The following is a 144,179-nucleotide window of genomic DNA, read 5'->3' as shown; positions in this document are numbered from 1 at the left end:
GAGAAATGCGCCGGTTCGACCCGGTCCAGAATTAGATCCGAGCGGGGCCATTCGTCTCCGGCAAGAAAAGAAACGGGGAAAAAACGGGCCTGGGAAAAGCGCCGGGAGTTTGAGTTTGAACAGTTTGCTCTGAAATCCTGCGTTTTGCCGGCGATATTCTGCACTCTGACGCGCGTTAAACTGGCCTGTATCGCTATAGCGACGAGAAAGTGGTGCTGTATGTTTGCCAAGTGGTTACAGGTCAGATCTGTGGAGAGGCGAGTCCCGCTCCACAAGAAATGAGCAATAAAAACACCTGTAATTGTGATATTCCACACTCTGACGCGCGTTAAACTGGCCTGTATCGCTGTAGTGACGAGAAAGTGGTGCTGTATGTTTGCCAAGTGGTTACAGGTCAGATCTGTGGAGAGGCGAGTCCAACTCACAAGAAATGGTATGGGTTTTAAGTAATTTTGAGCCATAAAAACACCTGTAATTGTGATATTCCACACTCTGACGCGCATTAAACTGGCCTGTATCGCTATAGTGATGTGATTACAGGTCAGATCTGTGGAGAGGCGAGTCCTGCTCACAAACGCATAAAACACCTTTGCTAAATCCCGTCCGCTCGTACGTTACATGCCACTTCTTTCCTTTTTTTCTTGGCAGCGGCGGTCTGTCCGTCCGCTGGCGCTCGAGTCAAAACACATCACGTTCTCTGGGGCTCGGGGGCCGACGCTGGCAAGACGGATGACCCCGGCGATCGACCCCGGCGGTCGACCCCGGCGGTCGACCCCGGCGGTCTTTGAACTACTCGCCGGCGGTCGGGACGGCCTCGCGGCGCTGACACAGAAACATAGACGATGAGGACGTTAAGCACCTGACGGAGCCGACAGGAGCGGCACGGCGCCCCATCCATCACGCCGCCTCACGTGACCTTGACAATTAGTCCCCTCTGTGCTCCGGCTGACCTATGGGGGGAGGGGCTTAACGCAAATGTAGGTAAAGAGCAGATTCTTCAACACTTTCTAACGGCGGCGGCGGTTTCTCAAAAAAACATACAATAACGACTCGATTGACAAGCGAAGGACACGAGAATAACACCAGGAGTTTATAAGTGAGATAGAATAATATCGTGCAGCAGCCATGACTAAAATCTACTGCATTTTTGACAAACCAATGACAGTAAGAACAAAAATGTTATGGCTTGTTTGTTTTCTTTAAAAAAAATTTAACTGTAAAAATTGTGTATTGCTCCGTTTACCTTTTTTCTTTTATAATTTATCTTTATCCATCTATATCTATCTCCAGAAATGTATTACTGTGGTCAGGAGGGACCAGTGGACTTACAGAGGCTGAGCTGTTTGTTTCAGGTCGTTAGCAGCTAATGCTAATGCTAGTTTACGCGTTACTGCGCAGCTATGCTAATAAACGTTAGCCTGCTCGCAGACCCCCAGCCTCGTTTCCAACTGTCCGGGGGTTATATTTCCGTGCTCTTGAAAGCTTTGTGGGCGTGTCCGGTGCAGAGGGCGTGTCCTGTGTAAAGGGCGTGTCCGGTGCAGAGGGCGTGTCCGGTGCAGAGGGCGTGTCCGGTGCAGAGGGCGTGTCCGGTGTAGAGGGCGTGTCCGGTGCAGAGGGCGTGTCCGGTGCAGAGGGCGTGTCCGGTGCAGAGGGCGTGTACGGTGCAGAGGGCGTGTACGGTGTAAAGGCCGTGTTCGGTGCAGAGGGCGTGTCCGGTGCAGAGGGCGTGTCCGGTGCAGAGGGCGTGTCCGGTGCAGAGGGCGTGTCCGGTGTAGAGGGCGTGTCCGGTGCAGAGGGCGTGTCCGGTGCAGAGGGCGTGTCCGGTGCAGAGGGCGTGTACGGTGCAGAGGGCGTGTCCGGTGCAGAGGGCGTGTCCGGTGCAGAGGGCGTGTCCGGTGCAGAGGGCGTGTCCGGTGCAGAGGGCGTGTCCGGTGCAGAGGGCGTGTACGGTGCAGAGGGCGTGTCCGGTGCAGAGGGCGTGTCCGGTGCAGAGGGCGTGTACGGTGCAGAGGGCGTGTCCGGTGCAGAGGGCGTGTACGGTGCAGAGGGCGTGTACGGTGTAAAGGCCGTGTCCGGTGTAGAGGGCGTGTCCGGTGCAGAGGGCGTGTCCGGTGCAGAGGGCGTGTCCGGTGCAGAGGGCGTGTACGGTGCAGAGGGCGTGTACGGTGTAAAGGCCGTGTTCGGTGCAGAGGGCGTGTCCGGTGCAGAGGGCGTGTCCGGTGTAAAGGGCGTGTCCGGTGCAGAGGGCGTGTCCGGTGCAGAGGGCTTGTGGACAAGGAAGAGAAGATGGAAATCTCCACAAAAACTAAGTGGGACGTTTTCTTTGGTTTTTTGGTTTATTTTTTGCTACTGTTTTTATTCGATGTCGTTTCGCTCTGTCTTGTTTGTCCGTATCTTGTTAAATAAAAAAAAGAATGTAAAAAATTTATAATGTCCACAAAAGTGTCATAAGAATGTTCATTTTCATTTTGATGTGCTTTTTTCACGACTCTCTAACATGCGGCGACAAATAAGTTGAACCACCAGGCCAAGTTGCGAGCAAGATCTGTGGAGAGGCGAGCGAACTCAAAAATGTTCAAATCATCACCGGACTCGCTCTGTTGTCACATCACGTTTATTACAACCTTCTAGCTTTTGTCGGCCTGCACGGTGATTCCCTCTGCTGCCAGCGGATGGAGCGCCAACACCAATCCTGACGAGGGAACGCCTGACTGACATAGCGCAATGTGAGGTTTTCATACAAGATTTGAAGTTCTAAAACGAGTTTAAAAGACCAATAACAGAGAAATAATGCATCCATTGTTTCCTTCAACACCTTTAATAAAATAAATGCTAGTTAGAAACGTTTTACGCCAAACTGTAAAACATTCCAGGCAAAGCAATAACATCACCATGGAGACCGAGTCAGATACCGCCCCGTTAGTCATTTTCGTGATACTTTTCATCGCGTTTTATGTCGTTCTTGTGAGAATCTGAGTGTTTTTTCGACCTCTAAATTCCATAAATAACACGTTACAGTTCTCAAAGCTCGCGCGCTGCACAGGGATGAACCGTTCTGCACAGACTCGGACGTAAAAACATCAAATATCGTGTTAAATTAGAGCCCGTCGCATGTTTACTGCCCTCGCCGGTCTAATGCGCTTTAATGAAGCCCCGCGAGCTTTTTGAAAACCTCCATAAACACCGCGTCACGACCCGATCCGACTCCAAATGCGCCGACATTAAACTCGGCGTGGGCCCTTTAATGTGCGGCTAACAAGGCGCATATCTTACATCTGCCTCTCTGTAAACATGTGCTAAATGTCAAGAGCGCCGTAAACCAGGCTCGCTGAAATAATACAGCCACGTTCATCAGACGGAGTTAAAAACGCACCTCGTTGTTGGGGGTTGTTTCCTGTTTTGAGCCACTCGAACAAAACCGTGATTACGATTTTAAAAACACTTCAACTCATTTTGGAACTGGATTTTCACTTCTTTTCAACAGAATTTTTTAAAAGTTTGAATCTGAAAATGTTGTTTTTTGAAAATTGTGAAAATAACAGGTCAATTAAATCAATTCATATCTTTTTAAAGGCGCACTATGTCACTTTTCCGATGTAAAAAACACCACCCGCTCGTCTCCATGGAGATGTTACTGCTTTGAATTTAACATAGTAAATCTGAATGACAATTGCAAGTGCCGATCGCATTACATAAGACTGTAATTATCCTTTGCAAACGACAAAATATTCATGTTTTTCTCTGTATAAAACCCGCTAACGCTGAAGTTCAGACCTACGAACATGTTGGAATCCTTGCGTTAGTCAGTTCATGTTTCAGTCTCTCTCAAGTGTTCAAAATGTGCACTTTAAACAGAATATATTATTAAAAAATGTAGATAAATTGCGACCTCAAACATTGCAACTGGCCAAATCCGATCGTGTTGGCATTTTTCACTGTGAAGAAAGACAAGCAGGTGAAGCCGCGGCCGAGTTACAAGTGAGATCTGTGGAAAGGCGACCCCACTCACGGTAAGAATGCATGTTTTTTATGCGATAAACAGCTGTAGTTGAAAAAATAAGATAAGATAAGATATTCCTTTATTGTCCACACATGGGGACATTTCATAAGATACATAATACAATAAATAAATAAAATACATAATAAAATAAATAAAATAATAAATTGTATTTATTTAAATAAGATAAATGAAATGTATTTAAATGCATTCAAATAAAATAACGTTTATAATACATTTTATAATACATTTATTATTTTATAATATTTTTTTTAATAAAATACATTTTATAATAAAATAAATGAAATACATAATACATAAAAATACATAATACAATACAAGAATAGAAAAATACATAATTGACAAGAAAAAAAACATATATAAGTTGCATTTTAAAAAAATAAAATTCAAGACCAAGAACAGACATTTCACCTTAAATGCAGTTTAAAATAATAACAGAGAACATGGTGAATAGGTGTACGTATGCTAACGCTAACACCTTCAGCTACATGACGTATGCTAACGCTAACACCTTCAGCTACATGACGTATGCTAACGCTAACACCTTCAGCTACATGACATATGCTAACGCTAACACCTTCAGCTACATGACGTATGCTAATGCTAACACCTTCAGCTACATGACATATGCTAACGCTAACACCTTCAGCTACGTGACGTATGCTAACGCTAACACCTTCAGCTACATGACGTATGCTAACGCTAACACCTTCAGCTACATGACGTATGCTAACGCTAACACCTTCAGCTACATGACGTATGCTAACGCTAACACCTTCAGCTACATGACGTATGCTAACGCTAACACCTTCAGCTACATGACGTATGCTAACGCTAACACCTTCAGCTACATGACGTATGCTAACGCTAACGCTAACACCTTCAGCTACATGAGGCACAGACAGAACTGTGGTAAGTGTCTGGTATGTTAGCGTAACATATGAACAGTTATTCAGATAACTATAGCATAAAGAACATGCTAACAAGTTTAGCAAAGCATCAGTTTTACCCCAAATCACTAAATCCACTGAATTCTTCTTCCTCTGTGTCACTTCTAAACAACTCCACAAACTCCAGAGGAAGAGGAAGTGCAGATTCTTCTTCTGCGTCGCTTAGAGCCTAGAGCGCCCTCTTGTGGTTGTCAGTGTGAAAATAAGGAATAATATCACATATAACTCGCACTGGAGTATAAGTCGCACCCCGGACACAACTATGAACCAAAAAATACGGTACATATCATACGTTTAATTGCCTTTTTAACTCTTTTGACACTTCATGCCTCACAACCCGCGCACAGGTCATTCATGATCCGTCACAAACAAATCCAAACCGACTAAATCCAGCACCAAACCCGGACTAGAAAAGGACTAAAGTTCCGGTCTAAACCAGGACAATCGTGAACGCCGCCTAAAAACAAGCGGCGTGAAGAAAGAAAAAACAGAAACTGAAAGAATGATGAATGTCGCCGCTAACCTTGAGAGACCTCGGGCCCAGAACGAGCGCCGGGCTAATTGCCGTGTGAAATATTTTGGCACGAACGGGAGGAAAAAGCCGAGCCAAGGCCGGACCGGGTTCCCGCTCCGAAACTCCGGCGTTAGTCACTGCTTTCACAAGAGGGTTCACATGGCGGCCATAAATCACCCGCGACTCGTAGCAGAATCTTGCTCTTAAGTCATCGACATCCAATAAACGCGGTGACGGATTATCCCCGCTTCAAACAAAGGGACTTTTTTTAGGGGGTGAAATCCTGAAGCTGGCAGGAAACGCAGAGCACATGGAAAAGATTGGAACGTGCTTAAAAAGACACATGAGGAGCAGAAGACGTGGGGTCGAGTTCAGTTAAAGGGTCTGTGCAGTTTCTAAAAAACGCACGATGCCACGAAGACTGACGTGTGATCGGTGGATTAGTGTGCGTCGATTCAACTTTATTTGTGTAGCACGTTTTACCAACACAACACCAGTACAGGTAAAATATGTTAAAAAATCATGATACAAAAAAATACGTTAAAAGGAAATACATTTTAAAAATATGTACAACCCTCAAAAAATAACATACATAAAAAATAATACATACAAAACAAACAAAAAATTAAATAAAAAGATACAAAAGATACGTACAAACCAAATAAAAAAAATACAAAATAATAATAATTCATAAAAAAATACGAACAAACCAAATAAAAAAGCAAAAAAAAAAAAACATAAAATAGAAATACATAAAAAAAAAAAAAATACAAATACCCTCCAAAAAAACCCACACATAAAAATACATACAAAACAAAAAAAATACAATCAAAAATACATTCAAAAATAGGTACAAACCAAATTAAAAAAATATGTTAAAAGGAAATACATTTAAAAAATATGTATAACCCCCAAAAAATAACATACATAAAAAATAATATATACAAAACAAACAAAAAAAATAATAAAAATATACAAAAGATACGTACAAACCAAATAAAATAAAATAATAATAATTCATTAAAAATACGAACAAACCAAATAAAAAATAAAAAAACATAAAATAGAAATACGTTAAAAAAAAAATAGTACAAATCCCCCCCCCCAAAAAACACACATAAAAATACATACAAAAAAAATACATTCAAAAATACATACAAACCAAATTAAAAATAAATAAATAAAATACTTACAAACCAAACTAATTAAAAACAACATAAAATAGTAAAAGACAGTGTCAGTGTCTAATTCTGTGTCATACTAAAAATAATACATATTCGGGCAGTGGACAGCGCGTCGGGGGATGTCACTGACAAATGATGTGTTTGTGTCTCAAAGCTAATGCTAACCTTTGTCCAAATGTAAAATAAAAATAAAACAACACAGAAAAGATTACTCAGTTGTCTTTACATGTAGATGCTTTCAGTTTGTGGCTTTGTTATAATCCAGTCAGTGTAATTAAAAATCAGCTTTTGATGCAAAAGTCATTCTCAATCTGTTGACCTGGTGTGAGAGTTTTATGCCACTCGGAGCTGCGTAAGCCCTGCCCTCTGGGAGGAGTTTCCTGATAATAGTTGATCTTGTAATCTTTTGTTTACACTGGCTAAATTTCACCAGGAGCTAATCTTCTTTGTTACCGCGTCAGACCTTTAATGGGCCATAAAACTCCTATTGTATCTCGGACTGAGTATCTCATTACCGTCTGACTGGCCTGTTCTGAGTGTCAAAAGCCCATAGCTCATATCATTGGGGCTGATGTTCTAATGACCTAAACTTGCTGTAGAGCACGGAGCCCTCCGGAGCCCCAAACCGACATGAGACAAATGCAGCACTAGTAATGCAGTAATATTGTTTTATGAGGGAAAAATAACACTTACTGTGAATAAAACATGTAAAGTTCACCTGACTTATTTGTGGTCAAAGCCATTTTGAGGACGTCGCTGCGGCATTTCTCCGTCTAAAAACAGAGCAAAAAACTGAAAGTAAAAAGTGCTGATACTTCAAAAAGTCAGAAGTCATATGAGCGTTGATCCTGATCTACAGCGGCGAGTCGCTGGCACTTCGGGGCAAACGGGATCTTTGGGGACGTGACGGAAGAGGACTCCTTTGTTTTGAGACTTTTTTTGCTGGAACAACCCACAGCGCCGCAAACGACTTCCATTTTCAAGACGTCGAGTTACGAGTCACGTCACGTCAGAGCCAAGAATATTCAAAAAAACAAAATTTTTTATGCGAGACAGTTTCCTTGTTGCTCGTAGCTCACCACATAAAGCAATACGGCACTTGGACCACAACTTCCACCAGTTATTTGAATGAAAATGCACACAATTCTGCTCTTTATCTCCATGGAAACAAGAAGATGACGCCACCAGGCCAAGTTACAGGTGAAGACTGTGAAGAACCAGCTCGGTGACAATAGTGTTTTTGTCGTTTAGCGTTCGAAACACCCGTTAAACTCCAGCCGCAGAACACGTTCCCCGCGGCCGCTCTCGATGACTAAAATCTCTCATTTCACCATCAAACACGGTCGTAAAACTTCCCCACCTGTTTGATTTCTCTGACAATATCCATTCTTTTGGTTTTTATGTGAAAAGCTGCCGGTGCTGAAACGCTGATTTGACTCGAGCCTGCAATCTGTTTTGGATGTACTTTGGTTTCGGGGGGAAAACACCTGCCTGCAATAACAGAGACCTCGCATTAGAGCGCTAAGAGACTGAGCAGATGTTTGAGGTCAGCGGCGAGTCCTTGGCACGGGCGGAAATCACTGCTCGTCGGCGTATTAGGGGTTTTTTTGCATGAAGGAAAATCCAAAAATGTTGTTTCCGATCTCCGTTAAAGAGCATTTTGGGGAAATCGGCGGAGAGTGTGCGAGAGTGTGCGAGCCAGGGCCAGGAAGAACAGCTGGAGTTAAATGTCTGGAACGCTAACGAACCACAGCGCCCTCCGGTGGTGGAAGGAGTCGTCCATTATGAAAACGCCTCAAGCCAAAGTCAAAGTGCAGCGTTAAAAAATCGACTTAAGTTAAAGTATTGAAGAGCAGATAAGCAATTGTACTGATTTATTTTTTTTGTCAATACATTTTTACAATGTTTCAATACTTTTTATTTGTGTATTTTTGCTCAAAGCCAAGTTCGCTTCGCCAAACGTTTTTCTTTTGTGCTTCAATACTTTCCACCACTGGCGCCCTCTATCGTCTGGTCACTGTAAACTCATTCTCCCGATCAGTTTTAAAGGATTTTCTGGATTTCGTAGGCTTTATAAGACAGGACGTTGTAGCCGTGGGGATGAGACTGCGGAAGGAAACTCATTAAATACAACTCCAGTTATGTTTTTGATGAGGAAATGATGTTCTAACATGGTGAAACGCTCAAAACGCCATCTTTTCATGTGCGTCTTTTAAACGTCTCAATCGCCGCCAGGTCAAGTGGACCGTAGACGTCCAAAGACACTCCCATCGCTCACACACACTCAGTAAATGCTTTATTATTATTATTTGAAATTGAAAAATCACAGACAAATTAATGGTGAAGTCAGTCCCCATAATAAAGTACACAAACATTTCTTTCATGATATTTATGTCGTTTATCTGGTTTCCTCACTAGTAACATGTAAAAGTGTAAAATTGAGAGGTCACTTACAAGAAGCACTCGAGATCAGAAAGTTAAAGTGCATATGACAGGTTTATTCACTAATTTTGACTTTATTTGGTGTATTTGTGCCTGTTGAATATAGTTTTACACCAATCGAGCAGGTATTTGTGGAGAAAAGGTTGAAAAATCTGTAGAAAATGACTTTTTTGACTCTTTCAACATGAATTCAACAAAATAAAATTGCGCTAATTCATTTGTATTTGTCAAATCCAAAACATTGTGACATTAGATGAGTTTTGGCCCAGTGTTTGCTGGGTAATTTCCTAGTGTGACGTCATTCATTACAAACAGGAAGTGAAATTATAAACTAAAAAAATGTGCTATTTTGCGATGACATTTATCTTAACTGCATTTTAGTTCAATGAGTCGCTAATTATGATGTAAAATAACAAAAATAACAATGACTTTTAACAAGAAGTTGACCCCGCCCATTTATGTTAATGCACAAATGTGATTGTCATAAGGATTTAACACCCCGGGTCCCGAACCCTCAACACAAACGTCACATACTGCACCTTTAAATACTTTGCACGTCTTCATAGCTTACACCGCTAACCTCCAACAAAACAAAAACAAAACATTCCCATCTTAAATGAAACTCATAAACCAGCGCTGTCCCGGGCTCTGCGTTCCCTGCGTTCTCCTTTGCGGAACCAAAAGGCCATTAACGCGGCGGCGGCCATTGTGGATCCTCATTAGTCACCGTAGTCTGGGAACGCGGGCGATATATCTGGAGACGGCGCTCGCTGCCGGTCGTTAAGGAGGAAATAAAAGAGTGAATAAATCTGGGGACGCGTGTCATTGATCGCGCCGCTCGGCCAAACGCCGCCGCCGCCGCTGTAGCCGTTTCACTGTGTCATCGCGACTCTGATATCGCGCTTACTCTTCGCGCCGCTCGCCTTTGTGCTCGGAGCGCTGCGTGCCGGAGCGGTGCTGTTTGTCGTTTGCAGAGATAAGGTTAAGGCGAAGAGGCAACGTTACGGCACGTTTTAATTATCTATGAAAAGCGGATGTTTTATTTGCTTCCGTTGACCTTCCGTTGTTTTTTCCCCACATGTTTCCTTTATTCGTCGTAATGAGGCGGTAGAATCGCACACGGAAACAGTTCACGTTGTTGAATGTTCAAAAAAGAGCCAGGGTTTCTCAGGAGAGTTATCGCAAGGCTGGTTTTCCGTCACCGTTTTTAATAATTATAATACTATGGACCAGTCTGTGTTCTTAATCGAGTTGAATTAGAAGGTTTAATCTGGGTTTAGGCTTGTTTTAGACCTGGTTTAGTCCTAGTTTAGACCTGTTTTAGTCCTGGTTTAGTCCTAGTTTAGACCTGGTTTAGTCCTGGTTTAGACCTGTCTTAGTCCTGGTTTAGTCCTAGTTTAGACCTGTTTTAGTCCTGGTTTAGGTACTGGTTTAGTCTCTGGTTTATTCTTTGGTTTAGTCCTGGTTTAGTCCTGGTTTAGACCTGGTTTAGTCCTGGTTTAGTCTCTGGTTTATTCTTTGGTTTAGTCCTGGTTTAGTCCTGGTTTAGACCTGGTTTAGTCCTGGTTTAGTCTCTGGTTTATTCTTTGGTTTAGTCCTGGTTTAGTCCTGGTTTAGTCTCTGGTTTATTCTTTGGTTTAGTCCTGGTTTAGTCCTGGTTTATTCTTTGGTTTAGTCCTGGTTTAGTCCTGGTTTAGACCTGGTTTAGTCCTAGTTTAGACCTGTTTTAGTCCTGGTTTAGTCCTAGTTTAGACCTGGTTTAGTCCTGGTTTAGACCTGTTTTAGTCCTGGTTTAGTCCTAGTTTAGTCTCTGGTTTATTCTTTGGTTTAGTCCTGGTTTAGTCCCGTTTTTGTCTTGTTTTTATCTTGGTTTATTTTTTGGTTTATTCTTTGGTTTAGACCTGTTTTAATCATTTTGGAAAATGACAGTAACGATGGTCAAGGCATTTCAAGAGGAACAAGTTGTTGTTTTTAAATGTTTGATTCTCTACAATATCTCACTCCATGTGGCACGTGAAACCAAATGATATCGTGGATGAATATTGCAATAATAACATGTCATGAGCTAAAGAATCAGAACCAAGAGCTGAAACAGAACCAAGAGATGGTTCTGTTTCATCTCTTCATTCTGTTTCAGCTCTTGGTTCTGTTTCAGCCCTGGTTCTGTTTCAGCTCTGGTTCTGTTTCAGCTCTTGGTTCTGTTTCAGCCCTGGTTCTGTTTCAGCTCTGGTTCTGTTTCAGCCCTGGTTCTGTTTCAGCCCTGGTTCTGTTTCAGCTCTTGGTTCTGTTTCATCCCTGGTTCTGTTTCAGCTCTTGGTTCTGTTTCAGCCCTGGTTCTGTTTCAGCTCTTGGTTCTGTTTCAGCCCTGGTTCTGTTTCAGCCCTGGTTCTGTTTCAGCTCTTGGTTCTGTTTCAGCTCTTGGTTCTGTTTCATCCCTGGTTCTGTTTCAGCTCTTGGTTCTGTTTCAGCCCTGGTTCTGTTTCAGCTCTTGGTTCTGTTTCAGCTCTTGGTTCTGTTTCAGCTCTTGGTTCTGTTTCAGCTCTGGTTCTGTTTCAGCTCTGGTTCTGTTTCAGCTCTGGTTCTGTTTCAGCCCTGGTTCTGTTTCAGCTCTTGGTTCTGTTTCAGCTCTGGTTCTGTTTCAGCCCTGGTTCTGTTTCAGCTCTTGGTTCTGTTTCAGCTCTTGGTTCTGTTTCAGCTCTTGGTTCTGTTTCAGCTCTGGTTCTGTTTCATCTCTTCATTCTGTTTCAGCCCTGGTTCTGTTTCAGCTCTTGGTTCTGTTTCAGCTCTTGGTTCTGTTTCAGCTCCGGCCTCATTATAAACGACTTCACAGTGTCTCCTGGGACATATTCAACATATCATGACACAGAATCCTACAGTGGATCAAATATCCCGCACGATACGGCGCGAACAGCAGCGAGCGGCGTCCGTGGGGAGTTCCTGTCCTCATAAATCACCCGCCGACAGGATACGGAATAATCTAGAGGGTGTCCTGTTGCAGCGGGGGGGGGGGGGGGGGGGGATCCACTTTAGACAGCGCCAAAACAACACCGCAGCCGCCGCCGTTGATGGTTGAGTTGAGAGGAATAATCCGCTCGACAATTCAAAAGGACGACTTCTGGTTCATCTCACGTCTCGCTGCCGCTGTCCAGCAGAATGTTCCTTTTGTCCGGCGAAGCGTTGGCTTTCCACGCAGCGCTTGAAGGTGAACGGAAAAGGATGAACGGAAAAGGATGAACGGAAAAGGATGAACGGAAAAGGATGAACGGAAATGGATGAACGGAAATGGATGTCTCCACGATACAAACGGTCAAAAACAGCGATGAAACTAAGCGATGACCCGCTGCAGACGGTTTTTGACGTTGGGCCTCGAAACTCCTGCCGCGGACACAGGGAATGGATCCGCCTTTGAACGTGTGTTTGGAGGCAGGAAAAAGGTCGTTATAAATAAATGGATGATACACAAATAAAACGACGAGTAAAGACTGGACTGACAAAGAAACAGACGTGAGACAAATGGAACAAAATACAGTCAAACTTAATTTGGAAATGGACAAGTTTGACCAACTCTGGACTCAATGGGACTTTTTTAAAATATTGGTTTAAAATGTGTGGTTGAGTCTGTTTGTTTTTGTGTTTGATTTTTTCTAAATAAAATAAAATAAAATAAAATGCATTAAATACATTAATACATTAAATACAATAAATACTTTAAATACAATAAATAAATAAAATAAAGAAAATAAAATGCATTAAATACATTAATACATTAAATACAATAAATAGATTAAATAAAATAAATAAATAAAATAAATACAATAAATACAATAAATACAATAAATACAATAAATAAAATAAATAAAATAAATAAAATAAATAAAATAAATAAAATAAATAAAATAAATAAAATAAATAAAATAAATAGATAAAATAACATACATATTTATTTTAAATTTATCTTTTTCTAATTTAAAAATACAACACTACAAAAACAAACAAGACAATACCAGAATGAAACAAATTAGGTAAAATTAAAAATAAATATTTAGGACAGTGAGGCATCCGAAAAAAAGAAAAGAAAGTTAAGGCAGACAATATTAACAATAATTTGAAAGTTTTTTCAAATATTTGTGACCAATAAAAACGCCTGTAATTGAAAAGACGATGCGAGTTTTAAAGCTATACTGAGGAACATTACGGGTCAAAGGTATCGAGCACCCAATACCAGAAGTTACCCTCAACACCATAAAACAAAACGTCAAAATCCAGCCCGTTTCTGCTCGTTTTCATCCGCCTCTTGTGCCAGTTCAAGTTGATTCCCGTTGATTAAAAACAAACCGCCGGCGTCTCTCTGCCGCTCTCTCTCCGGCGTTTAGCTTACGTCGCATCGATTTCCTTTACAGCTGTGTGAATCACGGAGGTCATTATGCGCCTCCGATTGAGCTACATCTCCTGCCGCAGTGCACTGTATCTCCACGGGGCCCGACGCCAGCCTCGCCGAAGACGCATCGGCTCGTTTATAGCACAAGCGTCGCGCATCGATTGACTGCTGGGGGAAAAGAGGTGACAACATACTTCAGCGGAGAGAGGTTTAAATAATTCAGGGGACGTCAAAGGGCAATAAATACAGCCATAAGTGGATCTGGAAGATTAATGACTCGCACAGGCTCCGGATGAATAACGGAGGAGGGGACGATGTGCTTGGCGATGCCGTTTTGATAAATATAATGCTACGAAACGGCTTCATTCCGCACTGTTTTTAGCAGATGCGGCGTTAGCGTCCCTTCCTGGCATTTTATACAGATATTAAAGCGCTCGTTACGTCTTTTTAACTGGTAATGATGGATGTGGAGCGTCTGTTTGTGAAGAAAAGCTGAAAAGTATGTTTAAAATGAGGAAGTGGAGCCGCGTTTTCACAATTTTCATGCGAGAAACACGTTTTTCCGACACGAAATAAAAGTGTTTTTATGTATTTTCATGAGTCAAATAATAAATGACATTGGAGCAGCTTTGGCCGAGTGTTCACATGCTGTAAAGGTTATCGTATTTTCCGGACTATAAGTTGCACCTTTTTTCATAGTTTTTTTTTAACTCTTTGCAATGTGATTGTGTTTATGAGCGTTTTTCCCCCACAACATTTAGAGGCCAGAGCGAGCAACAAGCTAACAACGAGCTAGCGTGCTAACAGCGCACTTCCTGCTTCGAGGAAAGTAAAACGCTGCATAATTAAATGCAGACGAATCACAGTGGACTCGTTTCAAACCAAATACCGTATTTTCTGGACTATAAGTTGCACCTTTTTTCATAGTTTTGGCCGGGGTGCGACTTATACTTATATTTATACTTATACTCCGGAGCGACATACATGTGATATTGTTTGTTATTTTCACACTTGCTACAGCATTTCATCCTCCAGTGCCGCTTATATGTTTTTTTTCTTCTTTATTATGCATTTTTTGGCTGGTGCGACTTATACTCCAGAAAATACGGTAATTTCATGATTTGAAAATTTGCTAAATTAGTATCATATTTTTATTTTGTTTAGCGAAATCTTAAAGGTGGTATGGACGATTTTTTTCAGCAATTATTGTATCATATTTCCTCGTGGCGTGGATAAATCATTTGTCCTGCCACGTATCAATCATAAAACGCACCTATCGCTCACCTGCAGCCGCGTGCGGTTCGAACCCCACGTTTCCGCGTGCCTAAGCGCATGGATCTATCATAATATAGTTCCCTCAGTGTACAGGGCAAAATGAAGACGGAGAAAGACAGTTCGAGCTGACGCAGAAGTGGACAGAAATCTACGGGAGACGAGAGATGCGATGTGCTCGGTCGCGCTAATAAACAAACGCACGTGTGTGTTGTATCAGTCCACACGGGGGAGTGCGCATGCGCACTTCCACCTGCGTTCTCAAATCGCCAAAAAATCGTCCATACCGACTTTAAAATGATCTTAACTGCGTTTTGGTAAAATAAGTAGTCCAACCTGTAACGGGCACTTTAAAAATGCACCGTGTAACTTTATGATAAGTATACGCCCTGCTTGTGGAAATGGAGTTGTCATCGTTTCCCTAATGTTCCGCAGCGTGGCATTAATCCTGTTCATCACAGTAAGAATACATGTTGCAGCGCTGCAGACGCCGCACGAGGCCTTGTAAATTCAAAGGTTCCCGCTCGTCCCGCTTCCACTTCCTCCATTAACATAACGCCGCTCTGTTCTCACGCTCCTGCACAGCTGCCATCGTTTGTGGGCACGAGGACGGCTTTAAAACAGCAACGACACACTTTTGTATTCCATAAACGTATTAGATTACAGGTCATGGTTCCCAACGTGACACTGCATCAGGAGCGTCAGGAGCATCAGGAGCGTCAGGAGCATCAGGAGCCTCAGGAGCATCAGGAGCGTCAGGAGCGTCAGGAGCCTCAGGAGCCTCAGGAGCATCAGGAGCGTCAGGAGCGTCAGGAGCCTCAGGAGCGTCAGGAGCGTCGGGAGCGTCGGAAGCGTCGGGAGCCTCGGGAGCCTCGGGAGCGTCGGGAGCGTCGGGAGCCTCAGGAGCCTCAGGAGCCTCAGGAGCCTCAGGAGCCCAAAGGATGTTCAGTTTGAGCATTTTAATTTCAGTGAATGTATTTAAATTTACTTCATTTAAAGGAACATGTTTTGCTAAATTAATCACGTTGTAGCATCGTTCGGTCATCAAAATCACAGCTGGAGTTGTTCTTGTTGTTGTTGTTGTTCATTTTAATGGCGGCTGGCAGCCAACTGCAAAGGTGCATTTACCGCCATCTACTTTAGACTTTAGACTTTATTCTTTAGACTTTAGTTGTTGTTGTTGTTCTTCTTCTTCTTTTTCTTTTTCTTCTTCTTCACTTTTGTTACTTTAACACCACCTGCTTTATTTTTTAGACTTTATTCTTTAGACTGTCACTGTGGATCACTTTTACCATTGCGGGTCCACAACGTCACAAACAAAAAACGTCTTCTTCTTCCGCTTCTTCTTCATCATCTTCTTCATCATCTTCTTCTTCTTCTTCATCATCTTCTTCTTCATCATCTTCTTCTTCTTCTTCTTCTTCTTCTTCTTCTTCTTCTTCTTCTTCTTCTTCTTCTTCTTCTTCTTCTTCTTCTTCTTCTTCTTCTTCTTCTTCTTCTTCTTCTTCTTCTTCTTCTTCTTCTTCTTCTTCTTCTTCTTCTTCTTCTTCTTCTTCTTCTTCTTCTTCTTCTTCTTCTTCTTCTTCTTCTTCTTCTTCTTCTTCTTCTTCTTCTTCTTCTTCATCATCATCATCATCATCATCTTCTTCTTCTTCTTCTTCTTCTTCTTCTTCTTCTTCTTCTTCTTCTTCTTCTTCTTCTTCTTCTTCTTCTTCTTCTTCTTCTTCTTCTTCTTCTTCTTCTTCTTCTTCTTCTTCTTCTTCTTCTTCTTCTTCTTCTTCTTCTTCGTCTTCGTCTTCGTCTTCGTCTTCGTTTTATGGCTGTGTTAGTATCCAAGTGTTACATTCCCGCTCCCAGATTGTTCCAGATTTGTGACATCGTAAAAGTCATCGTCCGAACCGTTGACCATAACCGTGCTCTTATTAGCTTTTGGGTTCATCTCCCCTTTGTAACTCCCTCTCGTGCCAGCAGATGGAGCGCCAACACAAATCCTGACAAGGGAACGCCTCACAGGAGAACAGCAATGTGAGGCTTTCAACACATTATTTTTGAGTCCCGAGGACGATAATAACACAAACAATACACATGTGTCCAACAAACTGATGCAGGCAGTGTTCAGTGGTCTGATTTTAACACAAGTTGCTGTTTTTACAATAAACTCTGCACTTCAGCTCAAACAAGGAGAATAAAAATAACCAGCGCTCGACTTAACTTGAGGTTCTTTTCTTTCACTGTCTCGCCCTTGAGTTTTGGACATAAACCTCCATTGTGGGACTCGCTGTTTTTCCTCCGCCTTTGATTTAAGGCGTCCGCCCTCGCCTCTACCGCCCCCTGGGGACCACTTGATTTTCGTGTTTGCCAATCTCTCCTCATACCCGTCGCCCCGGCCCGTAAATTGACTTTTATGCCTCCCGCGGAAATGCTCGAAGCGGCGGTTTGTCCCACTCGGGTGCCGACGCGCCGGTAATATCCGTGATTGACGACGACTGCAGAGCTCCGAGTGGGGCCCGCGAGAGTGAGAGAGGGGCCCCCACCGCCTCCGTCTCATTTGTTTGTGACTTTTACATTTAAACGTAACTCCACCTGGAAGTATTAAGGCCGGCGCTTTCAACGGTTTTGTCTGCGAGTCTTTTGTCGTTGCAGTTTACTGTTCAAGAGCTGATGGAATGATAAACACTAACAGCTCCTGCCGAGGTCGACCCGATCGCTTCAGCTCTTTGGTTTGGTTCAGCCCTGGGTTTTTAACATGGTTTAAGCTGGGTTTTTTGTCATTTTTACAATATCTATCACTCACATCTGTCTCGATCAAGCCTTTTATCACCGTATGTCGGTGTAATCCCTCATTGGTCCAGGCGTGTTCCATAGTAGAAAAAGCTTCAGTTGTTTCATCTGGACTCAGTTAGAAAAAATAGACGTTTCGACTCTCATCCAAGAGTCATTGTCAATAAGAGAATTTAGGTCGAGAACTCCGATATTTGTACTATTCTGTGGTAAGTCCAGCCCATTGGGAGGAGCCTCCTGAAGAGGAAAGAGTTGTTTGTTTCAACAGAAACTTACCCTCTTTGTGTGTCTACTGAGCTAGACTATTCAACCCTTTAATGGGCTCTTAGTCTCCCCTTTGTCTTTGTGAGACCCTGGCTCACCCTGAGGACCTGATTAGCATCTAAATGGCCTGGTCCTGGTCCTCTACCTCTCCAGGGGTTCAAGATTCCATTGTAGACTACAGGAAGGTTGAATCTTAGCCCTCCATTTCTGTTTAAAGAAGGTCTTTCTTTTTTAACAAAAATAGCTTCCTTAACTCCTCTTTCAAACCATCTTTTCTCCTGCTTAAACCTTCACCTCACCGTCTTCAAACGAGTGATTAGAGACTTCAAGATGGAGATGCACAGCGCTCTGTGGTCCTGAACTTGTATTTCTTTTATCGCCACATTTATTTAGCAACAATAATGTGCAAAGTGTAGCCGAAAGTGTAAGCTAAAATAAAAACTGAATTTGTTCGATTTTTAATGTTTGTGACGACAGCCGCTCACTAGAAATGCCTTTGAAAATCAGGAATTTTTTACTAGTTATTATAATATTGAAATGTTAGTATCGTGAAACGTGGGTTGTCAAGATTATTATGATTATTACTCTCCAACTGTTCAAAAGTAAGAAATAAATCATTCTCGTTCTGCCATCACGTTCATTACGACCGCGTGCTTACGTTAGGCAAGCTAGCTTTTGTTAGCTTCCCCTCTGCTGCCAGTAGACGCCACGCTAACGCTAATAGTGAGTGGTAAACGCAAGTAAACGCAACTCAAGCGCACGTTTAAATATGTGTTCTGTAAAAGTATATATTCCATTATTGAAGCTGTTAACGCAAAATAAAAGTAAAAAAAAGAAGAAGCTCAAATCAAACTCCATAGAATATTTTGAACTAAATCCGTCCCCCAAAGAAACGCAACTTACCACTTCCTGAATTTGAAAAATAAACTCATAACGCTGCTGTTATTTGCCGTGCCGTTTCCAAACATAAATTCAGATTAGAATCATTTATCATCGGCAGTGCAATTACGCGAGTTCAAAAGGCAGAAATGGCTAAAAGACGCACAAAAAGTCGATTCTTCTTCCATAGGAGCAGAAGAGCAGTCTGTGTTGTGAAAACACTGCAGCGCGACCCCACGAAAACATTTCCGTCTTGTGCAAAATCCTAAATCACGCTCGTAAATAGCTCTTTGTCTCGGCGGTTTGCGACTGCCGGTCTCATGACGTCCATTTCGCCGCGCTCCGGTTCATTACTCACTCTGAGCGCTCGCCTTCATCTTTGTAAACGGGACAGCTACTTTTCAGACAAATTTATGACCCCGCGTCCCATAAACCAACCCTTTCTTTTCCCCCCCTCGCTAAAACCAATAGCACGCTCGATAAAGAAAAACGTGGCGCGTTGGCGGGGAAAAAAAATCTATGGCGACCCGTGTGGCCGTCGCTCCGTTCCGTTCTCCGCCACGTTCTTATCAGCCATTTTGTCCGTTTTTTGAGACAGGAAGCCGATAGTTTGAGGGCGGAAGAGATTGATTGTTTTATTATTGTTTGTTCAGAAGGGTCGGGATGACGTGTAGGCGAAGGGCGGCAGCGAAGAGGACAAAAGGGCGGGATCACGGGGCGCGGCGACGAACGGGACAGATCCGACGGACATATTCGATTTTCTGATTCATCTGGAGAAAAAACAGAAGACGATGAGATTTAGAGAGTTGGTTTGGTCTAAGAAGTCATAATTCTTGATGCGTGGACGACATTTGGGACATTTTTCAACTTATTTAAGTGACGTATGACATTTTTACAATCTTCACATTTGGACTTTATGTGGTGTGTTTGTACCTGTTGTACATATGTATTATAGTTTTACATCATCGAGCAGGTATTTGTGGAGAAAATATTGAAAAATCTGTAGAAAATGACAAGAAGTGACATCACATCATCATTACAATCAACGTTTATGCACAATTTACACAATGAAACAACTTTTTTGACTCTTTAAACATGAATTCAACAAAATAAAGTCGCTCTCATATATTTTTATTCGTCAAATAAATAAAAAAGTGACATTAGACGAGTTTGGCCCAGTGTTTGCTGGGTAATTCCCTACTGTGATGTCATCAATTACAAACAGGAAGTGAAATTACAAACCTAAAAAATTTGCTATTCAAAAAAAATTCTAAACATATTTATCTTAACTGCATTTTAGTGCAATGAGCCGTCCGACCTGCAGGGGGCACATTATGCGTTTGTCAGCTAATAATCTATGACAGTGTTTCCCAAACTGCGGTGTGGGGTGCATGTGAATGGAGTTATGACCAAGGCAAATTCAAGCGGCTTCAAGTGAATATTTCCATGTGTTTAGCATAAATAAGATAGAATAAAGAATACTCAGTCGCACGTGAATCGCTCTAAATAGATCTGAGAGGTCAGACCAGAAGAGGAAACGTGACATGGTCCAAAACATACCATGAGTACTTCTTCCATGGCTGTTTTATGAATTCTGGTTATGACGTCTTTCTTTGAGCGCTCAGACTTCACTGTTCTATCCTAGTTTAGTCCTGGTCTAGTTTCAGGTTTGGCTACTTTTGTTTCTTCACGTGACAACAATCTGACATAAGGGAAAATGAAGGCTGATCTCGAGTTACAGAATGTGGTGTGTGTGCTGGAAATGTCCCCTTTAAAGGAGGATTAGTTTATCAATCAATATAGGTTTATTTCTATTCTGTACAAGCGCTTTAAACAGCCAAAGGGCTTAGTACATGTTACGGTGGTAAAAAGGGTGATTCACAGAATACAGATCACCACGACAAACTAACAATCGAGCACTAATTAAACTGCTGTTAGTGGTAGAGACGGTGCCAAAGGCTTTAGTCGGAGTGAGTGTGTTTTAGAGCGAGCTCCGAGCTCTGAGTGGAAAACTGGAGCAGACAAAGAAACCTAAACGATAATGATGAGGTGCTAGACATGGGGCCTTATCGTGTAGAGGCACATCCACTACCACCAGTACCACCACTACTACTACTACTACTACTACTATTACCACCACCACCACCACCAGCACCACCACCACCAAAACATGAGTAAAAGCAGTACTGAAAGTAGTCAACAATTCTACTCAAGTAACACTTTACCTCAAAATAATATTACATCCATCATCCATTTTCTTCCACGGAGGCAGCAGTCTGAGCAGGGACTCCAGGACTTCCCTCATCCCAGACACTTCCTCCAGCTCCAGCGAGGAGCTGGACGACACCAGGAGCTGGAGCTGAACGACATGAGGAACAGGAGCTGGACGACATGAGGAGCTGGAGCTGAACGACATGAGGAACAGGAACCAAACGACATGAGAAGCTGGAGCCAGTCAATACGAGGAGCTGGACGACACGAGTAGATGGAGCTGGATGACATGAGGAGCTGGAGCTGGTCAATACGAGGAGCTGGAGCTGGACGACAGGAGAACCTGGACGACATGAGAAGCTGAAGCTGGACGACATCAGGAGCTGGAGCTGGATGACATCAGGAGCTGGAGCTGGAAGACATCAGGAGCTGGAGCTGGATGACATCAGGAGCTGGTGCTGGATGACATCAGGAGCTGGTGCTGGATGACATCAGGAGCTGGAGCTGGAAGACATCGGGAGCTGGAGCTGGACGACACCAGGAGCTGGAGCTGGATGACACAAGGAGCTGGAGCTGGACGACATCAGGAGCTGGAGCTGGACGACATCAGGAGCTGGTGCTGGATGACATCAGGAGCTGGAGCTGGACGACATCAGGAGCTGGAGCTGGAAGACATCGGGAGCTGGAGCTGGACGACACCAGGAGCTGGAGCTGGATGACACAAGGAGCTGGAGCTGGATGACATCAGGAGCTGGTGCTGGATGACATCAGGAGCTGAAGCTGGAAGACATCAGGAGCTGGAGCTGGACGACACCAGGAGCTGGAGCTGGATGACACAAGGAGCTGGAGCTGGACGACACCAGGAGCTGGAGCTGGACGACATCAGGAGCTGGAGCTGGATGACATCAGGAGCTGGTGCTGGATGACATCAGGAGCTGGTGCTGGATGACATCAGGAGCTGGAGCTGGAAGACACAAGGAATTGGTGCTGGATGACATCAGGAGCTGGTGCTGGATGACATCAGGAGCTGGAGCTGGAAGACATCAGGAGCTGGAGCTGGATGACACAAGGAGCTGGAGCTGGACGACATCAGGAGCTGAAGCTGGAAGACACAAGGAATTGGAGCCGGACACACAACTAGACGATAACAGATTCCTCACAACTAAATCAGCATTATTATCAAATGTCACATCTTTAGCCCATAAAACATGTATTCTAAATGACAAAAGTATTTTAAATAGGAAAAATACAAAAAAAGAGTGTCGGGTGAACAGCACAACATTTTGCACTTATAATAATAATATTGATTCAATGTCGGGGAAAGTGCGGTAACACGACTTTGCACGACAGCCCGTACACGCCCGCTAAGTGTCCGTCCCACAAGGTCACGGAAAGGGCTCCGGCTGGAGTCATGAGTGTTCTGATCCAACAAGTTTCTCTCGCTCGTATTTTAGCCCCTCTCGACAACGGCCCCATTGTCCGACACTGATAAGGCTCCAGTGTGAGCGGCGGACGGGAATTAAGCGGCGCATAAGTCACGGTTAAGGGCCCGGCGGCAGATCAGTGGACGCGCCCGGGGCCCGCGCCGGTGCCAGTCAGAAGGGCCTCTTTGTTTGCGCGCCGCTCGAGACCAGGACCCGAAACAGAACCGTCTAAATGTGACAAATCTGTGGAAGAGTTCATCGCGAGCATGTGTCCGAGGGTCAACGAGAGGGCAGAGACATCAGGCATCATCCGTGACGCGAGACGGTGTCAGTTTAAAGGAGACATGGTTTGCGTTTCTTAAGGTCTTTCGTCAGCGCTTCTTCAGTTTTCGGGTCTTTTGTCTTCTCTTGTCGCCTTGTCTAACTTCTCTCGTCTCTTCGTACTGAACTATGACATAAATCGATCATCAATTTACATTTTGTTTGTCGCAACATTGACCTAAAACGGCTCGGTAACGGAAACAGGTGCATTCACGTCCCGATCGAAACCGCAGAACTGCTAAGCCCCGCCTCTTCTTAGTGACGTTTCACCGTAACGAGCGGCAGAGAGTCACTGACAAGTGGCTACGTGACATTTTGTGACTTTACGTGTGTCACGCTGCGTCTTCGTTTGTCAAATAATCGCGACGGGGCGGGGTCAGGGGGTAGGTGAAAATGGGGATTTTCTGAGCACGCGAGCCACGTTTACAGGACAGTGCAGGATTATTAAAAGATGCAGGAATCAAAATACAAACTTTGAGAAAACTAGTAAAGCGAAAACGTCATTGTTGTTGTTGTTGTTGTTGTTGTTGTTGTTGTTGTGACGTATGACAGGTTTTTACGATTTTCTAATTTTGACTTTATTTGGTGTGTTTATACCTGTTGTACATGTAAATGATGGTTTTACACCGATCGAGCAGGTATTTGTGGAGAAATTTTTTGAAAAGTCTGTAGAAAATGACAGGAAGTGACATCACAGCAGGGACACTCATTCCAGTCACAGTTTATGCAGAATTTACACAAAGAAACAACTTTTGGACTCTCTAAACATGAATTCAACCAAATAAAGTCACTGTCATTCATTTTCATTTGTCAAATCAATTATTTTTTTTAACATTAGATGAGTTTTGGCCCAATGTTTGCTGGGTAATTTCCTAGTGTGTCATCAATTACAAACAGGAAGTGATATTATAAACCAAAAAAGTTTGCTATTCTGGGATAAAATTTTCATAATTTTCAGCAAAATTCAAAATATATTTATCACAACTGCATTTTACTTCAATGACTTGTCCGACCTGTAGGGGACGCTTTAAATTCATTTTGCATAATACGGTCCCTTTAAAAACGTTGTTGTACACACAAATACAGCACAATTTACAGAGTATAAAGTTAAAAATGTTTCTGGCCCTGTTCAAAAGTCTGTGAGATTACAAAAAATAAAGTAAAAACACAAAGAATTATCCTGAAACTTAAAAAACGTCAACATTTTCAAGCTGTACGATTTTTATTTTCAAAGCGCGAAAATATAAATAAATATACTGTTCTTTTCTCTCTCAAACTCTTTGGAACGTTGCATGATTTTTGGCACATTCTCATTTTTAAGAACAGATTTTTCAGATTGTAAAGTGAGTTGCTAACGTTCAGTGTATCCCATAGCGACAGTTCCGGTTCTTTCCTCTGGGTTTGCGATAGATAAACATGCCTCACGCTCGACGCAGGCGGCGCACAGCAGTCTGGTTTTGTCACAGGGTTTAGCGTTTAAAATATCCAATCCAACTTTATTTGTCCAGCACATTTTATGATTATTTTTTTTTCTGTATATTTTAAAATGTTTTTTGGATTTGTACCTATTTATTTATTCATTTTTATTGTTCTACATATTTTGTACTTTGGAGACTTTGTGTTGGTAAAATGTGCAATATGAATAAAGTTGGATTGGATTATGAATAAGATAAGTTCTGTACATAATAGCATCATAAAACCAGCATTTAGCTCTAAAAATCAGCAGAAATAAGCTACATTTCAAGCAAATTCAACTAATAAAATACTCCTGGGAGAAACATTTCATTAAAAATACATGAAAAACAATATTAAAATACAAGAACAAAGTCATCTTTGCCTCGTCCCAAAGTCTTGGAGCGACGTTACTGACGTGAAATGACAATATTATGTTTTCATGACATTTTTTGGACTATTTTTGAAAACTCCTGCATTGAATTTTCCCTTTTTACAGATTAAAACACTGAACACTGAACACTGAACAACAAGTAATTCAGCTTAATTAGCATTTTATTTCCATTGTGTGAACGAAAGAAAACGTGAACGCAGCAAAAAAAAAACTAAAAACAAAAGTCCAACCTCTTCATTTTCTCATTCCTATTGTTCGTAAGTGAATATATATATACGTAAGATGAGTATGAATACACTTATACACAAAGTTATGATCGTTTCCCAAACATGGCGCGTACCTCACACTCGCCCGGACACTTTTATTGCATTAATGCCTTTTCCCGAAGCACAAATCTGAGCTGATCGCTTTGGACCGACGTTTGCTTTATTCATACCGCGCACGCTAACGTCGTCCCGCGCCGCTAATGTACACGGTAAACGCCCGACCTCGGGGTAAACTCAACCGCTAATAGCCATCAAATGCTATATGCTACCGTCAATTATTTAGCGGCACGAGCGAGGAGGAGTTACCGCCAGCAAAGCCTCGTCCTGGTGAATTGTTCCGAGGAGAAATATTGCGCGAAATTGACCGTTAAGAGCTTTTCCAGCTCATTTACGCACTCGAAAGTTGTGTTTTTTGGAGTTATTTGCGCACGTTTGAGTCATTGTTCCCCGCCTTTCACTGACGCTGCTCTGTATTTACGGCGTTCGCTGGTTTATTTATTATGCGCAAAAGATCATAGATTATAAGCAGACAAAAGAGTATACTGTGTCTCATTTAAAGCGCCCCCTACAGGCCGGACGACTCATTGAGCTAAAATACAGTTAAGATAAAGATATTTTGAGTTTTGCAAAAAATTATTACAATGTTATCACAGAATAGCATATTTTTTAGGTTTAGAATTTCACTTCCTGTCTGTATTTGATGACATCACACTGGGATATTACCCAGCAAACACTGGGCCAAAACTCATCTAATGTCATATTTTTTTTAATTAGACAAATACAAATATATGAGAGCGACTTTATTTTGTTGAATTCATGTTTAGAGAGTCAAAAAAGTTGTTTATTTGGGTAAATTCTGCATAAACTTTGACTGGAATGATTGTCCCTGGTGTGATGTCACTTCCTGTCATTTTCTACAGATTTTTCAACATTTTCTCCACAAATACCTGCTCGATCGGTGTAAAACTATCATTTATATGTACGACAGGTATAAATACACCAAACAAAGTCAGAATTAGAACATGGTAAAGCCTGTCACACGTCACTTTAACGTCTTTAACTGACACAGTGACAGTCGGACTAAAGGCGGTGGACACATTTCTCTGCAGCACAATAAACTCGAACACCTTCACTTCCCTCTGAACTCTGTAACTCGAGTAACTGATACTTCTCAGATTACTTTTTAGATATTTTCCTGGTTGGCTTCACCACGATTACTTTGGCTTTCCCTGCTCATCTTTTGGCTCTTGCTGCTTGTTCTTCCAGATCTTTTGGCTCTTGTTGCGTTTTTTTCCTGATCTTTTGGCTCTTGTTGCTTGTTCTTCCTGATCTTTTGGCACTAGTTGCTTGTTCTTCCTCATCTTTTGGCTCTTGTTGCTTGTTCTTCCAAATCTTTTGGCTCTTGCTGCTTGTTCTTCCAGATCTTTTGGCTCTTGTTGCGTTTTTTCCTGATCTTTTGGCTCTTGTTTGCTTGTTCTTCCTGATCTTTTGGCTCTTGTTGCTTGTTCTGCCTCATCTTTTGGCTCTAGTTGCTTGCTCTTCCTCATCTTTTGGCTCTTGTTGCTTGTTCTTCCTCATCTTTTGGCTCTTGTTGCTTGTTCTTCCTCATCTTTTGGCTCTAGTTGCTTGTTCTTCCTCATCTTTTGGCTCTTGTTGCTTGTTCTTCCTCATCTTTTGGCTCTTGTTGCGTTTTTTCCTGATCTTTTGGTTCTTGTTGCTTGTTCTTCCTGATCTTTTGGCTCTTGTTGCTTGTTCTTCCTCATCTTTTGGCTCTTGTTGCTTGTTCTTCCTCATCTTTTGGCTCTTGTTGCTTGTTCTTCCTCATCTTTTGGCTCTAGTTGCTTGTTCTTCCTCATCTTTTGGCTCTTGTTGCTTGTTCTTCCTCATCTTTTGGCTCTTGCTGCTTGTTATTCCAGATCTTTTGGCTCTTGTTGCTTGTTCTTCCTCATCTTTTGGCTCTTGTTGCTTGTTCTTCCTCATCTTTTGGCTCTTGTTGCTTGTTCTTCCTCATCTTTTGGCTCTAGTTGCTTGTTCTTCCTCATCTTTTGGCTCTTGTTGCTTGTTCTTCCTCATCTTTTGGCTCTTGCTGCTTGTTCTTCCAGATCTTTTGGCTCTTGTTGCGTTTTTTTCCTGATCTTTTGGCTCTTGTTGCTTGTTCTTCCTGATCTTTTGGCTCTTGTTGCTTGTTCTTCCTCATCTTTTGGCTCTTGTTGCTTGTTCTTCCTCATCTTTTGGCTCTTGTTGCTTGTTCTTCCTGCTCTTTGGCTCTTGTCGCTTCGGCTCCTCGTGCAACTTTTCATTATTTACCGCTCACAAAAGAAGTAGAAGAAGTCGTTCACGCCGTCACGCCATTCCACGGCGAAAACATACGACCCAATAAGACATCAGCGCGAGATGGAGAAAGCAAACACATTGATCCCAAGGACGACCGAGCTATTTCGGATCGTAATTGAATAAAACGTCGGACAATGAATCTTTTTAATTACGTTTCGACACGACCAAGCGTCTGGTCCCTTTTGGCTAGTTCTGTTTTCATGCTCCCGTCGTCCGCCGTCTATTTTTTGCCAATTGAAATGATGCTTTCCGTGTATTCAGCGGCACAGTGGGGTTTATTATGCGTGGCCTTTAAGCCGCCGCGTAAAAAAAGAGCCTCGCAATTCAAGACCATTTGTCAAACGAACATGTGACGTTACCAAGCCTCGTCTCAACACTGAGCGCCGTTGTTTCTCGAATAAAGAGCCCGTTAAAGAATGATGTCGCTTTTAAAACATTCTCTTGTGATGAGGGATTATCGTTGTATATTATGGCTGGAAGCAAAAGATGAGTTTGGCCTGATATTGGACGGAAAAAGCGCATTGTACGAGTGTAAAAGTGATCAAACGTCCAGTAAATACTCTCTTTTATTACGACATAAACTGAACTCTAAATGACTTAAACAGGCACAATGCACTTTACCATCACGTGCACTTTGTTGTTGTCTCTTTGTGACTTTTTTGTTGTTGAATGTTTGTTGTTGTTCGTTATGTGGCAAATACTGCACAATGAAAGGCAATATATATCTATTTTTTTAACCTAAAGTGCTTGTGATGATTTTCTCATTTTGACTTCATTTGGCGTGTTTATATCTGTTGTAAATATAAATTAAAGTTTTACACCAATCGTGCAGGTATTTGTGGAGAAAACGTTGAAAATCTGTAGAAAACAACAGGAAGTGACATCACACCAGGGACATTCCAGGCTCATTCCAGTCAAAGTTTATGCAGAATTTACACAAACAAACAACTTTTTTGACTCTAAAAACATGAATTCAACAAAATAAAGTCGCTCTCATATATTTTTATTTAGTTAAATTTGAAAAATGTGACATTAGCTGAGTTTTGGCCCAGTGTTTGCTGGGTAATTTCCTTCTGTGATGTCATCAAAAACAAACAGGAAGTGAAATTATAAACCTAAAAAAAGTGCGCTTCCATGATAACATTAAAAAAAAAATTGCAACATTTTGAATATATATAAAACGTAACTGCATTTTAGTTCAGTGAGTCGTCCGGCCTGTAGGGGGCGCATTAATGTTGTTAGTTTGTCAGGACAAGCGTGTGCAAACGGTGGTGAGAACTGAGAACCATTCAGGGTTCTCATGTCAGCGCCGTCTCAGCTGATTCAGTCTCAGAACATTAATATCACGTTAATCACACACATATATACATGTTAATCAGTTTATAATTAAATAAGCTACTTCTTTGGATAATGTGGGACAATTAACCAGGCCCAGGAACAACATAAACTGGTCTGAGGGCCTCATACGTCACAAAGGCGCCGGTCCAGCTGGCAGCCCGGTGTAAACGCTTTAATTTAACTTGTTTTTGACTTTGTTCGGCTGGATTTTTGAATGTTATCGTCGTGTCGTCGTGATGTGCGCTGGCCCCGAGCACCCCTGGCCCCCCCGCGCCCTCCGGTCGCCGCCGACGTACAGTATACCGCCGGTACACGTTTATATAAAAGAGGAACGTCATGATCGATCGGGACACGCACTGGAATCGCTTGAATTCAACTTGTCTTGACTTTGTTCGGCTGGATTATTGAGTGTTTTCGTCGTGTCGTCGCGATGTGCCCTGGCTCCGAGCCCCCCCGGCCCCCCCGGCCCCCCCGCGCCCCCCGGCCGCCGCCGTACCTCATGAAACTGCGGAGAACCGTCGTCTTACCCGGAGATCGTTTTTGTCTATTGGAGTTTTTGTTTATAAGAGATCTTCTACTGAAAGTGTTTTTCAGACTTCCTATAAGTGATCTGTTCTTTTCCTCTGTATCTACCTGCGTTGCAACAATTAAATTTCCCCATGTGGGACAATAAAGGATTATCTTATCTTATCTTATCTCATTTGGCTCCTCGGTCCCTGATTTAGCTGCATTTGTGGTGTTGCAACTCAAAATAAAGCAAAGAAAGACAAGGTAAGTTCATTTGTCGAGCACAATTGGTCGTTCTTAACATAACAGACACGGAAAATTGCATTAAAATCAAAATCAGAATAAAAGAAGAGAAGAGTTCATGTGATTAAACTGTCATCACCGAGATTTGAACAGATTCTTCTTCTTTTTCACACTCAAGCTTCTTCTGGCTGAGGTTTATTATCACAAAAACACACGCATCTTCTTCATTTGTGTGACAACTCCGCCTTCTTGTGGATAAACGTTCAAATTACACTTATATTCTTCTGTTTTTGTGCTTTTTTCTGCACATTCTTTGTTTAATTTCAAATACTTGTTGTTTTTGTTGCATGAATTCGATGTATAATGAGATATGAACCATATTCTAAGGGGGAAATGACTTGGAGCTGTATTTGTTGCCAGATTGGGTGAAATGGCGTGATGTGGTGGATTTTGTAACACATTTATAGTTTATTATAAGGCTGCAACTAATGTATCGTTCAGTAGTTAAGGCACATAAAAGAATGAAATATTGTTACGGAGAATATTTAAACTCATTGACGCAAGATGAATCAGACATTGTTTCTGACATTTGGATTTAATGTCTTTATAGATGATCAAAATACGACTATTTTAATGTCATTATTCAGATTAAACCTTCTAGTTCTACGTCGTTTCAAGCAATTTACACAGACTTTAAAGTGACAACACGTAACTTTCTGCAGGTGGCACTTGATTGCATGGAAATAAAGTGAAAATTAAAGCCGGGCGATGATGGCTCTCGCCTCCCGCACGACCGCCTTCCCGCACGACCGCCTTCCCGCACGACCGCCTTCCCGCACGACCGCCTTCCCGCACGACCGCCTTCCCGCCCGTCCATGTTTTCTGCTGCGTTTTGCGTCAGACCAAACGACACTCAGTAATTCACCGTTGATGATTGCGTAGTTTGCGATTCAAATAGTAGTTTGTCCTGACAAATTGCAAGATTGTGCTGAACGCAGACCTGAGCAGGGAGAAAGAGAGAGAGCCTCGGTGACCCGTGACTTTTCATTGATGTTCAGGGGGTCAAAAAGAGAATAAAATCAGAAAGCAGAAAGAATAAAGTCTAAAGAATAATAATTCTAATGCGGCACGAGAGGAAATGTCCCATCAAAATAAAAGCGGAAGAGGAAGTGAAGGCATTCTTTGCGCCTCTGCTGGCCAATAGTGAAAATACACAATATCTGCAATGCACTTTTTTCATGGCGTCTCGAGGAGAATATAATCCATGAGTTTCAATCAAATCAGATGTTGAGTTTTTCACACAATGGGTAGGGGGCGCTATAGAGTACATTTGTTACATGGTATTAATTATTTCCACTCAGACATAAAAACACATTAGTGAGTGAAATATGAGATCCATAGATCAATTCCAACAGACGTGAATTAAGCCTTTTTTGAGGGCGTGTTACGCAGAGACCGTAAAGAATATCAACATTCTTTTGATTATTTATTAAATTTCAATGTCTTTAGAGGCAAAAAGTGTTGTTTTGAGCTCGATCGGACAAAAAACCTAAAGGACAAGTACGATTTTGAAAAAAAAAAGTCAAGCGTGGCGGTACCATTTTGATTCAACATGGCTGACTTCCTGTTTATCATAGAGCGATGCTGCCAGGTGCTTTTTACTCGTCAAAGGTCAGAGGTCAGAGGTCAAAGGTAGCTCTATCACTGTCCTAGTCTCATGTGCCTAGGCCAAAGATTAAGTTTCATGTTTTTTCTTTTTTGAACTAGTCGCCACTGTTGCGACGGGCGTTCTACAAGCATGTGTGACCTATGTCTCCATGTGTGACCTATGTCCCCATGTGTGACCTATGACCCCATGTGTGACCTATGACCCCATATGTGACGTATGTCCCCATGTGTGACCTATGACCCCATGTGTGACCTATGACCCCATGTGTGACCTATGACCCCATGTGTGACCTATGACCCCATGTGTGACCTATGACCCCATGTGTGACCTATGTCCCCATGTGTGACCTATGACCCCATGTGTGACCTATGTCCCCATGTGTGACCTATGACCCCATGTGTGACCTATGTCCCCATGTGTGACCTATGACCCCATATGTGACGTATGTCCCCATGTGTGACCTATGACCCCATGTGTGACCTATGACCCCATGTGTGACCTATGTCCCCATGTGTGACCTATGACCCCATGTGTGACCTATGTCCCAATGTGTGACCTATGTCCCCATGTGTGACCTATGACCCCATGTGTGACCTATGTCCCCATGTGTGACCTATGACCCCATGTGTGACCTATGTCCCCATGAGTGACCTATGACCCCATGTGTGACCTATGTCCCCATGTGTGACCTATGACCCCATGTGTGACCTATGATCCCATATGTGACCTATGTCCCCATGTGTGACCTATGACCCCATGTGTGACATTCATCAATGTTCAGGGGGTCAAAAATGTCTCACTGTCGCCCTCAGAGGAAACTGTTGTTGTGATTTTGGGCGTTACAAAAATAAATTGAATTGAGTTGAATTTGGATTTATTCATTCTAATGCAGTTCTATTCAACTTACGGCCCGTGGGCCAAATACGGCCCTCCAAATCATCTGACCTGGTTTAGACCTGGTTTAGACCTGGTTTAGACCTGGTTTAGACCTGGTTTAGACCTGGTTTAGACCTGGTTTAGACCTGGTTTAGACCTGGTTTAGACCTGGTTTAGACCTGGTTTAGACCTGGTTTAGACCTGGTTTAGACCTGGTTTAGACCTGGTTTAGACCTGGTTTAGACCTGGTTTAGACCTGGTTTAGACCTGGTTTAGACCTGGTTTAGACCTGGTTTAGACCTGGTTTAGTCCTGGTTTAGTCCTGGTTTAGTCCTGGTTTAGTCCTGGTTTAGTCCTGGTTTAGTCCTTTAGTCTTTAATCTCCTTTTGAATTCAATGTTTGTTCAAATGTTTCCTCTTCTTAAAAGAAGTCTTTATTTGTGATGACGCCCTGTTTGTCCTGACCTCTGACCTCTGACCTCGAGCCAACAAGGACGACAAGAAGAAAAAGCTGAAGTGAGGGAGAAAGAGTTGAGATTTTGATTAAACATTTTAAACATTTGCTTTTATACAACATTTTGCTTTTTATTTATAGACATTTTTATACTTAATATTTAGTTTGATCAAAGCTGAGACTTGAACCCAAAACCCTCTCACAGGAGGTCAACATGAACAGGATTAAAATAAACCTTCAGACATTTCAAAAGAACTGAAACAATAAAGAGAAGAACTTTGTACTTTCAGTCCAAAATGGAAAAAGTATCCACAGTTACATTTGACTGAAGTTCAGAACTTTTAGTCTTGTTCTTAGTCACTTTGACCTCTGAAAGTCTAAACTGCAGTGAGGACCAGATGAGCAGAGTTTGAACCTCCAACATTCAAGTAAGGACTGAAATATGGAAACAGTTTCTCCCTGAAGCAGCAGCCGCTGAAGGAGAAGAGAAGATCTGCAGAATCTGCATCATAAAAGGAGACCAGACCCTCACCATAGTCCACAAACACCCCGACCTTCTGAGGAGCTCGCTGCAGAAACAGAAGGACAGAAGGATCTGTACAAGCTTTGTACTTATCTTTGTTTCTCAACATGATGCACCAGAATCCAGTTTTAGGATCCACAGTGATCTGTCCCTTCCTGTTGATGGACTCTTGGGCCACTCCTAAAGTCCAGGCTGTTTTCCCTTTGACCTGAACCTCAAAGTAAAACCTGCCTGAGGAGAAACTCTGCTTTCCCAGAACACAAGGACATCGATCAAACCTCAGAGGAGAATCTGGGAGCTTCTTCTTCACATCAGTGTGATGAACCTGTTTGAGATCTTCAGACAGAACGAGCCATGGTTGAGCAGTGTCTGGATCCAGAGTGACGTCCACCACAAACTGCTTCACTCTCAGTAGTTCTAATCTTGAAGGCAGTTGTTTAAAGTCTTCAGAGAGATGTTTCTCCAGCTCAGACAGAGCCCGGGCTGCACTGCCCTCACACGTCTCCGGCTCAAAGCTCACGCTGCTCCACTCCTTCAGTCCAGCAGGGGGCGTGAGTGCAGGGCAGCTCTGTAGAAAGTGGAGGGGGTCTTGAGAGCGTGAGAGCCGCTCCGCCTCAGTGCTGCTCTTCTCCAGCTCACAGATCTCCTGTTCCAGCTGCTGCACCAGCTCCTGGGCTCGTTTGTGGCTCCGGCTCTGCTTCTCCTGCAGCTCCTCTAAGAACCGGTCCTGACGCCTCTGAACAGACTGCATGAGATCAGTGAAGGCCTGCAGCCCCACAGCCCTCTCTCTGTGGACCTCTGTGTCACTGAGCTCCACACAGCGCTGGATCTCCTGGACCTTCAGCCTCCTCTGCTCCACCATGTGCTGGCTCTGAGCCTGAGTGTGCAGCAGAGAGGACCTCCTGCTCTCACACGCCTCCTCCAGAGACAACAGCTCATGGTTCTTGTGCTCTAGAACAGAGCACATCATGCACACGATCTTCTCATCGGTGCCACAGAAGAGCTCCAGGGGGCGCTGGTGTGTGGGACACATCCTGTCTTCCAGGTTCTCCACAGGCTCCATCAGCTGGTGTCTTTTCAGCCCAGAGACTGTGAGATGAGGCTGGAGGTGGGTCTCACAGAACGAGGACAGACAGACCAGGCAGGACTTCAGGGCCTTCAGCTTGGGCTCAGAGCAGACGTCACATGACACATCTCCAGGTTTGGAACGCTGTGACTTTGACTTTTCAGCCTCTAGTTTAAACTGAGAGAACATCTCCACGAGCAAACAGTTGACGCTGAGCTCAGGTCTTCTGTCATAGCTCCTGTTACACAGAGGACATGTGCAGGGGCCCTCAGGGGCCCAGGCCTCACAGATGCAGCGTTTGCAGAAGTTGTGTCCACATGGAGTGGACACTGGCTCAGAGAACACCTCCAGACAGATGGAGCACAGGAACGTCTCCTCAGAGCTCCTTTCACTTGTGGAGGACATGTCTGAAACACAAGGTCAACATCAGTGACTCTAAAATCAGACTTTTCCATCAGAAAAGTCAAACACCAGGAGGAAAAGAGAAACCTGCTCCCACAGACTGACCTGTGTCTCTGAACTGAGTTCTTCACATGAATCAGTCTGAGAAAGCTCTGACCGAAAGCCTCTGGACGTTAAAACAATACTTCATTCTGATTGGTCGAAGCGTCACAACAGCAGAAGAAGCAGAAACATCTAAATCGTGTTAAATCCAGAGTTGAGAAAAGCACAGTCTCTTTCTCCTCCTCAAATGAACAAAGTGTCGTTGTGAGCACGTTTGTCACAAACTAAATGTATTCAAGTGTCCAAAAAGAAGAAACATGAAGAATAGACTTTATTCATCAATATTCTCTGTGGAGAAGCTTCAGTCACATATTTACACCTTTATCTGCTTCAAAATGTCTTTAAAGTCTCAGAGTTCAATCAAATAAAGGTTTAACAAGTCACTTCTAAAAGAATGATTTCATAAAGATTTAAAACAAGCTGTTGACTCTTGGTATTTGGAAGAGAAAGTATGAAATATATTGATAGATTTAAATCCTCTTTACATTCTGCTCCAGTTTCACAGTTTGACATGAAATTCTAATCAACTTTTGAACTTTCATGAGTAAAAACTGTTCCAGATCCACATTTGAAGAGAAAAGAACAAACACAAAATGGAGGACTTTAAGTTTGACTTTCACTTCCACAGAAATGACATTTATTGCAGTTTATTTTGATCTTTGACAAACTAATGTTGAGTTGAATGAAAGAAGTGGTGACATAAAGTGCAGGATTGACAGCAGCAGCAGCAGTTTTCCCTTTAGTGGTTTTAAATCAGAATAAGAGTGAGAATCACAGTGTAAGTGTGTGAAGCAGAAGAGAAATGGACCTGGAGCAGGACCAAGTACCAAACTACACCACCAATAGTAGTAGTAGTTGTAGTAGCAGTAGTAATAGCAGTAATAGTAGTGGGCCTAGTAACACTGACCTGTGCTGGAGCAGATTGTTGAGGGTTTGAAGCCTCTGAGGTGCTTTTGAGCAAACACACACTGAGAGTTTCCTGCTTTAGTCTGTGACAGCAGAGGGAGGAGTCAGGGAGGGAAGAGGGAGGAGTCAGGGAGGCAGAGGGAGGAGTCAGGGAGGTGGAGGGGCGGGGCAGAGGGGCGGGTCACAGGTGAGAATGGTTTATCTGGAGACTCTGGTTCTTGCTCTGATCATGTGACGTTGAAAGTTTAAATCACACTGTACAACATTGTAAACGGCTCTGGAGCAACTACAAAAACACAGTCTGCAAAGGAAGTAACAAAGTACTGCAGTACAAGTACTGGAGTCAAAGTACTGCAGTACAAGTACTAGAGTCAAAGTAATGCAGTACAAATAGGCAAGGCAAGGCAAGTTTATTTGTAGAGCACATTTCACACACAAGGCAATTCAAAGTGCTTCACAGAAGGAAAAATGCATTCAAATCACAAAGAAATTACAGAAACATAAATACAATAAAATTAACTAAATTAAAAATTATCAATCCAACTGATTTTCTAAACTAATAAAATCACAAACAAAAGAGAAAAAAAAAAAATCCTTTCAGTCATATGCGCAGCTAAACAAAACTGTTTTTAGCTTAGATTTGAACATTGTCAGAGTAGAAGCCTGTCTCACATCTTCAGGAAGACTGTTCCAGATTTTAGCTGCATAAAACTGAAACGCAGATTCCCCATGTTTTGTCCTGACTCTGGGCACCAGCAGGAGGCCGGTCCATGTTTTGTCCTGACTCTGGGCACCAGCAAGAGGCCGGTCCCTGAGGTCCTCAGAGTCCGAGATGGTTCATATGGCACTAACATATCCAAGATGTACTTTGGTGCTAGGCCATGGAGAGACTTGTACACAAGCAGAGCTGCTTTAAAGTCTATTCTCTGAGCCACAGGGGGCAGTGCAGAGACCTGAGAACAGGACTAATGTGATCATACTTCCTGGTTCTAGTCAGGACCCGAGCAGCAGCGTTCTGGATGTACTGCAGCTGTTTTACAACTCGTTTGGAGAGACCAGTGAGCAGGTCGTTACAGTAGTCTAATCTACTGGAGACAAACGCATGGATAAGTCTCTCTAAATCTGGTTTTGACACTATATTTTTGATTTTGGCAATGTTTTTTAGATGGTAAAAAGCTGCTGATGTTATTGATTTGACGTGGCTATTAAAGTTCAAGTCTGAGTCCATTATTACCCCCAGATTTCTAATTTGGTTTGTAGGTTTTAGAGCGAGACTCTGGAGGTGACCGCTAACACTTTCTCTTTGTTTCTGTGGGCCAAAAACGATTATTTCAGTCTTGTCTGAGTTCAGCTGGAGAAAGTTGTTTTGCATCCACATACTGATCTGTTGGATGCAGTGACAGAGTGAATCTACTGGTCCATAGTCACCTGCCGATAGTGAAACATAGATCTGAGTGTCGTCTGCATAATTGTGATAGGACACATTTCACTGCGTATCAACTGACCTAACGGCAGCATGTAGAGGTTGAACAGAAGGGGACCCAGGACTGACCCTTGGGGCACTCCACAGGTCAGGGTCATGTGGTCTGAGACACAGCTACCAATTTCAACAAAGTACTTCCTGTCTTCCAGATAGGACCTTAACCAGTTTAGGGCAGTGCCAGTGATGCCCACCCAGTCCTCTAGTCTCTGTAAGAGGATCCCATGATCGACAGTGTCAAAAGCAGCACTCAGATCTAACAGAATTAAGACTGAGGCTTTGCCCGTGTCAGTGTTCAGGCGGATGTCATTTGTCACCTTGACAAGAGCAGTCTCAGTGCTGTGATGAGGTCTAAAACCTGACTGAAAAACATCAAATGAGTTGTTTATTAAGAGGAAATCTGTGAGCTGTTGGTAAACAACCTTTTCAAGGACTTTGCCCCAAAATGGCAGATTAGAGATGGGCCGGTAATTACTCAGTACTGCGGCATCAAGACTGCTCTTCTTTAGGAGAGGCTTTATGACCGCAGTTTTCAAAGACATTGGGAATGTTCCAGATTGAAGCGACATGTTAACTATGTGAGTGAATGGTGCTAACAAACTGTTCAGCACAGACTTTAGAAATCTGATGGGTAACACATCAAGGCAGCATGTAGATGAACTCAGACTGGTGATGATCTCATGGACAGTTTTGTCAGTTACTGGTGCAAAGTGAGTTAGCTCTAAGTGTCTTGGTGGTTTTAGGGTAATTTTTTGCATTGTGGGATTTATAGCATTTTTAATGCCCTGAACTTTGTCATTAAAGAATAATGCAAACTCATTACACTTGGATGTGGAAATGAGTTCTAACGGCAGCTGAGCTGGAGGGTTTGTTAATCTGTTTACTGTGGCAAACAGGACACGCGAGTTGTTACTGCAGCTTCCAATTATTTCAGAAAAATATCTTTCCCTAGTTCTACATAAGATTAGGTTGTACATGTTCAGCTTTTCTTTGTAAATCTCTTTTTGAACCTGGAGCTTTGACTTGCGCCATTTCCGTTCGGCCCTGCGGCACTCCCTTTTCTGTGCCCTGACCGAATCATCATTTCTCCACGGCGCCTTCTGCTTATTTTTAACCATTTTAGCCTTTATAGGGGCGATGGTGTCCAGAACATTCAAAACACTAGATGTAACAGAGTTCAACAAATCATTTACATTAGAACATGAGACATTTTCAAAGTTTATCATTTCCATAAACAGTGCACCTGTGCTATCACTTATGTGTCTCCTCTGAACAACTGCAGGACCAACCGGAGGTTGGGGAGAAACAGACAGGTCAAAGAAGACACAGAAATGATCAGACAGAGCAACATCGATCACATTAACATTTGAAATATTTACCCCCTTTGTAATTATGAGATCTAGAGTGTGTCCTTTGCTGTGGGTGGGGCCTCTCACATGCTGAGTAAGACTGAAGGTTTCAAGGACAGCATCAAGCTCTTTAGCATTTCTGTCACAAATATTATCAACATGTACATTGAAATCACCTGTAATGACCAAACCATCAAAGTCTGTGCATATGACTGAAAGCATCTCAGTAAAATCATCAATAAAACTTTGGCAGTGCTGGGGAGGCTTGTATAAAACAATGAAGAGAATGGATGGAGACCGTTTTAGCTCCATTTTAAAGGATACATACTCAAATGATGAAAACACCCCAAAAAACAACCTGCGGGTAATTATTTCATTTCTAAAGACAGCACAGACTCCACCCCCTTTTTTGTTTTCTCGTGTTTCAGATTCAAACTTAAAGTTGGGTGGAGCAGATTCTATCAGAACTACATTTCCTGTGTTTTTGTCAAGCCATGTTTCAGTTAAAAACATAAAATCAAGATTATAAGAAGAAATAAAATTATTAATTAAGAGAGATTTGTTACATAAGGATCTGACATTTAGCACAGCAAGTTTCAGACTAGATTCAGTGGGACTGGGCTTTATCTTTTCACAGGGAATATGAATCACATTTCTCAGATTGGGCCTGACTCGCATTTTGTTTTTCCATCTGTGTGATGATGTGACTACAGAAATAGCACATGGGGGGGCTCTTTTTACATAGGGCCCCGGGTTGGTTTGATTTTTAATGTGACAATAAGTCCCGGCAACGCTGAGACCCAGTGCATCCTAGCTATGGGAGATACCAGGTAAAAGGCGAGGTTGGATGGGTGGTGGGCCTTTTGTAGCCAAGGAGAGTTTGGGACCAGGTGAGAGGCGAGGGGGGATGGGTGGTGGGGCTTTTGTTGGTGTAGTCGGTACTGACATAGCCCTTGCTATATTGGGCGTGAGTGGAGCCATCTTAATGCCTGATTTGATCAGACTTTCAAAATGGCTGGGAAGGCCCATGGGTGAGAGTGGAGATGAGAAGGAGAATGATGAATCTTTAGTGGGAGTAGATGTTGCAGGGGGAACCCAGGGCTGGTGTGAAGGCAGGGGCGATGACAGGGATGTTGTTGGGCTTGTCACAGATGGGTCCAAGGCCTTTGAAGATTGTTCCTTTGCTGGAGGCGGTGGAGGTGAATGTGGAGCAGCTGGAGCTGAATCCTTTGCTGGTGGTGGTGGAGCAGCTGCTGATGAATCCTTTGGTGGAGGCTGAGGTTGTGGTGCTTTTGATGTTGAAACATTGGCTCGGTCTCTGGCTGAGGGAGCAGGAATTCTTCTCTCATTCCTCTCTTCTCTAACTATCTGCTCAGGACCCTGTCCAGGCCCAGTCCAATGCCTCAGAGCGTGGAGCAGGTTCTCTGTCAGCACCCTCACTCCACCTCTGCATAGGTGGGGGCCATTTCTCTTAAACAGGTCCTCTCGTTTCCAGAATAGATAGAAGTTCTCAATGTAGTGTAGTCCTCTAGGGGGACACTCTTTGGACAGCCATGTGTTCAGCTGAAGAAGCCGGCTAAACTTGTTTATCCTCCTGTCGATGTTTGGAAGAGGTCCACTTATGAAAGTTTTGATTTCCATTTTATCAAGCACGTCGAATAACTTCAAGAATTCTTTTTTCAAAACTTCAGTCTGTTCCCGCCGCATGTCCACTGCACCCACGTGCACAATCAGCTGTTTAGCTCCTCCATGCTTAGCCATAATATTTGGAAGGAGTGACGTTATCTCAGAAACAGTGGCGCTTGGAAAAGAATGTGTGTTTATCTTTTCATGCGTCACGTGACTTATCGCGCCGTCCCCAACTAAAACAATCTTGACCTTGGCTTGTGGCACAGTTCCTCCTCGCTGTATTTTGGCCACGTCATCTTTCCTTTTTTCATTTAATTCCATCTCTGAAAGTGGTAAAAATCTGTTGGTGAGCTGAATTTTAGGCGACTTCACGTTGTCTTTGTATCGTTTAGGCTTTGCTCCAAGTTTGTTCCAAGAAACAGCCTGGTCTTTCTGGTTTTTAGACAGTTTTGGAAACAACACAGAGTCACTGCGGTTTAGGTTGAAAGTAGCAGTTTTTCTTGTAAAGTACTGCAGTACAAGTACTGGAGTCAAAGTACTACAGTACAAGTACTGGAGTCAAAGTACTGCAGTACAAGTACTAGAGTCAAAGTAATGCAGTACAAGTACTGGAATCAAAGTACTGCAGTACAAGTACTAGAGTCAAAGTACTGCAGTACAAGTACTGGAGTCAAAGTACTGCAGTACAAGTACTAGAGTCAAAGTACTGCAGTACAAGTACTGGAGTCAAAGTACTGCAGTACAAGTACTAGAGTCAAGTACTGCAGTACAAGTACTGGAGTCAAAGTACTGCAGTACAAGTATTGGAGTCAAAGTACTGCAGTACAAGTACTAGAGTCAAAGTACTGCAGTACAAGTACTGGAGTCAAAGTACTGCAGTACAAGTACTAGAGTCAAGTACTGCAGTACAAGTACTGGAGTCAAAGTACTGCAGTACAAGTATTGGAGTCAAAGTACTGCAGTACAAGTACTAGAGTCAAGAACTGCAGTACAAGTACTAGAGTCAAGTACTGCAGTACAAGTACTAGTGTCAAGTACTGCAGTACAAGTACTAGTGTCAAGTACTGCAGTACAAGTACTAGTGTCAAGTACTGCAGTACAAGTACTAGTGTCAAGTACTGCAGTGCCCACAGTTCAAATAAAGCTCTTGGTTGGAATCATCAGTTGTGTTTAAACTGTCACATCCACAATGCCACAGACGACCGGGTTCAGGTCAGAGTGCACTTTGTAACCACGCCCCCGAACGTTAAAGGGCCCATGACACCTTTATACCAATAATAACGTTGACTTTATCTGTTGTGTTTATATTTGTCATCATATAAATGATAGTTTTCCTCCAATCGAGCAGGAATTTGTGGAGAAAACTTGGAAAAATGTGTAGAAAATGATATGAAGTGGAATTAAAAACCTACAACAACAGCGATAATAACAATTAGGGTGATGTTTAAGTCCATAAACCGAAGGAACGAGAGCGAGTTTAAAGGGCGGACGCCGTTGTGCCCTTGGGCAAGAGAAGGAGGCGCTCGGGAGTCGAACCCACGACCTCTTCACTGGGAGGACAAGGCGGGAGAACCAAGAGCAAAATGAATACACGTTCTCGTCAGACTCGTTCATGAAAGCCCCGTTCACTTCATTCATGTTACAACGCGAGTGTGGTTTCCGTGGTAACGCAGGTGCAGGTCATGTGACTCCGCTGCCACTTGTAAAGCCGCAGTTATTTTATTACTTGGTTTACGGATCCGCCGTACTTAGATTATTGATTTATAATTTATACATTTTTCTATAAATTACTGCCGACAACGCTAAAAAGCATTAAATGAAATATAAAAAGTGGTATTAAGTCAAAAGATAAGAGCGCGTGAAGCAATTTTTCACGCACCGCTCATAACGATATTAATGTTTTATGAAGAAAAAATCTTTTGAAATTGAAATTATATTTATATTTTTTCTGCCTGTTCAATATATTTCATCTTAGAATCCGTAAACCAAGTAATAAATTAACTAACGCAGCGGTTTTAACAAGCAAAATTTATCTTGAAATAAAGTTATTTTTTCAATTATTATTTTATGTTTTTTACAAACCAAAGTTCAAAATTCCAGTTCCAGGATGGGTCAAATGCAGAGGACACATTTCCCTGGGTTTTGAAGTATACATAACTTTAGTCATTTCTACTAATAATAGTAGAAAAAGCTTCAGTTGTAGTCATCTGGACTCAGTTTGAAAAAGTAGACGTTTCGACTCTCATCCAAGAGTCATTGTCAATAACAGAATTTAGGTCGAGAACTCCGATATTAATACTGTTCTGTGGTAAGACCCGCCCATTGGGAGGAGCCTTCCTGAAGTAGAAAGAGTTGTTGGTTTCAACAGAAACTCCCCCCTTGTATCTACCGAGCTAGCCTATTCAGAATCTTAATGGGCTGTTAAAACCTCTTTGTCTTAGTGAGACCCTGGCTCAACCACCCTGAGTACCTGATTAGCATTTGAATGCCCTGGTCCTTTACCTTTCCAGGGGTTCAGTAACCCATTATAGATAACAGGAAGATTAAACCTAAGCCCTCCATTTCTGTTTAAAGAAGGTCTTTCTTTTTTAACAAAAATAGCTTCCTTGACTCCTCTTTCAAACCATCTTTTCTCCCTGCTTAAAACCTTCACCTCACCGTCTTCAATCGAGTGATTAGAGGCTTCAAGATGGAGATGCACGGCGCTCTGAGGTCCTGAACTAGTATTTCTTCTGTGCTGATAAAGCCTCTTGTGTAGAGGCTGTTTCGTCTCACCTATGTAACATTCTTTACAACTTTCTTCACTGCATTGGATCGAATAAACTACATTGCTCTGTTTTTGAGTCGGCAACTTGTCCTTTGGATGAACCAGTTTTTGTCTTAAAGTGTTGCCTGGTTTAAAATAAACAGGGACTTCGTGTTGTCTAAAAATTCTCTGCAGTTTTTCCGACAGGCCAGACACATAAGGGATAGAAACACCCTTCCTTCTCTGTTCAGTTTCCCTTTTGTCCTGCTTCTTGGTTCTCTTCACTCTGTTGAGAGCCCAAGCGGGGTAACCACAGGCTGAGAGGGCATTACGGACATGTTTTTCCTCTTTCTTCTTGCCCTCTGAGCTGGTGGGCACACCTTGAGCTCTGTGTTGTAAGGTTCTGATCACACCCAGCTTGTGCTGTAGTGGGTGGTTGGAGCCAAAGAGCAGATACTGGTCCGTGTGTGTAGGTTTCCTATATACTTCTATTTGGAGTTTCCCGTCCTCTCCTCTGATCGTGGCACAATCAAGAAAGGCCAAGCGATTCTCCTTAGCGTCTTCTCTTGTAAACCTGATATGTGGGTCCACAGCATTGATGTGATCAGAGAAGGTTTCCAGCTCTTGTTTCTTGATTGTTACAAAAGTATCATCGACATAGCGGAGCCACAGTTTTGGGGCTATGCCTGAGAATGAGGACAGTGCCTTCTTCTCAAAGTGCTCCATGTACAGGTTGGCCACTATGGGAGAGACGGGCGAGCCCATGGCACAGCCATGAATCTGTCTGTAAAATTGTCCCCGGAATTGAAAGTAAGTGGTGTTCAGACAGATGTCCAACAGTTTACATATGTGTTCAGGTGTCAGTTTGGTCCTTTCCTGTAGGGTGGTGTCTTCCTGCAGTCTGGTCCTCACTGCTGCTACTGCATCAGAGGTCGGGATGCAGGTGAACAGGGACACCACATCATATGAAACCATGAGGTCATCTGGGTCCAGTTGGAGATGTTTCACTTTATCCACAAAGTTGTGCGTGTTATCCACATGATGTACCGAATTCCCCACAAGCGGAGCCAATATAGTTGTTAAATGCTTGGCCACATTGTAAGTGATGGAATCTGTGCTGCACACTATGGGTCTGAGTGGCACCTCCTTTTTGTGTATTTTTGGAAGGCCATAAATGCAAGGCATGGCTTCACCAGGATACAGTCTGTAATACAGAGGCCGGTCTATCGCTTCCTCTTTTTCCAGCCTTTGTAAACAGTCTATCACTTTCTTCTTGTAACCACTGGTCGGATCTCTTTTCAAGCGCTCGTATGTGGTCGTGTCCTCGAGGAGGGTGTGGACTTTGGCTTCGTAATCAGCTGCGTTGAGAATCACAGTGCAACGTCCCTTGTCTGCTGGGAGGATGTTGATGCTATGATCTTTTTCCAGTGCTGAAAGTGCTTTACTCTCTTCAGCTGTGATATTTGAAGGCGGTGGTTTGGCACTCTTCAGGGTCGCTGTGACACGTAACCTCAGGTCTGCAGCCTCCGATTCAGTCATTTTGTTGTTTCTAATTGCCGTTTCAGTGGCTGTGATGTAGTCCTCTGTAGGGATGTGTTTAGAGGTGACAGAAAAGTTGAGCCCTTTAGAGAGCACCTCCTTTTCTGCCTGTGTCAGAACACGATCTGATAGGTTCTTAATCCAATTGTTTTTGCTGGTCGCTAATTTGTCTGTCTCAGTCCTAATGTCGAGCTCGACCTCACCTGCATTCTTTTTGTTCAAAAGAATGTTGAACTTCTTGATTTGGCGTTCTTTGCTCTTCTTGTGCTGTGCTTCTTGTGCTGTCTGTGTAAACTCCAGCACTCTTTTGAAAGCTTCTTCAGGGAGTATGCTGGTTAATTTCTCCTGTAAAGTTCCTGTTCTGCCTTTCAATTTATCAATTCTGATGTTGTTTTCCTGGATCCTTTCACTGAGCATCTGCATAAGGCTCCTTCTCCAAATCCTCTCTGCTCTGTGTCCTCTGACCGGTGATTTGATCTGCAGGCTCTTCGGGATCATGTTGTTCTGTCTGCATCTAAGATTGAACCTCAAGTGATTCCTGTTGTCTGCTAGTTTCCTGGCTACAGATTCGAGTTCCCGAACTAAATCCAAGGTTTTAGGCCCAAAATTCTTGGAAATATGTCGGTGTAATCCCTCATTCGTCCAGGCGTGTTCCATAGTAGAAAAAGCTTCAGTTGTAGTCATCTGGACTCAGTTTGAAAAAGTAGACGTTTCGACTCTCATCCAAGAGTCATTGTCAATAACAGAATTTAGGTCGAGAACTCCGATATTAATACTGTTCTGTGGTAAGACCCGCCCATTGGGAGGAGCCTTCCTGAAGTAGAAAGAGTTGTTGGTTTCAACAGAAACTCCCCCCTTGTATCTACCGAGCCTATTCAGAATCTTAATGGGCTGTTAAAACCTCTTTGTCTTAGTGAGACCCTGGCTCAACCACCCTGAGTACCTGATTAGCATTTGAATTCCCTGGTCCTTTACCTTTCCAGGGGTTCAGAATCCCATTATAAATAACAGGAAGATTAAACCTAAGCCCTCCATTTCTGTTTAAAGAAGGTCTTTCTTTTTTAACAAAAATAGCTTCCTTGACTCCTCTTTCAAACCATCTTTTCTCCCTGCTGTGTCTGGCCTGTCGGAAAAACTGCAGAGAATTTTTAGACAACACGAAGTCCCTGTTTATTTTAAACCAGGCAACACTTTAAGACAAAAACTGGTTCACCCAAAGGACAAATTGCCGACTCAAAAACAGAGCAATGTAGTTTATTCGATCCAATGCAGTGAAGAAAGCTGTAAAGAACGTTACATAGGTGAGACGAAACAGCCTCTACACAAGAGGCTTTATCAGCACAGAAGAAATACTAGTTCAGGTCCACAGAGTGCCGTGCATCTCCATCTTGAAGCCTCTAATCACTCGTTTGAAGACGGTGAGGTGAAGGTTTTAAGCAGGGAGAAAAGATGGTTTGAAAGAGGAGTCAAGGAAGCTATTTTTGTTAAAAAAGAAAGACCTTCTTTAAACAGAAATGGAGGGCTTAGGTTTAATCTTCCTGTTATTTATAATGGGATTCTGAACCCCTGGAAAGGTAAAGGACCAGGGCATTCAAATGCTAATCAGGTACTCAGGGTGGTTGAGCCAGGGTCTCACTAAGACAAAGAGGTTTTAACAGCCCATTAAGATTCTGAATAGGCTAGCTCGGTAGATACAAGGGGGGAGTTTCTGTTGAAACCAACAACTCTTTCTACTTCAGGAAGGCTCCTCCCAATGGGCGGGTCTTACCACAGAACAGTATTTATATCGGAGTTCTCGACCTAAATTCTGTTATTGACAATGACTCTTGGATGAGAGTCGAAACGTCTACTTTTTCAAACTGAGTCCAGATGACTACAACTGAAGCTTTTTCTACTATGGAACACGCCTGGACGAATGAGGGATTACACCGACATTTCTACTAATAACTATAAATGTTAAAGAGTAAAAAAAATGAAATATAATTAAAAAAAAGTGACTTCTGGATGTCGGCTAAAACAGCACGGCCCCCTGCTGGACGAACCGAGGATTACACCGTCTCGTCAAACAAATCATCACCGAAACAAATCATTTCCAAAAAGACACGAAACCAGTGGCGGCTCGCCCATAGGGGGCGCTGGGGCGCCGCCCCCCCTGACCTGACTGCCTGTATTTATTTTATTTTTTAAATAATCTCTCATTTTGAAAAAAAAAACTGTGTTAATTAGATGCTATTGATGATTAGAACTCTCCAGAACTATATTTACATTCACTTTCAAGTTCCACGTTTAAAACGTGAACGTTTGTCATGTTTGGTGTAGGAGCCAATAGGCTCGTCCCGGGGCTCCTGTTCAGCCCCATTGTGCTGTATTTAAGCCAATGGCTCCCCTGTTGCTAGGCAAAAAAGAATACACATCCGCCAATCATCGTCGAGGAATTTTATGGGTTTGAGGCGCTGAAGATTAGCGCCCCAAAGTACCAAGATGCACCACTGCAGCTGCTGTTTACAGGTGTTTTTATTCCAGCAGCGAAGTGTGTCAAATGGCAAAGTCGGATGAATTTGCCCCAAAGTCAAATCCTTCCATCTGCTTCTCCCTTTGGAAGAAGAACTTTTGAGGAAAAGCTCATTGTAAAACAACTCGGACCTGACAAGCCAGAAGTGAACATGACCCAACAGACCATCCACACCATGAGAGTGAACCACGTGAATGACTCACGGACTGGTCAAGTCAAGTACCGGCTCATTTCTGCACTGTCTGTTTAAGGTGGTATGGACGATTTTTTTCAGCAATTTTTTTTGTTATATTTCCTCGTGGCGTGGATAAATCATTTGTCCTGCCACGTATCAATCATAAAACGCACCTACCGCTCACCTGCAGCCGCGTGCGGTTCGTGCCCACGTTTCCGCGTGTCTAAGCGCATGGATCTATCATAATATAGTTCCCTCAGTGTACGGGGCAAAATGAAGACGGAGAAAGACAGTTCGAGCTGACGCAGAAGTGGACAGAAATCTACGGGAGACGAGAGATGCGATGCGATCCGTTGCGCTAATAAACAAACGCACGTGTGTGTTGTATCGGTCCACACGGGGGAGGGGCATGTGCACTTCCGCCTGCGTTCTCAAATCGCCGAAAAATCGTCCATACCACCTTTAAGAACAGAAACAAACCGTTGAGCGAAAAGTGGGACGGATGTGCGTCCTACAAGTCCTGATGCACGACTTCCGGTATTTTCGTTCGTATTTACTTGTTAATTTCTCTTAATTCTGAGAGAAATTGAAACCTCTCGCTCTGGGGGGGAATCTCCCGCTTTACTACACGTTATCTCCCCCTGGGACGACAAACAGGTTGAGAAGTGCCTAAAATGCACCAGAATGCAGGAAATTACATCTACGAAATTCAACATTTTAAATAGTCCCACCTGAAAAAAAACTCACCAACCGCCACTGGAATAAAGTTAAAACCAAACATTGGGAACAGTCGCCATGGAGACAGACGCGCCACATTACGATAGATAATGCAATATTGCGGAACATTACAGGTTAAAGCGTGTGTGGCCGAGCATCTGACGCAGGCTGAAACGCCATGTGTACGCGGGTTCGAATCCCGCGGCGGACACGACATTTTGAACCAACGACAAAACGCGTCACGTGTCCGGCGGTTTATCGTGAAAACAATTCTAAAGTTTGACAATAAATCTAAAGTTTGACTGTACATCCGTGAGTTTGACGCTCCCAAAACAACCAATCCCGTCAGCGCTTTGAATTGTGGGCGTGACGACGAGCTGTTCCCATGCTCCTCCCATGTTCCTCCCCACGTGCGCGCACCGAGTCAACCAGGAGTCAATAAGCTCCGCACGGGCTGGAAATGTGCTAGCCCCCACGCCGCGCGCGCGCCGACCAGGAGCCGCCTGCGACCCCCCGGGGCCCCCGTGCACGGATGAGATAACCGGGCGAAGTGTGCCGGTGAGAGGGACCGACCCGCGCGGCAAAACACCCGCGATCCAAACGCGCTAATGCGGCTCTGCGCCGCGTCTGCTCCCCCGGCATGTGTTTGTTAGCATCCTGAGCTAGTAGCATGCTGACGCTAGCCGCTGACCACCAGCAGCGTCTTTTTCGCGTGACAGTCGCGCTTTTACGCACTTTTATCACACATGTAGTAGTTTCTATGATTGTGTTACTCGTCACGATTTCGTACGTGTTTCTAAAATTAAATAAAACCCCGTAAATACTTTTAAAACAGGCCCGGTTTTGTGTCAATCTCCACCGGTGTGTCGATAGCTTTTGCCCCAAGTTAAACACACTGCCACATAAACTTGTACTTTAGCACGTGTAATTCTGCTGCATTGTGGGTCAAGATTGTTCAGCTATTGTTTTTAACCTGCTTTAAAGACGTGGCACGTGTCGTTGCGTGTGTCGGTGGTGCTTTAAATGGCATTGTCTTGCATCATTACCTGATTTAAACACAATCAGTGATGACTCTTGACAGGTTTTGTCTCATCTGTCATCCAGGGTTTAGTCAGTTTAGCACAGATCAAATGTACAAAACGATTAATATGCTTTTTCAGGCATTGCTTACGTCATAACGGGCCTTTTATTGTATTTGCTGCATCACCACAAAACAAATGGTGCTGTCACGATGAAGATTTTAGCTAAACTTGCCTAATAAACACGTAAATTGTCCAATAATCTATCTTTATTTACCTTTTATCTATCTTATTTATTGCTGCAACTAATCGTGACCAGGCGACTATAACAAATAATCTAAGTTGTGTTTTTTTATCATTTTAATCTTTAAAACGAGTGTGGAAATGTCTTATGACAAAGACGGTGGTGATTTCAAATTAAATTGTAATTACAACATTAAAAGGAACAAACTAGTTCGGGTTTTCATAAATTTTACACTTTTTTTGTAAATATTTTCTATTTCGAACCCTTTAACCGCAATATTTCAACCATTATTTGGTTTAAAATGCATTAAAAGATCTTGAATGTACATCAGAAATAATCTTTTAACTCGATAATCACGAGTTAAAACCCAATCGCCACAAAACAAATACCGTATTTTCCGCACTACAAGTCGCACCTTTTTCATAGTTTTGGCCGGGGTGTGACTTGTACTTATATTTATACTTATATACTTATACTCCGGAGTGACATATATGTGATATTATTTGTTATTTTCACACTTGCAACTGCATTTCATACTCCAGTGCGACTTGTGTATGTTTTTTTCTTCTCTATTATGCATTTTTTGGCTGGTGCAACTTATACTCTGGAAAATACGGGTTGTTTAAAATAATTGAGTGTAGCTTACTGAAAAAACACAAACATCAATAATACTTTAGCTATTCCTCGTTTGGTTCCAGGTTGGGCCCCTGAGATCTGCTCCACCTTCGTCCGCTTCGGTCTCTGAGTTCAGTCTTGATCAAAATGGCCAGTGGAGACGACGACGACCCGATTATAGAAGAGGTATTTCCAATGCTCCCGTCGTTTAACACGCAATTTATTAAACGTTTATGAAGTGCGACATTGGCATAGCGGGTTTAGAGCTAACGGTTTAATCTGCCGTGGAACAAACTAGACTAAGTCACTTGTTTCTTTGCTTGTTTACCAAATATCACAGCGTAATAGGTAAATTTTAGTTGTGTTTTCGTATTAATACGCACTTCTTATACTTGTAAGGTGTAGAAATATAGTTTTGTTAAATACTGAAAGGCTGGAATTCCAAAAAGACTCTTGTTTTTAAGATTTTTCCACTTTAATTTGAATTAATTTTATATTCTAATTCATTCTATTAGCATAAAACAATGCAACATCACGATCGAGCGTGTATTACAAGGCTGTATATATATTTATTTACTTTACTTTGTTTAGATCGACGTGTATCTCGCCAAAAGTCTCACCGAAAACCTCTATCTTCTCCAGGTAAGCTGCAGAGGTGCACGTTTAAATGACTGAATGCAGTACGGCTTGCTTTTTCATTGTTTGTGTGTTGTTGTTGTTGTTGTTGTGGGAAGAAAATAAGCTTTGTTTCAGGTTTAACTGGCATTTCCACTTTCTGAAACGCTTTAAAGTCACATATTAGACCAAACTGACAGAGTTAACATGGTTTCCTCATCAGAAACATAGCTGGAGTTGTTGTGTTTAGCTTCATTCACGTTTTTCCGTTTCAATACGTCCGTTTACGAGCTCATCGTCGCGCCTCCTCCTTCGAGCCTCTGAAATCACTCCATCGTAAGTTTCCCAGAACTGTAACGTCGAAAGAAAAAGAAAAACGCTTATGTTGGCATGTCGGGCAAGTTAGCGTTTGTTATTTCCCCCTTGTAATTCCCTCTGCCGCCAGTAGGTGGAGTGTTGGCGCTAAATCCTGATGAGGGAACGCCCGGCGGATAGAAAGTAGAAAGTAAAACGTGAGATGACAAAGTAAAGGTACTCGAGAGCATGTTTAGAGGCCAAAAACAATACAAACAATTGGGATGGACAATATATTGGTTCCAGTATCGGTATCGGCCAGAATCAATCCATTTTCACGGATGTCGGTGAGAACAGAAGGGAAAACGTCCGATATTTGATGCTGATATTTTCTTATATATTTTGTTTTTTGCTGGCACTCTGCGTTTGTGTGTCCATGTGTCATTTTTTCCTCCTTGAATCAGATTTGTCTTTTTGAACAGACTCATGAGTAGAAATGAAAAATAGAAGAGTAATTGGGCTAAACATATTGCTTTACTTTACATAATCATGCCATAAATCACTGTACATCCCAAATAAATCTGTTTTGTAATGATTTTAACTTGAGGGAAACGTTCATTTTTGAGCTTTTGAACTGAACTTCAACTTACCATATATTTTTGAATTTTTCCATGCATTTTCAAATCTAAATATCAGTTATCGGCCACAAATATCGACTTAACTTGAGTGAAAAGTTAATTTGTGAACTGAACTTTTGAACTGTTGAACTGAACTTAAATTTACTATAGATTTTTGACTTTTTTTCGATGGATTTTCAAATCTGAATATCGGTTATCTGCCACATATATCGACGCTTTAGCTTTAGCTTTAGCTTGCTGGCTGCAACAATCCACATAGGACCATCCATAACAAATACAGCAATGCTTAATATGTGTCTTTTAAGTCTTTTTGTGTTTTTGTGTGTGTATGGAAACAGTATCCGGTCCGTCCTTCTGCCATGAACTACGACGACGTCAACCACTTGGCCGCCAAAATCAAACCCAAACAGCAACGAGTAAGACGTCACATGACCGAATACACGCGCGGCCGAGGTTTAACTGAAGGTTTTCTACTCGTTTTTCAGTTGGAGCTGGAGATGGCGATGGACGCGATGAGCCCGAACTACTGCCGCAGCAAAGGAGAACAGATCGCCCTGAACGTGGACGGCACCACGTACGACGAGACCAACACGTATTCAGCGTACGTCTTATTACTTCACTTCCTGTTTATTCGCGGGTCGGTACGAGTTCCTCCTTTTTATACATCGGCGTTAATGCAGCGTTTCAGTCGTCTTCAAAGGTCAGAACTCGGACCTCGGAATGACGTTTTCTCCCGAGTTTTTGTGTCCCAGTCGTCAAGTCAGGACATACAAAACGATGACTAGTTTGTAGTAGCAGTAGAAGTAGTAGCAGCAGCAGTAGTAGTAGCAGCATTAGTAGTAGTAGTAGTAGTAGCGGCAGCGGTAGCAGTAGCAGTGGCAGTATTAGCAGTAGCAGTATTAGCAGTAGTAGCAGCAGCAGTAGTAGCAGCAGCAGTAGTAGTAGCAGCAGTAGTAGTAGCAGCAGTAGTAGTAGCAGCAGTAGTAGTAGCAGCAGTAGTAGTAGCAGCAGTAGCAGCAGCAGTAGTAGTAGCAGCAGTAGTAGTAGCAGCAGTAGCAGCAGCGGCAGTAGCGGTAGCGGTAGCAGCGGTAGCAGCAGCAGTAGCGGTAGCAGCAGCAGTAGCGGTAGCAGTAGCGGTAGCAGCAGCAGCGGTAGCAGCAGCGGCAGCAGTAGTAGTAGTAGCCTCTGTTTCACTTTCTCACTCGCTAAGTGCAAGTGCTGGAGCAGAGCCAGACGTGGAGGTGCAGACAGACACGGGGGCATCAAGGGGACAGTAGAGTAGGACTTGTATTTAGGAGCCTCGATAGTCTGAATTTTACTGTAAGAAAAAAATATGTAAAAAATACAGGAAGTTGCTAGTTTTATAAAAAATAATCCACTTTTAACCCTAACCCGAGATAAATTGGGATTTATTTATTTATTTGACAATGCCAGGAATGTTAATTTAATTTTGTTATTATCTAGTGGATTTTTGTTTGTATTTGTATTTAAAATTTCACTTTCTTGGCGTGTTCCGTGTATAAAAAACAACAACAACTTTAAAATAAAATATATATATATGGCAGCTTTATTTTGTAGATTTTCCTTTGCATTTATTTATTTTTAAAATATTATATATATATATATATATATATATTTTAAAAATAAATAAATGCAAAGGAAAATCTACAAAATAAAGCTGCCATATATCGTATTTTCTGGACTCTTAAGTCGCATCTTTATTCATAGTTTTGGCCGAGGTGCGACTTATACTTATATTTATACTTATACTCCGGAGCGAGTTATATGTGATATTATTTGTTATTTTCACACTTGTAACCGCATTTCATACTCCAGTGCCACTTATATATGTTTTTTTCTTCTCTATTATGCATTTTTTGGCTAGTGCGACTTATACTCCGGAAAATACGGTAGCTATAGACAAGAAGCAATGATTTATTTTTCATATATATATATATATATATATATATATATATATATATATATATATATATATATATATATATATATATATATATAATATATATATATATATATATATATATATATATATATATATATATATATATATATATATATATATATATATATATATATATATATATATATATATATATATATATATATTTGCTGCTGCAGCAGCGTGCATACATTTATTCCTGGCTTTTAACATTCGTGCTTTTTCATATATTTTTTTTGACAGGAAAATCATGGACAAGCAGACCTTTTCCTCCATCCAGGCCACCACCAACACGTCCCGATACGCCGCCGCCGTCTTTCGCAAAGGTGCCGTGCCCCCCGTGACCTTGGCTTCACCTTCACGCCGCGCCCCACAGAAACCAGAATACATGCGTGTGCTTCTTCCCCAGGCGAACTCCACGTCACTCCTCTGACCGGGATCCTCCAGATGAGACCCAGCTTCTCCTACCTGGACAAAGCCGACAGCAAAACCCGGGAGAGGGAGGCGGAGAAAGAAGGTGCGAAGGTCCCGGTGAAACGTGGCGCCGGAGTCTCCAAACGCTTACGGGACGGTGCAGATTGTAGTTTCATCGTGTCGTGTTTTTGCAGGCGGAGACTCTTCGCAAGACGAGGCGGAAGAAGAGGTCAAGGCCATAACGGTAAAAGCGCAACTCTGCGGTGCGATGATGAGTCGGCTGATCGTTGCCGTGGCGATGTTGTTGCGTTTGGAGTGCGAACGATTTGTGGGTTTGAGACGGAGAAGTTATGGGATTGAGTTCAAAGTTCACAAAAAGATTGAAAATGACATTTTGGAACGTGTCTGTGCAAGGCATGTCAAGATTATCAAGTTAATCGAAAATCATGACAAAAAATGATAATCGTGAAAGTTTTAGAAGAAAATATTAGTTTTTAATTCAATTTGTAGAAACAAAATTGGGTCTTTTTTGTAAGGAAAATTAAAGAAATGTGACTATTTGAGAAGCAATGTGAATTAATTTGCACTAAAACATAAACTTAAATGTAAAGTGCTCTTTTTATCTCGCTGTTGATGTCAAATTAAACATTCATAAAGTTTGATTTCATAAAGCAGGCCACACTTTGAGGAGCGGTGACGTGCGAAGGAAATTTTTTGGGGGATTTAATTGGCGTTTCGGTCGTGACGTCAATAATCGCGAACAATCGTTAAATCGCAACGTTTATTCTCACATCAATCGTTACGCTACAACTTGAAATACAACTTTTTGTGCAGAATGAGCGCTAATTTTTACGCTTTGGGAGTTTAAACACTGTGTTCCAGCCTTTGCAATTTGCTAATTGAACCTGTGATTTAAATGTGCGCGTTAGTAACCGTGCGAGCCCTAGCTACACGTGTTGATGCTGCTGAAAACACCTTGAACAATATGCTCGGCGCGCCCTTTGAAAGCCGTGGAACTGTACCTGTGCTTCACTCGTGTTTGTTTAGTCTCTGTTGAATTTGGTTTTGGCAGGTGAGGTTCGCCCGGCCCGAGTCGGAGCAGGCGCGCCAGAGGAGGATCCAGTCCTACGAGTTCCTCCAAAGGAAGCAGGCCGAGGAGCCGTGGGTTCACCTGCGATACCACGGCCTCAAGGTGAGTCCGGGCGCTACGGGACGAACCGCCAAATCGACCGCCAAACCAAACGCCAAACCAACCGCCAAACCAACCGCGAATCGAACTGCCAAACCGACCGCCAAACCGACCGCGAATCGAACCGCCAAACCAACCGCGAAACCGACAGCCAAACCAACCGCGAATTGAACCGCCAAACCGCCCGCGAAAACCAACTGCAAAACCAACCGCGAAACGTCCGTTAAAGGCACGAACTTGACTGTCATGTTCAGCGTCGAGTTGTGATCGCACAACGGGACTCGGGACACGCCTTTTCCTCTACCGTTTATTCAATTTAGAATTCATTTCAACCACTTTTTTGCTCTAATTTGGGTAAATAGTGCCCCCTACAGGTCGGACGACTCGTTATATATAAATAAATTATTAAAGTGTCGTCTCGGAGTAGCATGTTTATTAGGTTTATTATTTTACTTCCTGTTTGTAAATAATGACATCACTCTAGGAAATTACCCAGCAAACACTGGTCCAAATTATTTTTATTTGACGAATGAAAATATATGAGAGCAACTTTATTTTGTTGAATTCATGTTTAGCGAGTCAAAAAACTAGTTTATTTTGTGTCATTTATGCATAAACTGAATGAGTGTCCCATGTGTGATGTCACTTCCTGTCGTTTTCTACACATTTTTCAGCATTTTCTTCGCAAATACCTGCTCGATTGATGTAAAACTATCATTTATGAGTACAACAGGTACAAATACACCAAATAACATCAGAATTAGAACTTTGTATAAACCTGCCATACGCCCCTTTAAATCTACTGAGTCCCGATAACACTTTTAAATGTGTTTCCGTCGCTCAATTCATGACTTGCAGTTGCGTAGTGAGCGTTAGAGAAGGAGAACAATTGCAGACACGTGGAATTGTCCGTTTGAGCTGAACGATCTCTGTCTTTGTCAGGATTCTCGCTCAGAGCACGAGAGGCAGTATCTGTACTGTCAGTCTGTGGACGGATCTCAAAACTCTGAACTGGTCAAAACGCCAAAGTAAGTCTGCTCGGCTCCGTCACTAAACTGTCACTAAACTGTCCCTAAACTACTGTCCCTAAACTACTGTCCCTGAACTGTCACTAAACTGTCACTAAACTGTCACTAAACTGTCACTAAACTGTCACTAAACTGTCACTAAACTGTCCCTAAACTACTGTCCCTAAACTACTGTCCCTAAACTACTGTCACTGAACTGTCCCTAAACTGTCCCTAAACTGTCCCTAAACTACTGTCCCTAAACTACTGTCCCTAAACTACTGTCACTGAACTGTCCCTAAACTGTCCCTAAACTGTCCCTACACTGTCCCTACACTGTCCCTACACTGTCCCTACACTGTCACTACACTGTCCCCTAAACTGTCCCCTAAACTGTCCCCTAAACTGTCCCCTAAACTGTCCACTACACTGTCCCCTAAACTGTCCCCTAAACTGTCCCCTAAACTGTCTCTACACTGTCTCTACACTGTCTCTACACTGTCCCTACACTGTCCCCTACACTGTCCCCTACACTGTCCTCTACACTGTCCCTACACTGTCCCTACACTGTCCCCTACACTGTCCCCTACACTGTCCTCTACACTGTCCTCTACACTGTCCCTACACTGTCCCTACACTGTCCCTACACTGTCCCTACACTGTCCTCTACACTGTCCCTACACTGTCCCTACACTGTCCCTACACTGTCTCTACACTGTCCTCTACACTGTCCCTACACTGTCCCTACACTGTCCCTACACTGTCCCCTACACTGTCCCCTACACTGTCCTCTACACTGTCCCTACACTCTCCCTACACTGTCCCTACACTCTCCCTACACTCTCCCTACACTGTCTCTACACTGTCCCCTACACTGTCCTCTACACTGTCCCTACACTCTCCCTACACTCTCCCTACACTGTCCCTACACTGTCCCCTACACTGTCCCTACACTGTCCCTACACTGTCCCTACACTGTCCTCTACACTGTCCCTACACTGTCTCTACACTGTCCCCTACACTGTCCTCTACACTGTCCCTACACTGTCCTCTACACTGTCCCTACACTGTCCCCTACACTGTCCTCTACACTGTCCTCTACACTGTCCCTACACTGTCCCTACACTGTCCCTACACTCTCCCTACACTGTCTCTACACTGTCCCCTACACTGTCCCTACACTGTCTCTACACTGTCCCTACACTGTCCTCTACACTGTCCCTACACTGTCCTCTACACTGTCCCTACACTGTCTCTACACTGTCTCTACACTGTCCCCTACACTGTCCCCTACACTGTCCTCTACACTGTCCCTACACTGTCTCTACACTGTCCCTACACTGTCCCGACACTGTCTCTACACTGTCCCTACACTGTCCTCTACACTGTCCCTACATGACTCGCCTGCAGTCGCTTTAACGTGTCCTCACTTTGTAGGGAATACCTGGCCATGCTGATGCCTCCACAAGCAGAAGAGAAAGTGTAAGTGTTTCTCAGTCAAAACGTCCCATGTGTGTTGCGTTTGCAGATTGTGTTAAGTGTGTGTTTCGTGTGTCGCAGTGTGCAGCCGGCGGGCCCCTGTAACGTGCTCTCCATGGCGCAGGTCAGGACCCTGCCTCTCGCCGAGCAGGTCAAGACCCTCATGAAGAACGGTGAGGCTCGTGAATCACTGCGACGGTGTTACGCATTATTGTCTTTAAAGGTGCTCGTGAGAACGTCGCCGTCTCACGTTTTCCTCGATGAAACAATAGAGTCGGGCGTTTCCCACGTCGAGGTTTAAGTCGGAGCTCCGTGGTGATGATTCATGGGTTTAAAAACGGCACAGAAGATTACTGAGCTTAATGTGTCCTTTAAAACAAGAAACATCTTTCGAGTAAAAGATTGAATCCACAGAAATCAGAGTTCAAGTGTTCAGCTTTGATTTATTCTAGAAAAATTATGTGAATTTGAACAAACACTCCATCTTCTGTTCAAATCAATTAGGCCGCACTTATTTTATTACTTGGTTTACGGATTTTTAAATGAAATATATTGCACATGTGGACGAAATATAAATACTTCCGGGTTTGCCCAAAATGCACCAAAGGAGGAGAGGGGGACGCGGCGCACAGGTTAGTGTAACAGTAGATTTGGCGTGTTTTAGACAGACAGAACTGACGCTTAAGTGTGCACCCTCCCCCACCCACCCAGTCACGGCAAAACGTGCTGAAGAAAATGTGGTAAACGGGTTTAAAATGTGTATTTGCGATATAAAGGCGCGCAGCAGCAGGGAAACGCAGGGACGACCTGCTCCGTCAGACTTCCGCAGGAGTTTGGCGAGAAATGGCTTCACGCGCTCATATCTTTTTACTTAATACCGCTTTTTACATTTAATTTAATGCTATTTTGCGTTGTCGGCGGTACTTTATAAAAGAAAATTGATAATAATTTATTTGTATTGTAGAAATCAATAATCTAAGTGCGGCGGATCCGTAAACCAAGTAATAAAATAACTAAGGCCTAATGAATGAACTGCAAGTTACAATGTTTTGTCTCGTCTCTGAAGTGAAATCGATGCCGTTTGCGAACCTGATGGGCCTCCTCGCCCCGGGCACAGACTCCACCGCGGCGCTGCGCTGCATCCAGCAGGTGGCGCTGCTGGTTCAGGGAAACTGGGTTGTCAAAAGGTAAATAAAAGCCGTTCATGTCAGTGGCTCCTCGCTCTGTGTGACACTATTGTAATCAGAGTGTGTGTGTTTTACAGTGACGTTTTGTATCCTAAAAACACCTTCAGCGCTCTGAGCGGCGTCCCGGCTGAAGTGCTCTGTCGAGGCAGAGACTTTGTGGTAAACACACTTTTTATCGTTGTTTTTTAATGTGTAGACGCTTTCTTTAATCGCTGTAGTTCCTTTGGCTCTGCAGTAAATCCACGGGTTCCAGCGTGATTAGAACAGTTACACACTTACAGCAAAATGCAACTTTAGAATGAGCAAAAGTCCTCAAAATGTGGATAAAACGGGAAGCGGAAACCCACGAAAACAAATTATTTAAAAAAAACATAATGGGGAAAGGTGACAATTATTTCAATTAGATTTTTATTTTAGATGTATTTATATTGACAATTCAGTTCCCAGTACTAAAATGCACTCACATTTAGATTAAAAAAAAAAAACTTACACATTGACTTATCATTCAATAAATAAATGATAAAACTGTCATTTTTGGGAGTTAATATTTAACCCAGGTCTTTGTTTCAGTGGAAGATTTTATCATTTTTCTTTACTAGATACAAAACACCTGCTTAAACGTTTAATATTACTATTTCTTTATTGCTTTATTGCAGTTCATGTTTTTTTTTATGATATTGTACATTCAGAACTTGATTTACATTTTATTTTCACTTTTTTTCTATTAAGCACAAAAAAATCAACAAAATGAGTCAAGTGAGTAAGTATTGTGCTTTATTTCATGTTTTTTTGTGTGTTTTTTACAGATGTGGCGGTTCACGATGGAGCGCACCGTCATGAGGAAGGAAGTCACCGCCGTCATCAAAGTAAGAGCGGGCCGACCGGAGCGGCGCCTCGGGGCGGCGTCTCGGAGCGCCCGTCTCGGAGCGCCCTGAACACACTTTAATCTCTGACTCCCCCTGTGTGTGTTTCTAGCTGCCGCCGGAGGACGTGAAGGAGTTCCTGGAGCACGTGGCGGTTCCCCGGGTGAACCGCGGGTGGGAGTTCAGGCTCCCGACCGACGCCGATTTCAACAGGAAGCACGCGGACATCGCTCACCGGCAGAACATGCTGTGGACGGGGATTCAGAGCAAGTACGTGACGGCGACTGCAACAATGCAGCGTTTATCACCCAGACCAGACCTAAGCATTAGTTGTTTTAATTCGGCCCCTCTTGAGATTTTAGTTTCTATTCTTTAACTGTCTTAGCGATGTAACATGTGTCTGCACTTGTGTTCAAAACATAAAATAAATGAAATAATAGATTCAATAGCCTATATTTTACAAAAAAGTGCTCATAATGAATGCAGTCTGGCCCTCCACTACTTGCCTCGATTGGAATATGGCCCTTGGAGGAAAAACAATTGCCCACCCCTGACTAAGACAATAATGGGAGATCAAACTAGTTACAATGAAATAAAATGTAAAACCTTTGCTGTGTTCAAATGTCCCCTACTCAAGGCTCTAGTTAGGGCTGTTAAAAATGATTCTTTTTTAGTTTATTTAATTGATCTTTTTTTATTGATATTGATCTTTTTATTTTATGGATTATCTTATTATTTTATAGATTTTTTTAATTATTATTATATATTTCTTCCCCCTGTATGTCAATTATGGTGTATTTAGGGTATTTTTTTGTATTTAATTTGATTTATTTTTGTTTTTATTGATTTAAAAAAAAACGTATATATAATATTTTGTTTATTTTTTATTAAAGAAAAACAAAGAACAATCAAAAATAATATATTCGTAAAGATTTTTATCATCTTAACGGTACAGACCGGACGGGAGATGTTTTAAAAGTGCATCCAGATAAAACACAAAAATCCACAAATAAAGCACAACACGATATTTGAGTCCAGTTTATGTCAAATTTGCCCTTTTCAAAGTCCAGTTTACAGCTCAAATCTCGTCTTTTCTACCACAACAAAGTCCTCGTTAGTGCAAAGAAAAACTACAAACAAAGAATTCTGAGCCTCAAATATGGTTCCATCTGTCGTTTGTATTGATCTTGTCATTTATTGATCTTGACACTTGCTGTTATACTTAAACAGTTGATACTTTGTTCGTTTTGTAGTATTTTTGAATGAATATTTGGTCAATCTAACGTCATGTCTTTTGTTCTTAGGTTGGAAAAAGTCTTTAACTTCTCAAAAGAAGACTACGTGCCAAAGAGTTGCCCTCAGCCCGGTAACGTACAGGATTAATTACGCCGTCGCTCTCCTTTTATCCCTGGTTCAGTTTGTAACCGCGTCTGGGCGTGCGTTTTCAGACGCCGTGCACGTGTCCGGCGAGCAGCGCTTGAGAATGGCCCAGGAGCGCGCCCAGTCCCACCAGTCGAGCTTGAAGAAGGAGCTGGCGGCCAGAAGGGGTGTGTGCAGGGACGACGAGCCCATGGACACGGCGCCGCACCTGGCCAACGGCTCGGTGAACGGCGACGCGGGCCACGCCAACGCCAACGGCAACGGCAACGGCGCCTTCGACCTGACGGACTTTGTCAAGAGCATATTCGGGAAGTACTTTGTGTTGACCCTGTGCGAGTTCAAGAGACTGTTCGGGCTGCACGTGGCGTCGGTGCCGGCGGGACAGGTGGTGATGCAGTCCATGTCCGACTTCATGCTCCAGAACGCCATCCTGCAAAACGACTGCAAACAGATACACGTCCCTGTGAGTATGGCCAGCTCGCCGCCGTGGGTACGAAAGAGAGGGTTCTGCGTCCTACTATAAATGTCTTTGAACCGGAGTTACGCTCTTGGATAAAAGGTTTGGGAACACGTGGAATACTGCGTTTTGACCAGGAATATCCGACTCTACCGTTATAACGAGGGAAGATTAAGATAAGATAATCCTTTATTGTCCACACATGGGGAAATGTAATTGTTGCAACGCAGTAGATACAGAGGAAAAGAACAGATAACTTATAGGAAGTTTAAAAAACACTCTTATTAGAAGATCTCTTATGAACAAAACTCTTATAAACAAAAACTCCTATAGACAAAACCTCTTATTTCTTAATAAGGGATGGAGGGGAAAGATAAAGATAAATTAAAATATAAACAGCTAGCGTAAGACAAGATAATACTAATAATAATCGTAAAATAAACACTTATTAGGTTTAGGGTTAGTTATTATTATTATTGTGTTTAATCAATTATTGTCGTTATTCAGGTCACAATGAGGTCGTAAGAACCAAAAAATAGTAATTGTGACCATTTTAGAAGCAAAATTACGTATTTTTTGTTCAAGCTATTGTCAAAAAATAGACCTAAATGCAAAGAACTGTTTTAATCTGGCTGTTTTTTTGTTGTCACATTTGACTTTATTTGGTCTTTCACAAAGTTTAATTGCGTAAAGTCGCTCACAAACTTGAGAAACGGTAAAGATTTCATAGTCGCGTGGTCTCGATAATCGTGAATAATGATTCAATTGCGACAGTGTACCGTAGTGTCCGGACTATAAGTCGCACATTTTTTCATTGTTTGGCCGAGGTGCGACTTATACTCCGGAGCTACTTATATGTGATATTATTCGTTATTTTCACACTGGCAACCACAAGAGGGCGCTCTAGGCTCTAGAATTCAGAATTCAGTGGATTTAGTGATTCGGGGTAAAACTGATGCTTTGCTAAACTTGTTAGCATGTTCTTTATGCTATAGTTATCTGAATAACTGTTCATATGTTACGCTAACATACCAGACACTTACCACAGTTCTGTATGTGCCTCATGTAGCTGAAGGTGTTAGCGTTAGCATACGTCATGTAGCTGAAGGTGTTAGCGTTAGCATACGTCATGTAGCTGAAGGTGTTAGCGTTAGCATACGTCATATAGCTGAAGGTGTTAGCGTTAGCATACGTCATGTAGCTGAAGGTGTTAGCGTTAGCATACGTCATGTAGCTGAAGGTGTTAGCGTTAGCATACGTCATGTAGCTGAAGGTGTTAGCGTTGGCATACGTCATGTAGCTGAAGGTGTTAGCGTTAGCATACGTCATGTAGCTGAAGGTGTTAGCGTTAGCATACGTCATGTAGCTGAAGGTGTTAGCGTTAGCATGCGTCATGTAGCTGAAGGTGTTAGCGTTAGCATAAGTCATGTAGCCGAAGGTGTTAGCGTTAGCATACGTCATGTAGCCGAAGGTGTTAGCGTTAGCATACGTCATGTAGCTGAAGGTGTTAGCGTTAGCATACGTCATGTACCTGAAGGTGTTAGCGTTAGCATACGTCATGTAGCTGAAGGTGTTAGCGTTAGCATACTTCATGTAGCTGAAGGTGTTAGCGTTAGCATACGTCATGTAGCTGAAGGTGTTAGCGTTAGCATACGTCATGTAGCTGAAGGTGTTAGCGTTGGCATACGTCATGTAGCTGAAGGTGTTAGCGTTAGCATACGTCATGTAGCTGAAGGTGTTAGCGTTAGCATACGTCATGTAGCTGAAGGTGTTAGCGTTAGCATAAGTCATGTTGCCGAAGGTGTTAGCGTTAGCATACGTCATGTAGCCGAAGGTGTTAGCGTTAGCATACGTCATGTAGCTGAAGGTGTTAGCGTTAGCATAAGTCATGTTGCCGAAGGTGTTAGCGTTAGCATACGTCATGTAGCCGAAGGTGTTAGCGTTAGCATACGTCATGTAGCTGAAGGTGTTAGCGTTAGCATACGTCATGTTGCTGAAGGTGTTAGCGTTAGCATACTTCATGTAGCTGAAGGTGTTAGCGTTAGCATACGTCATGTAGCTGAAGGTGTTAGCGTTAGCATACGTCATGTAGCTGAAGGTGTTAGCGTTAGCATATGTCATGTAGCTGAAGGTGTTAGCGTTAGCATACGTACACCTATTCACCATGTTCTGTTATTATTTTAAACTGCATTTACAAATGAAATGTCTGTTCTTGGTCTTGGATTTTATCAAATACATTTCCCCCAGTGCGACTTATACTCCAGTGCGACTTGTACGTTTTTTTTTCTTCTGTTTTATGCATTTTTTGGCTGGTGCGACTTACGAAAATACAGTAATCAGTCTTGAGCGTAAAGTGTAATCTGCCCATTTTGCTGTTTACCGTCCATTCAGCTTTTCCGCAATAGTTGAACCACGAACAAAACATTTACAGACGCATTTAAGAACATTCCTGATGTAAATAATGAAAAATTGTCAACGAGATGCCAAAGAAATGTTGAGATTTGAGATATGAATGACTTAATTATGTCATTTCTTCATGGTTGAAGTGAAGTACAGTATAACTCTCCTTTTATATTGTTTTTTCTTTTTTTGCTGCGACAAACCGATGCATTTATCGAGGTCGCATTCATGAAAACGACACGAGGAAAAGACAAACTTTAGGTCTGCGTCTACATGACAAACACTTCGTCCTTTTCAAAAGCTCCGGACTCGCCCTCCGGCTACGGACAACGAGTTTCTGTGTCGCTCTGTCGCCGTATCGGTTTCCCCTTCGAACTTAACGGTTTTTAACGGCGGATTCTTCTGTCCCAGAGTCGTTTGGGCGCCGAGGCGTTTGAAACCTGCTCTGGGGCCGAGTAACCTGATCCTGGGTCTGTGTAACTCGTCTTAAGGCTTTTTATTTTGTGCACAAGACTGGACCGAGCCTGTGTTTGGACTTTAGAGGCTTTCGTTCATTGTCAAACATCATTTCGCAGTTGTCGTTTTGGTGAAAATGCAAAATATTGACAACTTTTCAGCAAAATTGACGCTTGTAACCCTTTAAAAAAAGTTGCAAAATATTTTAAAAGCCGGTTTAGTTGTATTTGAGTAGTTTTTGTTATTTGGCCAAATTTTTCTAAAACACTTGAGTAAATACAGTGTCGTCGTGATTTGGAAATGACCTCTTTCAACTTTATTTTTGTGATTTGTCAACAGACGTACAATTCACAGATATAAAACTCTGCGACTCGACAAAAACTGCAGAAACTTGCTGTGAAATATTTGAAATATGTCAGTAATTTTGTGTTTTCATCGTCGCAGTCCGTTCACTTTCAGAGCGATCCTTGAACCTCAAAACAAACGAGACATTTACGACACATTAACTACACATTTCTGATGAACCACCAACGACATCATCGATAGGAAAAAACAACAAAAATATACACATTTTTATCGATTATGCCCACCTGTAGTAAACATTTTATTTGGTTAAGACTGTTCAAAATTCTGCATCTCATTCACTGTAATCAAGAGCTATTATTGTTCGCAACTGGTTATTTCGGGGCACCAACTGTTATTCTTTCATTAATGCACTGAGAACAAGACCCTCCCACTCCAAGGCAAACAAAAAGGTGTCGTTTTTGGACATCAAATTATGATAAAGTACAATTTTATATCTGGTTACTAAAGACTGTGTTCTAAATTCTGCATCTCATTCGCTGTAATCACAAGCCATTATTGTTGGATATTGCGGGGCACCAACTGTTATTCTTTCATTAATGCACTGAGAACAAGACCCTCCCACTCCAAGGTTAAAGAAAGAAGGTGTTTTGCATGTAACAATGATTACGTACAATTTTTAACTGGTTAAAGACTGCGTTCTAAATTCTGCATCTCATTCGCTGTAATCACAAGCTATTATTGTTGGATATTGCGGGGCACCAACTGTTATTCTTTCATAATTGCACTGAGAACGAGGCCCTCCCACTCCAAGGCAAACAAAAAGGTGTTGTTTTGCACGTCAACTAATGGTTACTACGTACAATTCTGTAACTGGATTGACAAGTTGTGCCAGTTTTATAATGGGCAGGATTAAGACGGTCATTAAGCCTCGTTCACACGCTCTTGCGCACATATTTGCACTCGCGGCCGTTCAAAGAGATTCACGGTGAACGCAAATGTTATTCTCCAGTTACAAATGGGGTTGTCAAGGTTTTTCTGTCACATAAAGAACCGCCAGCGCCAAAAAGTAATAATCGTGACACATTTTCAAAGCAAAATTAAGTATTTTCAATTCAATGTTTAGTCCAAAAATTCATCTAAATCTAAAGCACAGAATGTTTTTGTCACATTAACTAGTTTTTCATTCAAATTTGAGGAGTAGTAACGTGTTAAGACTATGAGAATGACATAATAATCGTGAATAATTGTTAAATCGGAATGTTTAATATCGTTAGATGTATAGAAAGGTGAATAACGGTGCATAATTGTTATTTTGGAGACATACTTGATATTCTAATCACATTGTATGTAATTAAAACAGTTAAAATTACCTTAAAAAGACTGAAACATCAAGTGTGATCACCAATACAAGTGCATGAAGTGATATTTCTGCACTTTTTGTGGTTAATTTGATGATTTTGTGCGACACTTAAGACATTTACAGACATTTTAACACATTGAATGAAGGGGGGAAAATGACATCGTCCACTTCATACGCTAGCAATAAAGTCATATTTTTAGCGTGGGTATTATGCTAATGAAATGTATTTGCGCGTATTCGTTCGGTAGCGACGGCCGATTGATGGTATTTTCTAAACCAGGTGAAAGGTCAAGTCGTCCCGTCTCTGGTTCAGTTTCGCGCTCGGACCTCTGCACCCGTTTGTACGATTTGGGAGCTGGACGGGTGCCATCTGCGTTGCGCGCCGCCCGATTAGCCTCGCGGCAAATCTCATTAGCCTCGAGCTTAATCCGCTGCGGTCAGGCCTGAAGTCAAGTGACCGTCTCGTCACAACGGGCACGGAAAGCGCCCGGTACAGTTAGAACTGGACTCTTTTCACTGATTCTGTTACACGTTTATCAGATTTTTCCATTCCCTGATATCTGGCTCCTGCACTGTCTTTTTACAGCGATGTTACAGTGGAAAAAGGAGAGTAATTGTGCTGAAATATGTTTGTAGTTCACACAAACCCACAGCGGATTGTTTTAGATGGCAAATTAATACATTTTGTGGTTTTTATTTGCGAAAAGGTGATTTGTGAACCTTTCTTGTCACTTTGTGGAGCTTACAATGGATTTTAAAAGAAGTTTCAATATCTGTCATCAGCTACAGCAAAATAAACATGAAGAAAATCTGTTTCGGACCAAAGATTTTGAAACGAATATGAGGTTTACGCCACAGCGATGATTTATTTAAAGGGCGTGTGACAGTTTTTTTTTTTACTATTTTCAAATTTTAGTTTTACTCCAATCGAGCAGGTGTTTGTGGAGAAAATGTTGAAAAATTCATTCCAGTCAAAGTTTATGCAGAATTTACACAAAGAAACAACTTTTTTGACTCTTTAAACATGAATTCAACAAAATAAAGTCGCTTTCATATATTTTTATTCGTCAATTAAAAAGATTGTGACATTAGATGAGTTTTGGCCCAATGTTTGCTGGGTAATTTCCTACTGTGATGTCATCAACTACAAACAGGAAGTGAAATTGTAAATGTAAAAACAAATTGCTATTCTGTGATTAAAAAAAAATTAAACAATTTTCTAGCAAAATTCAAAATATTAAACTAAACTGCAGTTAAGATAAATATGAGTCGTCCGACCTGCAGGGGGCGCTTTAATACTAATTGACTGTAAAACCAAATAAAGTGAAACTAAATATGTTTTCATTAGTATTATAAACTGGGCCTGGACCAATAAAATGCTATTAAAACACAATTTATTATTTAAAAAAAAAACATGACCTAGTGTCTAATCTCTTTTGAATGGTTTATATGAGTCTGTTTTTGCACTTATGCTCTTTTACCCGTTTGTTCTGTCCAGTTCCCATCTCAGACCACACTCGGGGCTGACGAGCAGAAGGTTTTCTGTTTGTGGGAAACGGGAGACGAGTCCTCGGACAAGGTAACACACATGTAGAGCGTTATTATCCACCTCTTTTACGCTCTTTAGTCTTATCGTTCTTCCCTAAACGTTGCCTCGTCCTCTGCAGCTCCGCCACGTGCTGTTCGAGCTCTTCTCCAAAAACTACAGAATCAAAAGAGCCGTGCTACAAACCAAACTGTCCCAGGCGTTTGGAGACGTCCCCAAAACAGACGTAGATCGACTGCTCAAGGTAAACCACGCCCTCTGGATTATTGTTTTGCTTTTATTTTTGGACACTATTATTATTATTATTATTATTTTTTTGCTTTTATTTTTGAACACTATTATTCTATATTTTTTTGCTTTTAAATTTGGACACTATTATTATTATTATTATTTTTATTTTTTTTGGACACTATTATTATTATTATTTTTGCTTTTAAATTTAGACACTATTATTTGTTTTTAGTTCTGGTCATATATATATATTTTTTTGCTTTTATTTTTGGACACAATTATTTGTTTTTAGTTTTGGACACTTATTATTATTTATTTTGCTTTTATGTTTTGACACTATTATTCTTATTTATTTAATGTTTTGATACATCCAACACATTCTGGATGCTGATTGAGTCTTCTTAGAATTTATGTACAGAAATCCACTCATTTGACATGTTTTTAGTGTCATTTTGGATTAATTGCGGCTTCGTCTCGTCACATATTTTGGAGTCCACAGAAAAACATTATTTTAATCCTAAATATGTTGTTTCAATAATTGATAAACTTGTTCCAGCTCTAAATGTGTCCATCAGAGTCGTAGAATAAGTACATTTTGGTCAAATAGCTCTTTTATTTCCATTTTCACTGAGTCTTTGCCCTTTTCCTAGTTATGGCGTTTTGAACATTTAAAATCTTATGGCACTTTGACTCCTCCCACTACGTCCTTCTGTTTCGCACGTTTTGCCGTGTTATCCACGTCTGGGCGTTGTGTTTTCAGGAGTGCTGCATCAGCGCGTCGGGCATGTGGTACCTCAGAGGGACCTGCCCCTCGTGACACCAAGCTCCGCCTCCAAACCCCCGGGACACGCCTCCACCAGAAGAACCTGCGCGCCGACGGGAGGCGGGCGATCCCGAGGCGAGTCCCACCGTGGCGCCTCGGTGGATTTGGACGATGAACGCGCGCCGAGAACTGGGCGAAATCGGACGGAAAACGATTTTTTCGCCGGCGTGAACGTTTCAAAATCCAAAACTTGTCTTTTTCGCGAAGACGATGAACATTTTCTCAAACTCGCTCAGAACTTTCCTCCTCCACAAGAAACAAACATGATTCATTTACCTCCTGTTTTCAAGTCTTCCCATTAAAGATAAAACACAGAATATTTATTTAATCAGAAATTTGGACGTTTCATTTAAAAATATGGTAAAATTCTTGCTTGAGTGAAACATTATGAAAAACCTGTAAATCGGTTTAATATTTTTGGCATCTTAAAGCCTTGTATTAAACGTAAAAGAATTGCTCCGTTAAAAGAATAATTGCAAATGTTTTTTTTGGTTTATTTAGAATTATGAAATGGTAAAAATGTTTTTCTTTTTCGAGTGAATTATGAAGATTGTCCGGACAAATAAACAATAAACTGTAACGTGTGATGACTATTCTGCTGCTGAGGCGAGCCCGGTCCAAAGTCACTCGTGACTAAAACTCACTGTGAGACATGTCATGACCAATTTTTCATTTCTGTTCAATATCAATAAAATACAGTAAAAGTCGAGACGTTTGTTTTACGTTTTGGTCAATTCATTTGTCACGATTTTTTTAATGGAATGGACAATGTTGTTGTTGTTGTTGTTGTTGTTTTATGGCGGTTGGCATCCAAGTGTTGCATTACCGCCAGACTTTATTCCTCAGACGTTTCGTAGTCCTCAGACTCTGTCGTAGTCCGTAAAAGTACTCCTCCCATCGCTTTGGCGTTACAAAGCCCATGAGGTCATGATGTGTTTTTGTGACTAGAATAGTTGTTGTGTCAGAGACCAACCGGCTTTATTCCAGGGAGACTCTTCTTCACCTTCCTCGCCCTCTTTGACGTTCGGTGCTTTGGAAGTACAAAGCCCATGAGATCATGGGACGTCTTTGTTGTTTTACAAAGCCCATGAGGTCATGGGACGTCTTTGTCGTTTTATCCTTTAGAAGTCCTTCTTCCATCACTTTGGCGTTTCTAGGCCCATGAAGTCCAAGCGCGTTAGAACATCCTCTTGCTCCTCATCCTCGGCTCAGTCTCCACCACCCCCCACCTCTATAAACGTTTACCCAGCCCTGTGCTACATAAGTAAGCAACCACAGCCTGACACAAACCCTGTGACTGGATCGCCAGAACGTTCCGCAGATTGAACTCCCGCCCATTATTCCGAAACCACAAGGCCAACCCGGCCCTTTCCCTATCATAAGCCTCACAGCAAATCAGCACATGCTCGACAGTCTCTGGCACCCGACAGTGACCACACAGACCGGTCGGATGTTTGCCTATCCTACTCAGTGACCAATTGAGTCCAGTATGGCCAATCCTCATGCGGGCGAAGGCCCTTTCCTCCCACGCGTTCCTGCCCATAGACCCGCAAGGACCCACACTACCCTGTATGTGATAGAGATGCCGTCCAGTAACACAGTGGCTCCAAAATTCCTGCCAAAGGCCGACCACATGACTCTTGATAACAGGCTTGATTTCAGATTTGCTTAACTCAACCGCCACATCAATTGATGGCCGCCGAAGGGAACGTTTAGCCAGTGCATCAGCCATTTCGTTACCATCCACCCCCACATGCGCAGGGACCCAAATGAAGGAAACCCTCACATCCTTCCTGGACAGGGAGAGCATCAGACAGAAGATGCCATTCAACACATCCTGTCTGCAATCCGATTTCCCAGATTTAATGCTTTGCAATGCAGAAAGGCTGTCAGAGGCCACCACAATGCCGCAACACTGCAAAGCAGATTCCGCCGTTTTGTGGCTGTGGAAGTCACTGCTTAGGCCACTCCCCTAAGACCAGGCCCCTCCCCTAAGACCAGGCCCCTCCCCCAACACCAGGCCCTTGACCGATTCAGGACTTCACTGGAGGATCTGTATGTTTCAGGTTGAAGGTCCACAGTTTCTTCATGAGTCTGTGCAATAAATGGAATATTATTGGAGATTTAGTTGTTTAAAAAAAAAAAGTCAATAAAAACGTGGTTTGAAGCAGAATTTGGAGTAAGAAATTGTTTTGGGGTGGTTAAAATGGCAGATTTAATGTAATAGTATGAGAGTTTTTGCATTTTTACCATTTCTTTTTTACTATTTTATCACTTTAACCTTGGAAACTTTCTGAATAAACTGAACTGAACAATACTAAAATTACAAACTATTGATACTAAAGGAATACAGCTTATTTTGATGAGATAAAACTTTCAGGTCTATCATTTGAGATTATTTTTCTTGTTCGGGAAAGATCACATTTTGTCCTGTTTTTTTCTTTAACCAAATTTAAAAAAAAATGATGCATATTAATTTTTCAAAATAAAGAAAAAACACCAAAGCAATAAATAAACGTGTATTGATACTTCTCAGATTAGTATCTATTTCTGATGTTTTTTAATGTGGATTGACAGTTATACACTTTTGACATGAAATTATCAGTCAATGTGGGAAAATTGTGACTGGACCAATTTCGACACAACCTCGAGGAAACGCCCACAATCTGACCAAACCAGCTCAAACCCTCAACCTGATTTTTCACTGACAAAACATGAACTCGTTGCCCTCGACTACCGCACACACAAACATGACAATACATCTGGTTCAAGTAAATGGACAACGTTTCAAGTTTTCTCGTGTTTTAATGGTTCAACACGTTCTTCATTCTCAGAGTTACACAGTCGGTTATTCATTCACGGATTCGTACGACGGCGTTACAAAGTGTCATTAATATCATCCGTTTGACTAAGGTGCAATTGAACGCCACATTTTAAACATTTTACATTGAAATCTACGCGCTAAGCAGACGACAGCGAACGCAACAAAGAACAACTGTCGAACGTGAGAAGTGCAAGAGAATCATCGAGTCAATCTTTCACTGAAGACACGATTACGTAAAACTAGATCAATTCTAACCTTTGGAGTGGATTCTACGTCTCGAAGGTTTTGATAAAGAGAAAAATGTAGTAATATGTTGTTTTTTTGTGTCAATATCAACAATTACGGCCGATATTCCAACAATTTGACTCGGTGATCATATTTTTCCCGGATCAATATTGCACAATGAAATCACCCCGAATATAACACATGCAACGATGCAAATTCTGTCAAGTTGTAGATCACTCACGATTTGAATTATTAAGTTTAAATGACAAAATTTCAAAACAAAACACGTGTCCCGTTCAGAATATTCAGGTTTGGCACTTATATTTGAAAAACCTACATATTTTCATGCTACTTATTGTAAATGTCTAACTCAAACACACATTTATCAAAAGCCCTGTATATTAAGCACCATTAATATATTTTTTTACAGTCATATTTTCTCTTTTTTTGCATAACAACCACACAATATTTCCATTGGCTTATTGAACTATTCAAAATCAATGTTTTTTAAAGCAAATAATTCACATTTTCTGGCTTTACAAGGGCGTGTCACTTTTCTGCCGGGAGAACCTGCTCGTCTCGTGAAGGCGTTACCACTTCGCCCGGAATGTTCCGCAGTATCGAGCGCATCTCCCGGGAGACGAGCGGCCAGAACAGTTAAATACCGCACACAATTTGGGCATTTTCGTCGCGCGAGTCGTGTCGAGTCAAGAGGAGGGGCATCTGGCGTAAAATGTCCGCCATCTGCCGCTGCGTAGGCCCGTCACCAGAACAACTACTTTTTGAGCGCGAGTACGTTTTCTTTTCTTTTGTGCCGTAGAGGGAAACGAGAAACTTCTACGACTCATTTTTGAGGCTAAATTAACTGCTAAAGTGTGTGTTTTTTTGCCGTTTTTGAAATTGCATCAGATTTTTTTCTTTTTTTTCCAAACGATACTGCGCATTTTGGGACGGATCTACTTCAGGGCTTTTGTGTAAAGTAGCTTCTATTACAGCTCCAACTGACAGACAATTAGTCCAGTGATTCTTTCGATCAACTGAATTTTGATTGTACTGAATTTGGCGCAGACGAAGCTGAAGTGAGGATCCTGGTGAAGAGCGTTTTCATGAAATACACTCGATTTACACATTCCCTGCATCGTTTTCACGCAATCGCGGCTCAATTCGAGTCATAAAACTTCCATAACGATTATTTAAAACGATTAGTTGCTTGTTTTATGTTGTTTTTTTATGTCGGTTTAATGTTTTTCTGGTACAATATCAAGAATTACGTCTGATATTTCAACAGTTTGACTTGGCGGACATATTTCCCCGGGGATCCGTATGCACATTAAAATCACCCTGAATATAATACTGTTTAAAATGATGAGTTGCGAGCTCTAGTTCCGATATTACCATTTATCGTGATATTTTCTGTAGCAGTCAATCAAACGTGTTATCGTGACAGAACTACCCTTAAACTTGAGTAATCGAGTAATCCTACAGTAGAACTACATCACAACACAGAACAAAACATGACTTCCTCAGAATGTGAATCTAAATTACTTGAATATTGCACACAAAATGTCCACGTTCTTGTTTTCCAAAGCTAATTCATCTGAAGACGTTTGAAATTAGAACAAATAATCAACTACACCTTAATTAACCTTAATTAACCTTAATAAAGCATGAACAAAGACTTAATTCATATGAACAAATAGCTTATTAAGGCTTAGTAACTACTTAATTAAGGAGTTAGGATAAGGAGCTGATCAAGTCGTTACGAAGCCTGAATAATTCCTAATAAACTATTTGTTCATGATGAATTAAGTCTTTGTTCATGCTTTATTAAGGCTTATTAAGGTGTAGTTACCATAAAATGCTACAAAATAGAACTCCAAACCGTCTTGAAAAGAAAAAACAGAAGTTATTACGACTGAACAACTCGATAAAGATGAAACATTGTGATTTCAAGTATCGCGTGAGGGCATCCGTGTTAAAACCTTGCTTCAACCGTTGCTACGGCGACTCGAGCCGGCGCCGTTATCCATCTCCAGTCGTCCCCCGCCCCCTGTTCTCAATCAAGTCCTCTTTGGTTTTCTGAATGCGCAGGAAAATCTCCCTGAACAGCTCCTTGTACTCCGGCTGGTGCATATCCTCCGTAAAAGGATCGAAATCGCCCGCATTCGAATCCGGCGACGGGGTTTCGACCTCGTCCGCGCTCGCGTCCCGACCGTCCGGGAGCGTCCCGGCGTGACAGCGACTCAGCAGTTCCTCGTACTTCACCTGCAGGGCGCTGTACTGGGCGTCCACCTCGTTGAGCAGGGAGATCCCGCGGTGCTTGAATGCGTCGTGGCGCCGGGCGCAGGAGCAGGCGCGGTCGTCCGGGGCGGCGGCGGCGGCCATGGCGCGCTCGCTGCCGGCGCGCCGCAGGAGGCGGGGCTGCCGGGAGGACGGCGAGTCGGGGCCGTGCTCGTACGGATCGGGCGAGAAGTGGGCGTCGCGGAGGGCGGAGCGGGCGGAGGACTTCAGTCGCCAGAGTTGGCGAAGCTCGTCGGCTTCGTGTTCGAGTTCGGTCAGTCGGGCCTGAGAACGACGAAAGAAGGAACGTCACATGGTCAAAACGTGAATATGAGATTAAAAAAAAGGATGTTGTTACGTTTAGTCTTTGTACGTCTAAAAAAAACGGACTAAATCTTGACGTAAACCAAAAAAAGGCCAGATTTTTCCACTAAACGTGTTCCAGTTCATGACGTTGGTATGATTGAGTTGAACATAAGAAGACCCTGGCGTACCTTGCATCCCTCCATCGCTCCCAGTTGCTGCTCCAGCGCTGCGTTCTCATTGGCTAATATCTCGGCGTCCCGCTCCGCTCGCTCCCGCCGGCTGCGCTCGGCCGCGACCTGCCGCTGGAGCGACTGCAGGGACTCGGTCAGGGCCTCTTTCTGCTCCTCGTGCCAACACACGACGGGGGGCCGAGGGTCCGAGTCGTCCAGGGGGCAAGAGCTCAGCCTGGACACAGAGAGAGGGGCACGATCAGGACATGGCAGGAGGCAAATGTAGAGTATTTTACACCATCGACCGGGAAATACTCCAGACAGCACGGAAAACGCCTTTTACACATTTACAAAGAGGAAAGGTCAGAGTTTACGACGGATTTTCACACACAGTGAATAAAGTCACTCAAACTGAACTAAATGGCTCTTATTCTGTCTAAAACATGTTAACGATGTAATTTAGCCCTTTACAAACAAAACATTGTATTAGTTTAAGCAGTTTTAAGTTTCATATTTCATCCAAAATATTGCAAGTATATATTTTTAAAAATGATTAAAAGGTTCAAGATGTCACTTCTGTCACTTGCTCGTTTCCACCATATTATTGCTTTGCCTATATGTTCCACAGCATTTCTATTATCATTATTATATTTTTTATTATTTATTGTATTATTATTTATTGTTGAATTATTATTATTGCATTGTATCATTATTAGGCCTGAGCGCCACAAGCTGGCGAGAGGCCTATTAATCTCGTAAGGCCGTGCGAAGCACGGCTGCGAAAGTGCACACGTAGTGCGCACGAAATCGAGCGCGAAGCGCTCGCCCACTTTCAAACACTCACTAACGCACTCCTCCACTCATGCACGCCCCGTGTATACTAATTAGTAGTAGGAAAATGGAACATTACCGTTGTAAACGGGCGAAGCCTGTGCAAAAGTGCGCACTAAACGAGAACTTTACATTGAGATGACGACCGCGAAGCGGTCGTCATCCCCATATAAAGCACTCATTTGCGCTAAGTAGCTCACGAATACGTTCCCCATCTCTTGCATGTTCCGTGCATATAAGCATGTAATGCAAAAATTGAACATTATTACTGTATAGAGGGCCAAAAACACAAAGTGGGCGGAGCCCACTCAAAATTAACGAAAGTACCTGTCAGTGACCAGGGACCCACACCATGAGGTAGGAAAGCGCGAGCGCTTTCCGAAAATGTATAGTTTATGATATTTGAAAAATGGGAAACATTGTTTTCGCATCGGAATATTATTCTTTCTTCTTTCTTCTTTCTTCTTTCTTCTTCTCGGGACCAACCCCCCTATTTTTCACCCAGTGAACATTGACGAAAAGTCACAAAAATGTTCACACCTCTAAAAATCGTGCCTCTCTACATTCTGGCTATTTCCCTTTTCTAAAATAAAAAAATTGGCGCGTCAGCGCCCCCAAATGTACCAAAAATGCATTGAGAGATGGGAAATGACCCAAAAAAAATCTGATCGTAGAATCATGAAATTTGGCGCAGAGGTAGATGGTGACAAGAGAAGTAAAAAATATTATTACGGCAACGCCGTCTGCCCAACCAAATGTCGGCCATATTGCTTCAAAAATGGCTAAACATGACTTCGGAGTTTTTCCAAACGTCGTACTTTTACGAACTCCTCCCAGGGCGTTGGCCCTAAAAAGCTGAAATTTGGTGAAAATGCTACTGAAGAGTGGGACATCAAAAGTTATCCAAATTACATTGATACCTCTCACGGTCTCTGTGCGGCGAAGCCGCAAACTGTAGCTAGAATTTCAGAAATCTCCCATATTTAAAATTTCGGCCGTTTGCGCAGATAAAGTCCGAATTGCGTCAAATTAGAATCAGTTGTTAAACTCTTTGCCCTAAACCTACTTGAAGTGAAATAAATTCATTTGGCGCCACAGCGCCCCCTACAGATTTTATATATATATATATATATATATGGAGGTTAAATGTTTAGTTATGTTTAGCGTAATAAAAGGACAATTGGGGCGCGTTAGCGCCCCCTCCTCTTGCGGCGTGGCGGCGGTGTGGCGGCGGCGTGGCGGCGGCGTGGCGAGGGCCGATCATTGCCGCTTGCGGCTATATTTATTATTATTATTACAATGTATTTATATAGCGCTTTTCCACCTTCAAAGCAAAATAAACATATCCATCTTGTATTATATGTTTTTATTGCTGAAAAAAACTGCTAAATTGAAGTATAGTAAAAGTATTTATGTCTGAGGAAAAACAGAGGTGCACTGGGCCTCAGATACCGTTATACGTGACGGGTTTGTTTGGCATGTTTTATGGATTTTATCATTGATTTGATCAAACTGGACATTTTAGTTTTGTATCTCGGCTCGTTTAAAAGATTAGAAACACCTTTAGCCATTTTATTGCCAACAAACAGTGGATTAAACTTCCGGTGACGAGCAGGAGTCGTTAAGTAGATTAATTGTTCCATGGAGTCTTAGTCGACCAACATTTGTATATATTATTTAGATTATATGGGTTTGAATGGGACAATAGCAAATATGAGAAAGTATGAAGTAAGAGAGCTGAAATGTTTGTATTTTTGGGGGTAATTATACGTAAAAAGGCAGATTAAACTCACAAAATGAGTCTTTATACATAAATACGTAGTTTCCTAGTACTTTTTCCTGCATTTCCGCTCCAATGTAAAAGTCCACTAAGCAATCCTTAATCAACGCCCTTTGTGTTGATTCATGGACTGAAGGGGAATTCTGCTCCAATTTGACCCAAACGATGCTTATCAGGCGCGATAAGACTCATGTGTAACAGAGAAATACTTGTAAACAATGTATTTATATGTGAAAAGCTCGATTAAACTCACAATTCACTCCTAAAACGTCATCTACCTCGGTCCACGGTCTTTACTTTCCGCTGTCGTCTTTATAATCTCAATAATATAATGATTCAACCGCTGAATCGTAAAGCGACCGAGGCAAGTTTTGAGATAGTTTATCGTGTTTGAGATTAGCACGTTTAGTCCGTGTCCTGGACCCGGGTTTGGACTTTGACCCGTTCACTTCCAGCCTCATCTGCCCCTTGGATTTACCAGCGACTTGTCCTGTGTCTGACCTCGAGTTTGGATCGAGAAGGAAGCGATCGCGGGACAAAACGGGAAAGACAAGTGTTGCTGGGGATTAGCATTAGCATTAGCGTTAGTGTTAGCGTTAGCACAGTTGGAGAGGAGCTGCCTCTTTTGGATGAAGACCGACTGCTTGTAGACTGTGAGGCTCTGACATAAGCTCTTAAAATCCTTTGAGTCGCACCAAAAACATCTATGTAAATAAATATAAAAAATATATAAGTACAAGTAAAGTATCTTCGTACGTAAACGCAGATTAAACTTTCCAAACTCTCCATCTAAGTCACTCCATGCCTTCTCATTTCTGACTTTGTGCAAATAAAAGCTTATAATCCAAATATTAATACTAAATTTGGTCGACTACCGCGTCATTCACGTGATCCGCAGTTATTTGTGTTTCTGAGATCAAACGATGCCGTTCCGACTCGTTTTTAGCGTTTGTGATTTTATCTTGGAAACTAAAGATTTTAATGTCGCTAATACTAAAGTCACCGGGTCCATTCTATAAAGAACTCACCTGTAAAATGTGTTGTTGTCATTCTCTTCAAAAGCTAAACGTTAACTGGCTAACTTTGGCTAAATTTGGCTAACTTAAACTTTACAAGGCTAATTAACCGTTGTGACTACCGTATTTTAGTCGCAAGTCGTAAGTCGCACCAGCAAAAAAAAATCATAATAGAGAAGAAAAACACATATAGAAGTCGCATTTTTTGTGTGAAATGTATTTGATAAAATCCAAGACCAAGAACAGACATTTCATCTTGAAATTCAGTTTAAAATAATAACAGATGAGAGAACATGGTGAATAGGTGTACGTATGCTAACGCTAACACCTTCAGCTACATGACGTATGCTAACGCTAACACCTTCAGCTACATGACGTATGCTAACGCTAACACCTTCAGCTACATGACGTATGCTAACGCTAACACCTTCAGCTACATGACGTGTGCTAACGCTAACACCTTCAGCTACATGACGTATGCTAACGCTAACACCTTCAGCTACATGAGGCACAGACAGAACTGTGGTAAGTGTCTGGTATGTTAGCGTAACATATGAACAGTTATTCAGATAACTATAGCATAAAGAACATGCTAACACGTTTAGCAAAGCATCAGTTTTACCCCAAATCACTAAATCTACTGAATTCTTCTTCCTCTGTGTCACTTCTAAACAACTCCACAAACTCCAGAGGAAGAGGAAGTGCAGATTCTTCTTCTACGTCGCTTAGAGCCTAGAGCGCCCTCTTGTGGTTGTCAGTGTGAAAATAACGAATACTATCACATATAAGTCGCTCTGGAGTATAAGTCTCACCCCGACAAAAAAGGTTAAAAAGGAGCGACTTATAGTCCAGAAAATACGTTATTCAAAGAGGTCACATGATTAACTTAAATGACTTTTACCTGTACGTGTAGTCGAGCTCTTGCAGACAGGAGATGCTCTGTCTGTCTCTGGGACGTCCCGCTCGTCTCTGGGATTTCAGACTTGAGCCGATCTTCAAGTCGTCCACCTGCTTCTGGAGCTCCTCCACCTGCGTCTGCAGCTGCTCCACCGTCTCCGTCAGTCTGAGCGCGACAGGAAATGAACACGCAACGCGCCGTTTAACACGGAAGTCAGAATCTTCTTCAAATCAAAGCAGTAAAATGGACTCGCAACAAGTTCTTCAGAGAGTATCAATAAGCCCACATTACTCTAAGTATAGTCCCATTACTCTAAGTATAGTCCCATTACTCCAAGTATAGTCCCATTACTCCAAGTATAGTCCCATTACTCCAAGTATAGTCCCATTACTCCAAGTATAGTCCCATTACTCTAAGTATAGTCCCATTACTCTAAGTATAGTCCCATTACTCAAAGTATAGTCCCATTACTCCAAGTATAGTCCCATTACTCTAAGTATAGTCCCATTACTCTAAGTATAGTCCCATTACTCCAAGTATAGTCCCATTACTCCAAGTATAGACCCATTACTCCAAGTATAGTCCCATTACTCCCAGTATAGTCTTATTACTCCCAGTATAGTCCCATTACTCCAAGTATAGTCCCATTACTCTAAGTATAGTCCCATTACTCCAAGTATAGTCCCATTACTCTAAGTATAGTCCCATTACTCCAAGTATAGACCCATTACTCCAAGTATAGTCCCATTACTCCAAGTATAGTCCCATTACTCCAAGTATAGTCCCATTACTCCAAGTATAGTCCCATTACTCCAAGTATAGACCCATTACTCCAAGTATAGACCCATTACTCCAAGTATAGACCCATTACTCCAAGTATAGTCCCATTACTCCAAGTATAGTCCCATTACTCCAAGTATAGACCCATTACTCCAAGTATAGTCCCATTAGTCCAAGTATAGACCCATTACTCCAAGTATAGTCCCATTACTCCAAGTATAGACCCATTACTCCAAGTATAGTCCCATTACTCCAAGTATAGACCCATTACTCCAAGTATAGTCCCATTACTCTAAGTATAGTCCCATTACTCCAAGTATAGACCCATTACTCCAAGTATAGTCCCATTACTCCAAGTATAGACCCATTACTCCAAGTATAGTCCCATTACTCCAAGTATAGACCCATTACTCCAAGTATAGTCCCATTACTCTAAGTATAGTCCCATTACTCTAAGTATAGTCCCATTACTCCAAGTATAGTCCCATTACTCCAAGTATAGTCCCATTACTCCCAGTATAGTCCTATTACTCCCAGTATAGTCCCATTACTCCAAGTATAGTCCCATTACTCTAAGTATAGTCCCATTACTCCATGTATAGTCCCATTACTCTAAGTATAGTCCCATTACTCCAAGTATAGTCCCATTACTCCAAGTATAGTCCCATTACTCCCAGTATAGTCCCATTACTCCAAGTATAGTCCCATTACTCCAAGTATAGTCCCATTACTCCAAGTATAGTCCCATTACTCCAAGTATAGTCCCATTACTCCAAGTATAGTCCCATTACTCCCAGTATAGTCCCATTACTCCCAGTATAGTCCCAGTTCTGGTATAGTTCTGTTTTCATCTCCGTTTGGTCACTCTTTACTTTTTTTGGACACATTTTCTACCTCTGTTTAGTTATTTAAACATGACATGTTTCATTATCTCAATTATTTTTATTTTATTTTATGCCTTTTTTGCCAATTTGCAGTAAAATGAATAAATGCTTCTGCCTGGTCTTTAAGTATTAAGTTCATTGTCAACATGTAAAAAACAGAGATAAAGGAGGAGAACATGTCATCAGAGCTAGGTGTTTGTGCCTCGATGCTAATGCTAATGCTAATTTCAAAGCATATTAAACGATCCAAACAATAAGACGAGGCAAACGAAAACGACAGCAAAGTTTTCTACACACAACAACATCAACAACAACAACAACAACAACAACCGGGTGGTGCTGAATTTAAATGTTGATCGTTTGTTTTATATTTTACATGTTTATAAAAGTTAGCATTAGCATTAGCAATAACAGTGAGCTAGCCGTCGTTACAGACACGGGGCAGAAGCTTTGGTAACACTTTAGAACAGGGCAATTCAACATAAGGCCTGGGGGCCAAATCAGGCCCTCCAAGCGATTTAATCCGGCCCACAACAATCATCCAGGTATTAAGACATAGCATTAAAATCGTGTTTACTGATTTGGTCTTTGTTTTGTCCATGTTTAATTCCGCTTTAGACAGGTTTGATTCTGGGTTAGTCCTGGTTCAGACCCGGTCGGTTTTAGTCTAGTTCTAGTTTAATTCTGGTGATGTTGTTGGAAAAGCATTTTGAATGTTATTTCTCTCAAAAATATAATCTAGCAGCAATAGAATCAGATTTGGGGATATTTTGTGCGACGAAATGTTGTTACAGTGACGTGTTGTGCTCCATCTGGCCCTCGGGAAAAATAAATCAATAAAATAAATATGTGTTAATCATAAAGTAATCATTGACAAAAATAAACTAATCATTAACATTAACTCAACCAAACACCAACACCACCAACACCACCACCACCACCAGCACTAATCCTGAGTAAAAGATTATAAAATGATCAGTTTGTAATAAATATGAATAAATGCTTTGTATTTGGCTTATGTTAAAGTGTTATTGAGGTTTTTGTTTGAGTGGTTGATCTTTAGCACACGCCTTCATTTAACATGCTAATAATAACAGTAAAGTGTGGTAATAATAACAGTAAAGTGTGGTAATAATAACAGTTAAGTGTGGTAATAATAACAGTGAAATGTGGTAATAATAACAGTAAAGTGTGGTAATAATAACAGTAAAGTGTGGTAATAATAACAGTGAAATGTGGTAATAATAACAGTTAAGTGTGGTAATAATAACAGTTAAGTGTGGTAATAATAACAGTTAAGTGTGGTAATAATAACAGTTAAGTGTGGTAATAATAACAGTGAAATGTGGTAATAATAACAGTAAAGTGTGGTGGTAATAATAACAGTAAAGTGTGGTAATAATAACAGTGAAATGTGGTAATAATAACAGTGAAGTGTGGTAATAATAAGAGTAAAGTGTGGTAATAATAACAGTAAAGTGTGGTAATAATAACAGTGAAATGTGGTAATAATAACAGTGAAATGTGGTAATAATAACAGTGAAGTGTGGTAATAATAACAGTAAAGTGTGGTAATAATAACAGTAAAGTGTGGTAATAATAACAGTGAAATGTGGTAATAATAACAGTGAAGGGTGGTAATAATAACAGTAAAGTGTGGTAATAATAACAGTTAAGTGTGGTAATAATAACAGTGAAATGTGGTAATAATAACAGTAAAGTGTGGTAATAATAACAGTAAAGTGTGGTAATAATAACAGTTAAGTGTGGTAATAATAACAGTAAAGTGTGGTAATAATAACAGTAAAGTGTGGTAATAATAACAGTAAAGTGTGGTAATAATAACAGTGAAATGTGGTAATAATAACAGTAAAGTGTGGTAATAATAACAGTAAAGTGTGGTAATAATAACAGTGAAATGTGGTAATAATAACAGTGAAGTGTGGTAATAATAACAGTAAAGTGTGGTAATAATAACAGTAAAGTGTGGTAATAATAACAGTGAAGTGTGGTAATAATAACAGTAAAGTGTGGTAATAATAACAGTAAAGTGTGGTAATAATAACAGTAAAGTGTGGTAATAATAACAGTAAAGTGTGGTAATAATAACAGTAAAGTGTGGTAATAATAACAGTAAAGTGTGGTAATAATAACAGTAAAGTGTGGTAATAATAACAGTAAAGTGTGGTAATAATAACAGTAAAGTGTGGTAATAATAACAGTTAAGTGTGGTAATAATAACAGTAAAGTGTGGTAATAATAACAGTAAAGTGTGGTAATAATAACAGTAAAGTGTGGTAATAATAACAGTAAAGTGTGGTAATAATAACAGTAAAGTGTGTAAACACAGCACTCACCCGTGGATCTTGTTCTGAGCGCTGCGATTGTCTGAGCTCAGTTTGAGGTTGTTTTGCTCCAGCTCTCGAGCCGATGAGTCCAGCTGCTCGTAGACTTTGGCGTGTTGGTCGTTCACTTGTCTCAGGAGCTCCACCTGCTTCGCCAGGTACTGGAACAGACCAGAGAGTAAACAACAACAACAACAACAACAACAACAACAGAGAGGGAGTCCAGGAAGTAAACAACAATGACAATAACTACAACTACAACATTTTACTTGAGTATGGACACAATGGGTCTTGGACAAGGGTCTTGGAAAGGGTCTAGGAAAGGGTCTAGGAAAGGGTCTAGGAAAGGGTCTAGGAAAGGGTCTAGGAAAGGGTCTAGGAAAGGGTCTAGGAAAGGGTCTAGGAAAGGGTCTTGGAAAGGGTCTTGGAAAGGGTCTAGGAAAGGGTCTAGGAAAGGGTCTAGGAAAGGGTCTTGGAAAGGGTCTAGGCAAGGGTCTAGGCAAGGGTCTAGGAAAGGGTCTAGGAAAGGGTCTAGGAAAGGGTCTTGGACAAGGTCTTGGAAAGGGTCTTGGAAAGGGTCTAGGAAAGGGTCTAGGAAAGGGTCTAGGACAAGGGTCTAGGAAAGGGTCTTGGACAAGGGTCTAGGAAAGGGTCTTGGACAAGGGTCTAGGAAAGGGTCTTGGAAAGGGTCTAAACACCAGCCACAAACAAACAGTGACACAATGAAACAAAGAGTTCACAGTCGTTTAGTCGTCGTGTTCGGTTCAATAATTGTGAATAAAAGCAAAATCGTGATGTCATTTCTCACAATAATATCCTCATAAACAATAATTCCCATAGACTTTTCATGTAAACGTCTTATTTACGTCACAGCCAAGAGTTTTCCATTTACTGTTTGTGTACGTTTTCTTTGAGGACATTTTATCTTATCTCCTGCTGAAACTGAAAAACTTTGAACCTTCAAGAAGCAAACAAACGCCAAAGATGGAGCGAAGCGTTATCTCGATCACGCAATCCAGAGCAACGTTTGACCGCACGAAAACGATGCATCGCAATGTTGTTTCAGTCCTGTCCTGCTTTTAGTTTCCGTTTCGTTGAGGTTCAGTAAAAGGATTCGACCGCTTTAAGTTAGCGGAAAATGGCTAACGCAGAGTTTGTGACGCTCGACGGGATTAATCCAGGGAAAGATTTACGCTGCCTCAGGATTGACCTCACTTAAGAGAATTAAACCGGGCTTAAAACGCTAAACGCTCAAAGACAAGCCAATGTTGACATGGAGCTAATCGTGCTAAGACGCTAACATGCTAACAAATATACTTAGAGAATTGCAGAATATTTGCCATTTTTGTATAACTTTTGACCTGTAAACTAGTTCACATGTATGATTATTATTGTGTCCAGAGTCAATATCTGTGGCACAGTGATTTAAGCATTTGCCCACAAATGGAGGGATTTCTGGTTCTGTTGAGTCTAGAGGCAATAACAATAATTCTATAAACTTGAATCTTACTTCTGACAAATACTTTGTTGATGGTCGGTGGATGCAAACATAATTGACCAAGATTGCAATTTATATAGCTTTTAGTCCTGGTCCAGTTCTGGTCCAGTCTTACTCCAGTCTTGGTCTAGTCTTGGTCTAGTCTTGGTCCAGTCTTGGTCCAGTCTTGGTCCAGTCTTACTCCAGTCTTACTCCAGTCTTACTCCAGTCTTACTCCAGTCTTACTCCAGTCCTGGTCCAGTCCTGGTCCAGTCCCGGTCCAGTCCCGGTCCAGTCCCGGTTCAGTCCCGGTCCAGTCCCGGTCCAGTCCTGGTCCAGTCCCGGTCCAGTCCTGGTTCAGTCCTGGTCCAGTCCAGGTCCAGTCCTGGTCCTGGTTCTCACCTCGATCTCCTGCAGCTGTTCTTGGTTGGTGTTGTACATTTGGCCCAGTCCTTGTTCCAGTTCTCGGTTCCGCTCCAGGAGCCCTTTACCCAGCTCAGCCGCCAACTGCAGGTCTGAGGGCCACAGCAACACTCCTGTTACACTCCTCTTCATCACTCCTCTTCATCACTCCTGTTACACTCCTCTTCATCACTCATCACACTCCTCTTCATCACTCATGTTACACTCCTCTTCATCACTCATCACACTCCTCTTCATCACTCCTCTTCATCACTTCATCTCACACTCCTCTTCATCACTCCTCTTCATCACTCCTGTTACACTCCTCTTCATCACTCATCACACTCCTCTTCATCACTCCTGTTACACTCCTCTTCATCACTCATCACACTCCTCTTCATCACTCCTGTTACACTCCTCTTCATCACTCATCACACTCCTCTTCATCACTCCTCATCATCACTCATGTTACACTCCTCTTCATCACTCATCACACTCCTCTTCATCACTCATGTTACACTCCTCTTCATCACTCATCAAACTCCTCTTCATCACTCATCACACTCCTCTTCATCACTCATGTTACACTCCTCTTCATCACTCATCACACTCCTCTTCATCACTCATCACACTCCTCTTCATCACTCCTCATCATCACTCATGTTACACTCCTCTTCATCACTCATCACACTCCTCATCACACATGTTACACTCCTCTTCATCACTCATGTTACACTCCTCTTCATCACTCATCACACTCCTCTTCATCACTCATGTTACACTCCTCTTCATCACTCATCACACTCCTCTTCATCACTCATCACACTCCTCTTCATCACTCCTCATCATCACTCATGTTACACTCCTCTTCATCACTCATCACACTCCTCATCACACATGTTACACTCCTCTTCATCACTCATGTTACACTCCTCTTCATCACTCCTCATCATCACACATGTTACACTCCTCTTCATCACTCATCACACTCCCCTTCATCACTCATGTTACACTCCTCTTCATCACTCCTCATCATCACTCATGTTACACTCCTCTTCATCACTCATGTTACACTCCTCTTCACTCATCACACTCCTCATCACACATGTTACACTCCTCTTCATCACTCATGTTACACTCCTCTTCATCACTCATCACACTCCTCATCATCACACATGTTACACTCCTCTTCATCACTCATCACACTCCTCATCATCACACATGTTACACTCCTCTTCATCACTCACACTCCCCTTCATCACTCATGTTACACTCCTCTTCATCACTCATCACACTCCTCATCATCACACATGTTACACTCCTCTTCATCACTCATCACACTCCCCTTCATCACTCATGTTACACTCCTCTTCATCACTCCTCATCATCACTCATGTTACACTCCTCTTCATCACTCATGTTACACTCCTCTTCATCACTCATCACACTCCTCTTCATCACTCATGTTACACTCCTCTTCATCACTCCTCATCATCACACATGTTACACTCCTCTTCATCACTCATGTTACACTCCTCTTCATCACTCATCACACTCCTCATCATCACACATGTTACACTCCTCTTCATCACTCATCACACTCCTCATCATCACACATGTTACACTCCTCTTCATCACTCATCACACTCCTCATCATCACACATGTTACACTCCTCTTCATCACTCATCACACTCCTCATCATCACACATGTTACACTCCTCTTCATCACTCATCACACTCCTCATCATCACACATGTTACACTCCTCTTCATCACTCATCACACTCCCCTTCATCACTCATGTTACACTCCTCTTCATCACTCCTCATCATCACTCATGTTACACTCCTCTTCATCACTCATGTTACACTCCTCTTCATCACTCATCATCATCACTCCTCTTCATCACTCATGTCACACTCCTCTTCATCACTCATGTTACACTCCTCTTCATCACTCCTCTTCATCACTTCGTCTCATTAGTTAAAATAAACTTTAATGAAGATTTGCTTATTTTTAAATGGTCAATGATCCACTTGTTTAATGGAAACGTCGTCGGTCGATCTTGTGTCAGTGAAAACACGACTTTGTGGTAAAAATATTATTATTTTCACTGATTTTACTGTTAATGTTCAAGAAAGTGAAACTGAAAGACATTTGTCTTTGTTTTTTTAGACAAAATCAAACTGAAAATTGTTATTGACCAATATAAAAGGAAACAAAAACTTGACTATTAAGAAAATAATAATTAAAAAAATGTATTTATCTTGAATATATTTTTTCTGCCACATACGGCATGCACTGATTTTTATTTTATTTTTTAAATTCACTGCTATTGTGTGAACTCTAACATAAAGCTGTGATTTACAGTGAAGGAACATGAACACGACACATTTAAGCTGAACCTGAGAAGACGTGATGAAAGAAGCGACAGCAGGAAGTGGTTCAGTTTGCTGCAATTTCTTCCGGAAATTTCACTCCAACAAAGACTAAAGTGAGAAGAGAGTGAAAGAACGTGTCCTAACGAACTGTTGTTGCTTTGTCAATCACACTTAGACACATCACTCGGTTTAAAGTGACAAAAGAGCTCACAGATTGTGCACTTTAACCCCAAAATAGAGCTAAAATTAGACGTATTTCTGCTTATTCTTTCTTACTATCCACTTCACAAATTGACCGGCAAATTACTAATAGTCAGTAATGTATAAATATATATATATATAACAAGAAAAATGGTTGATTTCCTACCAATTTCTACAAAACAATGAGATTTTCAAGACAAAATAACGTCTTTAAAGGGACATGTTAAACTGAATTAACTCTAATAAGAGTTTAATCTTATTACAAAAGTGTTTCCTCGTCGTTAGTTTATATTTTGGATTGAGTCCTGAATGTGTTAATGATCCTGTTTTGTCCTGCTGCAACTGTGAGTGACACGTGTCGAGTTATAAAATGTCACGTAGCCACTTTTCAACTAAATAAAGACGGTGTAAAAGACAAATAAAGAGCATTTTAAACTTCTTACTGATTTTAGTATCGATACTATTGCTAAAGACAAATAAATCATCTGCAGACGTAGAATTTCAACATCTCAAACGACTGTTATTTCTAAACTCGTGAAGTCGATGGTTAAAGAGACTTTGGGGCAATATTTATCTTTTGTCGAGCCAATGACAGCATTTTATCACCTCAAAGCAGAAGTGCAGAGAACTCAATATAATAAAATGTAATATAATATCATATCATATCATATCATGTCATATCATGTCATATCATGTAATATAATGTTATATAATGTAATATAATGTAATATAATGTAATATAATATAATTGTTTCCACATGAATCGATATTGCAAGAAACTAAACAACTCGATCACAGGAAACTATTGTTTTAAAGGAAGATTTTATTCATGATTTTCCCTCATTCAGTCCAAACATATTAATTATAATATAATAAAAATTGTGTTAAATTAAAAAAATACATGATGGACCTTGTGAGCCTTAAGCTTTCTTATTCACTTTATTTGTCTTGGATGCTTTACTTTTCCTACATTTGCATTTTCAATTTTACCCAATCAATTTTTGTCCTGGTCTTTATTGTACTTTATTTTACTGTAGTTTATATTTTATTGTATTTTATTGTAATCTATTTTATTGTAGTTTATATTTTATTGTATTTTATTGTAGTTTATTTTATTGTAGTTTATATTTTATTGTACTTTATTTTATTGTAGTTTATATTTTATTGTATTTTATTGTACTTTATTTTACTGTAGTTTATATTTTATTGTATTTTATTGTAATCTATTTTATTGTAGTTTATATTTTATTGTATTTTATTGTAATCTATTTTATTGTAGTTTATATTTTATTGTATTTTATTGTACTTTATTTTACTGTAGTTTATATTTTATTGTACTTTATTTTACTGTAGTTTATATTTTATTGTACTTTATTTTACTGTAGTTTATATTTTATTGTCCTATTAGTCCTAAACCAGGACTAAACCAGGACTAAAGCAGGACTAAAGCAGGACTAAAGCAGGACTAAAACAGGACTAAAGCAGGTCTAAAGCAGGTCTAAAGCAGGACTAAAGCAGGTCTAAAGCAGGTCTAAAGCAGGTCTAAAGCAGGTCTAAAGCAGGACTAAAGCAGGTCTAAAGCAGGTCTAAAGCAGGACTAAAGCAGGTCTAAAGCAGGTCTAAAGCAGGTCTAAAGCAGGACTAAAGCAGGACTAAAGCAGGTCTAAAGCAGGACTAAAGCAGGACTAAAGCAGGACTAAAGCAGGTCTAAAGCAGGACTAAAGCAGGACTAAAGCAGGACTAAAGCAGGTCTAAAGCAGGTCTAAAGCAGGACTAAAGCAGGACTAAAGCAGGTCTAAAGCAGGTCTAAAGCAGGACTAAAGCAGGACTAAAGCAGGTCTAAAGCAGGACTAAAGCAGGACTAAAGCAGGACTAAAGCAGGTCTAAAGCAGGTCTAAAGCAGGTCTAAAGCAGGACTAAAGCAGGTCTAAAGCAGGTCTAAAGCAGGACTAAAGCAGGACTAAAGCAGGTCTAAAGCAGGTCTAAAGCAGGTCTAAAGCAGGACTAAAGCAGGTCTAAAGCAGGTCTAAAGCAGGACTGAAGCGGGTCTAAAGCAGGACTAAAGCAGGTCTAAAGCAGGTCTAAAGCAGGACTAAAGCAGGTCTAAAGCAGGTCTAAAGCAGGTCTAAAGCAGGACTAAAGCAGGACTAAAGCAGGTCTAAAGCAGGACTAAAGCAGGACTAAAGCAGGACTAAAGCAGGTCTAAAGCAGGACTAAAGCAGGACTAAAGCAGGACTAAAGCAGGTCTAAAGCAGGACTAAAGCAGGACTAAAGCAGGACTAAAGCAGGTCTAAAGCAGGTCTAAAGCAGGACTAAAACAGGTCTAAAGCAGGACTAAAGCAGGTCTAAAGCAGGACTAAAGCAGGTCTAAAGCAGGTCTAAAGCAGGTCTAAAGCAGGTCTAAAGCAGGACTAAAGCAGGTCTAAAGCAGGTCTAAAGCAGGTCTAAAGCAGGACTAAAGCGGGTCTAAAGCAGGTCTAAAGCAGGACTAAAGCGGGTCTAAAGCAGGTCTAAAGCAGGTCTAAAGCAGGTCTAAAGCAGGACTAAAGCAGGTCTAAAGCAGGACTAAAGCAGGACTAAAGCAGGACTAAAGCAGGACTAAAGCAGGTGCAAACCAGGTCCAGGACTAAACCAAAACTTACACCAGGACTAAACCACTAGACAAATGGATAAACCAGGTCTAAACCAGGACTTTAGGTCTAAAAACTGGATGATTAAAAAAACACACACAGGATGAAAACAGTAATTAAATTAAAAACAATTAAAAACATCTCGTACCGTGCTCCAGGTCCCGCTTGTCGTACCACGGCTCCTCCTCCTTCATCTCAAATTCTTCCTCCGCGATCATCTCCGCGAGCATCTTCTTCACCGCGACCGGAGCGTCACTCCCGCGGCTGCACCGGACTACACCGGGGCTGCACGGGACTACACCGGGGCTGCACGGGACTACACCGGGGCTGCACGGGACTACACCGGGGCTGCACGGGACTACACCGGGGCTGCACGGGACTACACCGGGGCTGCACGGGACTACACCGGGGCTGCACGGGACTACACCGGGGCTGCACGGGACTACACCGGGGCTGCACGGGACGCACGCGGGCGGACACAAACTGACTGATGAGCGCAGCAGGGAAAGCGGCTCTCCTCCTGGTTCTCCTCCTGGTTCTCCTGGTTCTCCTCCTGGTTCTCCTCCTGGTTCTGCTCCTGGTTCTCCTCCTGGTTCTCCTCCTGGTTCTCCTCCTCCTCCTGCGCGTGGAGCAGCTTCAGTCCTGCTGAGTCCTGCGTCCTGCGTGCGCTCGAGCCGGTGCCGGTGCCGGTGTGCTGTGCTGTGCAGTGCAGTGCGCGCGCGCGCGCGCGCGCGCGCGCGGGGGGAGGACGTCAGAGTCTCTCACGCACGAGTCCAACCTGGATCTGTCACGTCACACTTCCGCTCTGCGCGTTCAAAATAAAAGGAGTAAAAGGTTTCATTCATGTTTTTGGATATATGTTTACGGCAGGAACAAACGCGGGTGTGTCACAAACTCCTGGTGATATGAGTTTATTAAGACTGGATTTGATTTTTTGTTCTTTTTTTTTTTTAGAGGAACTGTTGAAAATGTACAATTCATTATAAACTAAAGTAATTTTTCTGTTGTTTTTGTCTATGTCACATTAGTTTAGCTCCTTTTTCTTGCATAATTATCCATGTCAAGTTTGAATAAACAGAACGAAATCAGATTACTCTATAATCTAGCTTGTCGGGTTCTATTTATTCTGCGGAAACAAGACAAAGAGATGGTCGTATAATTCAATTTTTTTTAATGCCTAACACTTACACTAATACAGATAGAAACAGCACAGAACTCTCCCTGACGCATGCGCGAAGTGGAGCAGGCGCTCTGACATCCAACTTCCGTTTTACCCTGGCGCTGATATATATATATATATATACAAACAAAATGAATATTCATGACAGTAGAATCTGGTCATGCCTCAGGCTCCATCCAACGGCCGTTGTCTAGTTGATCTCTTTATACGGTGTTGTTTTGTTCACTTTTAAGACAGGAAACGGCGCCTGTGACACTTATAGAAGTGACATTTACCTTCTTCTAATGCTTGAGACATTTCTGCAGAAACTCGTCTTATGGTTTGACCGTTGAGTGAACTTGTCAGCCCAGTGGCAGCAAAGCAGAGGTGGGTTTGTGTGAGGCGGGTGTGCGTGCAGACTGTTTATTTCCTGCTCAATCAATAAATGCACAGAACTGGATTAAAGCTTTATTTACAACAAGCTCAATAATCTGATAACTCCAGAAATTAGAGCTCTTTAAATATATAAAACATGTTTCGTATGATACATTTTTGCAACAGCAGAATTTCTTCTAGAGCGAACCTAAGTTAGCGATACCAGTTACGAATTTCAAACCAACGGGCTAATGCTAACGCTAACATGACAAAATGTGTGCATCTAAAAACATTTACAAGTACAAACTGCATCATTAGCAGGTTTTACTTGTGAAACCATAATTGGAGACAGGACAGTTTGAAAGTGATTGTAGCAAAAATAATAAAGGTTAAAAGTCTTTGACAAGTTAGACACAATTATATTTCAGATTTTGACAAAAACAGTTTGACAATTTTTGTAAAGTTTATAATTGCACTTCCTGGTTGGACATGAGCAGCAAATAAGACATAAGTAGAGGTAATTCCACAGCTGTTACCATAGCAACCAGACTGTAAACAAGAGCCAAACTCCACATAAATGACACAACAGTTCTGATCTGACACAATAACACCATAAAACACCTTTATTTAGCCCAACAACGGTTTAAACTGTCAGAAAAGTGTCAGTTAAGTGCAAAGTGTCTCTATGATTTCAATGGAGCGTCGCACATTGATGACATCACAGAGGGATTCAGCTCTATTTCTTGTCATTTTTTTAACTCTTATTTTTCCAAAATTCTTAACAAAATGCAACTTAACGGAGGTAAAACTATGATATGATGACAGATTATACACCACCAAACTAAGTCATAATTAGTAAAACAGGAGAACCTTTACATGGACTTTAAGGTACACTTTATTGTCCCCGTGTGGAAACTTGTTCTCTGTATTTGACCCGCAAGATTTCTACAGCGACAACTCTGTAACCTCATAAAACAAAAGAATAAAATGTTCTGATTGTGTTTAATGTTTGTTTTGAGCTCCATAGAATCCAAAGAAAAACCTTTGTTTCCATTCTTCCACGAGCAGCTTTACTGTGAAAGGGCCTCGAGCGCTTCCGGCGTCGTCTCCTTGACCACGAGCACGCGCGTCCACACCTGTCTGTGAAGAGCCGCAGCGCAGTGACGCACGAGGCCAGCAGAGGGCGCTGCGGCCACGCCCAGTGGTGACCAAGAGCAGGACTTTGTGGACGCTGCAGGTTTGAGGGTCAAAACTGTTTAAAAAAGATATTCACAGACAAGTAAATGTAAAAGTGATGAAAGTAGGATATTAGTTAATATTCTCTCTTTAAATATTAAAACAAAAAATAAATTCTTTTTTGACATAGAACACCAGAAACAAACATAATAATAATAATAATAATAATAATAATGATTTTTTTTAATGTAAAGACACACACATACACAATACATAAATAAACTATTATATTAATGTTAATGATGATAAAGTTTAAGCGTTAAGATCATTAAGACAGCATTATGGGATAAATGTTTTTCAAGGCAATGGCTTTTTTTTAAACTAACAGATAATTAAATTTCTATAAAATACAAGCTAATATTTATTCATAAAACCAGCAACAACATAACATGCAGTTTCCTTTCTGTTTTGCCTGAGAAATTCCTGGTCCATAAACTCTCAAAACGATCAAGTATTTCTCTTTAACCTTTATTTAACCCGGAAAGTCCCATTGAGACATTTGCACAATATTGATGTGGTCTCTATTGTGGTCAGTCGTGTCTCTCCTGATCCAAACTGCACTCACACGACTGAGGTTCAAGCAAACACAATTATTTCAATAAGAAAGCACAAGGAAACTGACTATTTATGTGTCAAAAGGCAGATTAAAGTCACAGTTCACTCCCAGATCTTCAGCCACGTCACTCTTTATGATCTAAACACTAATCCTGGTCGACTAAGAAACCATCGACCGATTAATCGACTCAACTAATTGTCCCACTTTAGCAAAAGCCCCTCCAAAAACATGTGTTTCAGAAGCAATACCAACGTCTATGTGTAATATTCCTTATGTTTTCTTTCTCTGGTGTAAAATAGACGTCTAGAGCTTTCAAAAACAGTATTTCACTCTCACTTATATTGGTCCATATTTTGTCCATAAAACCCCCAGAGATGATGCAGCAAAACAACTAAATGACCATGTGAGTGCACTTTGTGGTCGACAGGGGGCAGTGTTACACCAGTTTTCACTCACATTTGGAGCTGATTCATTCAACATTTCCAATTCTAACCAATTAAATCTACAGAAAATACAACAATTTAGTATTTGTTGACTTTAAAATGCATCAAACATTTTATAAAAAGGTGTTTGAAAGGGAAACGTAATAAAGCAGAGGCACTTATAATGCTTTTCACGCCGCGATCTATCACTCTAAATTCAATTACGGTATTCCATAAAAAGTGATAATAAACCACAAGGCAATCTTTTCACACGACTATAAAGCAGAGCGGTTTGTGGAAGTGAAATGATGGGCCACAGCAGAGCGAGGTGGGCTTTCCATCGTTTATTATCAGAGAGGAGCAGACAAAAGAGATTGTCCACGGTGCATTTTCCGCTTTCCCACAACATCGTTCTGCGTCCAACACAATCACTAAAGCGTTATCCGTTTACCCTCCCGTTGCTCTCGGCCATTCAGTTTGTTTGTCTGCCCGTTTGTCTCGTGGTTCCACAGAGCAGAGACAAACTGGAGCTGGAGACACTTGTTTTTCATTGTTGTGGGTAATTTGATGTGGGCCTGCATGATATTGGACATTTCTTTATTCTATTCATCTTATTCATTTTATTTATTTTATTTATTTTATTTATTTTATTTATTTTATTTATTTTATTTATTTTATTTATTTTATTTATTTTATTTATTTAAAATCTACACATGAACAGCACCGTTTTATGGGCCGCAGGGATCAAAACGTGGGGGAAAAGTAACGGCTTAAAGTCCGAAAAGTACGGTAATTCCTCCAGAGTCTCGCTCTAAAACCTACAAACCAAATTAGAAATCTGGGGGTAATAATGGACTCAGACTTGAACTTTAATAGCCACGTCAAATCAATAACATCAGCAGCTTTTTACCATCTAAAAAACATTGCCAAAATCAAAAATATACTGTCAAAACCAGATTTGAACACTATATCCATGCGTTTGTCTCCAGTAGATTAGACTACTGTAACGGCCTGCTCACTGGCCTCTCCAAACGAGTTGTAAAACAGCTGCAGTACATCCAGAACGCTGCTGCTCGGGTCCTGACTAGAACAAGGAAGTATGATCACATTAGTCCTGTTCTCAGGTCTCTGCACTGCCCCCTGTGGCTCTGAGAATAGACTTTAAAGCAGCTCTGCTTGTGTACAAGTCTCTCCATGGCCTAGCACCAAAGTACATCTTGGATATGTTAGTGCCATATGAACCATCTCGGACTCTGAGGACCTCAGGGACTGGCCTCCTGCTGGTGCCAGAGTCAGGACTAAACATGGACCGGCCTCCTGCTGGTGCCAGAGTCAGGACTAAACATGGACCGGCCTCCTGCTGGTGCCAGAGTCAGGACTAAACATGGACCGGCCTCCTGCTGGTGCCAGAGTCAGGACTAAACATGGACCGGCCTCCTGCTGGTGCCAGAGTCAGGACTAAACATGGACCTGCCTCCTGCTGGTGCCAGAGTCAGGACTAAACATGGACCGGCCTCCTGCTGGTGCCAGAGTCAGGACTAAACATGGGGAATCTGCGTTTCAGTTTTATGCAGCTAAAATCTGGAACAGTCTTCCTGAAGATGTGAGACAGGTTCTACTCTGACAATGTTCAAATCTAAGCTAAAAACAGTTTTGTTTAGCTGCGCATATGACTGAAAGGATTTTTTCTTTGCACTCTTCTCTTTTGTTTGTGATTTTATTAGTTTAGAAAATCAGTTGGATTGATAATTTTTAATTTAGTTAATTTTATTGTATTTCTGTTTCTGTAATTTCTTTGTGATTTGAATGCATTTTTCCTGCTGTGAAGCACTTTGAATTGCCTTGTGTATGAAATGTGCTCTACAAATAAACTTGCCTTGCCTTGCCTAATTGATGAATAGTTTCTGCAGATTTTTTACCACTTTGTACTTCCACTTGAGTCATATTATTTTGAAGTGATTTTACTCGAGTACATGTTTCGGCTCTGATGATACAACAGATGAATATATTAAAATCTTAACGCTCGTTTCAGACGTCGACACTTTTCCTTCACTTTCTTCTCCGTCGGATCCAAACCTGAGTCTTTCTCATCTCGTCTTTCACCTGCGGCATTTCTGCTTTCTTCACTTTTTCATTTCAAATTTCACAGTCTCAGTTCTCTTCTAATCCTGGTTTAGACCTGGTTTAGTTCTCTTCTAGTCCTGGTTTAGCCCTGTTGTAGACCTCGATAGAAACAGGAAGAGTTTAGATTGTATTAAACATTTAAAAACATATCCTAATTTTAGACATTTTTATACAAATATTTAGTTTGATCAAAGCCGAGACTTGAACCCAAAACCCTCTCACAGGAGGTCACCATGAACAGGATTAAGATGAACCTTCAGACATTTCAAAAGAACTGAAACAATAAAAGAGAAGAACTTTGTACTTTCAGTTCAAAATGGAGTCAAACGTATCCACAGTTACATTTGACTGAAGTTCAGAACTTTTAGTCTTGTTCTTAGTCACTTTGACCTCTGAAAGTCTAAACTGCAGTGAGGACCAGAGGAGCAGAGTTTGAACCTTTAGCATTTAAACAAGGACTGAAAAATGGAAACAGTTTATCTCTGAAGCAGCAGCTGCTGAAGGAGAAGAGAAGATCTGCAGAATCTGCATCATAAAAGGAGACCAGACCCTCACCATAGTCCACAAACACCCCGACCTTCTGAGGAGCTCGCTGCAGAGACAGAAGGACAGAAGGACCTGTACAAGCTTCATACGTATCTTTGTTTCTCAACACGATGCACCAGAATCCATTTTTAGGATTTTCAGTGATCTGTCCCTTCCTGTTGATGGACTCTTGGGCCACTCCTAAATCCCAGTCTGTTTTCCCTTTGACCTGAACCTCAAAGTAAAACCTGCCTGAGGAGAAACTCTGCTTTCCCAGAACACAAGGACAAGTATCAAACCTCAGAGGAGAATCTGGGAGCTTCTTCTTCACATCAGTGAGATGAACCTGTTTGAGATCTTCAGACAGAACGAGCCGAGGATGAGAAGTGTCTGGATCCAGAGTGACGTCCACCACAAACTGCTTCACTCTCAGTAGTTCTAATCTTGAAGGCAGTTGTTTAAAGTCTTCAGAGAGATGTTTCTCCAGCTCAGACAGAGCCCGGGCTGCACTGCCCTCACACGTCTCCGGCTCAAAGCTCACGCTGCTCCACTCCTTCAGCCCAGCAGGGGGCGTGAGTGCAGGGCAGCTCTGTAGAAAGTGGAGGGGGTCTTGAGAGCGTGAGAGCCGCTCCGCCTCAGTGCTGCTCTTCTCCAGCTCACAGATCTCCTGTTCCAGCTGCTGCACCAGCTCCTGGGCTCGTTTGTGGCTCCGGCTCTGCTTCTCCTGCAGCTCCTCTAAGAACCGGTCCTGACGCCTCTGAACAGACTGCATGAGATCAGTGAAGGCCTGCAGCCCCACAGCCCTCTCTCTGTGGACCTCTGTGTCACTGAGCTCCACACAGCGCTGGATCTCCTGGACCTTCAGCCTCCTCTGCTCCACCATGTGCTGGCTCTGAGCCTGAGTGTGCAGCAGAGAGGACCTCCTGCTCTCACACGCCTCCTCCAGAGACAACAGCTCATGGTTCTTGTGCTCTAGAACGGAGCACATCATGCACACGACCTTCTCATCAGTGCTACAGAAGAGCTCCAGGGGGCGCTGGTGTGTGGGACACATCCTGTCTTCCAGGTTCTCCACAGGCTCCATCAGCTGGTGTCTTTTCAGCCCAGAGACTGTGAGATGAGGCTGGAGGTGGGTCTCACAGAACGAGGACAGACAGACCAGGCAGGACTTCAGGGCCTTCAGCTTGGGCTCAGAGCAGACGTCACATGACACATCTCCAGGTTTGGAACGCTGTGACTTTGACTTTTCAGCCTCTAGTTTAAACTGAGAGAACATCTCCACGAGCAAACAGTTGACGCTGAGCTCAGGTCTTCTGTCATAGCTCCTGTTACACAGAGGACATGTGCAGGGGCCCTCAGGGGCCCAGGCCTCACAGATGCAGCGTTTGCAGAAGTTGTGTCCACATGGAGTGGTCACTGGCTCAGAGAACACCTCCAGACAGATGGAGCACAGGAACGTCTCCTCAGAGCTCCTTTCACTTGTGGAGGACATGTCTGAAACACAAGGTCAACATCAGTGACTCTAAAATCAGACTTTTCCATCAGAAAAGTCAAACACCAGGAGGAAAAGAGAAACCTGCTCCCACAGACTGACCTGTGTCTCTGAACTGAGTTCTTCACATGAATCAGTCTGAGAAAGCTCTGACCGAAAGCCTCTGGACGTTAAAACAATACTTCATTCTGATTGGTCGAAGCGTCACAACAGCAGAAGAAGCAGAAACATCTAAATCGTGTTAAATCCAGAGTTGAGAAAAGCACAGTCTCTTTCTCCTCCTCAAATGAACAAAGTGTCGTTGTGAGCACGTTTGTCACAAACTAAATGTATTCAAGTGTCCAAAAAGAAGAAACATGAAGAATAGACTTTATTCATCAATATTCTCTGTGGAGAAGCTTCAGTCACATATTTACACCTTTATCTGCTTCAAAATGTCTTTAAAGTCTCAGAGTTCAATCAAATAAAGGTTTAACAAGTCACTTCTAAAAGAATGATTTCATAAAGATTTAAAACAAGCTGTTGACTCTTGGTATTTGGAAGAGAATCAAAGTATGAAATATATTGATAGATTTAAATCCTCTTTACATTCTGCTCCAGTTTCACAGTTTGACATGAAATTCTCATCAACTTTTGAACTTTCATGAGTAAAAACTGTTCCAGATCCACATTTGAAGAGAAAAAGAACAAACACAAAATGGAGGATTTTAAGTTTGACTTTCACTTCCACAGAAATGACATTTATTGCAGTTTATTTTGATCTTTGACAAACTAATGTTGAGTTGAATGAAAGAAGTGGTGACATAAAGTGCAGGATTGACAGCAGCAGCAGCAGTTTTCTCTTTAGTGGTTTTAAATCAGAATAAGAGTGAGAATCACAGTGTAAGTGTGTGAAGCAGAAGAGAAATGGACCTGGAGCAGGACCAAGTACCAAACTACACCACCAATAGTAGTAGTAGTTGTAGTAGCAGTAGTAATAGCAGTAATAGTAGTGGGCCTAGTAACACTGACCTGTGCTGGAGCAGATTGTTGAGGGTTTGAAGCCTCTGAGGTGCTTTTGAGCAAACACACACTGAGAGTTTCCTGCTTCAGTCTGTGACAGCAGAGGGAGGAGTCAGGGAGGGAAGAGGGAGGAGTCAGGGAGGGAAGAGGGAGGAGTCAGAGAGGCAGAGGGAGGAGTCAGGGAGGTGGAGGGAGGAGTCAGGGAGGTGGAGGGGCGGGGCACAGGTGAGACAGGTTTATCTGGAGACTCTGGTTCTTGCTCTGATCATGTGACGTTGAAAGTTTAAATCACACTGTACAACATTGTAAACGGCTCTGTAGAAACTACAAAAACACAGTCTGCAAAGGAAGTAACAAAGTACTGCAGTACAAGTACTGGAGTCAAAGTACTGGAGTACAAGTACTGGAGTCAAAGTACTGCAGTACAAGTACTGGAGTCAAAGTACTGGAGTACAAAGTACTGCTGTACAAGTACTGGAGTCAAAGTACTGGAGTACAAAGTACTGCAGTACAAGTACTGGAGTCAAAGTACTGCAGTACAAGTACTGGAGTCAAAGTACTGGAGTACAAATACTGGAGTCAAAGTACTTGAGTACAAGTACTGGAGTCAAAGTACTGGAGTACAAGTACTGTCAAAGTACTGCAGTACAAGTACTGGAGTCAAAGTACTGGAGTACAAGTACTGGAGTCAAAGTACTTGAGTACAAGTACTGGAGTCAAAGTACTGCAGTACAAGTACTGGAGTCAAAGTACTGCAGTGCAAGTACTGGAGTCAAAGTACTGCAGTACAAGTACTGGAGTCAAAGTACTGGAGTACAAGTACTGGAGTCAAAGTACTTGAGTACAAGTACTGGAGTCAAAGTACTGCAGTACAAGTACTGGAGTCAAAGTACTGGAGTACAAAGTACTGCTGTACAAGTACTGGAGTCAAAGTACTGCAGTACAAGTACTGGAGTCAAAGTACTGGAGTACAAGTACTGGAGTCAAAGTACTTGAGTACAAGTACTGGAGTCAAAGTACTGGAGTACAAGTACTGGAGTCAAAGTACTTGAGTACAAGTACTGGAGTCAAAGTACTGCAATACAAGTACTGGAGTCAAAGTACTGCAGTACAAGTACTGGAGTCAAAGTACTGGAGTACAAGTACTGGAGTCAAAGTACTTGAGTACAAGTACTGGAGTCAAAGTACTGCAGTACAAGTACTGGAGTCAAAGTACTGGAGTACAAGTACTGGAGTCAAAGTACTTGAGTACAAGTACTGGAGTCAAAGTACTGCAGTACAAGTACTGGAGTCAAAGTACTGCAGTACAAGTACTGGTTTAACTATGTAGGGGACCCATATGTCCCAAAAGACCTTTTCACAGCTCAACACACTGTTGCAGAAATCAAAGCACAGTGTTGGTGTAAAGGAACGACCCCCCACAGAGAGGACATTGTCCTCACCGGAGCTCCTCCCCCTGAATCTGATAAGAGACATTCCTTCCCTTAAGTTTCTTAATGACTATAATTCACATCTAAACCGACTTGATGCTGACTGTGTGATCTACACTTGTGACTAAATCATGTTTTAGTTTAGTTTGCCACAAGAACTGATTTGAAGTGTGTTCATGTCGTACTTCATGTACTTTCTCATGACCTGCTATTGATGTGTGTTCGTTGACGATGTTGTGTATTTTATTATAGTTACATGTCATTTTTGCTGGTTTGAGTTAAATTTGCCCAAAATGAGAAAGTTGATCAAGAATTAAAGCCACTCCCACTAGGCCCCTCCCCCCAGGTCAATAAAAGAGCAGACTCAGCTCTGCTTGGTAATGGCTGTAATGGCGAGTGCCAGAGAATATACATTACATCTTGGTACAAATGTGTGAGCAGGAAACGAGTATAATACCCTACTACTACATTTATTAGGTAACAAATACTTTCTACTGCAGTACATGTTTGGACACAAATATGTGTAAAAATGAGGAGATAAATGAAGTTACAGAAACATCCAGAAAGTATTCACTTTATCCACATTTTGTGTATCAGAAAATGAAACCGTCAAAGTGGTTTTATTATTTTATTATTAAACGTGTCCACACATGTCCACACGTGTTCACACATGTCCACAAGTGTCCACAAGTGTCCACAAGTGTCCTCGGAGCGTGTTCTTGTTCAAATAAACCTCTTCTTGTGTCAGAAACATCAGCTCTGTGTTTAAACCACAGACGACCGGGTTCAGGTCAGACTGCACTTTGTAAACACGCCCAGGAGCTTTAAAGGCCCATGACACCTTTATACCATTTTATAATGTTGACTTTATCTGGTGTATTTGTACCTGTTGTAGATATGACAAGAAGTGACATCACACCAGGGACACTCATCTCCATCTTTAGTCCTGACTCTGGCACCAGCAGGAGGCCGGTCCATGTTTAGTCCTGACTCTGGCACCAGCAGGAGGCCGGTCCATGTTTAGTCCTGACTCTGGCACCAGCAGGAGGCCGGTCCATGTTTAGTCCTGACTCTGGCACCAGCAAGAGGACGGTCCATGTTTAGTCCTGACTCTGGCACCAGCAGGAGGCCGGTCCATGTTCAGTCCTGACTCTGGCACCAGCAAGAGGACGGTCCATGTTTAGTCCTGACTCTGGCACCAGCAGGAGGCCGGTCCATGTTCAGTCCTGACTCTGGCACCAGCAGGAGGCCGGTCCATGTTCAGTCCTGACTCTGGCACCAGCAGGAGGCCGGTCCATGTTTAGTCCTGACGCTGGCACCAGCAGGAGGCCGGTCCATGTTTAGTCCTGACTCTGGCACCAGCAGGAGGCCGGTCCATGTTTAGTCCTGACTCTGGCACCAGCAGGAGGCCGGTCCATGTTTAGTCCTGACTCTGGGCACCAGCAGGAGGCCGGTCCATGTTTAGTCCTGACTCTGGCACCAGCAGGAGGCCGGTCCATGTTTAGTCCTGACTCTGGCACCAGCAGGAGGCCGGTCCTGATATGAATACGATAAATGCAGAAGATACATAACACCGTATTAATCCTCTGTCATCTTAAAGTATTATTTGCATTCAGAATACAGCGTTCTGATTGGACAGTGAGACAGAACGAGTTACAAAATACATTTTAAAGCAGGTATCGAGTATTATGTAACAAAAACTTCTTCCCGACACTTTTAAATAAAACATTTCAGTCTTTTGCGTTTCCTCTTCCAGCTGTGAACGAATCTACAAACGACAAAGGCTCTTTCAGCCTGAGCTTTTCTCCTTTTTTTCAGGCCCATCTTTAAAAAACACCAGAAGTTTTACGCGACATTTCAGGAGACAACAAACACCAGGAGACAACAAACACCAGGAGACAACAAACACCAGGAGACAGTAAACACCAGGAGACAACAAACACCAGGAGACAACAAACACCAGGAGACAACAAACACCAGGAGACAACAAACACCAGGAGACAACAAACACCAGGAGACAACAAACACCAGGAGACAACAAACACCAGGAGACAACAAACACCAGGAGACAGTAAACACCAGGAGACAACAAACACCAGGAGACAACAAACACCAGGAGACAACAAACACCAGGAGACAACAAACACCAGGAGACAACAAACACCAGGAGACAGTAAACACCAGGAGACAACAAACACCAGGAGACAGTAAACACCAGGAGACAACAAACACCAGGAGACAACAAACACCAGGAGACAGTAAACACCAGGAGACAACAAACACCAGGAGACAACAAACACCAGGAGACAACAAATACCAGGAGACAGTAAACACCAGGAGACAACAAACACCAGGAGACAACACGAGGAGACAGTAAACACCAGGAGACAGTAAACACCAGGAGACAACAAACACAAGGAGACAGTAAACACCAGGAGACAACAAACACCAGCAGACAGTTAACACCAGGAGACAGTAAACACCAGGAGACAGTAAACACCAGGAGACAGTAAACACCAGGAGACAGTAAACACCAGGAGACAACAAACACCAGGAGACAACAAACACCAGGAGACAACAAATACCAGGAGACAGTAAACACCAGGAGACAACAAACACCAGGAGACAACACGAGGAGACAGTAAACACCAGGAGACAGTAAACACCAGGAGACAACAAACACAAGGAGACAGTAAACACCAGGAGACAACAAACACCAGGAGACAACAAACACCAGGAGACAGTAAACACCAGGAGACAGTAAACACCAGGAGACAGTAAACACCAGGAGACAGTAAACACCAGGAGACAACAAACACCAGGAGACAGTAAACACCAGGAGACAACAAACACCAGGAGACAGTAAACACCAGGAGACAACAAACACCAGGAGACAACAAACACCAGGAGACAGTTAACACCAGGAGACAGTAAACACCAGGAGACAGTAAACACCAGGAGACAGTAAACACCAGGAGACGACAAACACCAGGACACAACAAACACCAGGAGACAACAAACACCAGGAGACAGTAAACACCAGGAGACGACAAACACCAGGAGACAACAAACACCAGGAGACAGTAAACACCAGGAGACAACAAACACCAGGAGACAGTTAACACCAGGAGACAGTAAACACCAGGAGACAGTAAACACCAGGAGACAGTAAACACCAGGAGACAACAAACACCAGGAGACAGTAAACACCAGGAGACAACAAACACCAGCAGACAGTTAACACCAGGAGACAGTAAACACCAGGAGACAACAAACAGCAGGAGACAGTAAACACCAGGAGACAGTATACACCAGGAGACAGTAAACACCAGGAGACAACAAACACCAGGAGACAACAAACACCAGGAGACAGTAAACACCAGGAGACAGTAAACACCAGGAGACGACAAACACCAGGAGACAACAAACACCAGGAGACAGTAAACACCAGGAGACAACAAACACCAGGAGACAGTAAACACCAGGAAACAGTAAACAACAGGAGACAACAAACACCAGGAGACAGTAAACACCAGGAGACAACAAACACCAGCAGACAGTTAACACCAGGAGACAGTAAACACCAAGAGACAACAAACACCAGTAAACAGTAAACACCAGGAGACAGTAAACACCAGGAGACAACAAACACCAGGAGACAGTAATTACCAGGAGACAACAAACACCAAGAGACAACAAACACCAGGAGACAACAAACGCCAGGAGACAGTAAACACCAGGAGACAACAAACACCAAGAGAAAACAAACACCAGGAGACAACAAACACCAGGAGACAGTAAACACCAGGAGACAGTAAACACCAGGAGACAACAAACACCAGGAGACAGTAAACACCAGGAGACAACAAACACCAGGAGACAACAAACACCAGGAGACAGTAAACACCAGGAGACAGTAAACACCAGGAGACGACAAACACCAGGAGACAACAAACACCAGGAGACAGTAAACACCAGGAGACAACAAACACCAGGAGACAGTAAACACCAGGAGACAGTAAATACCAGGAGACAACAAACACCAGGAGACAGTAAACACCAGGAGACAACAAACACCAGGAGACAACAAACACCAGGAGACAACAAACACCAGGAGACAACAAACACCAGGAGACAACAAATACCAGGAGACAGTAAACACCAGGAGACAACAAACACCAGGAGACAACACGAGGAGACAGTAAACACCAGGAGACAGTAAACACCAGGAGACAACAAACACAAGGAGACAGTAAACACCAGGAGACAACAAACACCAGCAGACAGTTAACACCAGGAGACAGTAAACACCAGGAGACAACAAACACCAGGAAACAGTAAACACCAGGAGACAGTAAACACCAGGAGACAACAAACACCAGGAGACAACAAACACCAGGAGACAACAAACACCAGGAGACAGTAAACACCAGGAGACAACAAACACCAGGAGACAACAAACACCAGGAGACAGTAAACACCAGGAGACAGTAAACACCAGGAGACAGTAAACACCAGGAGACAACAAACACCAGGAGACAGTAAACACCAGGAGACAACAAACACCAGGAGACAGTAAACACCAGGAGACAGTAAACACCAGGAGACAACAAACACCAGGAGACAACAAACACCAGGAGACAGTAAACACCAGGAGACAGTTAACACCAGGAGACAGTAAACACCAGGAGACAACAAACACCAGGAGACAACAAACACCAGGAGACAGTTAACACCAGGAGACAGTAAACACCAGGAGACAGTAAACACCAGGAGACAGTAAACACCAGGAGACGACAAACACCAGGACACAACAAACACCAGGAGACAACAAACACCAGGAGACAGTAAACACCAGGAGACGACAAACACCAGGAGACAACAAACACCAGGAGACAGTAAACACCAGGAGACAACAAACACCAGGAGACAGTTAACACCAGGAGACAGTAAACACCAGGAGACAGTAAACACCAGGAGACAGTAAACACCAGGAGACAACAAACACCAGGAGACAGTAAACACCAGGAGACAACAAACACCAGCAGACAGTTAACACCAGGAGACAGTAAACACCAGGAGACAACAAACAGCAGGAGACAACAAACACCAGGAGACAGTAAACACCAGGAGACAGTAAACACCAGGAGACGACAAACACCAGGAGACAACAAACACCAGGAGACAGTAAACACCAGGAGACAACAAACACCAGGAGACAGTAAACACCAGGAAACAGTAAACAACAGGAGACAACAAACACCAGGAGACAGTAAACACCAGGAGACAACAAACACCAGCAGACAGTTAACACCAGGAGACAGTAAACACCAGGAGACAACAAACACCAGTAAACAGTAAACACCAGGAGACAGTAAACACCAGGAGACAACAAACACCAGGAGACAGTAATTACCAGGAGACAACAAACACCAAGAGACAACAAACACCAGGAGACAACAAACGCCAGGAGACAGTAAACACCAGGAGACAACAAACACCAAGAGACAACAAACACCAGGAGACAACAAACACCAGGAGACAGTAAACACCAGGAGACAGTAAACACCAGGAGACAACAAACACCAGGAGACAGTAAACACCAGGAGACAACAAACACCAGGAGACAACAAACACCAGGAGACAACAAACACCAGGAGACAAAAAACACCAGGAGACAGTAAACACCAGGAGACAACAAACACCGGGAGACAGTAAACACCAGGAGACAACAAACACCAGGAGACAGTAAACACCAGGAGACAGTAAACACCAGGAGACAGTAATCACCAGGAGACAGTAAACACCAGGAGACAACAAACACCAGGAGACAACAAACACCAGGAGACAACAAACACCAGGAGACAGTAAGCACCAGGAGACAACAAACACCAGGAGACAGTAAACACCAGGAGACAACAAACACCAGGAGACAACAAACACCAGGAGACAACAAACACCAGGAGACAGTAAACACCAGGAGACAACAAACACCAGGAGACAACAAACACCAGGAGACAACAAACACCAGGTGACAGTAAACACCAGGAGACAACAAACACCAGGAGACAACAAACACCAGGAGACAACAAACACCAGGAGACAGTAAACACCAGGAGACAACAAACACCAGGAGACAACAAACACCAGGAGACAACAAACACCAGGAGACAGTTAACACCAGGAGACAACAAACACCAGGAGACAGTAAACACCAGGAGACAGTAAACACCAGGAGACAACAAACACCAGGAGACAACAAACACCAGGAGACAACAAACATCAGGAGACAACAAACACCAGGAGACAACAAACACCAGGAGACAGTAAACACCAGGAGACAACAAACACCAGGAGACAACAAACACCAGGAGACAGTTAACACCAGGAGACAACAAACACCAGGAGACAACAAACACCAGGAAACAGTAAACACCAGGAGACAGTAAACACCAGGAGACAACAAACACCAGGAGACAGTAAACACCAGGAGACAACAAACACCAAGAGACAACAAACACCAGGAGACAGTAAACACCAGGAGACAGTAAACACCAGGAGACAACAAACACCAGGAGACAGTAAACACCAGGAGACAACAAACACCAGGAGACAACAAACACCAGGAGAAAGTAAACACCAGGAGACAGTAAACACCAGGAGACAACAAACACCAGGAGACAGTAAACACCAGGAGACAACAAACACCAGGAGACAACAAATACCAGGAGACAACAAACACCAGGAGACAACAAACACTAGGAGACAACAAACACCAGGACACAGTAAACACCAGGAGACAACAAACACCAGGAGACAGTAAACACCAGGAGACAACAAACACCAGGAGACAACAAACACCAGGAGACAACAAACACCAGAAGACAACAAACACCAGGAGACAGTAAACACCAGGAGACAACAAACACCAGGAGACAGTAAACACCAGGAGACAACAAACACCAGGAGACAACAAACACCAGGAGACAACAAACACCAGGAGACAACAAACACCAGGAGACAGTAAACACCAGGAGACAGTAAACACCAGGAGACAACAAACACCAGGAGACAGTAAACACCAGGAGACAACAAACACCAGAAGACAACAAACACTAGGAGACAACATACACCAGGAGACAACAAACACCAGGAGACAACAAACACCAGGAGACAGTAAACACCAGGAGACAGTAAACACCAGGAGACAACAAACACCAGGAGACAACAAACACCAGGAGACAACAAATACCAGGAGACAGTAAACACCAGGAGACAACAAACACCAGGAGACAACACGAGGAGACAGTAAACACCAGGAGACAGTAAACACCAGGAGACAACAAACACAAGGAGACAGTAAACACCAGGAGACAACAAACACCAGCAGAGAGTTAACACCAGGAGACAGTAAACACCAGGAGACAACAAACACCAGGAAACAGTAAACACCAGGAGACAGTAAACACCAGGAGACAACAAACACCAGGAGACAACAAACACCAGGAGACAACAAACACCAGGAGACAGTAAACACCAGGAGACAACAAACACCAGGAGACAACAAACACCAGGAGACAGTAAACACCAGGAGACAGTAAACACCAGGAGACAGTAAACACCAGGAGACAGTAAACACCAGGAGACAACAAACACCAGGAGACAGTAAACACCAGGAGACAACAAACACCAGGAGACAGTAAACACCAGGAGACAGTAAACACCAGGAGACAACAAACACCAGGAGACAACAAACACCAGGAGACAGTAAACACCAGGAGACAGTTAACACCAGGAGACAGTAAACACCAGGAGACAACAAACACCAGGAGACAACAAACACCAGGAGACAGTTAACACCAGGAGACAGTAAACACCAGGAGACAGTAAACACCAGGAGACAGTAAACACCAGGAGACGACAAACACCAGGACACAACAAACACCAGGAGACAACAAACACCAGGAGACAGTAAACACCAGGAGACGACAAACACCAGGAGACAACAAACACCAGGAGACAGTAAACACCAGGAGACAACAAACACCAGGAGACAGTTAACACCAGGAGACAGTAAACACCAGGAGACAGTAAACACCAGGAGACAGTAAACACCAGGAGACAACAAACACCAGGAGACAGTAAACACCAGGAGACAACAAACACCAGCAGACAGTTAACACCAGGAGACAGTAAACACCAGGAGACAACAAACAGCAGGAGACAGTAAACACCAGGAGACAGTATACACCAGGAGACAGTAAACACCAGGAGACAACAAACACCAGGAGACAACAAACACCAGGAGACAGTAAACACCAGGAGACAGTAAACACCAGGAGACGACAAACACCAGCAGACAGTTAACACCAGGAGACAGTAAACACCAGGAGACAGTAAACACCAGGAGACAGTAAACACCAGGAGACAACAAACACCAGCAGACAGTTAACACCAGGAGACAGTAAACACCAGGAGACAACAAACAGCAGGAGACAGTAAACACCAGGAGACAGTATACACCAGGAGACAGTAAACACCAGGAGACAACAAACACCAGGAGACAACAAACACCAGGAGACAGTAAACACCAGGAGACAACAAGCACCAGGAGACAGTAAACACCAGGAAACAGTAAACAACAGGAGACAACAAACACCAGGAGACAGTAAACACCAGGAGACAACAAACACCAGCAGACAGTTAACACCAGGAGACAGTAAACACCAGGAGACAACAAACACCAGTAAACAGTAAACACCAGGAGACAGTAAACACCAGGAGACAACAAACACCAGGAGACAGTAATTACCAGGAGACAACAAACACCAAGAGACAACAAACACCAGGAGACAACAAACGCCAGGAGACAGTAAACACCAGGAGACAACAAACACCAAGAGACAACAAACACCAGGAGACAACAAACACCAGGAGACAGTAAACACCAGGAGACAGTAAACACCAGGAGACAACAAACACCAGGAGACAGTAAACACCAGGAGACAACAAACACCAGGAGACAACAAACACCAGGAGACAACAAACACCAGGAGACAAAAAACACCAGGAGACAGTAAACACCAGGAGACAACAAACACCAGGAGACAGTAAACACCAGGAGACAACAAACACCAGGAGACAACAAACACCAGGAGACAACAAATACCAGGAGACAGTAAACACCAGGAGACAACAAACACCAGGAGACAACAAACATCAGGAGACAGTAAACACCAGGAGACAGTAAACACCAGGAGACAACAAACACCAGGAGACAGTAAACACCAGGAGACAACAAACACCAGGAGACAGTAAACACCAGGAGACAACAAACACCAGGAGACAGTAAACACCAGGAGACAACAAACACCAGGAGACAGTAAACACCAGGAGACAACAAACACCAGGAGAGAGTAAACACCAGGAAACAGTTAAAACCAGGAGACAGTAAACACCAGGAGACAGTAAACACCAGGAGACAACAAACACCAGGAGACAGTATACACCAGGAGACAGTAAACACCAGGAGACAACAAACACCAGGAGACAGTAAACACCAGGAGACAACAAACACCAGGAGACAACAAACACCAGGAGACAACAAACACCAGGAGACAACAAATACCAGGAGACAGTAAACACCAGGAGACAACAAACACCAGGAGACAACAAACACCAGGAGACAGTAAACACCAGGAGACAGTAAACACCAGGAGACAACAAACACCAGGAGACAGTAAACACCAGGAGACAGTAAACACCAGGAGACAGTAAACACCAGGAGACAGTAAACACCAGGAGACAACAAACACCAGGAGACAGTAAACACCAGGAGACAACAAACACCAGGAGACAGTAAACACCAGGAGACAGTAAACACCAGGAGACAACAAACACCAGGAGACAGTAAACACCAGGAGACAACAAACACCAGGAGACAGTAAACACCAGGAGACAACAAACACCAGGAGACAACAAACACCAGGAGACAACAAATACCAGGAGACAACAAACACCAGGAGACAGTAAACACCAGGAGACAACAAACACCAGGAGACAACAAACACCAGGAGACAGTAAACACCAGGAGACAACAAACACCAGGAGACAGTAAACACCAGGAGACAACAAACACCATGAGACAACAAACACCAGGAGACAACAAACACCAGGAGACAACAAACACCAGGAGACAGTAAACACCAGGAGACAACAAACACCAGGAGACAGTAAACACCAGGAGACAACAAACACCAGGAGACAGTAAACACCAGGAGACAACAAACACCAGGAGACAACAAACACCAGGAGACAGTAAATACCAGGAGACAACAAACACCAGGAGACAGTAAACACCAGGAGACAACAAACACCAGGAGACAGTAAACACCAGGAGACAACAAACACCAGGAGACAACAAACACCAGGAGACAACAAATACCAGGAGACAGTAAACACCAGGAGACAACAAACACCAGGAGACAACAAACACCAGGAGACAGTAAACACCAGGAGACAGTAAACACCAGGAGACAACAAACAGCAGGAGACAGTAAACACCAGGAGACAGTATACACCAGGAGACAGTAAACACCAGGAGACAACAAACACCAGGAGACAGTAAACACCAGGAGACAACAAACACCAGGAGACAGTAAACACCAGGAGACAGTAAACACCAGGAGACAACAAACACCAGGAGACAACAAACACCAGGAGACAACAAACACCAGGAGACAGTAAACACCAGGAGACAGTAAACACCAGGAGACAACAAACACCAGGAGACAGTAAACACCAGGAGACAACAAACACCAGGAGACAACAAACACCAGGAGACAGTAAATACCAGGAGACAACAAACACCAGGAGACAGTAAACACCAGGAGACAACAAACACCAGGAGACAGTAAACACCAGGAGACAGTAAACACCAGGAGACAACAAACACCAGGAGACAACAAACACCAGGAGACACAAACACCAGGAGACAGTAAACACCAGGAGACAACAAACACCAGGAGACAGTAAACACCAGGAGACAACAAACACCAGGAGACAACAAACACCAGGAGACAGTAAACACCAGGAGACAACAAACACCAGGAGACAGTAAACACCAGGAGACAACAAACACCAGGAGACAGTAAACACCAGGAGACAACAAACACCAGGAGACAGTAAACACCAGGAGACAGTAAACACCAGGAGACAGTAAACACCAGGAGACAGTAAACACCAGGAGACAGTAAACACCAGGAGACAGTAAACACCAGGAGACAACAAACACCAGGAGACAGTAAACACCAGGAGACAGTAAACACCAGGAGACAGTAAACACCAGGAGACAGTAAACACCAGGAGACAGTAAACATGCGAATGTCTAAATCGTTTAACTTAGAGTTTAGTTTTCACGCTTGAGAAGACAAAAGCAGTTACTTGTACAAACAAAACTGCAGTGCTATTATTCTCTTCTTCTCTTCATCTTCTCTGTCTCTCGCATATTCTTTTTTTCTTTTTAGCGCGTCACACAAGCCTCGCTAATCGCCGCGCCGACGCCGTGAACTGAAATATGGCCCCGTCTCCACTCGGATCATTAGTTTCCCTCGGCGTTCCCCTCTCCGTCGCTCTCCGTGGTGCTGCTGACGGAGGGGAAGACGCGAGTCGTTAAGCAAGAAGCGGTTTGAGCTTTCGCTGATCCGTTTCCATACCAACTGTCCTGGCATCGGGCGACGACGGGGGACGAGGACGGAGTATTCAAGTATTTAGGGGGTGCGGAATATTGTAGTAGTAGTTGTAGTGATACGGGTAAAAATGTACAGAGTCGATAATTGCAGTAAAAGTTTTATGTAACGATGAGTGGAATAAAATGGTATCGTATCGTCAATAGTATCACAATATATCGATTCACATAATTCTTTGCTTAAATGCACTGCTTTGAGAACTACAAAGACCATGATCCTTTGCTCCATTACAGTGCCGGCCCGAGTGTGACAGTAAATACCAAAACCATGTCTACAATTCTGTTTTCAAAATGTAGGCATCGTAGGCAGACGTAGTAGCAGTAGTAGTGGCATTAGGAGTAGTAGTAGTAGTAGTAGCATTAGGAGTAGTAGTCGGAGTAGTAGCAGTAGTAGTAGCATTAGGAGTAGTAGTAGTAGTAGTAGCAGCATTAGGAGTAGTAGTAGGAGTAGTAGCAGTAGTAGTAGTAGTAGTAGTAGTAGCATTAGGAGTAGTAGTAGGAGTAGTAGTAGTTGTAGTAGCATTAGGAGTAGTAGTAGTAGTAGTAGTAGTAGCATTAGGAGTAGTAGTAGGAGTAGTAGTAGTTGTAGTAGCATTAGGAGGAGTAGTAGTAGTAGTAGTAGTAGTAGTAGTAGTAGTAGTAGTAGTAAAGTAGTAATTAATAACTCTACTACTACTTTTCACCTCTACCTAGTACTGATTGTAGTATTTGTAGTAGTGAAAGTAGTGTCCTAGAATCCCCTGTATAAATTAAGATTTTTCTGATATTTATGCAAAACTATCAAAAAAAACCCAGATCAACCACAGACATTTGGCCCCTCCCAGCTGCACCGGGGGGGGGGGGGGGGGGGGTGATCCAGGCAAAGCATGATGGGATTGGAGGGGGTGGGGGCGATGCCCGTGGGGTATTTAGTTTCACACCAGAAAATTAAGGACACAATTAATCTTCAAAGCCTGGCCCGCTTTTAAAGGCTGCCAATCCACCGTGACGGGCGGGGCCGGGACGGGCGGAGCCGGGCGGGGACGTCTCTTCATCTTATGCGGCGTTTGCCCTGAAATAAAAGTCTCAAAAATTATTCAGAAGTGACAGAAATGTGCATGACTTTTATAACATTTATTAAAAAACAATGGCAGAGACAATAAGGCCGTGCGAGTTATAAAACGGAACCAAAATTGGGCTAAAACTGTTTAAAATTGTCTTTTATTCAGCCAATTCCTCCAAAACTCATTATTTGCTCATTATTATTTTTGTTAAATTAATATTGAATTTGTTACATTGTTGTTGTTTTATGCCTTTTTTATCGCACAGGCCTGTGACAAAGGGACAAACGAAGCAGAAATGGCTGTTTTACCTATTTATTTTGTCAATAAAAATACATTTACATCTCCATATTTGACTGAGAAATATGATTATTATATATTTTTTATTCTATTTTTCTTCTGGTATTGCACTTTTGAGAACATGATTGTGTTTGAGGCGCGTGCCACGAGAGCGAAGCTAAACAAAGCCAGATAATGTAATCGAGAGTGAAAGAAAGAAAGAGAGAGAGAGAGAGAGAGAGAGAGAAAGAGAGAGAGAGAGAGAGATTGCTCCGTTTCTATGGCGACCGGACGGCTGCAGAAAATCTGTGTGATTCCTACTCTGGTCCAGGGAGAGACACAGAGAGAGAGAGACACAGAGAGAGAGAGAGAGAGAGAGAGAGAGAGAGAGAGAGAGAGAGAGAGAGAGAGAGAGAGAGAGAGGATGAACAAATGCACTTCCTCTACAATAAATAAATAGAAAAAAGGCCACTAGGATTGAACTCAGTAGTTCGTCTCCTGCTGTGGAACTGCTGCAGGTCATGATCTTTCAACTGAAACACGCTGTTTAAACCCAGTGTCTTCTCATTTCTGTAACGACCACGTGGAAAGACAAATCCCGTGGTCATGGACGAGATGTCAGTCTGTTTGAGAAGGTTCAAATCATCTGCATCGAGCAGAGGAAACATCGAAAGGAGAAGAACAAACTAATGTACAACAGATCTGAACCACAGAGAACAATGACACACTGAAGATCTGTGTGAGGAACAATGACACACTGAAGATCTGTGTGAGGAACAATGACACACTGAAGATCTATGTGAGGAACAATGACACACTGAAGATCTATGTGAGGAACAATGACACACTGAAGATCTGTGTGAGGAACAATGACACACTGAAGATCTGTGTGAGGAACAATGACACACTGAAGATCTGTGTGAGGAACAACGACACACTGAAGATCTGTGTGAGGAACAATGACACACTGAAGATCTGTGTGAGGAACAATGACACACTGAAGATCTGTGTGAGGAACAACGACACGCTGAAGATCTGTGTGAGGAACAATGACACACTGAAGATCTGTGTGAGGAACAATGACACACTGAAGATCTGTGTGAGGAAAAATGACACACTGAAGACCTGTGTGAGGAACAATGACACACTGAAGATCTATGTGTGAGGAACAATGACACACTGAAGATCTGTGTGAGGAACAATGACACACTGAAGATCTGTGTGAGGAACAATGACACTGAAGATCTGTGTGAGGAACAATGACACGCTGAAGATCTGTGTAAGGAACAATGACACACTGAAGATCTGTGTGAGGAACAATGACACACTGAAGATCTGTGTGAGGAACAATGACACACTGAAGATCTGTGTGAGGAACAATGACACACTGAAGATCTGTGTGAGGAACAATGACACACTGAAGATCTGTGTGAGGAACAATGACACACTGAAGATCTATGTGTAGGGAACAATGACACACTGAAGATCTGTGTGAGGAACAACGACACGCTGAAGATCTGTGTGAGGAACAATGACATTGAAGATCTATGTGTGAGGAACAATGACACGCTGAAGATCTGTGTGAGGAACAATGACACTGAAGATCTATGTGTGAGGAACAATGACACACTGAAGATCTGTGTGAGGAACAATGACACACTGAAGATCTGTGTGAGGAACAATGACACACTGAAGATCTGTGTGAGGAACAATGACACACTGAAGATCTGTGTGAGGAACAACGACACTGAAGATCTGTGTGAGGAACAATGACACGCTGAAGATCTGTGTGAGGAACAATGACACGCTGAAGATCTGTGTGAGGAACAATGACACACTGAAGATCTGTTTGAGGAACAATGACACTGAAGATCTGTGTGAGGAACAATGACACACTGAAGATCTGTGTGAGGAACAATGGCACACTGAAGATCTGTGTGAGGAACAATGACACACTGAAGATCTGTGTGAGGAACAATGACACGCTGAAGATCTGTGTGTGGGGAATAACGACACACTGAAGATCTGTGTGAGGAACAATGACACACTGAAGATCTGTGTGAGGAACAATGACACACTGAAGATCTGTGTGAGGAAAAATGACACACTGAAGACCTGTGTGAGGAACAATGACACTGAAGATCTGTGTGAGGAAAAATGACACACTGAAGACCTGTGTGAGGAACAATGACACTGAAGATCTGTGTGAGGAACAATGACACTGAAGATCTGTGTGAGGAACAATGACACACTGAAGATCTGTGTGAGGAACAATGACACACTGAAGATCTGTGTGAGGAACAATGACACACTGAAGATCTGTGTGTGGGGAATAACGACACACTGGATGGAAACACGTCTTTTATCGTTGCAGAAACTGATTGAAGCGAATGTTTTTGCCGTGATCAAATCAAAATGCGTTTCTACCAAATATTCAAGCGTTTTTCCCCCTTTATTTACAACCGACCGACCGACTGCTGCTGCTGCTCCGTTCAGCCTCGTCCTCCCGTTCCATCACCACAGATTATCGTCATCGTCTTTGTTTCGTCATCGGCTCCATTTCCCACCGAAAAAGCCATTAAGGGCGAGAAATATGCCTCGCCGCCGCCAGATCCCGCGTGAAATGACGGGGCCGAGATAAGCGAAGGACGCCGATGCGGAAAGAGCGATAAGTGGATTTTTTTATTTTTCTAGGTTGGGCCTTATCAGCGAAAACAGACATCGGAGCGTAATCTTAAAGTTCGGCTTCCCCCAAGTTTGGTTTGGCGAGCGATCCGTCTGCCTCCGGGGCTTGTGGGTAAAACTGAAGTGTGTGAAGTAGATGAATTCAGCTAATCTCTCTCTCGCTCTCGCTCGCTCCAGGGCGATCGCAGACGCTCCATGTAACGACACGGCGTTAACGGAAACAGCTTTAGATTGAAACGTACACCCACGTTTAGGTTTATTTACTCAAGAACACGTACTCGAGGAGAGCGAATCGGAAACTAGATCAACTGCGATGAGCTTTAAACATCACTTTGAAGCAGAACTAAGTAACTCCCCCTGAGTTAGAGCGTTAGAGCGCCCCCTGCTGTGTTAGAGCGCCCCCTGTGTTAGAGTGACCCCTGTGTTAGAGCGCCCCCTGCTGCGTTAGAGCGCCCCCTTCTGCGTTAGAGCGTTAGAGCGCCCCCTGTGTTAGAGCGCCCCCTGCGTTAGAGCGTTAGAGCGCCCCCTGCTGCGTTAGAGCGCCCCCTTCTGCGTTAGAGCGTTAGAGCGCCCCCTGTGTTAGAGCGCCCCCTGCGTTAGAGCGTTAGAGCGCCTCCTGCTGCGTTAGAGCGCCCCCTGTTGCGTTAGAGCGCCTCCTGCTGCGTTAGAGCGCTTCCTGCTGCGTTAGAGCGCCTCCTGCTGCGTTAGAGCGCCTCCTGCGTTAGAGCGTTAGAGCGCCCCCTGCTGCGTTAGAGCGTTAGAGCGCCCCCTGTGTTAGAGCGTTAGAGCGCCCCCTGTGTTAGAGCGCCCCCTGTGTTAGAGCGTTAGAGTGCCCCCTGTGTTAGAGCGCCCAAACTCCGCCCCTGAAAGCTGTGAAACGTGCTCATCAACTTAAACCATTAGGATGCTCAGAATGCGCTCGGAAAGTGAGGAATAAGTTCCGATGGTTTAAAATGAACCACTTTGATTTTTTGTTTCACCTTTGAAGACGGAAAAAATCCGGTGAAGTTCTTTTAAGTAAATCCACTCACGATGTTTTCCTGGGACGAAGGCGGCGGCGGCGGCGGCGGCGGCTATAGGCGGATGAAGGCGGCGGATATAGGCGGATGAAGGCGGCGGCTATAGGCGGATGAAGGCGGCGGCTATAGGCGGATGAAGGCGGCGGATATAGGCGGATGAAGGCGGCGGCTATAGGCGGATGAAGGCGGCGGATATAGGCGGATGAAGGCGGCGGCTATAGGCGGATGAAGGCGGCGGCTATAGGCGGATGAAGGCGGCTATAGGCGGATGAAGGCGGCGGCGGCTATAGGCGGATGAAGGCGGCTATAGGCGGATGAAGGCGGCGGCTATAGGCGGATGAAGGCGGCGGCGGCTATAGGCGGATGAAGGCGGCGGCTATAGGCGGATGAAGGCCTCGTCTGCTTCACTTTGAACACGAGAGCGAGCGGAATGACAGCTGTCGGCGGATGAGGATCGGGATCAGAGGAGACGGAGCTGTCCGCGGTGCTGAATGGGCCGAGATGAATCACTCTCCGTTACACTTGGCACCGGCCGTGTCTCTGAGAAGGAGATTCAAACTTGCTTCACTTTAACTTGATTTAATTCTGCAAACGCTTTGAAAAAGTGCGAAATCTGGTGAAAACACAACCAAAGTGCTTTAAGATCCAACGTTACGCAGCCTTTGTTGGTCTTTCTTTCTTTCACATTGGTATAACGTCAGATGATGTTTGTATAAAACAGAAAGTGGAGCTCCAGCTACTGCTCCAAAGACTGATGTGTGAGGAGATTTAATGTTTTCCATGATTTACTGCTTCAGAGTTTGTTTTCTGTGTGATTTCAACCCCAAAACGAACAGAATGAGATCAAAGATGGTGAATGGACTTTAAACACATGGAGGAGGACATAAGAATTACTACTAAATTCATAAAATTGAATACATTTTTCCTTATAAATTCAATCAAAGCGCAATAAAGTCACATCTGCTTTTAGATTAAATAACAAATTAATACGCAAGAGCCGCAATTAACAATTATTAGTAGTCGAGTGATTCATTTTGGTTCATTGAGACTTTTTAAATGCGATTCCTAACTAAATAAAGGCTGAAATGTGGAAACTGGAGCCTTCTAGATCGTGAAAATCTACAAACAAAGTGTGTTTATACATGAAAATCAGTGTTTATTCTTTTTATTTGGTTTAATAATGAACTGTTTGTGTTTTCAAAAGCTTAGAACAACTCAAAAACACACCTACAGTTCTTCTTTATAGTCGAGATCCGAGCGCTGTCCGTGGTCCAAATGTCACGCCGGATCCTCCACGTTTTGATTTGAATCTGCGGCGCCGCGGTCGAGTCGCGTAAAGCTCCAGAAGAAGAAGAATGTCAAAAACTACAACCTTCAACAAACGCTTTCCAACAGATCGTTTTTTCCCCGACGAGTCCAGCGTTCAGCAGCAGATGCCAAACGCTCTTTGTTCGTCTATTCTTCCATCAAGCTAATTATGTTTAGTGTTCTATTGTATCAGGCGGCGGCGAGTGGCGCTGTGGCACGGCACCAGCTTCATATTTAGACATTTAGAGTGTTGGATTTTAGATTTTGGCGAAAGACTGTGGGATGGAACACAACGCACTTTCACGAGCCAAAAACACAACGAAGAAAACCGCCCCTGAACGCTTCCGCAGAGCTTTAATTATAGACGTATAGATATAGTTTGTATTTTAGAAACTCCGGAACATTCAAAAGATGTAATATTTCCATTTGATCTAGATTTGTTTTTGGCTTTTTTAGCATTTAACAGAGAGAGCATGGCAAGCAAAAGAAAAGATAAAAAAAGGTCATCCATTCATCTTTTTCTGGGTCCAAGCAGGGACTCCCAGACTTCCCTCTCCCCAGACACTTCCGCCACGCATCACATCCAAATGAAATGAAATGAAAGCGCCCGAAGTCCAGAGAGAATTTACCCATTTAGTCCAGAGTCTGTCGCATTTATTCATATTCAAATTAAGTCCAAATGTGGTTTATTTTCCATTTTTTGTCCCCATTTTCCGTTTGTCCACGAGAATGTCGGTCCAGTCGTTGATCGTCGACTCCGTTCGCGTCATCCAGAAGTATCCACCGCCTGTGTCCATGGCCGGAGTCCCGAGGCCCAAATACATAGTTCTGAAATCGAGTGGGACGATGGTGTCAAGAACAGTTTGTCGCACTTTATCGATCTCTGTTCTGAGCGACACGACAGTTTACATTTGTTTTCGCGGATGTAAACAAGAAAATATTTACTTATAAATGACATCGTACAAAAGCAGATCAGGTTTTAAAACACAAATGTGGTTTTGTTGTAGCGAGTTATGTAGAAAAATGCTAATAAACGATTAGCATTGGTGATTAGCATACGGGGCTAACTAATGGACTCGATAAAAATCTTCTAACAAATGAAGCACGATCTGTGAGTGTCTGAAACGTTCCCTGTTTGTGGTAAAAGTGCAACACTAAATATTGATTATGTTTTTGTGTGATTTTGAGCTTTTAGAGCTTCGATTGATGAATGTCTTTGCCAGTTAAAAATCTGCGTAAAGTCGTGTAAAAGCCGCTCAAACGCCTTGATAACTGCGCCGACTGAGCCGCCAGATGCTCGCTGGCAATAAACACTTTTCAGGAAACATTACAAAACAATTTAGTGTTTATAAAAAAGGCAAAGTAGAAAAAGTAAAGACTCGTCGCTTCCCGTAGAAACCATCACGTCTCACAATGTAATTCTACTGTTGATTTGTGACGCACGAATGATCCAGATTCAAACGTTATTAATCCCAAGAGGGAAAGTTTGATCAGTAATTTTTTTTAATAAAAAATACAATATAATAAATAATAATAATAATAATAATAATAAAAAAGAATAATACATTCATTAATAATAATAAAAGTAATAATAATAATTTTAAATAAATAAAAAACATATTGGGCAACCAAAGATTCAACACGTAGTGGAACACTTAAAATAAAGTGTGTAAAAGACAAGTAAAAAAAATTAATTGAAGCCAGAATTTATAATTAAAAGGAGCATGACAATTAAAAAAAAAGCTTATTGTTTTTTTAGTTGGTTAAAAAACGAATACATAAGTCCTTGAATATACAAAAAACAACAAAGACTGAACCACTTTTTCACCAAACATCACCGGCTCTGATTCCCTCACTTCAGCCAATGCACCGGTGATTCATCATTTATCCAATAAGACTTTAGAGAGAGAGAGAGGGGGGAGGGGGGGAGAGAGAGAGAGGGGGGGAGGGGGGGAGAGAGAGAGAGGGGGGGAGGGGGGGAGAGAGAGAGGGGGGAGGGGGGGGAGAGAGAGGGGGGGGAGGGGGGGAGAGAGAGAGAGGGGGGGAGGGGGGGAGAGAGAGAGAGGGGGGGGAGGGGGGGGAGAGAGAGGGGGGAGAGAGAGGGGGGAGAGGGGGAGAGAGAGAGAGGGAAGGAGGGAGAGAGAGAGAGGGGGAGAGAGAGAGAGGGGGAGAGGGAGAGGGGGGGGAGAGGGATAAAGAGAGAGAGGGGGGGAGAGAGAGAGGGGGGAGGGAGGGAGAGAGGGAGGAGGGGAGAGAGGGGAGAGAGGGATAAAGAGAGAGCGAGGGGGGGGGGGTCGTTTTGCAAACATCAACAATTTCTCAGGACTGGTTTATGTCTCTTCTTCCTTTTTTTACGTGCCGCACCCTTTTCATTATTCCCCCTCTTTTTCCCTCCAACAGCGCAGCTTCTCCTCCTCCTCCTCCTCCTCCTCCTCCTCCTCCTCCTCCTCTCCATCCCTCATCCCTCTCTCTCTCTCTCTCTCTCTCTCTCTCTCTCTCACCTCCAGCACATCCACGCACGGCAGCCTCAGCAGCGGACTACACCTCCTCCACCTCTTCCTCCACCTTCACCACCCGCTTTTCCAGGCACCGGACATGGGATCCGTCCGCCTCTGACACGCGCGGAGCCACCACCGGGGAAACGGATGGACGGGAGGATGCGTCGCCGCTGCGGCAGCCGGGAAATGTTGCTTTTGTTCGGGGGCGTGTGGCTGTGGATGCGGCCGCTGCTCGCGGAGGTACAAACAAAACACACACAAAAAATAGATCTGAGCCATTTTGGATTTGTTTAGTTGTTGCTGTCGGTGCGTGACCTGCTGCGCGCGAGCCTCACCGATTATTGACCTCATTAATGTGCGTAAAGGTGAAGCGGGTCCGCGGCTCTCGCGCGTAAGACGCGTCCCGCTAATCAACGCGAGGAGCCAATTACGCGCCATTGTCCGGTCGCATCAGTGCCGTTAGTGGGGTCGTTCGCCCTCTGTTGCCCCCGCTTTGGGTTCTTCTTGGCGGGATACCGCGGGGGGGGGGGGGGGGGGGGGGGGGGGGGGGGGGGGTGGGACGCGTTCTAAACCGCTCCGTCCGAACCGGGAGGAGCTGGAGCAGGAGCTTTCCCGCGTCCATGTGGTTTTGTGTCGGGATCGAGGCGTGATTGTTGCACCGAATGTGAATTAATAACACGAAACATGGCTCAATATTGGTTTGTTTTGGTGTTTTTAGGCGTTTGATGGAACCAGAATGTTTAAAAATCAGCTTTTTCTTATTCTTTTACCCAATATTCTGCCAATATAGTTCATTATGTGTCCACGAGTGATGTTTTTATTATAATAATGCTATTAGCCTCGTGGTCAATAGTCTCGGTTTATTTAGTGTTTTCAGGCATTTAATGAGGCAGAATGCTTAAATATCAGCTTTTTTAAATTCCTTTTTCCCAATTTTTGACAATATATTTAATTGTATGTGCACGAGGTAGTTTATAGTGATGATTTTATTATGTTTTTATTATGTTAATTCTATTTAAAAGGATGCAATCAAACGTGAAACAGTTTGTTTAGTGTTTTCAGGCATTTAATGAGGCAGAACGCTTAAATATCAGCTTTTTCCTCATTCCTTGACCCAATTTCTGCCAATATAGTTCATTGTATGTGCACCAGGGATGTTTTTATGATGTTGATGCAATTTAAACGGCTGCGATCAAACGTGAAACACAGCCTCGTGCTCAATAGTCTCGGTTTGTTTAGTGTTTTCAGGCGTTTGATGGAGCAGAACGTTTAAATATCAGCTTTTTTCGCAATTTCCCGGTCAATATCGTACAGTTTGCACATTTTACAGTGAATTTCCTTAGGTTACTGCTGTTCAAACTGCTGCGATCAAACGTGAAACACTGTCTCGTGGTCAATAGTCTCGGTTTGTTTAGCGTTTTCAAACGTTTAATGAGGCAGAATGCTTAAATATCAGCTTTTTCCTTATTCCTTTACCCAATTTTCTGCCAATATAGTTCATTGTATGTGCACGAGGTAGTTTATAGTGATGTTTTTATTACATTTATGCTATTTAAACTGCTGCGATCAAACGTGAAACACAGCCTCGTGCTCAAAAGTCTCAGTTTGTTTGGTGTTTTCAGGCGTTTGATGGAGCAGAACGTTTAAATATCAGCTTTTTTTCGCAATTTCCTGGTCAATATCGTACAGTTTGCACATTTTACAGTGCATTCCCTTCGGTTACTGCTGTTCAAACTGCTGCGATCAAACGTGAAACACAGCCTCCTGCTCAATAATCGTTGTTTTCGTGTTTATTTTAGTCATGACTTAGTCAGATCTGATGCATTTGGGACAAAGTGGCGATGACACATGGGCTCGCACAGACCGGTGCAGCTTAGAACTAATATCTGAGCCAAATAACGTCCACATTTCTGGACCGTAGCCTCTTCAATGGCACCAAACCGTTGCTCGAATCTATATATATATGACGCCCATCACTAATTAAAAAAGCTTTGAAGTAGAAAGTCTGATTTTCACATTTTCCGAAGGGTTTAAGCAACAATCTCACCTCATCTTTGTGTGATTTGGTTCAAAATCCCATGACGTTGTGGTAAAATGAGATCAAATTCATCCTTTATCGTTTCAAAAATGTGAAATTAGTCTTGGGACGGAGGGAAACAAACATCCCCAACATCGTAAACACACTCTAGTCCGCTTAAAACACAAAGCACGAGTAAGAAAGAGACAAAAATAAGCTAAAAACACCACCAGGGCCGTTTAAAGCTCGAGGTGTTCACTACACGTACTTCACTGTTAGTTCAGTTTTAATTGATCCATTTCTGAACGCGTCTTAGACTAAGTGGTGCGTTTAAAGGCGCTCGATCCGCTCGTCTTTCTGTAATAATTGTCTCATTCGTTTGTAAATCATAGGAATTGTTAAAGACATTTTTTTATGTTAAAAAAAACGTCGCGTGGACAGATTTTTCATTTAATTTTGTAATTCAGTCGTTACGTCGGTTCGTTAGCGAGCGTTTATCTAAATGTCAATGGCGTTTGGTGGAGCCAGAATGCTTAAAAATCAGCTTTTTCTTATTCCTTTGCCCAATTTTCTGCCAATATAGTTCATTGTGTGTCCACGAGTTATGTATTTATTATAATAATGTTATTTAAACTGCTGCGATCAAACGTGAAACATAGTCTCGGTTTATTTGGTGTTTTCAGACGTTTAATGAGGCAGAACGCTTAAATATCGGCTTTTTTCTTATTCCTTTACCCAATGTTCTGACAATATATTTAATTCTATCTGCACGAGGTGGTTTATAGTGATGTGTTAAACTGTAAAGATTTAAAGTCTGTTTTAGGTCGTGCGACGAGTGAATCGATTATTGAAGTCGCTGTCAATTTAGTCATGAAATAATGGTTCTCTGGACAATAAACCGACTCTAAGACGTTTCACGAAGCAGGAGTTACATCAAAATGACACGGGACATGAAGGTTTTTGGCCTTTTCGCTTTAAAACTCTATTGTATCTGTAAAAATACTCGGATACTACACATGAGGACGAGCTCAGGCGGCGACACTTTAGCTCCATCGAGGTCAAATCGAGTAAAGGTCTGAACAACGGACCGATTAGTCGAAAGCATAATTGCTAGACTGAATGATTGTTAACGTCAGCGCTCGTTTTTTACATTTTGGATGTTCAGAAAATTCGTATTGACATTTGCTGTTGTTTTAATGAGACTGAAGGAAATCTATGAACATAATTCAATCTGATTTTTTGTTCCATATTGTCCACTTTTGTGCTCGTTCCTCTCAATGAAAAATGTGGTTTGGATTCTGAAACTAAATGACTCAATCACTTTACTTTATTAAAACATCGAAATGATATTTTTATGACAAGTTTTTGATCGATTGAAAAGTGTGATTCTGTTCAGAGACGATAGAAGCAGCTTTTTCCAATAAGTTTATCAACTGTAAACTAAACCTGGACTAAACCAGGACTAAACCAGGACTAAACCTGGACTAAACCAGGACTAAACCAGGACTAAACCTGGACTAAACCTGGAATAAACCTGGACTAAACCTGGACTAAACCAGGACTAAACCAGGACTAAACCTGGACTAAACCTGGAATAAACCTGGAATAAACCTGGACTAAACCTGGACTAAACCTGGACTAAACCTGGACTAAACCTGGACTAAACCTGGACTAAACCAGGACTAAACCAGGACTAAACCTGGACTAAACCAGGACTAAACCAGGACTAAACCTGGACTAAACCTGGAATAAACCTGGACTAAACCTGGACTAAACCTGGACTAAACCTGAAACTAAACCTGGACTAAACCTGAAACTAAACCTGGACTAAACCTGGACTAAACCTGGACTAAACCTGGACTAAACCTGGACTAAACCTGGACTAAACCTGGAATAAACCTGGACTAAACCTGGACTAAACCTGAAACTAAACCTGGAACTAGTATTTGATTGATTCTGTTCAGAGATTGTAATAATAATAATAATGATAATAATAATAATAATAATAATAATAATAATGATATGCGGTTTATAAACCATAAACTGTACAAACTTTAACACACTTTGAATGTGGGCGGAGTCAGTGGAGGAGGCGACTGTGGCTTCGACCGATAATTGAGTCGTAACCAATTAATATGAAGTCATCAGACGAGCGAGATGTGCACATCTGGTCTCGCTTCGGTCCACTACGTCTAACTCCTGTAGACCAGGGAGGCGGGGGAGGGGAGAGGAGGGGAGGGGAGAGGAGGGAGATGAGGGAGGCGAGGGGAGGTGGGGGAGGCGGGGGGAGACGAGGGGAGAGGAGGGGAGGGGAGAGGAGGGGAGAGGAGGGAGGCGAGGTGAGGGGAGGCGAGGCGAGGGGAGAGGAGGGAGATGAGGGAGGCGAGGGGAGGTGGGGGAGGCGGGGGGAGACGAGGGGAGAGGAGGGGAGAGGAGGGGAGGGGAGAGGAAGGGAGAGGAGGGAGGCGAGGTGAGGGGAGGCGAGGGAAGAGGAGGGAGGCGAGGGGAGGCGAGGGGAGGAGGCGAGGGGAGATGAGGGGAGGCGAGGGGAGAGGAGGGAGGCGAGGGGAGATGAGGGAGGCGAGGGGAGAGGAGGGAGGCGAGGGGAGGCGAGGGGAGGAGGCGAGGGGAGATGAGGGGAGGCGAGGGGAGAGGAGGGAGGCGAGGGGAGATGAGGGAGGCGAGGGGAGAGGAGGGAGGCGAGGGGAGATGAGGGAGGCGAGGGGAGGTGGGGGAGGCGGGGGGAGACGAGGGAGGCGAGGGGAGGTGGGGGAGGCGAGGGGAGGTGGGGGAGGCGGGGGGAGACGAGGGAGGCGAGGGGAGATGAGGGAGGCGAGGGGAGGTGGGGGAGGCGAGGGGAGGAAGTCGAGCGAGCGGCAGAAACACCACGAGGACGAGTTTTTGATCCATTTGCTTTGAGTTCATAAATAATGTGATGTTTGGATTTGTTCAGAGAAAAAGAGAAAAGTTCACGAAGAAACAGGAAGTGAGAGAAATGTGAGGAAGACACGAGCTCTAAGACTAAAGGAGTAAACCTGGACTAAACCTGGACTAAAGCTGGACTAAACCTGGACTAAAGCTGGACTAAACCTGGACTAAACCTGGACTAAACCTGGACTAAACCTGGACTAAAGCTGGACTAAACCTGGACTAAACCTGGACTAAACCTGGACTAAACCTGGACTAAACCTGGACTAAATCTGGACTAAACCTGGACTAAAGCTGGACTAAATCTGGACTAAACCTGGACTAAATCTGGACTAAACCTGGACTAAACCTGGACTAAAGCTGGACTAAACCTGGACTAAAGCTGGACTAAATCTGGACTAAAGCTGGACTAAATCTGGACTAAACCTGGACTAAACCTGGACTAAAGCTGGACTAAACCTGGACTAAACCTGGACTAAATCTGGACTAAACCTGGACTAATACAATTTCTCATTTTACTGCTTGACTTAATCTGTCTTATTGATTGATTGACAGTGTGTGTGAAAATGTGACCACAGCACTTTCCCTGCCTCTAAATATGAAGTGTTTTACTCTCAGAGAAGCAGGAAGTGCACCGTTAGCATGCTAATGCTCGTTAGCTTTAACTCGCTCAGAAACCGGCGAAAAGTGCAGACAAACTCATCGTTGTGAACATGTCGGAAAGCGTCAGGCGAGTGAGCGACGCATGTGACGAAGAGTTTGAACTGTTTTTCACGTTTAGAAACCGTAAACATCAGGTGCAGCCTCTTTGAAAACCCCCAAAACACAACATGTCGTCTTTAAATCCAACATTTATGACTCACTACATTTAAAAAAACAATAAAAACAACAAAAGTCTGTAACTTCCACACGACTTTGCTCCAGACAGTATTTTCTGGCCTTATCAGACACAGATATTGGATGTTGTGACAGCTTTTATCTTGTCGAGGCCCGTTTCCCGGATATTGAAGACGAATTGAGTCATTTCAGCTTCGCTTTTTTCTTCTTCTTCTTCTTCTGTCGACGCTGAGATCACGTTTAATGCAAAATCTTCTAGTATCAGGGAAACTATGTGTTGTCTGGCTGAATTGGATTAACCGCTGTGATTCGCTCGATGGCGCAAATTAAACGAGCGGCAGAGCAGTTAGCGGTTAGCGGTTAGCATAATATAGCGCAATGTAGTAAAAAAGGATGATACTTATTCGAGTAAAAGTGGCGTTCAGGTTTTTCTTTGTTGTAAATGTAAATGGACTTTTATTCTCTTTAGTTGTGCTTAGATTGTAAAAAACAAAACGTACAATCGTTTTTTGATGATAATGATTTACGGTTTAGCATTTTTGAAAGCTTTGAAGTGACATGAACCGATCTTTTACAGGAGCTCAGTGCAGGTCGTTATTTAAGGTTGAATATTGTTTCAAATTTAGTTGTGGCAGATTTACATTTGAACTATTGTTACTCAATGTGTTAAATGGACTTTTTTGAGTTTTTACCCATGTTTTTACAATGTTTTCTCATCACAAACAAACCTGGAGTTAGATACAGCTTCATTTACGCTTGTTTCATTAATCCTGTTCACGAGGTCGTCTTTATCTGAGCCTCAAAAAAACACTTGGTTTCAAATTTCTAAAGATAAGGATAGAATCAGGTCGAATCATCACCAGACGCGTTCTGAGCATTTCTGCCTCACACCAAGTTCATTCATTACATTTTCTCTATTATTATTACTATTATTTATTTATTTTTGATTTTTTTTAGTACTATTATTATTATTTTTTAGTACTATTATAATTATTTTTTTTAGTACTATTATTATTATTATTTATAGTACTATTATTATTATTTTTAGTACTATTGTTATTATATATTTTTTTAGTACTATTATCAATATTTCTTTGTACTATTATTATTATTATTATTATTTTTAGTACTATTATTATTATCTTTTTAGTACATTATTATTTATTTATTTTAGTACTAATATTATTATTATTTTTTAGTACTATTATTATTATTATTTTTTACATTGGTCAGTTTGTTTTATGTACATTTTTGTTGCTGCATCTTTAAAAAATATATACATAAAGAAAAAAAAGTGAGATTTGCTCCCAGTAGATGTTCAAAAACATGAGATGCCAAAGTAAAGAGAGAATGTTTTAAGAAGGATAAGTGCAGAAAAACATACAAGAAATAAACGTTCCTGTTTTATCGCACACAGCCCCGCCTCCTCAGCAGCAAACACCAATACTGTCCAATGTGTTATTGCAAAATACCACCACAGAAAACATATACCGGATTGTCTGGACTATAAGTCGCACCAGCCAAAAAATGCATAATAGAGAAGAAAAAAAACATATATAAGTCTCACTGGAGTATAAGTCGCATTTTTGTGGAAATTGATTTGCATGCTAACAAGTTTAGCAAAGCATCAGTTTTACCCCAAATCACTAAATCCACTGAATTCTTCTTCCTCTGTGTCACTTCTAAACAACTCCACAAACTCCAGAGGAAGAGGAAGTGCAGGTTCTTCTTCTGCGTCGCTTAGAGCCTAGAGCGCCCTCTGGTGGTCGCCAGTGTGAAAATAACAAATAATATCACATATAAGTCGCAGAAACTATGAAAAAAACACGACTTATGGTCCGGAAAATACGGTATTTAACCATTGAACATCTCGCCCTCCACCTGAGTCTGGATCTAAGGAGCATGAACAGAATCCATTGAAAACCTCTAACGTCCTTGACCTCGACAGGACAAAGACATCAAGATAAACGACACAATGAAGTTCAGATTCAGCAGGAAACGTGTCGAAGGCGAAGTGACGTCCGGCTCTCGGCGACTGCACGATCGCTCCAAAGTCAAAGGCGTAACTCAAGCACAAAGTGGATCCGAAGCTTTCCTGACGCAGCGAAACCGCAATGTCAGAAACGAGGCCGCTTCCTGGTCCAGCGATGCCAAGTACGGGGCGCGGGAGGGTCCAAACTCAAACCGTTTCACCTTCACTCTCTGGACCCAGTGGCTTTTGTCCAGCGTGTGCCGGCGTTTGCTCGAAATGAAAGGTGCATCGTGTCAGTTTTTCTGGTGGAAGGTGGGATTTTTGTCAAGAAAATGGCAAAAAGCCCCACGAAAATAAGAAACTACAACTTCTGACGAATGCTTATGGGATGTGAATATTATGATAGCATATTTTACATCAATGATGACTTTAAAACACTGCTAAGGGTCTGAATCTCAGTCTATTATCGTGAAACAGGCTTGAAAAAAAGCCAAAAATCACTTATTTTATGGCATAAAAAATGCTAACTTTAAAAAATACATAAAAAAACTGTGAAATCTGCAAAGTACTTTCCAAAAAGAAGCCTAAAGCTGCTGTGAAGGAGGTGCTTGTCGTCATGGAGATGCTGCTGCTTTGCCTGGAATTATCTTTAGCATTTAGCATTTAGCATTAGCATTAGCATTTAATGAATGAATTGAGTCAATCACATGTGTTTGTTTTGAGAAACGTTCCGGTTGTACTTTCAGCGCGGCCGCCTCCCCTTCCCACAGATCTGACCCGTGACCTTTTTGTCTCCGTGTGATGAAGTAAATGCCAGATTGGAGGGATCGGTAATCGGTGATATCGGAGGGTATTGTAAAATTTAGCTGATATTTGGCCTTAATATTTTGTGTGTTTGCCATGTGTTTTTAAACAGATTGATGAGTTCAAATTGACGATAACTTTTTATGGATTTTATATTCCGATTATTGGCCACAACAACAAAACAAATATCGTATATTGAAAAATACATATACTACTAGTTTAAAGCGAGTTTTACCTTTGAAAAATTTGAAAAACAAAAAAACAACTTTAAACCTTCCCAACTTTAAAAAAGAAAACAAGTTTATAAGCAGAGCGGAGTTTTACCGTCACAACAAGCGAACAAACATTAGCACGCTAACAAACACTAGCATGCTAACAGCGCACTTCCTGCTTGGTGTAGAATAAACTGCTTTATAGTTTGATATTTGTGTCATTATGACCCCAAGAGCTGCTTTTATACAATATATCTGTCAAAGGTGTCTAATATAAGACACTAATCAACACTAAAACTAACTATTAAGTATCTACACTATAAAATACAACAACATTCCACATTTCCAGAGCCGTTTTTGAAAGATCTTCTAGTATAAGCTCACAATGTTTGCTAAAAAGTGCAATTATTTTGTGTTAAAATGTAAAATCTCGTGATATCTGAGTATTTTCCTTAGCTTCCTGGTCTGTGCTGGGGCAAAATAGAGTTTACTTCATTAAGAAAAGCGGGTACTGCCCCTTTAAGGCCAGGCCAAGCACAGAACGCACACTCATCCCCTAAGTCTACAAATATTTGCCCTTCACAGACTGTTTCCCCTCCTCTGATGACATTACCGCGGTAACAGGTGACCTCTGGTGTCCGACATGTGCGACGATTGGCGCGCTCGCTCCCGTAACGCGGCTACATTACGCTACGCTAATCGCATCCGACGCCTCGGCAGCTGAGGCCCCGGCGCCGGCGCGTGAACGCTCACACACCGAGCGCGCGGCGAGCGGGATCAGGTGCAGGACAGACGAGGACGACCACGTGACGCTTCGCTCCGCAAACACCCAATAGTTTGTGGATTTCTGCAGGACATTGACAAGTGGCTGTTTCCAGGGCGACTGAGGACGTGACTCTGCATCGATTAATTAACTAAGAAGGGGAAATAAGGCTGTAATTGTTTAGTAATTGAGTGTCTGCGTCATAAAGCAGACACTATATGTTCTTGTTTTCCAGGATTTTCCAGATTTTTGACGCGTTTCAACTCACGATTTCAACAAGTCTTAGGGGCTGTTGCTTCTGACATCTGAACAACTTGTACTTTTTGCAGTATTTGCAAAAGTATCAGTGCTTTTTCCCATTGAAATGAATGGGGCATTGACGCCGCCACGTTTGACTTTCTTTTTTCAAAATCGTACTTGTCCCAGGTTTTTGTCCGATCGAGCTCAAAACAACACTTTTTGCATCTACAGACATTGAAAATTGATACAAATTTAAAAACAATCTTGATATTTCTTACTGTCTCTGCGTAACATGTCCTCAAAAAAGGCTTAATTTCCTGCTGATGCTAACGCTAATTAGCGTTAGCATTAGCTCTACAGGGAGGAGGGGGTGCAGCCGGGTCACCGAGGCTCTCTCTCTTTCTCCCTGCTCAGGTCTGCGTTCTGCATGATTGTGCAATTTGTCAGGACAAACTACTATTTGAGTCGCAAACTACGCAATCATCAACGGTGAATTACTGAGCGGCGTTGGTGCTGCAAAACGCAGCAGAAAACATGGCCGCGCGGGAGGCGGAGCCATCATTGCAGCTAGCGCAGCTTTAATATAATTTGTTGTCAATTAAATCAGACTTTTTATCTTAAGTAGTACTGCCAGTACTACCAGTACTACTTACACACATGTTGTACTTTTACACTCGCAATGACTTCAGCCATTGCACATAGTTCTACTTTGTAAATTAATCAAATCGATGTTCTACAGCGTGTGTTTTGAAATAAGTAAATAAAAGGAAGATATTAGGGACACGATCTTGTACAGCTGCTGCTGCTGCTGCTGCTGCTGCTGCTGCTGCTGCTGCTGCTGCTACTGCTGCTGCTGCTGCTGGTGCAGGTGCTGGTGCTGCTGCTGGTGCTGGTGCTGCTGGTGCTGCTGGTGCTGCTGGTGCTGGTGCTGCTGGTGCTGCTGGTGCTGCTGGTGCTGCTGCTGGTGCTGCTGGTGCTGCTGCTGGTACTGCTGCTGCTGGTGGTGCTGGTGCTGCTGCTGCTGCTGCTGCTGCTGCTGGTGCTGGTGCTGCTGGTGCTGCTGGTGCTGCTGGTGCTGCTGGTGCTGCTGCTGGTGCTGCTGGTGCTGCTGCTGGTGCTGCTGGTGCTGCTGCTGGTACTGCTGCTGCTGGTGGTGCTGGTGCTGCTGCTGGTGATGCTGGTGCTGCTGGTGGTGCTGGTGCTGCTGCTGCTGGTGGTGCTGCTGCTGCTGCTGGTGCTGCTGCTGCTGGTGGTGCTGCTGCTGCTGCTGGTGCTGCTGCTGCTGGTGGTGCTGCTGCTGCTGCTGGTGCTGCTGGTGGTGCTGGTGCTGCTGGTGGTGCTGGTGCTGCTGGTGCTGCTGGTGCTGGTGCTGCTGCTGCTGCTGCTGCTGGTGCTGCTGGTGCTGCTGGTGCTGGTGCTGCTGGTGCTGCTGGTTCAGCGCTCATAAAATCGTATTAATTCAGTGCATTATGAGTTTTTCTCCTGAACTCGCTCCATAAAGGGCCCCGTGTCCCCACATCGACACTAAAACCCGGAGCTTCAGTTTTGGGAAAAGGGTTTAATTTCTCCCGCTTCAGTCGTTCAGACGTTCAGACGTTCAGACGTTCAGTCGTTCAGACGTTCAGACGTTCAGACGTTCAGACGTTCAGTCGTTCAGACGTTCAGACGTTCAGACGTTCAGACGTTCAGACGTTCAGACGTTCAGATGCGACTCTCGGATCATATTTCCCGTCTGTGTTGCAGGTGGTGACGGACGACAGTTATCTGAACGAGGTGCAGAACTCAGGTAAGAACATGCACTAAACAGACACTGAACATGCTCTGAACATGCTCTGAACATGCTCTGAATATGCTCTGAACATGCTCTGAACATGCTCTGAACATGCTCTGAACATGCTCTGAACATGCTCTGAACATGCTCTGAACATGCTCTGAACATGCTCTGAACGTAGTCAAAACCGCAGAATGATCCGGCATTATACAGATGCAGAGCCTCTTGAGACATGAATCACTCGTTTCCCTGATGAGTTTGTGTTTTTGTTCTTTGGAAAACTCTCTCTCTTCTCGTCACATTCTGTCCAGACCCTGAACGCTCTCGTCTCCTGCAATAAACTGACTCTGAATCCTGCTCCTGCATTTAAATCACCAACTCTGCCCCGAGACGAGAGGAGGAGGAGGAGGAGGGAGGAGAGGAGGAGAGGGAGGAGGAGAGGAGAGGAGGAGAGGAGGAGAGGGAGGAGAGCAGGAGAGGAGGAGAGGAGGAGAGGGAGGAGAGGGAGGAGAGGAGGAGAGGAGGAGAGGGAGGAGAGGGAGGAGAGGAGGAGAGGAGGAGAGGGAGGAGGAGAGGAGAGGAGGAGAGGAGGAGAGCAGGAGAGGAGGAGAGGGAGGAGAGGGAGGAGAGGAGGAGAGGAGGAGAGGGAGGAGAGGGAGGAGAGGAGGAGAGGGACGAGAGGAGGAGAGGAGGAGAGGAGGAGAGGGAGGAGAGGAGGAGAGGGAGGAGAGGAGGAGAGGAGGAGAGGGAGGAGAGGGAGGAGAGGAGGAGAGGGACGAGAGGAGGAGAGGAGGAGAGCAGGAGAGGGAGGAGGAAAGGAGAGCAGAGGAGGAGGAGGGAGGAGAGATAAGGAAGGAGAGGATGTGAAGGAAGAGTGCGAGAAAGAGAGGAGGAGTGAGGGGGGAGGAGGAGGAGGGTGCAGTGGGGGAGGTCTTAGGCTCCGCCCCCTTTAAACGCCGTTCAGAGCCACATTTATCAAACTGTGTCAAGGTCGAACGGAAACGAGAAACGCACTTTATACATGAGAAAACTAACGATATTTTAGCATTTCACTTGAATGACCTGCATCACACGTTTATTCATATTTATTATTATTATTATTATTATTATTATTATTATTATTATTATTATTATTATTATTATTATTATTATTATGCATGTAACTTGTCCCTGTCAAACATGTAACTTGTCCCTGTCAAACATGTAGATGACAGTGTAAATATGCAGCGATGTTCACTTCCATCCCGAGTCCCGAGACGATAAAGAGATAAATACTTGGACAATTTATTATTGTTTTAATATTTTGATTGACAAATTGTTGTATATAAATTATTAGCTTTTATAACTAGCCAACGTTATGTATAATAGAAGAGTTTCGTGGCGCAGACAGATTTACTTATTAATAGAATCTCTAGTTGATCAGGAAAAGGCATTACCGTATTTTCCGGACTATAAGTCGCACCTTTTTTCAGAGTTTTGGCCGAGGTGCGACTTATACTTATATTTATACTTATATACTTATACTCCGGAGCCACTTATATGTGATATTATTTGTTATTTTCACACTTGCAACTGCATTTCATACTCCAGTGCGACTTATTTATGTTTTTTTCTCTACTATGCATTTTTTGGCTGGTGCGACTTATACTCCAGAAAATATTATAAATAAAAAGTCACAAATAATCACTCAAAACAATGAATTCATATAATTTTGTAATAATCTTTAATAGACGTTTGTAAAGATGTATATACACTCCCACCACCAGGGGTCAGTGAAAAACACAACTTATGTTTTTATGTTTCTCACTGTTTGGGTTCGATTATTGGCCTGGCACAGAACACAAGTGTGATAATTACAATCAAATATTAAAAGACCAGTTAAGCTTCTTTGTTCGAAGTTTAAGCCCTTTAAAAAAATTTCAAATGCATTGAAAAAAAATGCAGTGAAAAAAAAAAAAAAAGCAGAACACAACAAAAACTGACCAAAGTGCTAAACAATAATAGAGGACCAGAGAATAATTACAATACAATATTAAAGTGTAAACCCTTCTTTTCCCATTATTTTTTTTCCGAGTGCATTAGAAAAAAATAAAAAAGCCAAACACAACAACAAAAAAAGTAAGTAAATAAACATTCAAAAACAAAATTATGGTATATCTAAATTTAAATAACGGTCCCAACCATTTGTCCATTTCCAAATAGAATCAGAATTTTTAGCAATTTTTTGTAAATATTTTGTAAATTGTTTGTAATTTCTTTGTAAATTGTTTGTATTTTTTTAGTATTTTTTTAGTACATTTTTTGTAATTTTTTTGTAAATTAATTAAAATGTGCACAATGAAACACCCGTAATGGCATCTCTCATTAGTCATCGATACTTTACGTCATGTTTATCCAACGCCAATTACGACAAAGAAAACGGCACAAAAAACGTCCAAAGAAATGTTATTCATCTTTCCTTAAATTTCCGTAAAAAGAAATTTTCCCTTTTCTTTGTTGCAACATTTTGAAATGCGTCTGTATTTTGTCCTCACGGCGACTGGGTGAAACGCCGCCGCCGCCGCCGCCGCCGCCGCCGCCGCCGCCGCCGCCGCCGCCGCCCACCCCCCGTTCTGACTCCCGCCGACAGTGAAGCGTGTCAGATGCTCATTGTGCTGGCGAAAAGGATTATGGGAGCTGGGAGGTTGCAGAGCGTTCCCATGGCGATAGGCATGGGAATAATTGGCCCGAAGTGTGGCGACAGTGTGTGTGTGTGTGTGTGTGTGTGTGTGTGTGTGTCTGTGTGTGTGTGTGTGTGTGTGTGTAGGAGATGGACAATATGTGGCCTCGGGAAAGTTGCTAATCCATCAACGATTATCACTCGTCTCAACGCTGAAGTTAGCGTTAGGAGGCAGGTCCGTGTCGGGGGTCCCTGTCGGGGGTCCCTGTCGGGGGTCCGTGTCGGGGGTCAGTGTCGGGGGTCCGTGTCGGGGGTCCGTGTCGGGGGTCCCTGTCGGGGTCCGCGGGGCAGTTAGATGGGTTCATTCCTGACCGACTGGAACGATGATCATTGCGCCCAAGTTAGAAGGGAACTCGTCGTCACAGGGACCAAAAAGTGGATACAGCTTCTCGTTGAAGTCGCAGTGAGTGAAGGAGTGGATGAGTGTGGCCGTCTTCAAATCGAACAGTGAGATCAGACCCTTTTCAAAGTCCACGAAGACCCCAACCCGCTCCACTTTACCCTTGTACACAGGGACTGTGCGACGACTGTAGGTGGTAAATGTGCCCGCTCTGAAATACAGGGCCCAAACCCCACAGCCTGGCTTGTAGGGGATTGCTGAACGTCTTGGGACTGATACTCTGATCACTCCTAGAAGCCACTCATCCTTCTGCCCCACAAACACCTCAAAGTAAAACCTCCCAGAGGTGAACCCTCTGTCTGCCACAACATTATAGGAACCTAGGAACCTCCTGGTGTTACTACCAGGGGTCTGTTCACCTTTTGTATTGAACCAGACCTGTTTCAGATCAGGGGTCAGGAGGAGATTGGGATGAGCCGTTTCAGGGTCAAGCTTTAAGTCAACGGCGTACCTCTGCAAATGTCTCAGGACACACCACTTTTCATCTGAAATCAAACTCATTTCTCGATTCAGTTTCTGAAGAAACTCCTGGAGTCGAGCTGTGCAGATCTCCAGATTCTCTCTCATCTCTATCAGCTCCTCTTCTTTGAAGCTCTGAGAGGAATGTACTCTGCTCTGCTGCAGCAGGGACATGTTTGGAAGGTTCTGGAGGAACAGGACTGGAGATTCTGTCTGTTTTAGCTCTTGAAGTTTAGATTTAAGACCTCTCAGATCTATTATCTTCAGCTCAAGCTCTTCAGTGACAGCCAATGCCTCAGAGTCTGCTTGTATTTGCATCTCCTCTAACTTTTGGACCAGCCCTTTGTGGCTCATCTGAACCTTGGACAGGAGCTTCTGGAGAACCCCTTCACACTGTGTGATCACCTTCCTGGTCTCTGTATTTTGCTGAGCTAGAGACTCTACGATGGAGCTGGCTGTCTGGGCCTTTTCCTGGACCAGGAAAGTGACTTTCTCCTCAGTGGAGCCCAGCTTCGATCTCAGCTCTCTGTGGGCCCTCTCCAGAGAGACTGTCCTGTGGTTGGAGTGTGCGCCCTCACAGCCTGGACACAACAGGACCTGCTCCTCAGTGCAGAACGAGTGCAGCAGCTGCTGGTGCTCAGGGCACACTCTGCTCTGGAGACCTTCCTCAGGAGGAACCAGTGTGTGTCTGCGGAGCCCCTTGACCCTGAGGTGAGGCTCCAGGTGTGTGGAGCAGAACGAGGACAGACACTCCACACAAGACTTCACCGCCTTCTGCTGTGGGATTGTGCAGACTTCACACAGGACGCCGCTCTGGGGCTCCTCTCTGGGCTGAAGACTGGAGAAGCTCTGAGACAGACCTGAGATGAAGGTGTTGACTCGGAGCTGTGGGCGCTGGCTGTAGCTCTCTTTGCACACGGGGCAGACGCACACGGCGCTGCTGTCCCAGTACGACGACAGGCAGGACATGCAGAAGTTGTGTCCGCAGGGAGTGGACACCGGCCGCACAAACACCCCCAGACAGATGGGGCAGAGCAGCTCGTCCTCCGACACCAGAGGGGGCATTGACGCCATCTCTGCACAGACACACAAGCACAGCGTTACAGAAAGCACGGCTAATACTGCAGTAAAGTGTCATTAGATCAGAAGAAACTTAAAGGCTAATGACACACGTCAAGTACAAGCGTCACACACTGAACACTGCGCCTCACGGCTCCAAACAGGATTTAAAACTCTTGAAACTCCATTTTAAAGAGCGCCATCTGTAGATTGATACTGACAGTTACATACGGACATAACGTGAGGCTGCGTGAGGAGAGGAAAGGAGGTGTTTTAAGCAAGTTATTGAGAGTTTCGTGAGAGGCAGGACAAGACAAGGGGAGCCTGCGGCCGCAATCAAATTCAACAAGTTTAAAAGGAATAATAGAGGATTTTTGGCACCAAATCTGAGTCTCATTTCCTGGTGGCGTGGACAGCCAATAAGTCCTCCCACTTATCAATCATCCCGTTCGTCCTACTGCACACCTGCAGGCTCGTTCCCAGGACAGCAGCACGTTTCCCTGGCTGTACATGCGTGGTTGATGTGCCGGTGTGTGTTTAGTGAGTTCCTTCAGTTACAGGACAAAATGACGACAGAGAAAATCTGTGTTCGAGCTCAGAAGAGACGGAAATCTGCGGAGACGAGAGATGATGCAATCTGTCATGCTAATAAAAACGCACATGTGGCAGCCGAGCTGTTGCGTGCTTCCTTACGAGGGTGAGTGTGCACATGCACACTTTTCAAAAATTGACTAACAGTCGATTGAGTTCTCAAATCGGCGGACAATCCTCTATTATTCCTTTAAATGTGGTGCGGGTTCGGTACAATGTATAGAAAAGAATGGAAGCGCCTAATTTGCAGCACGGCAGAGCGTCCCGGTGTGCGTCTGCCTTGTTCATTGATTGATTGATTGATACAAACAAGTTAAAATACAAATAAGGGATCATCTCAAAATAGGTTGAAGCTGAAAAATACAAAAAAACAATTGGCCCCCTCCCCCATTCATAAGACTAAAAAACAAAACTTTCTGGCATCACATAACATTTATTTTAAAAAGAAACATTAGAACATAATAACTTAACAGTCATCACTTGAAAACTCGCTCTCAAATAAACCCTCAAAACTTGAACAATATAATATCATGATGTTACATATACATAATATGGCATCTGATTCAGTTTGATAGACCTTGCTCACCTCTGGTCCCTTAACCTCCTTTGGTAAGTTTATCAGTAGAAGTTATGAACTCTCCAAATAATGTCACCTGTCGCGCATGTTTGTTTACTCCATCCACATGGTCCACGGGCCCTAAGACTGTCCCATTCAACCGCTACGCCAGCACCATGCAGACTCAACTCACTCAACCAGGAAGTGATTGAAACGTTTCTGATTGGCTGCTGTAAATCGCTTACATTTCACAACAAGTCATGAGTGTGTGATGTCATGGATGTCGGCCTAATGCTCGTGGCTGAGAGTTTTTTAGCATTTCAAAACAATTACTGCCACAACGATGTATTGAAGCTTCAAAGCAACAAACCCCCCCCCCCCCCCCCCCCGACGGAAACTATTTAGTCTTTTTCAGCTTCAACCTATTTATTTTTGAGATGATCCCTAAGCCTTACCAAAGTAAACAGTAGCTTTTGACTTTTGACGTCTACTTTCAAACATAACACATTAGTCTGGTTTTAGATGGAAAAGCAAAGTGTATTCTGAATGACAAGCACATCCAAATAAAACGTGTTGCTGTTTCGAAACAGTGATACTAGCTTTAGCTCTTACAAAACATGAACCGCTCACTCTTTTCTAACCAACAACGTTCATGTCTACACATTCTACACATTCTACACATTTACACTGATCTTTAGTTAAATACATACTTTGTACTTTGGACGTTTGTTAAAGACGATGAAGTTGCAGTGTTACTTCTTCAGTGTTAACACAGGCACAACCACAGCTTTAGTTTCACTTTCACCAGGAGGTTTTTTTTTTTTTTTTAAAGAGACAGTGCCCTAATTTAATGCACACGGAACTACAACAACTGGGGAATATAGTAGATATTTTAAAGTCACCCATTTCTTTTTTAATTAATCAGTTAAAAGTTCAGTGAAAAAAAATTTGAAAAACAGTCGTCCTTACAGTGAGCAGGCTCTCTTCTCCATAGACCAGACTCGTAACTTGCCCTGGTGGATGGCAGGTTGCGTCTTGTCTACACAGAGATGTGAATCTTCTGGCTGCAGTTCCACAGAATGACAATAATAATAATATATATTTATGTCCGTGGAGGTAGTTCTACATAACTCCTATGTTCACAGGAGTTATGTCAGACGAGACAGACGAAGGATAAACCAATCCCAGTGTTAAAGTGATGTTAATGTCATTTATCTGGTCTTATCACCAAAAAGAGGATTTTTAGTGGGCACTAGATCTTACCAAAAACACGCATCAGAAATATCTACTTTTAGTTCAGACGAGTTTCACACCAAGACTTCAAAATGAATATTGTGTGGGTAGTTTTTGCAAAAATACTAGTTTCATATCTTTTAGTTTAGTTTGTTAGATCTGATGTCGACATCATGCTGCTTCTCTGACTTTTTGGCCAGTTAAGTTAAATCATTAATAGTTTTGGTCTGTTTTTTTCTCATCTTTCTGTGGATTTAGATGTTTTTGTTTTGTTTTAAAGCTTCCCAGATTCAACATGCACAACACTGACTTGCATTGACAGCGTCCATCTAAGGATCTATATAAAGTCGCACATTTTTTCATAGTTTTGGTAAAACAGATGCTTTGCTAAACTTGTTAGCATGTTCTTTATGCTATAGTTATCTGAATAACTGTTCATATGTTACGCTAACATACCAGACACACGCCTCATGTAGCTGAAGGTGTTAGCGTTAGCATACGTCATGTAGCTGAAGGTGTTAGCGTTAGCATACGTCATGTAGCTGAAGGTGTTAGCGTTAGCATACGTCATGTAGCTGAAGGTGTTAGCGTTAGCATACGTCATGTGGTTGAAGGTGTTAGCGTTAGCATACGTCATGTAGCTGAAGGTGTTAGCGTTAGCATACGTCATGTGGTTGAAGGTGTTAGCGTTAGCATACGTCATGTAGCTGAAGGTGTTAGCGTTAGCATACGTCATGTAGCTGAAGGTGTTAGCGTTAGCATACGTCATGTAGCTGAAGGTGTTAGCGTTAGCATACGTACACCTGTTCACCATGTTCTCTCATCTGTTATTATTTTAAACTGCATTTACAGATGAAATGTCTGTTCTTGGTCTGGGATTTTATCAAATAAATTTCCCCCAAAAATGCGACTTATACTCCAGAAAATACGGTAAATATAAAAGTAAAAGTAAAGTAGTAGGAGCAGTACTTTATTTCAACTCACAACTAAAATATTATAACAGTAAACGGTACATTAACTACAACACACTGCTATTATATTAAATATGTTTCAAATAGATATGTTCATATATAATTTAAACAGCAGATACTTACTGTGCGTGTGTCGGAGAAGGTGCGGCAGGTGAACTCCAGTCACAAGGTTTAGGACTTTGTGTCACTTACAATCTTTCATATTAAACATGGCTGAATCCTTAAAGAGACAGTAGCGTAGCCGTTTTTATGTTATTTTTTGACAGTGACTTATTTTCATCGTTACCAGGAGCCCTACAAGTCTTATTTAGCTTTAGTTTATTAAAAACTCATTGAGAACACCCTCCTGATTTAGGGTTATTTGACGGGACATCCTGGAGTTTTTCTTGTTTGTTAAAAAACTGAACAGAATTATGCATCTCATTAAATATGGACGTTAGACTCTGAAGCAAATGGAAATTTTATAAACGTGTTACAAAAAATAAATAACAATACCGTATTTTCCGCACTATAAGGAGCACAGTAGTTTTTTGAGAAAATTAAAGGCTTTTAAGTGCGCCTTATAGTGCAGAAAATACGGTAATCCATATATAAGGCTCACTAAGTGAAACAAAACGTGTACCACACAAAATCGCTTTTTAGGTCGATAAACACAACCAGAATTAATCCTTATATAAGACGCACTGGATGACAAGGCGCACTGTTTTTTGAGAATCTAAAGGCTTTTAAGTGCGCCTTATAATGCGGGAAATACGGTAATTGAAACGGATTTAATACTGATCATTTGAACAGTTTATGAAGTTTACAGCAGGTGGTGTTTTTGTGTGATGTCCAAGTCCCGCCATGTTTTTATAATGACAAAATACAAATGTTTTCTTCCATAACTTTGAAAAAAATACCCCAAAAATACAACGTTAATTTAAAAATATATATATTACAATGATAAAAGAGTTTGTATCAATCAATAGAAACATTCAAATATCGCCGACTGAAAAACATTGTATTATTATTTATTGTAATATAGTTTTGTACATTGACACAGAAAGATAAGTCCCACGATACATGTTTAAATTCAAAGTACACAAAATACAGTTTGGCAGTTAAAGTTATAAGCGGCAAATAAACACAAACATTTCCATTGTCAGGTTTTGTCCACGTTCACTTCGGATTGACGGGCACGATCGCCAACGGCCCGAGGTTGTTCTCGAACTCGTCGTTGCACGGGTTGAAATAGGGATGCACCTTCTCCGCGAACGCGCAGTCTTCGAACGCGTGGATCAACTTGGCTCCGCCCACGTCGTAGAACGAGACTCGCCCGCCCTCGTAGTTCACGAGAACGCCAACTCTCTCTATCTTACCCCGGTGAATCGGGACGTTGGGCCGGCAAAACGTCTCAAAGTCGCTCATCCGAAAGCAAACGGCGTAAACCCCGCAGCCGGGAGTGTGCGGCAGTTTGCCCTTCCTCTGCAGCGACGCCAACGCCACGCCCACGATCCATTCCGTCTTGGCTCCGACCGCGACTTCGAAGTAAAACTTGCCGGACCGGATTCCCTTCGCTCCGAGGACGGCCAGGTGTTTCTCAAACCGGGCCGGGTTGCTCGCGGCGGTCGGCCTAGCGTTGGCGTCCGGGTTGAACTTCACCTGCTTCATATCGCGAGACAGAACGAGGCTGTGATGCGCCGTTTTCGGATCCAGCGTGACGTCCTTCGCGAACTGCTGGGCGTATTTCAAAGCGGCGATGTCGGAGATGAAATTCGCTCCCGTTTTCTCCCAATAAACCCTCAGCTGGGACAGAGAAGCGCTAAAAGAATTGCGCAGTTGTTGGATTTCTAACTCGGACTCCAAGTTAATTGCCGGTGGTTTGGATTGAGCGTTTTTGTTCGGATGGTTCGGCCAAATCGCTTGCACGTCTTGGCTCAGTTTCAAATCTTTAAGTTTAGTTTGCGTCTCCGTCAGATCCTTAATCTCTTTCTCGATGTCTTTCGCGACTTTCTCCGCCTCTAAGTCCACGTGCTGCTGCTTCGCTTCCATCGCTTTGGCCAGCGAACTTAAATCTTGGATAGTTTTGGCCAAGTGTCTGGATTCTTCTTGTCGTTGGGCGACGGCTTGTCTGATGGACTGGACCTTCTGGACCTTTTCCTGGATCATGGAGGAGATCTTGGCCTCGGTTCCCCCCAGCTCGGCCCTCATCTCCCTGGACTGTGTTTCCGCCGCGCTGAGAGGCCGGTTCAAGAAGCTCTGGCACAGTCCTGCAGGGAAAACAACGAAAAGACATGAAAAGACATGAAAAGACATGAAAAGACATGAAAAGACATGAAAAGTCATGTTGATTTAATATTTAAAGGTCCCGTATCATGCTATTTTTCCCGTTTTGTAGTCTATCCTAAGGGTATAGTTGATCATACTAAGTGTTTTGCAACACCTATAACATAATAGTTATGAAATATCACCCATATCTTTGACCCGCTCACAAACCCGGAAATGCAGATGGCTTAGTTTGAGATTGGCCCCCGCCCTCGTGAAGAGCGATCTGCCTCCCCCGCCCACCCCGTGACGTAGTCTCAGCGAGAGCGTGTGTCCCCCGCCCACAGGTTACAGGTACAGAGGGCTTCCTGGAGGATGGGCTGAAACTCTGTGCTGCGTAACGGGGAAGCATCATTCGTCTGCTCATCCGAGGAGAAGGATAGAGACTGTTCTCCAGCTAAAGATTCCAGAAATCAAAAACCACTTTGGGCACAGAGTCAGATTTCTCCTTCACTGTGGAACTCCTCCAGGTTTCTACTTTTTCCCAATGAGGTTTTTTGTAGTTTTTCCTGGCCAAGAAGGAGGGTCTAAGGACAGAGGACTCTGGATCATCGCCCCTCGTCCATTGGACATTGTTTAATCTGCTTTTTCACTGTCGCCCTCAGAGGCAACTGTTGAATATTGAATATTGTTGCAAAGTTAGACTCGTGGCATGTTTTTGGAGCCTGTTTTGGAGCCTGTGTTGTCGACCGGTTATTATGATTATTCGATTACTTAAATAGTTGACAAGTACTTAAACAATCGATCAGTTGCGATTGATCGATTGACTCGTTGCAGTGCTTTTTGAGGCTCGACAATCGCAATAGAAATCCCCAAATAATAGTATTTCATTCAATAATACCATATATAGCGGTCTTATACCAGATCAAAACCATCGTAAGCCTATTCAGTTAAGGTCAAATCTGATCCTTTTGTCAGTATCGACCCTAAAAATGAGTTTCTTTTGGCGTCTTTGGCCGTACCTGAGATGAAGGTGTTGACCCGGAGCTGTGGGCGCTGGCTGTAGCTCTCTTTGCACACGGGGCAGACGCTCACGGCGCTGCTGTCCCAGTACGAAGACAGGCAGGACATGCAGAAGTTGTGTCCGCAGGGAGTGGACACCGGCTGCACTAACACCCCCAGACAGATGGGGCAGAGCAGCTGGTCCTCCGACACCAGAGGGGGCAGCGACGCCATCTCCGCACGCCACCGACAGAAGCCACGTCCAATCAAAGCCTGATCACGGTCTAATGAAAATGTACAAAAAAATGACTGTATTTTCTGGACTATAAGTCGAACGGGAGGATAAGTCGCACCAGCCAAAAAATGCATGATAGAGAAGAAAAAAACGTATATAAGTCGCACTGGAGTATAAGTCGCACCAGCCAAAAAATGCATGATAGAGAAGAAAAAAACATATATAAGTCGCACTGGAGTATAAGTCGCACCCCGGCCAAAACTATGGAAAAAGGTGCGACTTATAGTTCGGCATATACGTAATTAAAAAGTCATTTGAATTGTGACGTACACACTAATTGGGGGCTGAATATATTTAGTTTTACATTTTCTTTGCATATTTTTTCTCAGTAGTTTAGCTGTGGATTAAAGAGGTTTGAATGATCATCTACAACACTAACTACCAAACTAAAAATCAAATGTTGTTGTAAATAAAGTGGAGCGAACACAGCTGATGTTTTTTGGTGATTTATTAAGAAATTAAGTCGAATTAAAGGAGTTGTTTGTTTACAAAAAGGCGAGAGAAAAGCAGAGAAAGATGACACAATACATGAAGTATCTACAGTGGAAAAATACCGTTATGAGTATTTAAAAAGTACAGCGTGAGCTCATGACTATCTACTTCTTGACACATGGCCTTGGTTTTGACCGTTACAGCGCCCTCTGCAGGCCAGACGGCTCATTGGACTAAAATGCAGTTAGGATTTATATATTTGAACTTTTGCCAAAAAATATTCAAATGTTATCACAGCGTAGCATGAACATCATAAAAACTTGTCATGCGTCCCTTTAACGAAGGAGAAGTCAGCCCTTTGTATGTTCTGAGCATTAAAGGAGACGCATCAGGATCATGTCGTGTGCAGAAGAAAAACAAGGCTGAAATCAGGTCTAACACATAAAACTGGTATTTTTCCAATACACGACCAAAGTGTTTAAAAAAAGAAAACAAAAAGTGTAATTCTGCTTTAATGTTTTGCATCAAATCAATACTTTTCTTAGGGAT

At 42.8% G+C, this 144,179-nt stretch overlaps 7 protein-coding genes across 7 annotated transcripts in view; 2 read left to right on the top strand and 5 right to left on the bottom strand.

Moving 5' to 3' along the window:
• Positions 1-32,309: 32,309 nt before the first annotated feature.
• LOC140369278 (E3 ubiquitin-protein ligase TRIM39-like) lies at positions 32,310-34,311 on the bottom strand. Its single transcript, XM_072456566.1, has one exon. The coding sequence runs from the start codon at positions 34,162-34,164 to the stop codon at positions 32,548-32,550; it is 1,617 nt and encodes a 538-aa protein (XP_072312667.1). The 5' UTR covers positions 34,165-34,311; the 3' UTR covers positions 32,310-32,547.
• Positions 34,312-47,785: 13,474 nt separating this feature from the next.
• On the top strand, positions 47,786-68,477 carry polr3e (polymerase (RNA) III (DNA directed) polypeptide E). Its single transcript, XM_072456390.1, has 21 exons — positions 47,786-47,874; positions 49,278-49,380; positions 49,786-49,836; positions 51,080-51,157; positions 51,227-51,342; positions 52,945-53,027; positions 53,111-53,218; positions 53,310-53,359; positions 54,188-54,307; positions 55,247-55,332; positions 56,749-56,793; positions 56,872-56,963; positions 57,857-57,977; positions 58,055-58,136; positions 58,784-58,843; positions 58,953-59,110; positions 60,145-60,206; positions 60,289-60,683; positions 66,698-66,778; positions 66,867-66,989; positions 67,737-68,477. The coding sequence occupies exons 2-21, from the start codon at positions 49,342-49,344 to the stop codon at positions 67,791-67,793; spliced, it is 2,007 nt and encodes a 668-aa protein (XP_072312491.1). The 5' UTR covers positions 47,786-47,874; positions 49,278-49,341; the 3' UTR covers positions 67,794-68,477.
• A 4,393-nt stretch (positions 68,478-72,870) lies between these two features.
• Positions 72,871-89,479, bottom strand: LOC140368870 (cerebellar degeneration-related protein 2-like). The gene is made up of 6 exons (XM_072456019.1): positions 89,378-89,479; positions 84,018-84,130; positions 82,151-82,299; positions 78,133-78,294; positions 73,623-73,839; positions 72,871-73,413 (listed from the first exon to the last, which is right to left on the bottom strand). Exons 1-6 carry the CDS (start codon positions 89,457-89,459, stop codon positions 72,871-72,873), a joined length of 1,266 nt encoding a protein of 421 aa, XP_072312120.1. The 5' UTR covers positions 89,460-89,479.
• Positions 89,480-95,479: 6,000 nt separating this feature from the next.
• On the bottom strand, positions 95,480-97,264 carry LOC140369288 (E3 ubiquitin-protein ligase TRIM39-like). The gene has a single exon (XM_072456578.1). It carries the CDS (start codon positions 97,116-97,118, stop codon positions 95,502-95,504), a length of 1,617 nt encoding a protein of 538 aa, XP_072312679.1. The 5' UTR covers positions 97,119-97,264; the 3' UTR covers positions 95,480-95,501.
• A 22,952-nt stretch (positions 97,265-120,216) lies between these two features.
• LOC140369139 (neurotrypsin-like) overlaps positions 120,217-144,179 on the top strand; it is a 50,846-nt gene continuing 26,883 nt past the window's right edge. Inside the window, exons 1-2 of the mRNA XM_072456394.1 lie at positions 120,217-120,365; positions 131,642-131,684. Of these exons, the coding sequence (XP_072312495.1) occupies positions 120,273-120,365; positions 131,642-131,684 (136 nt within the window). The 5' untranslated portion in view covers positions 120,217-120,272. The remainder of the gene's footprint in view (positions 120,366-131,641; positions 131,685-144,179) is intronic.
• Positions 134,284-136,334, bottom strand: LOC140369395 (zinc finger protein RFP-like). The gene has a single exon (XM_072456725.1). The coding sequence runs from the start codon at positions 136,319-136,321 to the stop codon at positions 134,690-134,692; it is 1,632 nt and encodes a 543-aa protein (XP_072312826.1). The 5' UTR covers positions 136,322-136,334; the 3' UTR covers positions 134,284-134,689.
• On the bottom strand, positions 140,789-143,175 carry LOC140369391 (E3 ubiquitin-protein ligase TRIM69-like). The gene is made up of 2 exons (XM_072456721.1): positions 142,924-143,175; positions 140,789-141,906 (listed from the first exon to the last, which is right to left on the bottom strand). Exons 1-2 carry the CDS (start codon positions 143,135-143,137, stop codon positions 140,816-140,818), a joined length of 1,305 nt encoding a protein of 434 aa, XP_072312822.1. The 5' UTR covers positions 143,138-143,175; the 3' UTR covers positions 140,789-140,815.

Source organism: Eucyclogobius newberryi, unplaced genomic scaffold, assembly GCF_026437365.1.
Source record: "Eucyclogobius newberryi isolate DKJ021-1_F unplaced genomic scaffold, fEucNew1.0.hap1 SCAF_20, whole genome shotgun sequence".
Classification (NCBI taxonomy): Eukaryota; Metazoa; Chordata; class Actinopteri; order Gobiiformes; family Gobiidae; genus Eucyclogobius; species Eucyclogobius newberryi.
Note: the sequence above shows the minus strand (reverse complement) of the source record. Positions and strands in the feature narration are given on the sequence as shown.

Bases quoted from the DNA above. Each gene is read 5' to 3' on its own strand.
- LOC140368870 (XM_072456019.1), bottom strand. From the start codon at position 89,459: ATGCTCGCGGAGATGATCGCGGAGGAAGAATTTGAGATGAAGGAGGAG. The intron at 73,840-78,132 runs GTAAAAGTCATT...CTCTGTGTCCAG, and splicing joins GAGCTCGACTACACGTACAG to GCTGAGCTCTTGCCCCCTGG. The intron at 73,414-73,622 runs GTACGCCAGGGT...CGTCGTTCTCAG, and splicing joins GAGCGATGGAGGGATGCAAG to GCCCGACTGACCGAACTCGA.
- LOC140369391 (XM_072456721.1), bottom strand. From the start codon at position 143,137: ATGGCGTCGCTGCCCCCTCTGGTGTCGGAGGACCAGCTGCTCTGCCCC. The intron at 141,907-142,923 runs GTACGGCCAAAG...TTTTCCCTGCAG, and splicing joins GGTCAACACCTTCATCTCAG to GACTGTGCCAGAGCTTCTTG.
- LOC140369395 (XM_072456725.1), bottom strand. From the start codon at position 136,321: ATGGCGTCAATGCCCCCTCTGGTGTCGGAGGACGAGCTGCTCTGCCCC.
- LOC140369288 (XM_072456578.1), bottom strand. From the start codon at position 97,118: ATGTCCTCCACAAGTGAAAGGAGCTCTGAGGAGACGTTCCTGTGCTCC.
- polr3e (XM_072456390.1), top strand. From the start codon at position 49,342: ATGGCCAGTGGAGACGACGACGACCCGATTATAGAAGAG. The intron at 54,308-55,246 runs GTGAGTCCGGGC...TGTCTTTGTCAG, and splicing joins TGCGATACCACGGCCTCAAG to GATTCTCGCTCAGAGCACGA. The intron at 57,978-58,054 runs GTAAATAAAAGC...TGTGTTTTACAG, and splicing joins GGAAACTGGGTTGTCAAAAG to TGACGTTTTGTATCCTAAAA.
- LOC140369278 (XM_072456566.1), bottom strand. From the start codon at position 34,164: ATGTCCTCCACAAGTGAAAGGAGCTCTGAGGAGACGTTCCTGTGCTCC.